General features: G+C 42.5%; 4 protein-coding genes across 14 annotated transcripts; 3 read left to right on the top strand and 1 right to left on the bottom strand.

Moving 5' to 3' along the window:
• Positions 1-2,090: 2,090 nt before the first annotated feature.
• phactr2 (phosphatase and actin regulator 2) lies at positions 2,091-35,110 on the bottom strand. Of its 4 annotated transcripts, none has more exons than XM_035172696.2 (13): positions 34,813-35,110; positions 15,617-15,802; positions 13,985-14,059; positions 13,692-13,832; positions 11,899-12,147; positions 10,188-10,686; positions 9,847-10,022; positions 9,429-9,585; positions 9,092-9,147; positions 8,274-8,335; positions 7,664-7,801; positions 6,853-6,929; positions 2,091-5,301 (listed from the first exon to the last, which is right to left on the bottom strand). In XM_035172696.2, exons 1-13 carry the CDS (start codon positions 34,946-34,948, stop codon positions 5,286-5,288), a joined length of 1,968 nt encoding a protein of 655 aa, XP_035028587.2. In that variant the 5' UTR covers positions 34,949-35,110; the 3' UTR covers positions 2,091-5,285. The 4 variants fall into 4 exon arrangements, with proteins under 4 accessions (XP_035028587.2, XP_035028589.2, XP_035028588.2 ...); XM_035172698.2 differs by lacking the exon at positions 34,813-35,110 and adding an exon at positions 28,722-28,807; XM_035172697.2 differs by lacking the exon at positions 34,813-35,110 and adding an exon at positions 21,994-22,511.
• A 1,837-nt stretch (positions 35,111-36,947) lies between these two features.
• On the top strand, positions 36,948-53,517 carry LOC118118963 (pleckstrin homology domain-containing family A member 1). 8 transcript variants are annotated; one of them, XR_004698032.1, is made up of 15 exons: positions 36,948-37,099; positions 40,805-41,023; positions 42,200-42,256; positions 42,387-42,432; positions 44,652-44,749; positions 45,143-45,274; positions 45,987-46,127; positions 46,673-46,741; positions 47,308-47,372; positions 47,517-47,580; positions 47,718-47,807; positions 48,992-49,065; positions 50,460-50,534; positions 51,146-51,419; positions 51,540-51,682. XR_004698032.1 is itself a non-coding variant. In XM_035172551.2 (14 exons), the coding sequence occupies exons 2-14, from the start codon at positions 40,883-40,885 to the stop codon at positions 51,769-51,771; spliced, it is 1,284 nt and encodes a 427-aa protein (XP_035028442.1). In that variant the 5' UTR covers positions 36,948-37,099; positions 40,805-40,882; the 3' UTR covers positions 51,772-51,909. The 8 variants fall into 8 exon arrangements, 4 of the variants coding, with proteins under 4 accessions (XP_035028442.1, XP_035028444.1, XP_035028445.1 ...); XR_004698035.1 differs by lacking the exon at positions 48,992-49,065; XR_004698033.1 differs by lacking the exon at positions 50,460-50,534.
• A 2,288-nt stretch (positions 53,518-55,805) lies between these two features.
• htra1a (HtrA serine peptidase 1a) lies at positions 55,806-80,325 on the top strand. Its single transcript, XM_035172948.2, has 9 exons — positions 55,806-56,413; positions 64,495-64,594; positions 65,266-65,470; positions 76,098-76,292; positions 76,372-76,404; positions 76,512-76,626; positions 77,272-77,329; positions 78,164-78,259; positions 79,640-80,325. The coding sequence occupies exons 1-9, from the start codon at positions 55,948-55,950 to the stop codon at positions 79,806-79,808; spliced, it is 1,437 nt and encodes a 478-aa protein (XP_035028839.1). The 5' UTR covers positions 55,806-55,947; the 3' UTR covers positions 79,809-80,325.
• Positions 80,326-83,443: 3,118 nt separating this feature from the next.
• wapla (WAPL cohesin release factor a) lies at positions 83,444-99,442 on the top strand. Its single transcript, XM_035172587.2, has 20 exons — positions 83,444-83,726; positions 84,325-84,738; positions 84,903-85,611; positions 87,296-87,603; positions 87,728-87,849; positions 89,464-89,559; positions 90,179-90,343; positions 91,040-91,176; positions 92,070-92,181; positions 92,391-92,621; positions 92,788-92,899; positions 93,032-93,129; positions 93,445-93,521; positions 94,013-94,188; positions 94,973-95,088; positions 95,223-95,453; positions 95,771-95,981; positions 96,220-96,308; positions 96,415-96,510; positions 97,465-99,442. Exons 2-20 carry the CDS (start codon positions 84,351-84,353, stop codon positions 97,528-97,530), a joined length of 3,540 nt encoding a protein of 1,179 aa, XP_035028478.1. The 5' UTR covers positions 83,444-83,726; positions 84,325-84,350; the 3' UTR covers positions 97,531-99,442.
• Positions 99,443-111,091: the final 11,649 nt, after the last annotated feature.

Here is a 111,091-nt window from a genome sequence, read left to right as displayed (position 1 = left end):
GTGTGTGTGTGTGTGTGTGCGTGTGTGAAAGAGTGCAGGAGGTTTATGATCACTGAGGCCAGAAGGGCATCGTTCAGAACCCCCCACCAGAAGATAGTTAGCTTTCCATCCTCCTCTGCTCTATTATCAACAAAGGGCTACAAACGTGACACGTGGGCGTACGTAAAAAGCCAATCAGAAACTTTAATTTACAACCTGCGTGTCCCTGCGGTCATGCCGCATCGCCTCTGAGCCGTCAGACTCATTCCAAAGCTCATTTCCTACCATTACCATCCTCTGCATCCTCCTTCTGACTCTCCTTGACCCTCGTCTCCTTCAGCCTCTCTCGTTCTCATTTCCTTGTCGTGTTCTTCCAACCCAACTCCATTACGCCCACATCCTCTTTAGAAGCTGGCAGACTAGAGTAGAAAGGGCTGAAATTTGATACTTTAATGGTCAATGACGAAAGAAACCGCCCATAAGAACCTAAATACACAGTTGCTCAAAGGCTCAGATGTTTGCAACACACACATTAATTAAGAAGACATGCACTCAGCGACCACAAACAAACTGCCTTCACTGAAGTCATATTTATCTGGAATATAGACAAGAACTCTAGCTGGAAAGATGAAGTTTTAATGGCACAGACGATGGTTTGATGAGGTTCATCTCTCAGTCCTGTGTGTTTATCGTAAACTCAAAATTATAGTGTTATTTGGGAAATACACAGAAGAGTGACTGGAATTGTTCTGCATTGGCAAATTCAACTGTAATAGCCACAGTTAAAAATAACCAGAAGTCATTAAAAAGCAAAGTTTATCTCCAGTTTTTAGCGATTAAACTTTTAAAATATGCAGAATTCTAAACAGAGTCTTGGGGGATGTTTTTTACAGCAGCAGCTCTTCTGGTTCAGGCTGCCGGGGATGATGGGTAATATCCACTGTTCAGTTGTGTTGCAGTTCAGCGGCTGGTCAACAAGTTGATAAACTTTATTTTTGTCTATACGAAAAGCACTCGATCGTTTGGATACGGAGCCCAACAGAACGAATTACTGCATGTGGCAGCAGAGGGCGCTGTTGCTCAGGAAAACTTAAGATACATAGTGTTGCTTTAAGTTTACAGTTGGTCCTTTTGTCACATTCATTTAAGTTGGGGTTACAATCGGGTTATTATTCGTTAGTATCAGTATTTTGAGCTTAATAAAAAACATTTTGGTAAATATCACTAAACACAAAGTAAGTCACTGGTTTTGTAAGAATTTCATCATCAATGAAATAAAATAAGGTAAAATGGATGAAAATGTGTTGTATTTCATCATGAGGACGGGCATGTCGTGACTGTTGATGAGACATTTCCCTCAAATCTACAAACATGCTGACCTCACTGTGTCGCTAGATGTAAGTTCAGAGGACCGCTGAGGTCATCAGGATTCATCCCCTGGGCACCATGAATCTCTGTTGTCATGGTAACATGGCATCCAATAGTAATCTCTTACAGTTGAGGGTAACTGACCAACAGACCGACGGATCAATTGTAACCAAAGCAGAGACTCAGTTTGAGGAAAAAGGAAAAAAAGGAACTGACAGGTTTTTCAAATGAGGGCACATGGAAGGTGATGAGAGAAGATAAATGCTTTGTTAATTTGTTCTCATACACTGTAAAGGCTAAATTCACGCTAAACACGAAGGAAATAATGGGATGATGTAATATTGATTTAAATGATTTGGTGACAAAACCCCACCAGTGTCTTTGAATAGTGAATTATAATGTGGCCTTCAAGGACTGACTGAAAACCGACTTCTTAAAGCAGCTCGGAGGATCACAGTCGTCAATAATACAATGAAAAAACAGAAAATGGGTGATATATGAAAAGTCCCTTCTTTGACATATTTTTGGGGTATGAAGAAATACAATATCTGGAGTTATAAAGTCTCTACAAACAGAAAGGATGTAGTTATTTGTAGCCTCAGTGCAAACACCATTTATGCACATTTTTCCCCCATGATAACATTTTCTACAACTCCAGTTTTGGCCTAATGGAATTTAAAATTGTCTTCATCTCAGTGAGCCCTATAAAGAAAGATGACACGAGAAAAAGATGACAAAACTGATGCTTTTTCCATGATTCTTTATATACAAAAACAATATACAGTTTGCACGTAACAGTACGGAGTTCTGGGCTATACGACATCATATGAGTTCAAAGATGAATATTTTTACTGTCAAACATACAGTAAAGGTGTTTAGAGTCCGTGTGACACATCCACTCCTGGGTCTTTGCTGCTTTCAGCCTCTTTCTGCCTTTGGAGTTGGAAGAAGAGAAATCGATTCCCGGGGCGAGTCATGTTACCTCACTGTGAGTTTTACAGGATCGAGAAAAGATTATAAAAGACTTTCGATCAGCAGCAGCAGCAGCAGCAGCAGAGATCTGGTGATGGCTCCTGTCTGAAATGTGGGTTTTGATTTGAAGGAAGTGTTGAGGGACGCTTCACGGCAGCAGGCGTTCACACGTGTAAACATTTGCATCAAAGGGTGGAAGTCTCCGTAATTGCAAAGTAGCAGTAGCCGTACTTAATTTCACGTTTAAGGCATCACTGTTGCCGAAGAAAGACAAACTTATTGATGCGGTAATAATCCAGAAAAGCTCTCCCCTCTATGTAATTATAAAGTCACATATGTTTTAAAAGAGAAAGCACAAATCTGTTGCCTGGACTTAGATACAAAATATATGTCTAAAGCTTCTTATTAGATACCACTTTATTTTAATGCCTCAATTTAACTTTTATAAGCAGTAAACGTTTGTAACACAGTATAATCTAGTTGTAAACAAATAATAGAAAGTTCATTGATATATTTTGAAACAGTTATAATTTCTCTTATGAACGATGCTATAAATGGTTAATAACATTGTATCAGATGGAGGTAATTGTTGAAAACTGTTCATAAATGTGTCTATGCTTCATATAAGGAGTTTAAAAATACACGGATAAATACTTTATATCTGTTTACAACTACATAACCATTAACTCATTAAATAAAGCGCACTGGGTTAAAATAAAGTGATACCACATCTGCTTCGTCTCATTTAACTTTAACGCACCTGGATTATTTTCGACACCTCAACCAATGATGAAACTTGATCAAGTTCGAATCATAGACTGTAAATAGAGAAGTGGAGTGAAGTCTGGCTGCAGCACAGGACATAAACCCCGCCTCCTCCTTGTAAGTGGATGGGACATGGAACAAACCAAAAAGTCAAAGTACACCTCAAATAATGTTTTTTCTCAAAGACGGTCTCTAGCATGTTCTTACCACACTGATGAACAAACATGATGATTGACAGCTGAGACTGACTCATGATTGGTCGAGTGTGTGTATTGGCGGGACCTCCAATCAATAACCCGCACAGACTCTGGCTCCAAATACGCAAAATGTCAGCGCTCATATCCGGGATATTTTTATGTCTGGATAGTGGGAGGAAGTGGAGACGCGTCTTCCGTCTTTATTTACAGTCTGTATACTGTTTGTTTCTTTTTTCGAGTTTGTACAGGGTAACGTACGATCTGAGGAAATACTGAGTCACTATGCATGAAGAAGCTGGAATGCACCTGCTGAACAGAGGATGAAGTAATGGGATTTATTTACCTGCAGAATGTCTCATCCATAGTTTGCTTGGGAAACCAGTAAGTTTGATAAAGACAGACTAGAAACAGCAGCTGTGTTTGAGCTGCACGAGACGATAAAAACTAAAATAAGACGACTAAAATCAGAGCTTAAAACATTCACATCCACGTTGCATTGTATCATATTGGTAGTAAAGTTGATTTAAATGTATGCACATGCTCCATATACATTCTGTACAAAATAATCAATATACAAGAACATAGATATTGACATGAATGAATACTGTTGGTATCTTTTTCCATCACCGTGCATCATTTCATGTTGCAGCCTCCGAGAGAACAACTCACTCCTCTTCAGTTGTTGGAATGACGAGCGGCGCGGAGGCTGGAGGACTTTTGTTTGAACGCGAGTCCTCGGACGTCAGCGAGCTCCGTCTGTGGATCACTCATCAAACATCTCCTTTCTAGCCAAAACACGCACGGGAACGAAAGATGACGAGTGTGTTTGTTGAATTTCAGATGACGGGAATGACTAAGCAACATTTGTTGTTTTTTCTTTTTCTTCTTCTTTTATGAGTCCTTCAATATTTCTGACAGCTTAAGTTATAGGTTTGGGTTCTCAGCCAAATACAAATCATCATTAACGAACCCTTGTCACATTTTACATTCAGCGCGGAAACCCTCCCTGCCTGCTCGATATTCACAAAACCTTCATATGAAGTCCACACGACAAGTTCGACCCAGTAGGAGACCGATGTGCAACCAAAACCCGTCTTTCTCTTTGGCACCAAATCACTCGGAGTAGGCCTTAAACATGAGATACCGGAGTCAAAGCACGAAAAGTACATCCCCTACAAGCTTGATGACTCAACGCAGGATGAATGATGGTACACGACCATCAGGAAGAGGGCCGGCTGCCGGGTGACTAGCAGCGGCTCTACTACCGAGTGATTTCCATTGCACTACGCTGTGAGAGCCTCAGGAACCCACAGCTCCCTCAGCGGTTATAAATATAACATTCGCAGTTTATTCTTCATCTACACAAACGGCTGCACATCCTCACAGGCCACAACCCTTATGATATAATGCCCCCTAGTGGCAATGTTACACTTTGAATGTGTCTGAAAACCAAATGAACTGCAGTATTTCAGACTGAGCTGTGAGGGGCACATGGGAGCAGAGCCAGCCTCCTCTCTCCCCCACCGCCCCATCTGATCCGTGACAACAGCACACTACGTCCAATCACTCGCACCTCCTGCTCCAGGAGGATGTCCATATATGGCCGTTTGGCAGTTAATGACAAGGCAAACCACAGCATGTACGAAAACTCGAAAGTACACTTGAGCCACATTCATTGTTACGAGGGCAGTTTCACCCATTTTTACCTCTGGGGAACCTTGAAAGGCCGGAAGTGAATAAAAAAAAAAGGAGGCTCTGGTCAAATACAATAAATAAATGGTTCTGCAGCTATAGATTTGTGTTATGTGTTTCACCAGAGCCTGTGGATGGCCGGGGCCTTAAGACACACCTGTAGCTGTCACTGTGGATATAAATACATCAGGGGCAAGTAAAGTGGACTGAGCTGTGCGCTGAGGGTCCGCAGGGCCGCGAGGCTGCTGGGAGCTGTGGCCCCCCCCCCGCCGAGAGGTCATGGTGCTGACGTCCGGCTGACAGCGAGCGACTCTAGGGCCGATGGAATCTGAAAACACAGGTTTCATTCATGAATTAAAATTAAACAGAATTTTACAGCATTTAAGTGTGTAAATCTTTTTAAAAACAACATCTAAAAAAAAATATCAAACACTTGTAGGTTCCAGCTCAACGCTTGAATGCTTCTGTGAACTTCTGCTTATCTTTGTCACGAGAGGAACATGAAAATATCTTTGGGTTTTGGAACATTAACTTAAAAAGAAAACAATATTTACCATCACCCCGCTGCATTTATAATGAACATTCACACCTTTTCTGATATTTTATTGACAAAATGATTAAAAATAGAAAATAAATAATGTTAAATCAAAAGATGTGTTTTACATTGTTGAGTGTGATTTTCCCTTTTCTATGATTCACCATGTTGCACTTATATTTTATTTTGTTAAGCACCTTGTTACTCTACTCTAGGTGCTTTAGTAATAAAAATGATTATCCATCATTATTATTTAATTGTCAGTGGGTCTAAAAACATTTCGCACGTGCTTCCAGTCAAGTTCCGCATCCTAAAGAAAATCCTTCTCTTCACCAATTAGCCTGACCTCCACCCCCCCTGTAATCCACCTCAGAATCTATGGTCCTCAGATAGCAGGTCTACTCTCCATCCCCCAGACTAACCTGATACCTATGATGACAGGGCCTCCAGTGTAAGTGAGGTGATATATAAAGTTGATTTAATGTCCCACCTTTCACAGAGGAAGTAACAAAGGGGCCCATGAAAGTAAAGCTGTTCAAATTAAACAGTAAAAGAATCAGACAAAGCACTTGAACACATAAAAATGTGGGAAACTGGGCAAAGGCCAGGAACTCTCTCCTGGTACAGATCCACAATGTCCCATCTGTGGACACTTAAAAAAAAAAACTCCTCACAACAGGGGAAATACAAGTTGAATCTGCTACTGTTTAATAATCTGGTTAAATTGTCAGTTATCCTTTTGAGTAAGTGGCTTTAGAGATTGAATCCTGGCGTAGTCGTATGTGTTTTTGGCAAATATTTACGACTGATTGAAACGTTACAGCGACAGATAAAGCCAATAAATGTAAGTTAATCATTACGGAATGTTATACAGTGCTTGGATTCTATTTGCTATTCTTTTTAAGAGATTTATGACCAAAAAGAAAAGGCAAAATTGACAAAAACATGTGGAGAGATATTGAGAGTTGTCTACTAATGCCAAATCCAAACTTCTCATCTTGTACTGTGCAGCTTTATAAAAATAGTTCTACTGAAAGGTGTATTGGTTTTTACTGCTGGACATTTCCTCTCTGCTCCGTTCAACACGTCAATACAAAACCATGTCATGCAGATCTAATAACACATGAAAGAATGAACCTGAACTTTATTGCAGATCAATGCCTGATGCTAATAAACTGCAGTCGACCTGTGTGTATATCATGACTTTAATGTGGTTAGTGGAAATGGCTTTGGGGGACCGGAATAATATAAATATTGATCAATGTGCGCTGATAACCAGCAGGATTTACAGTGATAAATTACTAATGAAGTGCGAGTTAATGGTGGAGGCCATCGACCGAGTACCTGGTGAACTGTTTGCTGTCTTCATGAACCTCCATCTCCCGGCTCTTAAACTCATTCAGCCCCTTCCGAATGGCAGCCTGGGGGGGGGGGGCAGAACAAACACACACACACACAACGAATAATCAGCGATGTCTCTAAAAATGGATGAGGAAGAGAAATCCTTCTTTAAAAAGGTATCATGAAACCCTGTCCCTCTCCTCACGCAGCATTTAACCTGCTCTCTTGTACTTGTACTGATTTTGCACATCTCTTAATTTATTTGCAGTATTTTAAAGTTTTAAAGTTGCAGTTCTTGCCATTGAACAGCAGAGGGCAGACCTGACACAGGAACTGCCTCTTTCTCCTTTGAGAAAATGAAGAAGGACACGTGAGTCATTACTCACCTGGTACATACGTGCACTTATATTCTCTCTGTAGGAACGTGTTTCTAAACATCTAAAGTATGCTGCGTTTTCTGGGCCAGTTCACTTTGTGTCAAACTGCTCATTGCCAGAAATGACAAATGTCAACGCTACAGCAGATGATGACATTGTGTTCATTCAACTTTTACAGTTTTCAACATGACAAATTCCCTCTGCACAGAGGGAATAAAAAGGCTTGTTCTGCCCTTGAGGAACTTGTCTAGCCTGCAGGAAGTCAGGATGTCAACACTCTGCAATGAACCCTAACTGAGTCAGGTCTCAACATCAGAGCCCAGTTGACTTCTGTTGGCCAACAGTAGTTCACCTGCAATTTCCGGCTGAATTAAAGCTTAATGTTGCAATTTCCATCAACGACTAAGAGCAGGTTGATAAGTTGTGAACGTTCGTACCTTGTCAGCAGGAGTGAGCCGTGTCCAGGGTTTGTCCGCCCGCCGGTCGTAATCCTTGGCGTCTGTTACCTCCACATACTCATTAAAGCAAAGGATCCTTCGGGCGACGAGCTCGGCCACTGTGGGTCTCACACTCAACTAAACACACACACACACACACACACACACACACACACACACACACACACACACACACACACACACACACACACACACACACACACACACACACACACACACACACACACACACACACACACACACACACACACACACACAGGGGGCAGAGAAGTCAGTTCATACCGTCTTCCCAGTGTTTAAGTTATAATTAATCTGACTTTGTAGTATTTGTTGCGATTGATTTAATGTTGTATGACGTATTAATTGATTAAAACATTCCTGTCTTCTATCACCAGAGCTGGAGGTGCAGAGAACTCTTTAATTCCATCTGTGTCCTCTAGATGGCCCATTTCACCGCACACAGCATCATTTCTGCCTCCTAATGTGACTCATTAGGTGAAGCAAAACTAATTTGCAGCTAAATTTAGAATGACTCAGTCTCTTCTGTGCTCTCATAAATGTGTGTGTGTGTAGTTGTTGTTTACTGTACCTTTCTGGAGAGCCTCCTTTTAATCTCTTGCCTGGCTTCTTGCGCCTCCACATCATTCTTTTCTGCATGCAGAGAACCAGCAGAGTCATTTTAACACCTAATGTGTCCACACCAAGCTTCTCCTTCTATTTATAACTGGGGGATGTGATGGTCTGTGTTAAAGTGTGTCCGTGGCTGTGAAGCAGCGCGAGCGTCTTAATTTAATCAAAACCAAAAGGGAGAGATGATGATGATTAATTATTTTCTAGAGACTGAATGAATCATGTGAGTTGAATCTGTAACACAGACACTTGTTGTGTCCTAATGTGTGTAGTATATTTATATGTGGGTAAATTAACACACTGGTAAACTCCTTGAAGTCTTTCCATCCCATCAGAGATTGAGATACAAGCTGTCTGGGATTCACAGTGAGTTCTTCTGTGGAGAACTTGTTTTTTCTCTCTGTGCTTCTTCGTAGATGAAGAGATCTTCATGCTGAACACATCAGAGACTGGAGTTATGAAACGCTGAGGTTGTGTTTTTACACTATTAACCATCTCTCCAGAGAGATGTTACCTATTGCAAACCTCAAATCTGTGTAAGAGCAACATCACGTATACATCTTTTGACGCCTTTGATATTGTGTGAGACATAGGTTTGAAAGTGTTGATGTTATACTAAACGAGTTATGTCACATTAAAAAGACTTGAATGCCCTGTGTTGTAACCACTGGACAGAAACTGGTGGTCATGTCTGAAAGCAGCTTGTATGACTATTTAAGCTTCTAAACATAAATATCACATCTCCCCTCAGATCAATAGTGTATTTTAGAAACCTACGCTTGAGGATGTTTCTCTGCTCCAGCTCCTCTGTGCTGGGTCTTTGGCTCAGGCGTCTGAAAAGAGAAAAGTGTGTTCTCATACGAGGAGCAGAGGATTTAAACAATACACAGAGTTTACTAAAAAGATAACAGGATTTTTCGGAGCAACTTTTGTTGTTGTTGTTGTTGTTTCCCAGCAGCCTCTCTGTCTTGGCTTAAAGATTTTTACAGTGCATAATTTGAACGGGTACATCGCCTACACAACTACACCCAAAAAACAATCAACATGTGACCTCACAGCGTGCTGAGTGTGTGTGTTTCAGAGTGTGTGTGTGTGTGTGTGTGTGTGTGTGTACCTGACTAGTTTGCTGCCTATCTGCTGGCGGAGCTCGTGTCTCTCTGTCTCAGAGCTCCGGGGCAGAATGTTCTTGTCCTCCAGCTCTCTCATGCTGGGTCGGTTCCTGAGCTTGATGTTCAGCGTGTCTCGCCGGCGGATCTTACTGGCCAGAGAACCTGGAACAGAGACACGACGTGGTGAAGCTGCTTGAGGCTTCTTAGGGCCTCGAAAAACAACCTGAACAGAGATCAGCTGCAGAAAATAATCAAGCGTCAATGAAGCAAACAAGGCATCTCAAAGTCTAAAAAATTAAACACATAAAATCAAGCTTCAGGTGAATGCTAACGTTAACTGCTAACAAATACGTCGTTCAACCTTGAAACATGGTCCCACGTCTCTACAGATGTTAACTGTCCATAACTAAACTAATGCCTCACTATTTGTGTACTCGTCATCCTCGTCTTCTTCCTCCTCATCCCGGTACAGGATTGGACCGTCAGAGTCGGAGTCACTAGCTTGGCTGTCTCTCGGCCTATCAGGGATCACCGTCACTTCGGCCTGGTCTGTTTTCACACTCAGGCCCTGGGGCCTCTCAGCTCGGCCCTCAGCTGACCTGCAGGAAACACAGGATATATTGGAGAGGAATTATATAAAATTACAGATGCATTGTTTTATTAGAGCAACTGTGCAGATATATAATCTACTTCACATGTAGGAATGACATGCAGAGGACAAAGTTTGTTTGTTACGAGCTTGCATGTCCTAACTGTTTTTTCACCTGGGACTGTTCTCCACAGCAGAATCGGTTTCTCCTTTCTTCTTTTCTTCCTCTCCTCCTGTTCTCTCCCGTTTCTCCCCCTGAGAGCAGGTCTCCGTCTCTACCTCTGTGAAGGAAGTGTCCTCTGTATCAGTGTTGACATGAGGAGGCTGGACTGCAGATTCAGGAGCCAGACCTTTGTGATTCTCCTCGCCCCCAGCAGATGCACTGGGAGCAGACTGAGAGGCAGCTCCCTCCGTCTCACTGCCTGAGGCTTTGGATGAGACGGGCTTCGTGTCTGAGGAAGGGGGCGAGGACCTTGACCCCCCAGGCGGACTAGGAGTCTCTACGGTGGCCTTTTGAGGTACAGGAGTGCATGATTTCTGCTTGTTCTTTGCATCTTTTCCCTCGGCCTGTGCTGCAGCACCCGCGTCCTTAGATGCACGAGAGCGAGGGGTGGAGGTGGAGGCGGCGGTGGCTTTTGCAGTGCCTCCTGTCTTCTTTGGATGGGAGGATTTAGCTGAGGAAGAAACAGGAGAACGACAACGTGAGAAAGGAAAGATAGAAAATTCTATTTCCTCCAGGTGCTCCAGTTTCCTCCAGCTTCCTCCCACAGTCTGAGGAGAACTGTATGTAGGTGTGGTTGTGTTTCTGTCTGTATAAATGCTTTGTCTCACACAAGTTTTTATCTCACAGTCCACCTTAAATCACATTAGACATCTCCACATATTGAAAACATGTTGTTTATAGTTTGTTGTTGACTATTGGCTAAAAAACATAATGCAACAGTATCCAACAGACTGTGTAGTTAAAATATATTTAATTATACCCATAGAAAATAATCACTTAATTTCTAGGTGATTAAATGAGCAGATATTTGTACAAAATTGGAAGAAAAATAGAATATACAGCAGAGCCGGACCTGGTGGTTATTCCCATTCATTTATCCAGCATCATTTGTTATTTATCAAATTAATAATTTGATTGTTTAGGCTGTAAAATGCCAGAAAGTTTGTGAAAATGTCAAAAAAAGCAATATTTCCTGGCACACAGCAGTCAACACTCAAGAATATTCACATTGACAATTTACTTTATAATTGACTAATCAGTTAATAGCTTCAGCCCTTTTATTAAGTACATATGCATTCCACAGTTTATCTGATATGAAGCATTGGGCACTGATGTATGAGAACACGCTGTGAGCCACAATATAACCATCTGTAATCACATCTTTGACCCCAAGACAAATACACAATACCTAAGGTAATACTGAGTCAAGCAGCTTCTGTAAGTGTCTGTATAGTGTCTTTGTGTGCTGGTGGAAGGAGCCTGGGGGGGGGGACTTCAGATGTTATTCAATAAAAAAAACATTTATAGCAACAGAAAAATAGAAAAGGACAACTGCATGAACATCACGTGCAGTATTATGGGCTGTGGGCTGCTTTACATTCAGCACTTTTCAGTAAACACACACAGAGAGATCATAAGGACAACACTTCTACAGTCACTCACTCGACTGGAAATCCTTTCTAATGAGGAAAAGACTTGATCCAGAGGGAGAAACAGGGCGGACACACACAATGGAGGACAGTGAACACAACGCAGGGGGTTTCCAGGTGCAGTCTTCTTTCCCTTCACACACTGATACAAGCACAGTTTCCATGCAGGGGCGGCAGGCAGGGAAGAACGTCAACAGGCAAACTGGCCTCAGGCTCCGACCAGCTGAACTTACCAATCACACGACCAGTGTTGTTGCTAGTGCCCCTCAGGTTAGCTTTAGTCTGAGTGGTGGAGCCAGTCTTGGCTGTGGTTTTAGTTGTCTTTTTAGTCCCAGAGGCGACCTCCCTGTGACGGCTTGTGGCTGCAGTGCCGCCTGCAGGTTTGGAAGAGGCAGGCAGGGTGGCACCGTGCGTTTTTTTAGCTTGGAGGTCGTGAGGTCGCACCGGGTTTGCCCGGGTGAGAGGTTTAGTATCTCGCCTCTCTGAGCAGAGCAGGGGAAGCAGGAAGCAGAAGTGTGGTGTTAAGAGGTTAAAATGTGGGACGGAGTATAAAGTCCAAATGAAAGAAAATTAAAGTCTGAGATTTTGAGAATTAAAAATATAGTTGTAAAGAACAAGAAAAAAGTCATAATATTAATACATAAAACATACATTTTATTAGAATAAATGTGTAATGTAATGTGAAAAAAGTCATAACATTAAAAGAATAAAGTTTGAACATTAATGAGAAAAAAAGTTGTAGCATCGCATGACAAAAGATTTTTTTGGGGGGGAAATAAGCAGTAGTGATACCCCGGAGGAGGAAACCTGTTTTTGAATATCCTAAAGATGTAACTAACAAATTTCCTCTTCCTCCTCCTCCTCCTCCACGTCTGTGTAGTTCCTTCTTCAAGATAGACACAGTCTCTTGTCTCTGTTCAAAGACCTGATTCTTATGATAACGTGATGCAGATGAGCCAAAAGATTATAAGTATTGAGTTATTTGTGAAACCCTCACTAACGTATAACTTTTATAAGTAAAACAGATGCTCCACATTCCTCATTTTAACAAAGGGGCCAGGCTGATCTTCTGATATTCCACCTTTACAATGACATGTAGTCTAAAATTACAACTTTATCCTCATAATACTATGACTTTAAACATGATATTTCAGTTTTTTAAGTAGTTTCTGAAATAGAAAATAGCGATTGAAAGGAAAAAAGATGTATATCTGTGCAAAAAGATGCACAAATGGACGTGCAGACAAACACAGGGAGACGGAAGAGACCATTAAAGATAGAGAACGATGCACATGGAGCTAATGATGACGGGAAAAGTCTCTTTCCATCAGACTAACAGATAGAACAAACCCATTAACCTTCCAAACCTCCAGTGTGAGGACATGCGTGTTCTCACACTGTGTTTTTACAGTGGTCCTTGTCTGTTGCTTTCATGTTTATTGACACACGGACAAACAAATGGCTCAGAGTTCAATGCTAACAGGGTTGAGATGAAAACAGCACAACACTTAAGCAGCATCAGAAGGAAGAGCAGTGGCCTGGCTCCTCGGGGAGAGGGAGGGAGGCATTAGCAGATCTGCTCAGACTGAGAATACCTGTGATGGGAATATCTATGTGATCACATTAGGCCCGGTCAGATTCCACAGAGGATTCGATGTCAGCTGGAAAAACTGCTGTCAAACGCATTCCACGACTGAGAGGAGCAAATTCAACCAACATCTAAAAAAAGCTGCAACGTTTATTTAATGTATAAAATTGAATTTCTGAAGAGCTGTAAAAAAGTCTCATATTCCTGTGTCACATGTTTCACTTTGTGTTTGGAAGATCGAAGCCTCGGCTGAGTCAGAAAGGATTTCTGCTACGTGCTCTACCACAGACACAGCAAATTATTCTACAAGTTCTGCCGAGATGTTTCACTTGTGAGAAAGAGAAAATCTTCAATGAGTAAAATTCAGTGGTTTGATTCTTCAGACTCTTGTTTTATCCCAGTGTGACAGAATCTCATGTGCGTTAGTTCTGCAGTTACCTGTTTTCTCCGCGGTGCAGCCGGGCCCGGAGGCCTTTCCCTCCTGCAGCGATTCTGGTGACTCGATGTCCACTTTGACCTCCTCTGACGTCACGCTGGAGGTGGCGTGGCCGTTGAGATTTTGACTGTTGTTCGCTTCTTCTAGAGCAGGAAAAACAACAGTAACTGTAACTGAAAATTGTTGCATTTCACTGTGTTCGGTATATTTAGTTGATGAAAAAACAATATTTAAGGAAGGAATATGTCACAAATGAATTAAATACATGAATGAAATAACGAGCGATGAGACAAACCTTGGTCAGAGATGAGAACTCCTTTCTTGATCAGCTCCTCCCTCGTTTGCCTGGTGGAGATTTTTCTCTCTAGAACTGAAGGATGAACACGGTCAATGTGTGAATCAACAGGGGGATTCCCTTTGATTTTCCTGCATCTGATCTGCTGCAGCAACCTACACGGAAATCTGCAAAAGCCTTGCACAACAGCTGCACCATGTTCCTGCTCTTGTGTGCAGTCAACACAACAGCACCGCATTGATGAGGAACTAAAGTTAATTCTGTTTGAGATGAGTCAATAAATGACTGGTTAATGAACAAAGAATAATCTGTGGCCATTAAAGTAATGAACTAATCCTTTTTTCGAAGCCAAAGTGCTGATTTAAACTCCTCAGATATGTGGATTTGCTGCCTTTACTGGGCTCATACGATAGTAAACTGAACAACTTTGTCGTTTCGATGAAACCAGGAGTTTGAGGACATCAACTTGGGCTCGGAGGAACAATCAGGCACCTTTTCACCCGACATTTGCAAGATTATCAGGATATAATTGTGAGAAAGCCCTAAACGCAAAGCCCACAGTGGATTTGTTCAGTACCCAAATACAAACAAGAATGAACAATAGCTAAATAAGGCCAAATGCTCAGAGCAATGTTAAATCCTATTAGGGTCCAGTTTGTTTTCACTTCCGCATACGTGGTTTATATAACTGGGCTCAAAAGCAAGATTCAAATTGCATTAGTATAAAGTTATTCCACATTCCATAGTGACCATTTGGCAAAGTCATAATCAGCATTCAACACTGTTTTTCTTTGAATAGCAAAGGATTATTTGGAATCAAAATCAAGAAAGAGGCTGTAGTTCACACCGGAGCAGTTACAGGTCAACCCCCGAGACTCCTCCCAGCAGGGTGGGTGTCCGAGAAAACCTCCAATTAAAGACCTCCAGGACGTCAGCAGTCCACCCAGATGTCCGAGCCCACATCCGATCTCTAATGGAGAAAGCTAAATTCTATTGCTTGTATCCACGATGTCATTGTTTTGGTCACTACCCAAAGCTCATGACCACAGGTGAAGGTCAGAACGTAGATGGACTGGTAAAGTCCAGTAAAGTGCCCACATTACTGCTGATGCTGCCCCCATCTGCCAGCACAGCTCCTGCTCCATTCACCCCTTACTCCTTTAGATACTTTTACTCCTTCACTAACCCCTGTCCCAGAGGGAACAATCGAGTAATTCATTTGAAGCTCCTACGTGATGAGAAAGGAACAAACATTGAAAACTCTCAGGGCTCAAAGATGTGATGCACAAAAAAAAAAAGGAACTTGAAGGCCGACTTCTCATTTAGTTAGTTCACATGTGGACAGTAGCCTGAAACTAGCTGGTGGGACGTGGAGTTGTGAAACTTGCAGACGGGTGAAGCCACAGACGCACCTGGCAGCCGACACTTCACGAATAAATCAGCGAGCATAAACTGTTCGCTCTTTTCCTTTTAAAGCTCTTCAGGGAGCAACGCCGCTCCATTTCAGACATAATGTTCTGCACAAATCCAGAAATGTAAGCCATGATGTTGCACAGACACTCGATTGAGGAGAACAAATCAGCGGACACTGTTCATACAGTGTCATTAAAAGACACACGCAAGATGTCCCACCTTTGGAAAGATCCTGGAACTTGTCACTGGTCTTCTTCTTCCTCCACTTCCAGGGCTTGAACAGTTTCCCTAGTGACGACAGCTTGCCTCGCTGCTGCCGCGTTGCAGGGGCATTCTGGGTATTGGCGGCGCTGTCCACCACCACGTCGCAGCTGGCCAACGATGATGATTTCTCCAACCCATCAACTAGAAGACACACATGGAGAAATATACAATCAGGGTAAGAACCAGACGGAAAAGGGCTCATAATTAACCATCTAGCAGACGTAAATCTTTCCCACACGACAACGCAGCTTTCAGTATGAAAGTAGGAATATTTATAACTCTGTTTCTGTACAGTATTTACAGTGTGTGTCCTCATGTGTGCGTGTTGGGTGGCGAGACCCCCCATCCTTCCACAACTCCTCCTCTTCCTGTTGAAAGATTAGATGTGCTGTGAACCTTCTGGAAAACTGCAGTGAGTGAATGGTGTATGTGCAAGTGTGCGCATTAGTGTGTGCATGTGGGTGTGAATGTGTGTGTGTACCATACCGGAACCTTGCAGAGGAAAGAGAGGCGGTGTGTGATTCCTCACATCCAAACTGAGGAAGGTTTTTGTTTTTTCAGCTACACAACACTGCTGACTCACTCGAGCCTGAACGTACGGAGGCCTGTGGGGATCAAACGTGTCCATGCATCGCATCGTTTGTGACCTTAAATTATTTCATTCATCGCCTCTCAGGAATGTTAACTTATACGCCTTACTCACATTCTGACATGTCACAGCCACAAAAGCACAGGGATTATATGTATAAAATGAATGATGGCTGAATTCCATTTGGCTGTTTTGGTGTTTTTGCAACAGCTGACAGAAACTGTTAGAAACTAATAGTATTAATGCTCAGTGAAGAAGTATCTGAGAGGGAGAAGATTCAAAGCATCATTCACAGATCTGAGTGTCAACAGAGCTTCACACAGTCCGACTGGTGATTCAGCTCAATAATACTGACAAACATTATAAAGGATGATTTGTTTTCTCAATTCTATACGAGAGGCTTCAGCAGCAGAAAAAAAAACATACTGCATTTCATCATATATGGAAATTTATATACCAACGATACCAATGTTTCTGCCATACACTGTATATAAAGATGGACTTCATGACAGCTCCCTAAAAGTGAAGCCAAAGCGTCCTGATCGCCCCCTGGTGGGGTTGTGGATGGGACATGGGCCAATAAAAGTCATACATTTTCAATTGTTCTCATCACACCGATGTACGTCCTTGTGCTTATTTTTCCGGTACGTTGTTAAGTTTGGTTTTGAATCGTTCTTTGATGCGATGAAAACAAGGTGAATTATCTTGATTGACAGCTGAGACGGACTCGCAATTGGCCGAGCGTGTGTGTCCCCAGGACCTCGATACCGCGACTACACAACACAATCAATACTGCACAGGACTGAAGGAGAGTTCAATAAGATAAAGAAAGAATCTTATGTCAAGAAGCAGATGTCTCATCATCTTTCAATAATGAAAAGCAATAGAATTAAAGGATGCAACGACTACAGCGTTTTCCTTTTGCTTAAGGATGCAATGTATAAAATATAGATGTAAAAAGAACTATGTCGGTACGATAATTGCTTCCATTTGGATTTTGCTCATGTGATGATCCTGACTGTATGTACGTACACAACATGGGAACTAAGAGCACAACGACATGGAAAAGTGCAGAGCAGATCAGGCCAGAACATGCTCTCCCCAGACACCATTTTAGTCCACACACACACACACACACACACACACACACACACACACACACACACACACACACACACACACACACACACACACACACACACACACACACACACACACACACACACACACACACACACACACACACACACACACTTCCTGTTCCTGTGTTGATATCAAATCACAATAGGTGCATTTCAGCAGCTAATGATGGGAAAATCAGTAAAAGCGATTATCATCACCATTAGTCTGACTATTAAACATCTAGTGGGAACCAAATAGGGACAATGGTCCCAGTTATAAGTCGGAGAGAAGAGAAAAGAGGAGGAGAGACAGAGAGGAGAGGAGCAAAACAAAGATTATTGTTGACTTGAAAAATAGTTTTCTTTCTTAAAGTGCGTTCAGTGAGAAGAAGCTCACTTTAAGAAAAAGGGAAGGTCGACAATGAGATGGTTCAGTCGCTAAAATCTCACAATTTACCATAATTTTTAGTCACTTACCATTTTAAGCATGGGCCAAGGTTTTTTCATTTAGCTTTATTTCAATGTGCATTTAATTAAATCTTCACTAGATAAAAGAAAAAAAAAACCTTAGCAGCATTTTTATGTGAAAAGGATTGTTTTGAACTGAAAATGTGTTAATGTGAGTTGCAGAGGAAGTGACAGAATGGACCACTATCAGTAAACAAACACTTCTGGAGTCTAATGAAGCTCAAAGTTCAAAGCATAGAAAGACAAACTATAACAGTTGGTCACATTAAATGATAAATTAAATGTTTTGCTGATGAAAACTACGGCACGAGGGCAGGGTTGAAGTCCAGTGCTTCAGTTTCTTCCCACCGATCTTTGGAGGCTTCAACGGAAACTCTGCGTATTCACTTTGAATGGGGTGACATCATGCACAACTGCATTGTGGTTCCATTGCTTCACACTGACTTTGGTAGAACTTTAGAAAAAGCTCAACTTTTCAAGCAGCAGTCCAGGCACCAGCCAATCAAATCACATTTAAACAAATACTCCAGCACAGGCACCAGCCAATCAAATCACATTTGAACAAATACTCCTGCACAGGCACCAGCCAATCAAATCACGTAAATGCAGTTGCAGGTCCTGCCTAAACCGAGCTAGTGCCCAGCAGTTAATGAACGTGGTGTTCATTTCACCACATAAACATGTGGCAGATTTACCACCTTTCACTTCCACTGCCCTCTTCCCCCCCAACTCCCCTCTTCTTCTTCTTACTCTTTTGCTTCCCCTGTGCATGAACATGAACGCCCCCTGTTGCTGACTGGCAGTAATTGGGTGGCTCAGTTTCCCACAGAGTTAGAGCTGCAGAGTGGAGCGCACACAGGACTGATGGACATCGGGCCACGAGGAGATATTTCCATAATTTGACAAATGAATTTGAATAACTGACCTTTAAGCAAACCTGAGTGAATTAAATTCAAAACCATTCACCACACACAGGAAGTGCAAACATTACAGCGGTAATCCTGCTTTTCAGGCGAGACGGATTCATCTGAGAAAAGAAATAAAGTTTTACCAAAATAATGCTGACTACAGCTTTTTAATTACAACAATGTGGCTTAAATCCAGCCCAGTTTAACCCAGGGATGTTATTACACATAACAACTGCTGACACGACTCCATGATTGCACACGGGATTTCAGACCGACGTGTTTTCCTTGCAACTACTGACTCACAGTGTCATACTAGAAGGCTGAATCAGGATTTGGATAGCAGCTGTGGAAGTGGACGGAATAATCAGAAACACAACTGGAGACACCGCAGAAATCTGAGGGGAAACTAACCCCGCAGGATTTATTTTTTCCAATAAACTGAGAATATTGCGCCATGACACACAGGCCATTTGTTATTTTCTTCATGTTTTCATTGTCATGCATTGTCTGATAGGATATTCCCGGGATGAAGTGGTGGTGTATTGTGACAAAGCCAGCATGTTTTTTGTTTTTTTCAGACCTTATGGCAGGAACATGTGTTGAGAAGGAGGGGAAAGGGAGAGGCTTCCTTCCTTCACTGCAAGTCACCAGGGAGGGAAGAACCAGACATCACGAACGGAGGAAAAGGGACTGAGTGGGTGAGAGAGAGAGAGAGAGAGAGGGGGAAAAAGAGAGAGAGAAGGGGAGAGGTGGAAACTGAGGTGGGGCAAAAAGAAAAATATGGGAGAGAGGAGCATAGAGAAGGAAAGAAGAAGAAAACAAGGCAACAGGAGGTGTTGGACGAGAGCGGAGGGAGGGAGGGGCCACGCCGGGCATTAGCTCCAGTTGTAACACTTGGGTCATTTCTTCCAAATCTCAGTCCAATGTGGGACAGAGAGCTACAGTACAGCCTCAACTCATGATCCTCACAGGGCTGAACAGCTCGGATTAGGTCAAGAGTGGCACACCAGAAGGAAATCAAACAGGAAATCGCAGCTTTACAATGTTTTAACGCACGGTAATCAGACGTCAGCGCTCACAGGATATCAGCTTCATGGGTCAATCCCCCCCCCCGCTCTCAGAACTGTGGATTCAGCATTCAAAGCTCAGCACATCTTCAATGTGTAACCCCGTAATACAGCAGTTCAGAGCACATACATCATTATTATAGCCTCAGGTTCCTATGCATGTTGACCTTAGTGCGCAACAAATCAGTCTCGGTTTGACTGTAAACGCTGACCGAGTAATAAGAAGGTCCAGTTTTGTTTTCAGTTGGCATCCTTGATCACTTCCTCTACTTTACTGCCTCAAAGCTTTCCCATCAAAATGTGGATGGATGGTAAATATTTACAGTTATGACTCACACACAGAGAGACCAAGGTCTATACGATCCCACACTGAAAACACTGATCCCCTGAAAAGTCTCCATCGTAATCTCCAAGAAGCCACGGTGACGTCTTGAAATTTCACCAACCAACAGTCCAAAGTCTAAATATATTCAATTTACTCTGAACTGTCATAGCTCCAGTGTAGTTCTCTGAGGAAGTAAAGTTCTCCCTCCATCAGCGAGTTAAAAGATCTCTGTATCCTGACTAATGCTCACTCATAAATTCCTTGAACTGTCGACTGTTTAGATTTCTGCTTTTGATGAATTGTGGAAATGATAGTTTCAATAACTTTCAGGGAATGTGTACACAGACTCTCAATGTGTTTTACAGCTGCATAGGCCTATAGAGCTATATCACTTGGATCAAGACTTCGAGGACATGTTTCTTTTTTTGACCATTGCTCCCTTTTGTGGGTCAACCACGGCTGGAGCTCCATCTGTGTCAAGGCTCAACTTTTCAAATGGGTGATATTTCAGCTACTCGGTCATAGCCGAAATATCTTGTCCAAACAAATATTTATCTTTGGAAGCATGGCTTGCAATTCCTTCCTCATTACAAACGCAGCAGTGATCCCACGCACAAAACCGGCTGGTTAGTCGGTATCATGTCTGTTATTTCATCATAGGGCACAGAGAAAAACTGAACATTTCTAGTGTTTTTTCAGTATATTGTGCTTGTGGTCTTCAGTGTATACAGGTTTTCATTCAATGTATTCCATCATTTGTTTTCCCTTCATCCGATGTGAAGATATCCTTTGTATGTCCAGGAAATAGCACAAATGTCGTCATTGAGTTAAATCAACGTTGCTTAACGGAATCTTGAGTTATGGCCAAAGATGTGATAGACAACCCCTGCGTGCACTAATCAATATAGTACTTCAGATCGTGGTTAATAATTGCCTCCAGTGGTAAACTCGACTAGACCTGGTCCTCCGAAGGATGCGGCCGCTTAATTGAGACGCGGCTATTGTTAGTCTTGCACCAATCTCAGAAGTATGTACGTTAATTTGTGGGGTGATTCTTGGAGAATTGACTAAGGGAGGAAATCAAACAAAGCAAAAATAGTTTCTGTTCAGACAGTTTGATACGATGGAAAAAGATTCATCATTCACAAGAGGCATAAAAAACCAGAAGAGGAATTGAAAGCACGTTGACATCTGAAATCGGAGAAGACAACTGCTATGTAGTACGTAGTAAGGATGTACACTGAAGGGAGTGTGGATTTATACTTTAGTACAGAATAGGGAAAGGACAAGACAAGCAGGTTGATTATACTCCTGCACTTTTAATCTAAGATAAGATACTGAATATTTACTTTATTATTGTTATGTCGTTATTATTTTCAACAATATTTGTACTTAACCTTTAGAAAGACTCTGAACTGAAGTAAACTTGGCATATTCTCGGGTTATTACGGTCCTGATCGTGAATGAAATGTAAATCCTGGGCTTCCATTCACTCTGTGGGTAAACAAACATGGTCCGAAGCCTCAGTTCATGTGTCAAACTGGCAGCTAAAGTACACAAACACGAGTCAAACCCTGGACTCCTCTGCCCTGATTCCCGATCTGGATCCGTGTCAGCCTCACAAAGACTCGCACGGGGATGTCAGGAGAGTTTGAAATTCATTTTAAAAACACAGTTCACTCACTTCCCTTCGGCAGGAAACCGCCGCGCGCTTTGTTTGTGCGCAAAGCTTCGACAGAAACGAAAAAGAGGACTTCCTGGATGAAGATAGCGGAATGTGTGTGTCTGTGTATGTGTGTGTGTGTGAGATACATTGCAGATACGTTGCACGCATGCACAGAAACACACACTCACCGCTCGCGGGCTGGGACACAGCCGACACGGCCGTCTGACCCATATTCGGATGATCCGGAGCCGGACCGCGCTCCACTAAACCCCCGCGATCACCGCCTTGTTTCCCCGCGTAAATCCCCTCCGCCGAGTGCGCTCATCTCAGGGAGGACGGCTCCAGACCGTGATGGCCGAGTCGCTGGAAACTTCAGTGACTGACTGGGTCGCTACTACGTCGTAAGTTCCCCTCCCACCAGCAGCTCCTCCACCTCCTGCTGCAGCAGCTGAAGAATGCCTCTCATTCCTCCGCGCAGATTAGAGGCGCTGCCGGGGTCAAAGGGTGAGGAGCTCCGACACTTCCAACAGTTTTACCCAGGGAGAGATTGAAAAGCTTGACGGACAGCGAGGTTCTGCCGGAGCGGGATGGTTTAAACCTGAGAAAACACGCTCACAAGCGGCTTTCAGGCGAGTGCTGAACTCCGGACATTGTCCTGAAAGTCTTTCTGGGTGTGCTGAAACAAAAAGTTCAGAAAACTCCCCCCTGCCAGTCCCCCCAGCACAATGTCCGGAACATGTGAGAACTCCAAATGAGTCATGTGAGAACACAAAAATGAAAATGTCAGAGTCTGCGTGTCAATGACGTTTCTAACAACAAGACAACAGATGCAAAGGAGTAAAAACAAAATTTGGGGAGCTGTCAGGTCATCCATCTACACAGTTTATGATTGACAGTGTTGTATGAAAGTAAATTCAACTTGGGGCTTTTGACTATTGGTCCCAAGTAAAATGAGTATGTTCACTTGAGCATTTTTGAACATTTAATTCACTAAACAATAATAAAGATAAGATATGCTTGTGTGTTCAGACCATAGACCAAACAGTGCGTGACAGAGACCTGCTCACGTCTGGATATCACAGATATCCACAAATAGACCTCACTCCCATTGTCCGTTGAAGCTGCAGGGAGAGATAATATCGGATGGAGGAGGGCTGCCAGGGTAAGAGGTATCGTAAGGAAGTTGATTGGCAACTTACCATCATTTTCATTATTCATTTATCTATTTATATCTATTATTTGGTCGGAGAAAACAAGAACAGAAAAACTCTTAGTTTTGCTTTCTTTTCAAATTAAAGCTTTAAATTGTGTTGATATAACTTGTTTACATTAATTTAAACAAACCAAGATATCATTGGTTCAACAAACCCCAGTGTGGCACAATATTCTTTAACTTATAGGGTCCATAACGAATCTATGATATTAGGACATGTACAGTGTGTGTAGCTGGTGGCAGAGTGTCAGTACACTAACCCAATTCTGCAGTGTACGCTCTTTTGAAAAAATGAGATGAGCCTAAGTGCAGCTTTCAAATGGGAGCGAAATCTGTCAGGGTTTGTCAGTGTGTAAAAAAGCTTTGATAAAAGATCACAGAGATAATATCTGTTTAACACTAGACACATGACCTCACGTCACGACACTGACAAATGTGGCAAACCAAGCTAAACACTGCTGCCACAGTGCGTCACTCAATATAATCTGTGTGGTGTTAGAGAGAGAGAGAGAGAGAGAGAGAGAGAGAGCTTTATCTGTCATCACTGTCAACAGAGTGTCAGCTGAGACCATGCAGAACCAGGCTTGACAAACGCACACACACGATGTGAGGTTTCAAGCCAAGACTGCCATCTAGTGGTAACTTCACACTAAGCCATTGAATGGTAAGAGGCCATAGACAGTGTAATCATGTATGAAATCATTACTGCACAATCTTTCACTTGGTTGAAGCAATAAGACAAAATAAAACTGAAGTTGAAAACTAAACAAAATATAACACACTGGAGAAATGGGGTGACCAATCCTGTAGCCGACATCTTGCATCTCTCAGTCAACTCATTGATTGGATTTAAATAAATAAATAAGTGACCTTCAAGCTTCTACATCCGACAGTGACGTCTGTGAACTGGAATACATCATTTAGCTGAAGTGAAAAAGATGGAACTTAATAAACTGAGACAGGAAGGAAGTCTGTGAGGAGGTGATAGAATGTGAAGGACAGAGGGACGGAGGGATTTAGTAAAGTTAACAGAGGAAACTGACGACGTTAGCATTCACAGAGAGGTAACGTCATTAACTCGCTGTAATGTTTCCCAATTTATTCTTTCATTACACCCTCCACCACATCTTTAAAGATTGCGTAGTTTAAAATTCAGATTACTAAACAGCAGGTCTAACAGAGTGAGAAATTGTGTTTTCCATGCACTCAGCATTCCTTGTACGAGGAGATGACCAAAGGTGAATGTGAATGTGTTCATGTGCTCAAAAGGCAGAAAACCGACAGAGAGGTCAAGAAAGTCAAAGCTTTTCCATAAAAAATGCACAGATAAAGATGTTGTTATGTTGTTTGAACGCATCTTGAAACGCGCCAGGGCACAAATTCACGTTACACCATTTTGCAAAACGAAGGGAAAAGCTCCCTCTGGATTTAATTAAGTTCAATCTGGTGCTTCTCTGTAAATCTGTGCATGAAAATCCAAAGGTCCAAACTAGAGATCTTTGGGAATATGTTCAGAGTCAAGAGAATCAACTGAGGGTGCCTGACCTTTTCATTGGCCGGAATAAAAAAAAAGAAAAGACATGAGAAGAGGAGGAGGAAGAGGAGAAGGAGGAGGAGGGCCAGAAGAAAGGAAAGGAGTCATCAAATATTAAGTAGTAGCCTCAGCGGAACAAGGAGGTAATAATTGTTTAAGTGCTACTTTTCAGAGCTTTTCTCTCCTCCCCTTCATGTATTTATTAAACTCTGTTTCTGCAAGGGTCCATGTCAGAGCCCAATACAGGCAATCTATTGTGCATATGTGCATGTGTGGGTGTTCATTTCCTTTACATGACTAAATGCATGGTTTAGGTGTGAGAACTTTTACCTTCTACTTCTTTTTAGAAAGTCAGGGACCGGACATCGCTGCACCAGGATCATGATTCAGACCACAAACTGTCAAAACAGTCAAGTGTGACTCAGAGGGTAACAGACCCTGTTTATCAAGCAAACCACACGCAACTGAGAGGAACTGGACTTAAATGGTCTCGGAAAACAAATTTACTGAATCTCACTGGAGCTTCACTGGTCCAAATCTTCATCTATCAAATACATACGAATAACAAGTTGCAGTATCCTTGGGATTGTTAGTAACCTGTAAAATGTCTATCATGGCATTTGTCACGCTATCGATTTTTTGAATGAATATTAATGCCCCTTGCAACCAAATTTGATGCAAATTTTAAAGGAATTTCCACAATAATTACGCAAATACAGAAAATGCAATTTAATGCACGTTTCCATCCATTACTGGTCGGCAATAATTGGGAGTTGCAAGTCTGATCGGGTGCCATTAAACCATTGCAGAAGAAGTCAACAAGATAATGTGGTTAAAAGAGCAGCAGTAAAACCTCAAACGGAGGGAAGCTGCTCCTCATAATTGATCCAACGTGAAAACAATGGGGAAAAATTGAATTTCACTGTGTTTCTACTCATTTGAGGAATATTCCAGTTGCACATTCAATTAAGCTTCATCAAATATCTCCATCACAGTCATAAATAAGCAGATAATTGAGGAGTGGTACTTCGATGTAAGAACATTGACTCTTGCTCAGTTTGTCCTGATAATTTAATGTTTTAAAGAGTTTTGAAGTGAGGTTTACTGATTTCTTTAGTACAGTTTCATCAAGTTTCTTCTGACTTTCTTGGTATTCGTGAGCTGACATTTATCGTTCACCTGTGTAGGCAGAAAATTGCTCTTGGAATAATTGCGGCGCTCATTGTCTTTTGCTGATAATCATCTGAAATCGTAACTTAATAGTGAGCAACGTAGTTCCTGCACATGACCCACATCCACGCAGTGAAAAGAAGCCTGTTTACAGTCCAGTCCAACCAATATCCAATAACTCCTCCTTACAAGCATGTGCTTGTTCCATTGCTCCACTTTTATAACTCAATGTACATTCCTATTCAAGTGATATAAGTCCTTTCTTTTGTTGTATTGATACAGCAGTGGTTACTGTCATTTCTCTTCCTCTTCCCATCTGCCAGCCAACTCGTCTGAAACCTGATCTCCTGTTTGTTGTATTCTGTTTGGCGCAACCCATAAGCCGCCATCATTGCTAAAATGTTGCCTGTATAAATCAATAGCTGACATCCTGCCAGACGTTCAGCCTGAGAGCATGAGAGAGAGAGAGAGAGAGAGACAGGCGGAGGAGAAGACGGGGAGAGAAAGAGTGAGAGGAAAGATTGATATTCTGGAGCTCTGTAATAATATCAACACACGGAATAAAGGCCACGGTAGCGAGAAAGTGTAAACGCGTCTCAGAATCACAGACATAAAGAAAACACAAGCCTTGGCCGGGCCTCAGAAGTGTGTGATATGAGGCCACGAGAGGACAGGGAATTGGGAGAGTAAACAAATACCAGCCAGCATTTATTTCTACACCCCCATATTCTAACTATATAAGGCCACATCTGCACTGATTTCGAGGAGAGCCACTGTCAATGGGCGAAACAGCTGTTCTGAGCGTCCACAGTCGTGTTTGCTCGGTTGCGTCGTGTGGCTGTTGCTCAGGATGTTATTATTCTCATGGAGACTCTGCGTGGTTTGTTTTAATCTAACTACACCACTGGCTGCCGATGGTTGCTTTCATCCGCGTCCAGATAACTGACACATCGGGTTTTGGTTTGAAAGTAGCAGTCGGGCAGATTGAACAGCAAGATAAAATAATACATAATTTTCTCCAACAAGATTATTGTCCCTGCCAATTAAGACATTCAGTGATTTATAACATCAACAAAAGTATATTTCTCTTTAAAAAAAAGAAGAGTTGGATGGATGGGTATCAAATGTCAAAGTCTGTCACAGCGACAGGATTTGTCCCTTAAAGAAAAAAACTGTAACTTCTTAACAAAATGGAAGTGTTGTGCATTGCATTGTGGGGCGGCTGTGGCACAGGAGGTACAGCGGGTTGTCCTCTAACCAGATGGTTAAAGTGTCCTTGGGCAAGATGCTGAACCCCAAATGTGCCGGCAGTGTTTGACTGATGTGTGCTAGAGGAAGTGCTGCACATAGATCCACTGTATAAATGTGTGTGTGAACGGGTGGATGGTCAAGATTAGAAAAGCACTAGATAAATACAGACCATTGTTTTGTGCTCATGACAAATCTGTTCAATGTTGTCTCCGTAAAGTGCCGACTGCAAATCTCCAATTCTATAATAATAGGACACACTCAACAATGTGCAGAGAAAATACACAGATGGGCTTCGTGGCCGAGCCGCACTCTCATTGTCCACACGCACACGCACACATATCATATAACATGAATATGCATCTGTGCAAAATCACAGATACTGCTTTGCATTGCATTTGTTTTGTACGTATTCAGCACGCAGCCCACGTCGCTGTCAACACACACACACACACACACACAAATAAAGGATCATGGATTAAAGTGGGTTTACTGTTGTAAAGCTTACCTGAGACAACAGCGTAAACACAACAGCTACGAGCCCAAACTCCAGAGCTCTCCCTCGTCTTTATTAGCACATGGCAGCTGGAGGTTTTTTGTCTATTTAACACTGTGATATGTTATGACAACCTCTGCAAACAGTAATTAAACTATATTAGATAACAGGGGCCCGATATAGCCCAAGCCTGTCTCCTCTCGCTGAGTGTGTCACCAACCGATGCAGCAACAAATCATTGTCATTCAGTCCAGTGGACCCAAGATGGCTTTGACACAAGCCCAGCTGGAGTCATTGCTCTTAATACGTTTCTTTCCTCTACAGGAACCCTGGCAATTAAGTTGCTTCCATTAGTGTGGATGTGGCTTCGTCTAAGCCCTTTAAGAAATGTTATAATGCAACTGTGGGCCGACTTATAAAACCAATAATTGCCTTCACAGTTAAGCACAGAATCTTCATTGCCTCATAAGCATTGCCAAACAATGTTTAAGTGAAAATGTTATCAGCAGAACCGGCCCTCACCGCGCACCAGGAGCCTGGTTAAGTGATGATATGGCCAACCTTAATGTTATTAAGTGTTCTCCTTGCAGCATTAGCACCTTATTAATATTGAACAGGGTGTAGCTGGGTAGAGTCTGTAAAGTAGTGTACCTGAACATAATGCATGACTGTGTGTGTTGTTGTCACTGCCATATTTATTTGAAATTATGAAACCATGGCAAAGGTCCACTAGAAAAAAACAGCTCCGGCTCCTCTGCAGCTTTTTGAGACGGCAGCCACTCGGCCAAATGATCTTCTGACAACAATGGTCAGATGCTCCTGTCGCACACACACACACCAACACTGAGTCGAGTGCACGTTTAAAAGCATTATGGCCTCTTTTCTAAATCAATTCCACTGATTGTTTTTTTTTTTTTAAAGCTTTCAACATACACTGTAATATGGCCACACACAGTTTACATGTAAATGGCAAACAGGTGACATCCAAAGCTACATATAAGGACAACATGTGAGGAGAAGAAGAAGTGGAAAGATTCTGAGTGTGTGTGTGTGACTAACAAGCCTTCTGTTGAATTAACACACACACACACACACACACACACACACACACACACACACACACACACACACACACACACACACACACACACACACACACACACACACACACACACACACACACACACACACACTCATAGTCAATGAGACACATGCACAGGGGAAGAGAAGCGTATAATACGAGGAGGAAACTCACCATCATGTTCCATGATTTGACCCTGCAGGTAATGTTATCAGCAGTGTGAGTTGATCCTCGCCTCTTCCCGACACACCGCCTCTCTGCCTCCCTCCCTCCCTACCCCCACTGACTCCCCCTCCTCCCTTCCTCACAGTCTTCCTCCTTCTCCCATTCTCTCTCCCCTCCCTCTCTCTCTCTCTCTCCCTCGCTATCTACTTCCCTCCTTCGTCACTCCGCCCTGCCTCTCTCCCTCCCTCCCTCCCTCAGTCTCTCTCCACTGTCTGCTACTCACCCACCCTCATTTCCTCCCTCCCCCCTGACTCCCCTCGCTCTAATAAAGAGCATTAAAAGTTAATGTTTGTTTCCATCTCTGTTCCTCATTCTCTCCCTCTCTCTCTCAATCTATGTTTATCTCCCTCTCTCTCTCTCTCTCATTCCTCTGGCTACTGAGTCTGTCTCCTCCATGTCTCATTTTCTTTTTCAATCTCCCTGCTGTGTTGAGGTCCCACTGTGACGTAGGAGAGGAGAGGAATCGTTATTGAGGACGAATGTATAGAGAAAGAGAAGGAAAAGGAAAGAGACACGCGTCACCTCAGCAGGAAGATTGATTCGTGTGTTTAGTGTGTTTACTTTTCTTTGCTGCACTTTTCTTCACCTGTATTTTTATTGCCAGTCAGTCTATATTCAGCAGATGATAATAATTCTTCTTGTGTAGTGAACTCCTCACATTACTGCTTTTGTCCAATTATTGTTCATGAACGAGAAAATTATTAAATTTACAAAGACAAGATCATTGATTTGCGCTTTAGAAAAAATTAAAATTACTAATTGAATCTTTTGCATGCTCATTATAAAACCACAATTAACTGTCAATCCCTCAATTAGTAACATATTACATATATAAATATAAAAATAAGCATTATTGTTACTCAGGAAGACAATTAATATTATGGAGAAATAAACTACACAGATAAAGACCATGGCGCCACCGTGACTACACCGTGATAAAAACAATGCAGGTCATAAACATAACATCAGTAATAATCTCAAAGCTAAATAAATCAATACACATATACTGTTGAGTTACCCTCACACAGACGTAGAAATAGAGAGGACTCACAGGTACAGATATAGAATAGAAGATGAGCTGAGAGGCAGGTTGAAGAGCCACTCATCCCAGTAAATACGTCATCTGTATGTCATTGGTGTTACATGTCCCCTTCAAAACAAACACACACACACGCACACACACACAAAATGTCCTCACAATGATGGTATTGAACCTAAATTGGCCTTAATAACTCTAGATAGACATGCGCACTAACACTTGTCAATGTCTTAAATTTTAAAATCTCATGTCTTTATTACATTTCCATAAGGCACACACACGTACAAACACTTACAGTATGTACACATCATGAGCGACTCTGCAGTGTAATGGTAACATCCTGTCCATCTGCTGTTGAGGCGTTTGTACAACTATTAATAAAGTTAAAAAGGTTAGTGAGTAACCACACGGAGTTACTGATGCTTTGACTTCTGATGCAGTCGAATGAAACTGCTCCCCACAAGGGAAAAGAAAAAGCAACTGGCTCATCAACTCCAACACACACACACACACACACACACACACACACACACACACACACACACACACACACACACACACACACACACACACACACACACACACACACACACACACACACACACACACTCACACAGTCTCAGACTAAATAAACAAGTTCAATTTTTTTTTTAAACACACATAGTCTGTTCCTCTTTTCACACCATTAGATGTGAGAATAACACCAATGAAAAAGTATTGTTAGTTTTCAAAAGTATACATTAGTAAGATTGCACGTACAGAGAGCAAGAATGTGATGTTAACAAGTTGATTTGGTATCAACTTATAATAACTTATAATATTGTAGTGTATCTTACTTCAGAATGAGATAACAGCAGGTCAAACACAAATGTTTGTAACTGCTTTTTAGAACAACACAAAGAAGCAATTTACAAGCTCCGCCCCTCACCCCTGCCAGCAGGATAACATCAGTCATCTGCACCTACCAGATATGTTACACATCACTATTAAAAACTGTTAAAACATTTTACAATACCAAAACGCTGTGGTTACGGTTAGGCACAAACTTGACTTGAGCTGTTTTCATGATGACCTGCTGGTAAAATACGAAGAATTGGCGTTTACCCACAATCGGCCTTTTTACACATGCACAACCCTGCAGGAAGTTCTCTGCACAGACACGTTCACAACACCAACCAATCCTCTGCATTATTCAGACGAGAGGTGGAGCAGCCAGGCGCAGCAGGCAGAGGGCAGGAAGTGACATGTTAACTCCGCTGCGGAGATCACGTGATCTTCTTGACAACACACACACACACACGTGCGTCAGCTCTTATCACCACTAACTCTCTTGACATCTTCGTCTGTGTCGTGGTCTCTGTGTGTCCACACACACACACTTTGTTTTCACGACGACTTCTCCGAAATTTCTACGGACATTATACCAGGAGGCTGGGTGGAGAAAGTGCACAGAAACTACGGAGCGTCTTTTAGTCTCTGGAGAGAATACGGAGACACTGCAGAATCCAGTACACGTCTGAAAGCAGCTTTGGTTAAAGTAAGGGAAACATCATTGTCATGGTTACAATGACAATGTAAAGGTCAGTGTCAGGGAACTTCTCCAATCATGGGTTAAATCCACCACTGTACAAAGACCAGTGTTGTCGGTGGGAGCTGCGGCCTCCCGTGTTAAAGTCCAAAGTTTTGTTGACCCATCAAACAACACAAGAAACATTGTAAAACTGGGCCCAACTCTTAAGTGTAGACTGAAATCGTTATAGCATTAAATGGTCTGATAACAGTTCTTTGGGTTAATGTAAAATGAGGAACATATTATTTCTAGTTTTGTGCAGCTTGATAGATCGTATTGGGTTGTTTACTGTCTAGTGGAGAACATCATCTTATTTTGTGTTAATGATATATGGATTTTTAGGTCTCATTGCACTGTAAAATAAATTCCGACCAAATTTTGTACAGACACTCATTGTCCCCAGAGGATGAATCCTACTTGTGTTGGTGATTCAATGCCCTGAGTTTTACTGTGTGAAGTGTCTGTACTGACATTGATATCCCCCTGTAGGACGAACTGTAAAAACTTTGGTGATCAAATGTGACACAGCAGCAGAAAGAGGAAAAGCTTCACCCAACATTTTGGGTCGGTTTGGGGCTGTTAAAGCTTCAGTGTCTGAGGAGAGCCTGCGTGTGGGCAGTGGAGAGGGACGGGCTGCTCTCTGCATTACTGAACATTTAACAAGTAGTTGTTGCAGACTCAGAGAGTGTGTAATTAATGTTATTTCGAGGAGAGTACCCAGTAGGAGCAGAGCGCACTGACACTCCTCTGTTGTCCTCTTCTTTTCTCCAGCCTCCCCATCTGCCTCCTCGTCCTCCTTAATCATCCTGTCTCTGCATCCTTTTTTTTGCCTCCTCTCCTCTATTTGCTGTTTACATACATTTTCTTTGTCTCCATTTAACTGTCTCCTTTCTCCTCTCTCCTCCTTTTGACCCTTATTGTTTCTTCATCTTCTTGACCTCGCCTTCCATTGTCGCCTCTTCTGTTCTCTTCTTCCCTATTATCTCCCTCTTCTCGTCTTCACTCTTTTCTCTGCCTGTGTAATTACGGGAGCGTTACAGTGACCTTTGGGAAGACAACGTGCTATTTTCCATCTGGAGCTGAACATTACTCCAAATAGATTTTTTCTCACAAACACCCAACACTACTCTAATGTGAGTTCTTATTTAGACACACGTTCATGTGCATTCTCCTGTTCTAATACACAGAGATAGAAGATAGCATTAAATGTAGGTGTTTTTATTAACATATTACACATTTGGCTATTCAGCATAATCTTATGAATATACAAAACTATGCTCTTGTGTTGGATTATTAATAATATTCTATATTTTTCAATAAAAATCTCATAAAAAGATTCCTTCAGCTGCAGTTTTTGTTAAAATCACTGCTCAACACATGGTGCGATTGTGTACTCATCTCAATCTTTTCATAATTTTGATGACGAATTAATTTTTACAGAGGAACTATTCTCCTCAAGTAACATTTATATAAAAACTGGTGATAACTGGTGATATCTAATGTACCTTACCATGCATATGGCAGAGGTACTGATTTCAAATAAGCTCTTGAACTTACATTTAAAGGGCCAGTGTGTTTGATTTAGGTGAAAGGGATCTATTGGCAGAAATTGAATATAAATAATCCTTCTGATTTTTTCACTAGTGTGTTTCATCGAAATTGTATGAATTGTTGTTTTCTTTACCCTAGAATGAGCCCTTTATATTTATGTACTTTACTCCTCTCTACGGAGGCAGCCATGTTTTTTTACAGTAGCCCAGACAGGACAAGCTAAACACCTTTTGAGTTTTTATGTCAACTGAGGGTTTCCACAGGTTCTCTTTCATGTTTGTAAAGAGAGGGTGGCGGGTGGGGTATTCAGCTGCAACATGCAACTTTACCACTAGATGTCGCTAAATTCTACACACTGAACCTTTAATATGTATATATATATATATATATATATATTATACATATTGGAAAATGACTTCTGCCACAAGTGTATTAGCCTCAGTAAATGATTCACGGAGTGTAACACTAACAAGGATTAAGGGGACTAGAGGAATCACAACTTGAGATGAAGATGGATTATTATGCATCTGAAGCATCACTCTCTGGGACCGATGTAAAACTATAACGTCACCATATGTGTCAGATGCCATTTCAATGCACTTTGTTTTCAGGGCTCTGTGTAAAAGGTGCATTAGCTCCATCTGGTGTTTGTTTTATAAACTGCACAGTTTACACAAAATCACAACACAGAGTAAACATGAAAATTATCTTTTGTGATTTTAGCTAAATTAAGTTTTTAATCTACACCACATATAGTATCAGAAATAAGGTAAAGATTGTGTATGACTGTTAATAATGTAACAATCGGCTTTTGTGATAAACTTTCGTGATGAAGTCAAGTTTCTAGTAAGTTCAAATATGAAGTTCAAGCTTCAGACTAGTGGGACCGTTAACACATTTCATGCCCGCAGTGTGTGTCAAAGTAGGCGTAGGCGTGTAATTTGAGTGGAGGGCACCGCTGCAGGATGACATCTCGGCTGAAGCACTGAATACGGCTGATGGGAAGTGGTTCTAACCACAGAGACAATAAATAAGAACATCAGGCCCAACTCAACAGCCAATGGCCTCAGGCAGAAAAACTGTGACACTGACACTGAAGCCGAGGTCTGAGAACGTCTGTGAACCGGTTTCATCTCCTCCCAACGGGCCTTATGTGTCATGGTTTTACTACTTCTTCACAAAAAACACAGCAAATGTCAAAGTGAAAACTAAACTACACACTTATACATGCAAGCATAAATAATGATTCACTGCATATGATTTACTGCTGAGTGACAAAGAAATAAACACTTTTTGCTGAATTTTTTTTACTTTTCATTACACTTATTGTGGATTTCATTAGTGTCTTTCTTTTTCTTCATGATTTACCTTTTTCCAAGCACTGATATTTAAGTTTCTGGGTGCAGTTAACCCTAAAATCACTTTCATTATACACAGGAGATCTACATTTAACTTATTATGTGACATATAGAGACAACAGTGATGACTCATATGCCATGTTGTGAACAATAAACCTCACATTTGTTATGTTGATCTGGAAGGAAATCTTATGTTATATTATAATGTATAATGTTGAACTTTTTACATAGGTCTGTAGGATGAGCTGACAAAGTGTTTATTATTTAAGACTTACAGAGGCACAAACACAGAGGGAGAGAGAGTGAAAGAGAGTTTAAGCGAGGGGGAAAGTTTTTCTATGTAGGGCAGGAAGTCACTGCTGCTTTATTAGTCATGTAGAGATGCTGTCTAGCCAAGAGCAACTGGTATAACTTGCAACACCAAATGAAATCGAGCCAATTTTTGCTGGCAATGAAACACTGAGGCATCTCAGCAACTGCTTGACAAACTGTAACAGGAATCTGACTTTTGGGTCGTCCTACCTGAGCGGGCTCCCCGGAGCCTGGTCAGCACCCTGGAGCGAAACCCGGAGGTGTCACTGAGAGAGCGGAGCCTGGGGAGAGGCCACAGCAGAGGAAAGTGCTTCAACTCCGGGTGGGTGTCCTCCTCCTCTCCCATCACGGCCACCTCCTTCTGTCCTGTAGCCAAACACCCGCCAGAGGGATTGCAGAAACTCACACAAGCCTCATCATCACCCTCTTCTTCAGCATCATCAGCAACAGAAGCAGCAGCTTCTCTTCCCCTGTTCTAACTTTTCCTCTTCAGAAGTCAGACCGTGTGTGTGTGTGTGTGTGTGTGTGTGTGTGTGTGTGTGTGTGTGTGTGTGTGTGTGTGTGTGTTTGTGTGTTTGTGTGTGTGTGTGTGTGTGTTTGTGTGTGTGTGCTTCTGTGCTTCTGTGCTTGTTAACGCCCATCGCCTCAGACTGACTTGCAGGTTGGATGACTATTTCAAATAGTACATGCCAAGTATCTGATTAACTGCTAAACCTGTTCTTTTATTTTTCTTAGTTTCTTAGTTAAAGTGTATAAAGGCTCAATAAATTTCTGGGTCCCTGATTCAGGTGTTGGATGTAATAGCAAATGATTATCTCATGATGTGAGGTTGTCTTCTGCTGTTTCCCTACATAAATAAAATATATATATATGAAAGTATTTGAATGCAGCTTGTGAGGCCTGAAAAACGACATGAACATATGACTAATATGTAATCAAAACAGGCTACATAGAACCATAACCACATTAGAATAATAATAAAAACACATCGATAGCTTAAAGCTGCAGTTTCATTAGAATTAGTGGTGTTCAAATAGCTATTTAGAGATGTTATTGATGTAACTTAGGAGATACACAAAACAGGTTTACATAACTAAAAGATAAAACATTAGTTCCAGTGTGAATGGAGCAGCAGCTGTTTTGTATTGATTTTTATATAGATCCAAATCCAAACTAAGTACTTTGTTCATAGCACACTGAGCACTGTGATCACCTTATATAATGAACTCAGCTGCTGTTCGACTCGTCTGCAGATGTAGTCTGAGTTGGTGATGCTGGAAAAGGTGATAATTTCAATGTGGGGAAAGAAGCATCAACACGTCTAAACCCCTTCTAAAGCATGATCCACATTAAGCTTCCTCTTCTGCTCTTTTTCAGCTGCTAACATTTACCCTTGGACTGCACTGGAATACATTGTAACTTGAATAAATTTAAGATGGGGATATCTGATGTTATATCCGAGAGATGAATCCTCACATAAGGCAAGTTAAACATATGAGCAAATACATATTTATGTATATTAGGTATTACATTATTACGCTTACCCTCAGGTTCGGCTTTTAACTGTATTCACGACACCATTTGGAACAACTGAATATTATTATTTTCATTTTAACAACCAGTCTGACAGAGCTTAAATATGATGGTTACACAACTGTTGCTGGTTTCTCTCTCCTCTCTCCACCTCCCTCTCTCTCTTTATTGTCCCCTCTTTTCCGTTCATCTCTCCTCTCTTCCCTATTCTTCTCTGCTCACCCCAACCGGTCGAGGCAGATGTCACCTGCACATTGAGTCGGGTTCTAGACGTTTCTTCCAGTTAATGATTTGGCGCCTAAAATTAAATAGAATTGAGTACCTTTTATTGTTATTCATTTGTTTTTTTGCCATGCACTTTGGAACGTTGTTTAGATAAGTGCTATACAGATAAAAAATATATATATATTGTTATTGTTGTTGTCATTATGATTATGATGATTATGATTATTATGATTATTATTATTATGATGATGATTATGATGATGATTATTATGATTATGATTATTATCATCATCATCCTTTTGGCCATGTAACATAAATATTTCCCAGACAAAGACATAACCAAACCCACTCCCTTCGGCCCAACTTTCTACATTAAAAAAAGAATGGACATAACATTTTTTGTAACCCTCCTAGATAAATAAACCCTTTACCACAGAAACAAATTATTTAAACTGGTTGGAACATGTAAAGGTTACAGGGAACCACCCCCGTTTCCTCGTAATGGTTCAGCCCATTCCAATATGGCGGCGACGTGGACGTACGACCCCAGCGTCAACTGCGGCGTTCACGTACGTGTCTATATACGGAAGTAGGCGTGGCCTCACCCCGAACTAGCTTGGTGAAAAAAGCCAGTCGTCCTGCTTCATGGGGAGAGATGGGCTGAGACTCAAGAGGACACCACCGACACCACCGACTCCACCGGGCCGTCAGTGCTGCAGCCATAGACCGGGAGACTCCGGTAAGCCGCTCCGGGGGGGGACGTTGAACCAAACTAATTGACACTGTTGCGTTATTGTTTCGGACAGTGGGAAGTTGCGCTTGTGGAGTGAGACGCGGCGCTAACGTTAGCTCGGTTAACGTGTGTCGTGCGTGAGGAAACTTAACTTAGCCCCACGGCAGACGCAGCTAGCTAGCTAACGAACATTCAAACACAGAGCCGGTTGTTTTGTTTTTACTGTTTAAGGTGAATTAACGTCATGTTGTTGTGTGAGGTAGCATTAGTTGCTAACAGCTAGGCTAACCTGAGACATGCCCCCGCCCCCCCTCCCTCCAGTTAACTTCAGGCCAGGGAGCCACAGTTACTGATGCTGCTAACGCTACTGCTGTAATGTGAAATACTGTGTTTTATTGTGTTATTGAAAGCTGGTTGACGTTGGGTTTCAGGTTGGCCGGTTTTGCATCTTCCTGTTGTTCTGCTGTTGGAAATCTAAAAGCCCCACAGAGCATGTGTCTGTCAAACGTGTGTTGCATCCAGAGCCAGACTCTGACCTGAAATTGCTCTTTTCAACCGAACTGGAATGACCTGTCCCACCTTTGACCTGTTCAGTCCCAGTCCTTTCACTTTATTACCTCCTCGTCCCTCCTGTACACCTCAATTATTTAGTGTAAAGATTATTTATCTAATTGGGCTTAGTTAAACCAAATGTACACTACAGGAAAACAAATGTTAATGTCCTGAAAAGGCTGGATCACCTCCAGGACAAAAAGGGGCATCTGTACAAGTTCCAGGTTTAGTCCTTATCATAGGGTCTACATATTTTTTGATTGATCCCAAAGTTGTATTTTATCAAATTGCCTCATCAGCCAAGGTTGCATTACTCCACCTGTAAGGCCGAATCAACATTCGCATTGCATCATCAATATGTCTGGCAATTATTTTTCTTAAACTGAGTGTTTACTGTACAAAATGTAGACCAACAATGTGTCCAACAGTGTCAATGTCTGACCAACAGTCAACACAAAGATGGTGAGTAAGTTTACTGTAATGGAAACCTGAGACTTGTAAATATGAACATTTGGGTAGTCTGGTTAGTCTGTGGTTGACACTGTCTTGTGTGGATCAATAGTGGTCCAGTAACAAAATGTTTTGTCCTCTGGGAGTTAATCTGACTCTGTCATTAACACCTTAGTGATCTGCTGTGTATTTTCTATGTGGTGGTAGCAGGTCAGTGGTTATTAAAACAACACACAGTTGCTGATTCCAGCTGTTGTGTTTCTTTGGATTGTTTTGCAGCGGCCTAAGATCATGAAAGGAAAATAAAAAAATTCTCTACTGGGCTATCCAGCTGGTGCTTACTGTTGTTTTATGACTTGTCCTGTGTGACCAGTTGGTTGCCATGTGATGGTGGACAACTCCTTCCAGCGTATGTAAAGAGTGAGTTTACCAGGGGGGAATGTTTGCCCTAGAAAGAAGTCAACTTATATCATGCAGCCTTATCTGACCTTCTTCAGAGGCAGAGCTTCTTTCTTCACGGAAGAAGAAAAGAAAAATATTCTCACTGATGAAGTGAAAGTTATGAAACAATCGGTCACATGTTGGGAGTGATCGCACTTCCAAATAACGTTAAGTAAACAAGGTTTGTAGTGAAAGGATTTGAAATGTTCTCATGCTCTCTATAGCCACCTGACTATGTAACATAGTCTGGCTGTTTACCTAAATTTTTGTTCAGTTGGATGTCTGAAGACGGGTCACTTTCCTTGTGGCCACTGGTCAACTGACCGAGTTACTGTTGCAAGTCATTCCCTCTCTCACTCTTGTCCCTTTTCTGTAACAACTAAAACTTTACTGACTGTCTTTTTGAGCTTATCGTCTGATACAGACATAATTCAAGACAGATTTTCTTCAGGTTAATTTCTGCAGCAAAGACTCACCATGAATTAATTTAGTCAACGTGTCGGCAGTCGGTTGGTGTTTAGCAGGAGTTTCAGAGTATATTTGTCTGTTGTCTGTATTCTGTTGTGGCTAAATACAACACTGTAAGAGAGGTGACGGTGAACCAGAACGGTAATAATACAGGCTGCAGTGAAACAATGAGCTGAGGTGAAAAACTACTTTTTTGAGTATTAAGTATTTTCTTTTGTGTTTGTGTAAAATATTGTCCTATATACAGCTCTGGAAAAAATTAAGAGACCACAACAGATCTGTCTTAAATCCGCATGGCTTCAATTCCAGTGCCTGTTGAATTTGGTAGTAGACTAGTTTAAAGAATAGCACAAAGATGTTAATTTTATTTTAACACATACTTATAAATTGTAACACCAGAGAAACTGATAATCTTGCAGGGTGGTCTGTATATGGCCAATAGATTTTTAAATAATTTAAATACCAGTGTTTATTTCAATCTCTCTGTTGTTAAAATACCAATTTTCCATAAGAAACAGACAGAGATGACAACAATAAGCAAGTAATTGAAAGAAAAGCCTATGTAGTGTACATGGTCTGCTGTTCACCCTCTAGGGATTTTGTCTTGCACCATCTGTAATATCTAATCTGCTCTACTGAAATGCACAAGCATGCATGCAGACGAACATGTGCAGAGCACCTCATTTACGGGATCTCTAAGCTCGACAAAGACGTCTCTCACTCCCGCATGACAATCAGTGTTTGTATTGTGTCGAGACAGTCGCGTTGCTGCTTTCTCGTGCCTATGTGTCAAATGGGATGACTCGGATAGATGCAGGGACTAGTTGAGAGGCTCCCAGCCCAGAGTCCACACACAACAACCAGGCCTTTTGTCCCCGCTTTGCCCCAATCCACCCACACAGTGCTCATAACATCATGGAGAAAGAACGTCTTTATCTTTGCTTTCCACAGACTCATCTCACTCACATATTTTAGGCCCAGTCCAAGAAGACAGCAGCTTAAACAGGCTAATGTGACAATATGCCCACAGTAATGCTTCACTGCCGACACTGCGTTTGACATTGAGATGCTTGCATTTGCACACGTTAAAGAAAACAGGTTTGCAATAAGTGAGCTGTAGGTTTTAGGGCTGTGTCTCACCTCAGCAGGTTAAATATTGCCTATTCTCTACCGCGCAACTCCTGAGAGAGTGTGTGTGTGTGTGTGTGTGTGTGTGTGTGTGTGTGTGTGTGTGTGTGTGTGTGTGTGTTGTTTCTTTCTGTTCAACATGGCTGAGCTAAGTGGCTTTTTTTGACCATGCTCCAGTGGGTGCTCAGCTGTGGCAAGAGGGAGGGGATACAAGGGGCCGGCCAGAGGCTTGCCAAATCGGATGAGAGCGCAGTTGGGAGGAGATGGCACAGAAAGTGAGAGAGAAGGGAGTCCTGCACAAGAAGAGGGAGAAGGAGAGAAAGAGGACAAGCCAGGGTGGGTGGAGGAGATAGAGGAGGGAGTGACAGAGGATAGCATGTGTTACAAAAAAAAAAAAGAGGGACTCAGAGAGAGCCAACGATAAAGGGAGTGCGAGTGGGCGAGGCTGATGTAAAAGGATAAAGGCGGGGTTGTGGTTTGTGTCACATGATCCCCATGCAGGCTGTAGCCTAGTGAGCTCCAGGTGGCAGACAGAGCACAGATACAGTAGATACAGAAAGCGGGAGCGGGACACAGTTGCAAGGCTCAACACAAAGACAACAGAAAATCCTCGTTTACCCCACCACCCTCCTTAACCCCCTCTCTTTGCACTCCTTTCTCTCTGTCCTTCAGGAATTCTTCCCAGTTCCACTTGCCCTTGCTCCTCTCCACTCCTGGCCCCAGCAGGCCAGGGAATGTCCCGGCAGCGAGATGCCTTACGTGGACCGACAGAACCGCATCTGTGGCTTCCTGGACATCGAGGAAAATGAGAGCAGTGGCAAGTTCCTGCGGCGTTACTTCATACTGGACACACAGCAGGGGAGCCTGGTGTGGTTTATGGACAACCCGCAGGTAATTAATAACACAGAGCTGTGTTAGCTTAGCTCTTAGCTTTATTCATGGGAAGAAAAACCCTGCAGGTAACTTCACAGGCAAATGTTTGATTTTGACAATTTATGAGCAACTGCATTCCAGCTAATGGAAGCTATCAGTGTTGACAGTCATCTCTCAGGCGAACAGCAGGCTACCTTTCAGGTTTCTGTCTTCATTGTACAGGTATTTCCATTGCCAGACGGTCATACAAGGATGGGGGAACTTGGATTATGTAATTCTAGTTGACAGGAATTGGGGAGAGCATGTTACAGGAGTAGGTCAGTGCTAATGGTGTTTCTGTGTTTCAAGCTGTACATTTGTTTGAAAGAGGATTGAATGAGTTCACAGATTTAACTCTACTTGCGAATGTTCAAACCCTCAGTCGCAGTTTGGGAAGGACAGAAAGTGGACTTCAACGTAATACTTTGTTTGTTTGAGGTGGCATTAACATGATACTTGTAGATTATTGATGTGCCAATTTCCTTTGGAATATGTGGCATTTAATTTTTTGGGAGTTCATCTTCATTTGGAAATTGTTCCAGATTTGTTAGTGCGTTGTTCGTCAGTTCTGGTTACATTAGATGTTTGCTGTGATTCACAGAATTGTCACTATTAGTAAAAAATATCCTTGTCTGAGAATAGATAATAACTGATGTATATTGAATTATGTTATTTCATTGATTACTGTAGGGCTCTCCATTTGTCCATGTAGTGAACAATGGTATTTGCAGGGTCAACATTTTCTCCTCTGTGACCCTTTGTCCATGGCTGTTATAGTGTAACTCTCCTCTCGGTTTGTACAGCGTGTTGGCTTGCAAATACTGTATTTGTAAGTGTGCTGTTACATGAAGTATCCATAAATGATGTAGTGCAGGGTGAATTTTGAATAATTCAGCAAGTCCCTTTCCTTTTTATAGATTGAAAAAGGTTAAAATTTAATGATGTTAAATCTGGTTCCCCTAGTTTCAGAAACACAGCAAGACACTGAAATTAACTATCATGGAATGCAGCCAAAGTATACTGTAATTACTCCATAACATCGACTTGCTTTTCAGGACCGACTTTGCCCTTTTGCCACATTAGCCTTTTCCCTTATTAGAATGACAAATTATTAGTTTTCTATTTTTGCATATTTTGTTCTTTTTCTTCCCACAGAACCTGCCTGTTGGTTCTGAATGCGTCGGTTCTCTCAAGCTCACCTACATCTCTAAGGTACACAAATTTAACCACTGAAGCTTCTCTGGCACTAAGACGATAAGATTATTTATTAATAGAATAATAGTGTTTACTGTGTTTGGTTGAACAGATAATCTAACAGTTACAGTGGTTTGTCCTCCTCTAGGTCAGCGATGCCACAAAGCTCAGGCCTAAAGCAGAGTTCTGCTTCGGTAAGAAAACACTGATCATCACAAACTCTTATCTGTTATTATTTATATACATTTACAAAATACTTTATTACTGTAATAATAAGATTAACGAAAATTGTATTTATTTAGAAAAATAAACACGTATTTCCCTAATTACTTACAATTCAAATAATTGTTCCTGTACTGGCCAGGATTGCAGCAGTGTACTGGTTTCACACTATACCATGTTATGAAAATGATAGGTAACTTACCATTTACGTATCTGGTGTTAGAAAAAACTGCTACTGAGTGGAGAATCTCATTCAGACTTGGCAACTGGCCCAACACAAAAAAAATACAGCAGAGAAAATGAAAGAGAGAAGTGAGACAGATATAACCATTCACTGGAAAATTAGAACCGGTAGTTTGGGATTATTTTGGATATCCCTAAAATTAACATGGGGCTGTGCTCGAGGACGGATATTCAGCTGGCAAAAAATATAGATGCAAAGTAAGTTGCCAAAGGAGGAAACTCATAAAACATGTCAAACACCCTCCCTCCGTGCAGATCAAAGTTTTCTGTTTATAACTTTAATCCCTGATTAAAAAAACATGTGAACATGAAAATGTCAATCATAAAATGCTCTATTAAAATGATTTTCCACATCCCAGTCCCCGATTAGATCTGTGTTGTAGTTCTGTTCGGTAGCCTCTGATTTACAACACACACATACTGACCGTGATCTGACCCCTTAAACGCACACGCACACGCACACAGACTTTCCCATAAGTCTGTGTGGGTGTGAGTTTAAAGTAAAGGAAACATAAGGCTGCGCTGTTTCGTACTTGATCAATTAAATTGGCAACAACTTTGATAATCATTTACAGCATTTACATAATTTTTGCTAATCAATAGATTTTTGACAGATTAATCCATAATGAGAATTGATAATTATTAACTGCATTTGGATACAAATCTGTTTTAAATGAGCTATATATATGACGGATCCCTCTCCCAGGACTACATCTAATATAACCTGAGGGGAACAATGTCCGTTGTCCTTGTCTTGGTCAAGCCATTGATCAGGCAGCTTTGTGCGACTGTGTCTGTTAAGCTAACACACAACACGCAGGAGGCTACAGTTGATTACCTGGGTGTTTGTTCATTTGTTTGCTCTGTTTTCAGATTTCATCAATCTTAATCAGGTTGTATTTGCACCTGAAAAGTTTTCCTGAATCAAAGTTTTAGGTTTTGACAAATTTTAGAACCTGAGCAATTGGACATTTCTTCCAACAGTCCGGTTTTCCAGATTGTATTAAAGATTAGCTGCTTTGTCTTTCCCATCTTTATGAATATTAAAAGAGTGAGGGAGTGTGTGGCGCCTTCCAATGACTATCCTCAACAACGTATTAGTTGGATGTATTCCCAACCCGAAACATTTTGAAAAGCCTTTTTAAAGTTTTAAGCCGTCACTTTAGTTTTTCCGCTTCTTCTGTCATGCTGCTGCATTGCTAGCTTTTAGGGCACATTACGTCTACTAACTGCTGTTATGCACCACTGCTCTCTGCCATTGCTTGAAATTATCCAGTCACTTCTGTGCTTGTGGCATGCATGCATGTCCCCGTGCTCCTGCTGGTAGACATCAACATAGACACAGGACAGACACGTACTCCTAAAGAAATTGCTCTACTGCGCCACCAATGGTCAAACACGTCATGGAACACCTTTAAGAGGTTGTAGAATGTCAGCACTTAAGAAACATTTCATAGGTATTTATTAATTATGGTTATTCTTTCAGGGTTTTTGCTGCTCCGTCAAATTTCATTCTGCCTCACGACAACATTCTAGTACAGTGGGAACCAGTTTACTATAGTGATCACATTTGTGCTGGGCTTAATACCATTCATGGTAATATGTTGACCATAAAATAGCTGTGTAGCGTGCGTGCGTGCATGTGTGTCCCTTAGCGTAGTTTTTTTTCCACTTCAAGAAAAATCTGTGGCAGTGGATCTGTTCTCCTTCCACTAATATTCACTTCATATTTTCCAAACTAAGCCAAAAGCACAGATAGTCAATGCCTCTTTCCAGTAAATCTGTCTGTGTAGAGTTGCATGCATGTGATTCATATTTAACACAGAATGAAACAGATGGTGTAATGTAGACTGTAACCTAGTCTGACTCAAGATGACCAAAAGAGGCCTGAATATACTTTCACTCTTCCTCTTGTTCCCACGGTTTCCTTTCTTCTATGATCTATTAGTCATCAATGCCGGGATGAGGAAGTTCTTCCTGCAGGCCAATGATCAGCAGGACCTCGTGGACTGGGTCGACGCTCTCAATAAAGCCACCAAAATCACTGTGAGACAAATACACGTGCACACACACAGTGTGCACAGATAAACACAAGACATACAGTTCACTCCTGATTCCGCTGTAATCATCTGTTCTTCCTGGCTCATGTTTTATCGCTCATGTTTTATCGCTCTGAGAAACTTGTATTTCTTCCTCCTCTGGAGATATGAATGAGTGGACTGTCAAGAAACTAGAGTGAGTCACAGTATGACTAACAGGATGCTGTATTGTTGTACTTACTACTTGGATGAAGGGTCATTTCCATTGTTCTCCATGAAGCGTTTACCCTCCAGATAGGAAATGGATATAAAGCGTGGTCTTGGCTCATCAACTTCTATAGAAGGGTTTTATTTTCCCTATTGTGTGTTTAATTAAAAATTGAGTTTGTGTGTACTTCAGGTGCCAAAGTTGCATGATGGCCAACAGAATGCAGAGAACCAGAAGGTTTTGCCAGAAGTCGCAGGACCAAAGAAACAAGTGTCTTATAAGACAGAGATAATTGGAGGAGTCCCCATCGTCACCCAGACACAGGTAAACATGACCAACGCATGCACATAACTTACTCCAGGTACATTAAGGCATTAAGTTAAAAGATTTTGAAAGCTACAGGGAAACATTGACAAACAGCTGTTAATAATAAGTTGCTTTAATAATAATGAACACTGCACACTGATGTTTCAAAGAAAGAAAGTTAGCAAAGTTTATATCATTTTTGAAAACTATAATTTTATCCACAAGATCATTGCACTCCTGCTTTTGTCTGTTGTGTATAATTTGAAACAGAAAATCATTGGGTTTAGGAGTGTTGGTGAAATAAATCAAGCAATTTGAAGAAATCATTTTAGGCTCTTTGAAAATTTCATGGCAATTCTTCACTATTTTCTGTTTATAATTTAGCGACAATTAGAAAAATTAACCGACAGATTAATCAATGATGAAAAAAATCCATGTTTGGATTAACAGAAACTTTACTTGAAGCAGTATGAGCTGCCAATAACATCTCGGGAAAAGTCTTGTGTTATTAAATGATTTGTTTGTGTCTTTTATAGTAATTCATATGTACATTCACTATATTGTGCTAAATTACCCTGCAGTCAAGATTCTGTCTAACATGTGGTAGATGTTTTTTGTGGTCATAGAATCCCCAACATAAATCATCCCTCAGACTGTAGAAAAGCTGCATTTGTTTTTGTTTGAAATGTTGTTGTAACTTACAATATCCCGGCTGTCCCTCACCCTGCAGCGTGACGGCGGTGATGGTGCAGACAAAGCAGATCGAGACGCCATGCAGCGCTCTCACAGCCAGCTGCCGTACTTCCTGAGCAGGCCGACTCAGGAGCACAGCGTCATTAAGTCAGGTTACTGTGTCAAACAAGGAGCTGTGGTGAGTACCTGCCACTGTCGTCTTATAGTTCACTTCTCTGAAAATCAATTGCATTTACCGAGCCGAACCTTAGATATGCAATACCATTTCTTTATGTAATATAAAGGCTGTTGTGAGAATGCAGCAGTAAACCAGACACATGACGGACCGAGCACTCCAGAGAAATTTAAGTTGTTGTGAACACATCTGTGGGAAGAGTCTCCTGCTTCGTTCTTCATATATGAAAGGCATACTCTGTACACCATTGTCTGGACATTTTCCAGAGTTCATGCTTAAAATTGCCACGAGACATCCACAAAAATAGCCCTCCGTGTGATATGCAAGAGGAATGTTACAAGAGATTTTAGCTTGATAGTGAGAAAGAAATTTGGTTCCCTAAGGAAACGCTCAATTCCAGTATGAACAAATCTTTACTCTTGACTAAAATACCTAGGATCTAGAAACGGTTCTTGTCTCTTCCTTATTGGAACCAATTGTGACAGATCTTGTGTTGCTAGAAAATTATTTGCCAAAAGTTCTGAACATAATTTCCCTTTTCCCCCCAGATGAGGAACTGGAAACGTCGATATTTCCTACTGGAGGAAAACTCAATGAGTTACTTCAAGTCTGACCTGGTAATCGACTTTGATTCAATTATATGAAGTCTATAAGGAATGTGTCTATTGATGGTGCATGTGTTTTGGGTTCACCCCCACAGTCTGAGGCAGAGTAACAGCAAACATACAGTCCTGACTTCGAACATGTTTTATCCACAGTGTGTGTGGAATTCAATGCCCTCATTTCACATGTCCTATCATGCCTCGTTCCCCTGTTGGCATCTCTCTCTCACTCACACACACAAATGCACACACAGACTGTCCTCAGGACAATACTGCACGTCCCATTCCCAGTACTTGGCAAGGTCTGCCCTTATTTGACAGCTTTATCTGTCTGTTTGGCTATCAACAGGCCCCAAGGACACAGACTCTCTGTCTGCTGGATAAAATGGCCAGGTCAAGAAAGTTTCAACCATCAGAGTTTTACTTTGCTGCTTCTACCCCAAATCTTTGAAAAACTGTTTGTACCCACTACATCAGCAGAAGCATTTGTAATAATTGTACTGTGCATTTCAAGTTTTGGCATCTGTGAGTGTTATTATTATCTATTCTTCTCACTTACTCATTATTTTTCTTACCTTTAGGAGAAAGAGCCTCTGAGAATGATCCCACTGAAGGAAGTTCACAAAGTCCAGGAGTGCAAACAGAGGTATTTAACATGTCCCAGCATTTTGCCGCTGTAAGAAAATCTTTTGTCCGAGGGGGGATGGTGTTTACGTTTTCTGATTTAAATAAAGATTATACTGTCGATGAGATGAATGTGATTTGACTTGTTTTCCACTTTTTGTTGTAGTGACATTATGATGAGGGATAATCTGTTTGAAGTCGTCACCACATCAAGGACATTTTACATACAGGTGCATCTTTCTCTACGATAAAATCAATATACTGTTGATTCGTACCTTTCCATTCCTTCTGATCTCCTCTCCTCACAGGTCTCATTCTCTTCTGTCTGTTTCCTCACTGTCATTTTCTTCTTCTTTGCCTCCAACAGGCAGACAGTCCAGAGGAGATGCACAGCTGGATCAAGGCTGTCTCCGGGGCCATTGTGGCCCAGCGGGGGCCCGGGAGGTCTGCTGCCACAGTATGTATCATACACCACCGTAGAGTGCAGTGCCACCATGTTACAGATTCAAGTCCTCACCATTCGACTCATGTCTGACCTCACGTGTACCTGTGGAAAAGGGAAATCACTTCTGTCACTTCTACCGTGCAGAACTTCAGACTTATCTTACTTTGACTAAAACTATTCAAATCACTTTTCTGTCTTTTCTGACTGTTTTTTTTTCTGACACTCAAGTCAGCTATTGATCATTTCCTGCAGTTTCTTGCTCACGCAAGAGCTCACACAGCTGAAAGCTACAGAGATGAGAAGTTTGGCTACAGTAGGTTTCAGAACATTCCCGTGTTTTTAACAACATTGAACCCAGCAATAAAGTTGGTTGTAGAGTCTGACAAGTTCGATGAAGCTACATTTTTCTTGGTTCATTCTGTAGTAAGTCTTAACTCCCTATTAGATCAGCACAGAGTCTTAGGACAGATGCTAGCAGGCTGTGAGGAAGCAACGCTCGGTGTTTGGCACAGCCTATTTCCCACCATCCAACGGCACAGTACCGATTTTTTATTTTTTTTAACCAACCTTGTCTTAATTAGACAATTGGCAGTTGATCGATGACAGGAAGTGAGGGGAGAGAAAGAGACGGGAATTGTAAGCAATAAATGTCTCCAGCTGGACTTGAACCAGGGACGTTGCTGTTCATAGCTGACGTAACCCTGGAACCACCCGGGTGACTCTGGTGATTTGATCTTAAGTAGGTCATCTGCTCACAAGATAACAATCTGCTATCACCACTTTTCACTTTCCAGCAGCTCATGAAGTCAGTGTGACTACATAAAGTTTAGTTTTACAACGGCTTAATTAGTTCAGTCAGCAGCTTACATACTTGGAGACAGGCAGGTAGACTTGGCAGCTGTGAAGAGAGAAGTAAACCGGTTCCATACGTCCTGGGCTGCAGCTGGTTCCTTCTGGTTGGACTGGAACCATTCTCAACACGTCCGCGCTGACTCTCTCTACAGTTCCCTCCTTCTTGCCTCCTATGTCTTCTTTCTCTTGTGCTCGTTTTTCTCTCACCTCAGTTTACCCTCTCTTGTGCCTCTCTCGTCTTTTTTCCATTCTTTCTCCCTTTGTCACATTCTCTCCACCTCCTCCTCTCCCTGTGGGCAGATGGCCCATCTGCTCTAATCCTGCTTTGCACTGTGTTGTTGCAGATGCGGCAGGCCAGACGGCTGTCGAACCCCTGTATACAGAGGTATACGTCCCGAATCGGGGAGTGCAGCAGCACGTATGTCAGCTCGTCTAAACCCCCCCTTTTAAACTATAAGTTTACCTTTTTTAAAACTGTTTTCCACTCACTGGCTGACCCTTTGTGGTTGTAGACATTATGAGGGCAGATCAGATCTGACGGCACATCTGATGCTCCTTTTTTTTCCCAACCACACCCTACATATGGCTGTGATAACCCAACAAGCGCTCCTCCCTTCACGCCCTCATCCTCAATGCTTCTCTGATCCACTTCTATTCCTCCTCTGCTTTTCTTTTCCAATGGCGAAACTGTCACTTTTAGCTCAGCTCAAAATTTTGATCCCCTGCATTTAGATCTTTTCCAGCGAAACAGGTAAAAAACGTCAGAAACTGTAGAGCTCATGTTGTGCTTATCTTCTCTTGCACATGATGACCGTCCCACGCACGGTAACTCAAATCCAGCACACCTCAAGTCTTTTTAAATGCTAAAATATAATATTGTTGCAGTTACAGAATGACTCTAGACAGTTGGAATATGACCATGTAACTATTGGACAAACTTGCAGTCCCTCCCTCCCTCCCTCCTGCCCGCCCTCCCTCCCTTATGGCTTCACTCCACAGCTTTCATGATTATTGATGACGATCTTAGGCCCCGTACACACCTGGTATTAACATGTGGTTTTTGCGATCCGATCACAAGTGGACAGCTCTGAGTGTGTGCATTCACACCTGGTATTAACATGTGGCCCCACATGCGTATCGTGATCGGATCTCACTTCCCCGCCCTCTAAGCAAATGAACACGTCCATCATTTCTGTTCACGAAGACCAAGTTATGTTGTTTTTACCCATAAGTCTGTCCGATGTCACTTTGTGTGTCTGTGTGTCTGTGTGTCTGTGTGTCGAGCAAGAAAGAGAGAGGTAGAGAGGAGCTGAATGAATCTCGTGCAGCTGCCCTGTGAAGAATGATTTTTACCAATTAAAGGGAAGTATCGATCATTGTGTGGTGATCAGAGTTGATCTTGTGTCGATGGTTACAGGCAATCACAGAGAAGAGAAAAAATAAGTTTGTTTTGTAGTGAAACTGCAGCAGGTCAGAAGACATCCTGCATATGTGGCCCAGGAGAGATCTGCATTCACTGTCAAAAGAATGTGGTCCTGCGAGATCAGATCGCTATCTGATCTGAGTGCATTCACACCTTTACTTAGACCTGACCACTTGTGATCATGTTACAAAAAACACATGTTAATACTAGGTGTGTACAGAGCCGTATACACGAGTTGATGAACAATCCATGAGCAAACACACACTCACTGCTTGAACCTCCTGACCAACTTAGCTGTGAATAGCTGTGTTCTCTGTTCTTTATTGCTGGGTACATGTGTCTTTCACACCTTGTGTTTCTCTTCCCCTCATGCTCTGTTATCTCTGCAGTCTGCTGCAGCTGTGTACCTGTCTTAGATGTGTGACATCCTGCCTGTCTCTCCTCCTCCCTCCTGTTCGCTGCCTGTATGTTTTTTTTCCTCTCTTGCTCATACACACAATAACAATAATGAGGATACACTTGTTTCCACGTTGATCACCTCCACCTTCTGTGTGCTAAATGTTAAACATCTGACCAGCGTTGAAACGAGGACTCACCAGTGCTGAATCCACAAATCCAAGGTCTAAATCTTTAAGTAGATTTACATGCAAATTCTTGGGTTTGTAAAAATGCTTAAAGTGTTGTGTGATCGTATCAGTTAATCAGTTTTGCAATTGACCTGCAGGGAATTGTCAGTGATTATCTGATGAATTTGCACCTTTGGATTCAGCACAAATCTCTTAACATGTGTGTTCATGTGTCTCACATTAATTAACATTCACATTTCTGTGTAAGGAAACTAACTCTTGTGCTGCTTATGTTACACTTGATGGAATTTTCACAAGCCCACAAAGTCCCAGGAATTGTCAAAATACTGAACCTTTTAGTTGACAGATATTTGTTTTGGCGTTTCTTGGGTCTTGATGGATTATTTTCTCACCCACATTTCACCAACTGCACAACTCCCCCCTTTTTAATTCCCACAACCTCTGCTGTGTCGTCGCCTTTCTCCTCATGCCTCTGCTTTGTGTTTCAGAGATTGAAATCTGACAATGAAAGGCTGTGAAATACTGATCAACAACCAACCACTGCTTCCTAAGACACTCTGCTCTTCCACTGCAACCTGTTGAGACTACCAAAACTAAAACCTGCTGACACTACTGCTACTGCTACCTCTACTAGTCCTACTACTACTACTTCTACTTCTTCTGCTACTACAGCCACCATCTCCACTCTCTTGCAATGCTACATTCTTCAGCACCTACATCCTTAAAGCTGCATCAGGCCCCACATGCTGGTGCTGGTTCCAAGTCTGTAACTCACTTTGGCTCCTCTCAAATAAACACTGCTTTTCAGGATTTCACTTTTGTTACTAACAAGTACTTGTCTTGTCTCCCTCACTCTTCTGTCCTCCCCTGTTTCTGCTGCAGGAACATGGCAGCCGTTCCACTTTCTACCGTAGCTCCTCGGGCCCCCCCGCCCCTCGCTCGCCCATATCTGCCATGCCACCATGCAACCCAGAGTGGGGGAATGCTGTCACGTGCGGCACACGCCCACAGCCTGGCGTGGGACAGCGAGCACTTCATGAGCCTGCTGCCACGGCCCAATCACAGCCACACGCCAGCACGCCTGTCCCTGCAGGAGACACGTCTGGCAAAGTGACCTGCAAGCCATCTGTGACCACCATCACCAACTCGGAGGAGTCACCGTGGCGACGGCGGAGCAGCTTTGAGCCCCGCATGCCTGAACCAGAACCTGTGGACTTGGATGATGCCGACTTGCCAGTGAGCGAGGTCTGAGCCAGAGTGGAACTGGATATTAAAATGTGTTTATCTGGGTTGATGTTGGATGGACGAAGAGGAAACCGTGCACGACAGGTGCTAATAAACAAAGGGCAGGTGCTGGTTTTCAAACAGAAGCTGTTGGCAGATCACAAACTTCTGAGCTCCTCCGTCAGTGCCGTCAGTGTGCGAGAGAAACATGTTGGGTCACCACTGAACTGCATTTGTGTGCCAAAGACGACCCACTCTTTACCTACGCACCCCCCCGCCCCCCCGCCCCGCCTGCCTGCTGTCTCACAATGGCATATTTATTTACCAAGAGAAGACGTCGTCAAACAAAAGTACAAACCTTAGTTCACTTGTGCGGATTAGTTTTCAGTTGCAGACCTTTATTTGAACCTGTACAGTGATACGTTCAGTGGTATCTGTGGGGAGGAGGATTTTTGTAAACCACTTTGTTCCAAGACTAATAAGGGAGTTTTTTATGGTGCAAGGTGTTTCCTCATATCTTAAATAAGTGTTTGAACTGAGGACTGGCTTTTCATAACCTCTCTAATTTAAACAGTGTGGTCCGTTCATGCTCATTATTTTAACACTGGATTTAGGACTAGATGCTAAAAAAGTTTAAAAAAAATATGTATATGATCCAGTGTGTTTGATAATGCAAGACCAAATGTGTTTCAGCCTCAAAGCTTCATTTAGTCCGATTAGTTTTTTTTTTTAGTTGACAAATGTTTTGATTTTAAACTTTTTATGTTTGAATATAGTGGAGGGTTAAGGTCAGTTATTTGTCCGCCGTTAGTTTCATAGTTGACTGGTATTGACCTCAATCTGAATTAGACTACATGTAAATGTACAGTTTTTACAGTTATTCCACAAGCAGAGTTCTGTGCAGAGGCAGAAAGAAGGAGGAAAAAAAAAAAAAAATTGAAAGTGTTCACAGTTTATTCATCACTTCAAAACCTGAATCAGCATCTTCACAAACTGTATTTCAGCAAACACTTTGTGGACTCATGTTTCGGACACTGGAAGACATGGGAGGGGGGGTGGAGCAACATTGTTATAAGTAAACACAAAGTACAAGACATGAGCTTGTATGCATTTTGTAAATCATAATAATAAAACCAGCGTTGTGCTGGGTCAGCTATAGAAGAGCTTCATGTCCGGACAGACTGGGTTAGAACTGGTTTACGTGAGTGAACGAAAGCTGCAGTCAGTAGTTGGAAGAATTGATGAACCTGTACTAACACCACGCAAACAAGATTCAAGCTCAGACACTTCCATTGCATGTTAACAAGTTAACGATTCCTCAGATTGTCTTTTTAGTTTTTGTTGACCTGCGGCTCGTCTGTGTGTTGTTTTTGCAGAATAGAGCTGTGTGCATCAGAATAATTTTTTATATGCTTTTAGATGTTTTCTTGATCCGTGTTTATCATCCCAGTAGCAGGCAGGTTTTATTTAAAATGCTAAATAACAAACACTAATCTTTCCTTGTTTTTTTAAGTGCCTGCTCCATTTCATCCAACAAAGCCAAGCTCCTTCACCCCTGTTCAGTCTTGTGTAATTGGTTTGAATTGTTTCTATTTATTATGTGGATGACTTGAAAGAAATAAACACTGAAAATGTGCTCAGGCTTCCATGAGTATTATTCAGTAGTTTTATTATTCGTCAGCAAAGAGAGGCTGCGGAGATAAAAAAAAGAGGAAAGAAAGAAAATTCTCCATAAGCATCTTCATTTGACCATCAAGGCAAAATCTGCCCTCTTGTGGTGAGAGGGAAATCTTACTTCAGTACAGATGATTTAATCAGGTAAAGAGTGTGTCTGTGTGTCCTTGTTTCATACACAGCCTCTTGCTTCATGTAGTTTGTGTCAGTGGATTTGCAGATTGAGGTCATGGAGCCACACTGAAAATACGTCAGATAATGAGCTGTTCCAGTCTTTGTATTTACAGAATATTAGTAGATATCACATGTGTGGGCTCCAGGGAGTTGATAAGGATGGTGGTTCGCAGGAAGAGTAAAACCATCTGTAGCTTCTTGAAGCACTAAAGCCCTTTTTAATCCCATCTTCACACACATGTCCATCGATCTGGTCTGTGGGACCTGAGGCTTCGCTGTGGCTTCAGGCGTGGACGCTCACTCTCTCTCTCTCACAGTGGAGACATCACTGCAGACTCCAGCGCTGCAGAGATCACACAGACCTCAGTGGCATCCCCGCTTGGACAGGCTCACTGGCTTTGGTCGGAGACTGGGTGTTCCTGAGAGATGAGGTTGTTTTCATCTGCAGATTTTCCCACCAGTGTCTCGCCTACGTGTTTGCCACAAATGATGAGGATGCTGCCGCTGCGAGGGGTCACACAAATGCTACGAGTGCAATAAATGAAAATACCAATGTTGTCCATTCATTTTTAGATCAGCGTGTGAAATAAAACATAAAAGACAAACATCAGTTTTCTTGGCGAAGGAAAGACTGAGCTCTGGGTTTACATGTTCACGTTGTGCACACGTACAGTTTCCTGACCTCCTCAGGCCCAGCTCTGTGTCAGAGAGCACATGACTGCCCTGCCTCCCTTTCTGCCACCTTCCTAATTGCCTGGTGGATACAGAGGTTTGTGTTACCCGCAGCTCTGGTGCACCACCGGGGGCCTCGTCCCTCCGGTCCCCTCATTCCCACGCAGCCGCTCAGAGGAGCGCTCCCCTCCACCCGGGCACCGCATTTAAACCGTCAAAACAACCCTGCACCCATAATCCATCACATTGTGCCGAGGCATTTTATGACACTGATTCATTGCCCTCAGCGTTTACTGGACTCTTTTACAGCTCAGCACAGACATCCGAGCCTAACAGAGATGTGCTGTTCGCCAACAGGGTAATGTAGACCATTAATACTGGAATAAATATATTATTCTGTGGTATTTCCATTGAGTCACTGAGGCACAAATCATTACTAAAAAAACTGAATTATGCACCTTTGCATGGGAGGATAATTATTATTTAGATGTCACCATTAGATGTTTATTTCCCTGGAAGCTGGGGACTCATAACCCGTCGAGTTGGAATGAAATCATAATTGATGGATAAATTATGCTCTTTTGCAATTTTCCAATTAGAACAAATTTGGCTGTTTATAGAGGCAACGTGAAAGCACCACATTAACTCCACCAATCCCACAATCCAGCCAAACTTTTCCCATCGCTGATTTTTCCTAATTAGTCATAAAGGCTTGTGTGGATGCCAGGAGTGATTCATTAGAGAATAGTAAAAAAAAAAAAAGGGGGCTGTGGTGCATAAAGGGAGTTTTATTTATAAAGTGCAGTTCATACACAGGGGTACATTCAGGAACATTAAAAGCAATGCAAAGACCAAATTAATATATATATATCAATATAAAACCAAGAAGCACAACTCAAAAACAATTAAGCAAAACAACAGAATTAAAGAGGTAAGGGAAAAAGTAAGGATGATTCCATAATGTTCCAAGGATACAAGGACATTTAAAAACAAGAGACATAGATCAAAAGAAATCAATTTAAATTTAAAAAAATGCACAATTCATTAAAATAAAGCTAAGTAGATCGAAAACAGATTGAAAAGAACAGAATAAAAAAGATTAAGAGAAGTTAAATGAGTTAAAAATATAAATAGATAGATATAGAGAGATGGATCAACAGACTGGTGTGACTGAAACGTCTTTGATCTTTTCTGTGTTTGACATTGAGCTCCAGAGGTTGTGACCTTGACCTCTGACGTCTGACCTTGTGGTTTTCCTCTGGAGTCACATCAGCAAAGTGAAGAGCAGCTCCTCCGTCTGCTGCGTTACAGAGAACCCACCAATCACAGGGCTTGTTGTGATTATCCTCGCCTCTATGATGCGGTGCCAGTGAAAAAAAAACGTGAAGCGCGTAATTGGCTGAGCAGAGCGAGAGTTAAATGTTCCTCCAGCCGAAGAGACGCACACTACTGAGCTCTCTCCTCCCGTAACACTGCAGCACAGAGCGGGCTTTCTCAACTCTTTCTCACTTTTTATTTAACTCTTTGAAACTTTTTTTTTAAAAACATGTTTTGGTCACTGTCGCTGTGCGTAATCGCAGCCTTCGCGTCCGCGCCGGCCGCAGACGCGCAATCCTCCAGCCGGTATGTGATCGGATGTCCCGCTCGCTGCGACAAGTCTCTGTGTCCCCGGGTCCCCGCGGACTGCCCGACGGGACAGACCCTCGACGCCTGCCACTGCTGCTCGGTGTGCGCGTCCGGCGAGGGGGAGGCGTGCGGCGGCAACGGGAAGCTCGGGGACCCGGTGTGCGGAGAGGGGCTGGAGTGCTCCGTCCCCGGCGGGGTGGCGTACACGGTCACGGTGAGGAGGAGAAGCAAGAGCGGGACGTGCGTGTGCAAAGCTGCCGACCCGGCGTGCGGCAGCGACGGGGTGTCCTACCGGAACATCTGCGAGCTGAAGAGGGTGAGCCGCCGGGCGGAGAAGCTGCAGCAGCCACCTGTTCTGTTCATCCAGCGGGGAGCCTGCGGGAAAGGTAACGGTCCTGTGGCTTTGGTTCTGGGTCAATGAGAACCCAAAACTATCTATCTATCTATCTATCTATCTATCTATCTATCTATCTTAAGTTCTCCTCAAACAGTTCTACGATGTACTTTCGCTTTTCAATTCTTTGTGTGCAGAGATTTTTTAGTGCAGAGTGAAGTTAGAAAACTTTGCGTTCATCCTACCTGGTTTATCTGCAATGAAAATTTTATAGTCATTTTATGTTTTTCACAAATTGAAGCCGAATTTACCTGATTACTGTTCACTTGTGTGACTTTTATATAAGTTTGAACGGTTTATTGATATATATTGATATACTATATTTGGATATTGTAAAGTTACAGTGTGTTTGTTAAAGACTAAAGACAAACATAAGACTTTCATCTGAGTTTGGGTCAAACTCTGAAACTGAATAAAGTGAATAAATACACAAATCCTGCATTTTTCGGCATTTTGTATTCTTCAGTTAGACAGATATCATGATGTATCGTTTTCTGATTGTCTTGCAATAATTCGATTATCGCAGAATCGCTGTATCGTGGATCACATCGTGCGTATTACATCGTGTCGTGACTTACTTCCACCCATAGTATGAACAGTCGTGGGTTGTTATGTGTGAGACATTATGTCTGTTCTCCTGCAATTTAAATCTTTGTTCCAACCTCTGCATCTTCTGGTTCAAATATCCCAAAATAGGCTGTTTGCTGTTTCTTCTCATTTCACCTTCATTCTCCTCCACTTGCTCTCGAACATCCTGTCCTGGACCACTGTGGATTGAATTTGACACAGATGCTATTATGACTAGAAGCTGCATTCAGTGGCACACAGTCCCCGTGTGTCTGGGATAACAAGAGCCACCATTCAATGCATGTCCCTCTTGTTCCTGCATTACAATTAGACTTTGATCAGAGTAGCCTTTCCTGAATAATGAAGTCATGATGTATAAGCTTGATTTGAGCCTGTGGATAATCTCTGGCATGCATTATAGCAGCAGTCACATGGCTGTAATCTCTGTGATTGTTTCAATGCAGTCCGTGCCAGGCTAGTCTGCTGAACATTAGCTGGACACAAAAGAATTTTCAAAGTCTGATAAGAATGAACCATAAAGTTTGAGAAGTTTTTCCAGCTATTTAGATTAACAGCCGGGTCCAAAAGTCTCAGAGAAAGTGATCTCAGACTTTTGGACCCGACTGTTCAATGTGTCAGTGTTTCTGAAATTAAAGACAATAAACAAATAATTGGAATCATTGAATCTCCTTGTTGAACTAAATTTAATCCAAAATTTAACTCATCCAGCAGAAGAACTCACTCCGTTCTCTCTACCATTGAAATCAAGTATTGATTTTACTCTTGTTCCCACAAATGTTCCCCTCTTCTTCTCAGTTCATCCCAAACCAGCTCCATGGTTACCTCAGCCAAGGAGGTCATGTTTTCCTACTGGAAAGATTACCACAAAACTCAGTGGAACATTGTGAGATATCTTGTTTTTCTTTATTTTTGGTTGATTTCAGGCATCTTTAGGATGGACTGATATTTAAGAGTGGGTTTGATTTGATGCAAATCCAAACAAAAATCTGGATCTATTGAATTTAAATGCAGTTTCACGAGGGGACTGTTGTGGTGGAGTTTTCACTCGACTGTGCTTCACTTCCATCACGTGACGCCGTCCTCTGTTACTTTCTCCCAAAGTTTTGGGTGATGAAATGGATTTCTACTTTTGTTACTTTCTCACCATTCTGAGAACAATATGCATTACTTTCTGTAGTATGGTGTTGTCCCATGAGGCAAGGCCTGTCTTTTTTAGCCTTGCTTAGTTTAGCACTTACCTTTGCACCACTTAAGGTTATTCTCCAGACTGAAGCTGCTGAAATCTCAATAAAAACAGGAAAAATGTAGGCGTTCTTAAACTTTTGACAGGTTGTGTTGGTTTTTACGAAACAGCTCTGAAGTGATGCATTTGTAATAATCGGGAAATGTGAGCGTTTCCGTGTGGAGCTGTACTATATCAGTGTCATGTGAAAAGCATTTCATCCTAATCAGTGGAGCTCAATCATAAGCAGACATCGTTCTTCACCTCCGCTGCACAGTGAGAGTGTGATTCTGTACAGTTCAATGAATGAGCCATTCATCATCATTAGTACTGTGTGTGTATTGTTCTTGTTGCCTCTTTAGGACCTTTTCCAGCATAAATACTGACCTTGTCAGGACCAGTACACCTCACTGGGACCAAAGCCCAGTTCTAATCAGGCAAAACGTCCTTTCTGAGATCATGATTAGGGTTTGAGGTCAGATGTGAGTCGTGGTTAGGTTAAGGTTGAAGTTAAGGATGAACTGGTCATGGTTAAGGTTAACAATAAGGTTTTGGTCAGGCTGTCCAGAATGAATGGAAGTCGATGCAGAGTTTAATAGGGACAGCTGCAGAAACCTTTGTGTGTGTGTGTGTGTGTGTGTGTGTGTGTGTGTGTGTGTGTGTGTGTGTGTGTGTGTGTGTGTGTGTGTGTGTGTGTGTGTGTGTGTGTGTGTGTGTGTGTGTGATTTAGCTTAAAAACTATCAGATGCACACGCTTGCACACGTGTGAGGAAACAGGTGGTAAAGTCATTGTATCTGTCTTCAGTTTTCTCAGTGTGTGTGTGTGTTTGAATTTGTATGGAGAAATAATTATCTATAGTTTAATATTGTTTCAAGAGATTATATTATATATATATCATATGAGCCATGTTGGGTGGCATAAGTGCAGATGTGTTTTTTTAACTCTCTTAAACTGCCACCAACGACCGTCAGTAGACCCTTGTTAAGTTCATTCAGAGAACGCTGCTCTGGCTTCAGGACACGCTGGTCTGAAGAGGCAGCTGGCTGCTGGGAACAATGGTCTGGAGCAACAGATCGCCAACAAGGAACTCAGCTGGGAAAATGAAAGAAAGAAGGTGGTGGAGCGGATGGAGTCTGGTACCTCACAGGTGTGTCAGGCCAGAGACGACTTGGTCAACGCGATGAAGTCTGTGGCGAAGAAAACAAGAGCCAGAGACGGAGTGGGAGCTCGAAGATGTGATGATGATGATGAAAGTAAAGGAGAAAGAAATATTCTTCCTCGGCGCTGATCTTGAGCTCCAGTGGCTGGAGATCCTGAAAACGACTGGAAGGAAGATATTGAAGTTCTGCAGAAGAGCTGTGAGGAGAAGTTGACCTCAAACTGTTGATCCAGCAGAGCATTGAACTACCCCCCAAACTCCGTCCTCCTCTCTGTCTTTTCCTCCCTGAGTGTCTCTCTTCCTCCCTGTCTTTCTGTTGTCACTCGTAAATCACACTTTACAGTAACATGAAGGAATGTGTGGCGCTGACTCAAAGCCACAGTCCCTCCTCTGACGGTTTCAAACAGGCAAAGGGATGCCGGGGAAAAAACACAAAATTAGCAACCCACATTTTTGGGGAAAGGTTTGTGTAGATCAAAAAACGGCATGGGTGCGGCGGCGGTGCTGACAGAATCGCCACATTTGTTTGTCAGTCGTGTAAGCAACTTCTATGGTGAAGTCATTCCTAGACAGCTAACCATGTCTGAACCAGAGACAAGACTGCGGTGAGCGCCATTGATTTTCCCCGGCACTCAGGGAAACTTTCCATCGCTGCAATAAAACAGGTCACATTTCATTTGGTACCTGAGATCCGCCGGATGCTTTGGGGAATAGTGATATCTGCAGTGGCATCCAGGGTCTCGCCTTTTCGTAAAGTTAGCCCAGCATCCGATGTGATTAAGGCCGTTGGCTCTGTGGATGAAAAGAAACTCGACCCTCTCTCCGAGCACCTTTAACTTGCCCTGCAACCAGGCCCCATGTTAAGAAAACACATGCAAGTACACTGTGCGTGATCTCATCTCGTGTCTGGACGTTAAAGATGGTGATTTTTCAAGCTGTTCACTGTGGCATAGAAAATTGGGTCAAATATTGCTGTGACCTATTTTGTTTAAACTTTTTGGGCCTTTTCAAGCCATCATCGGTAGTGACGGTGGAGAATTGGAGGGTTATACTGACAACGGTATCTGATGGACTAGATTACCAGGATGTTGGATGATTTTTGACTCAGAACTTCATTCATTGGCTGCATAACAAGAACCTAATACGAGGAATGTGTGTGACTAAAGTTGCTGATTCACTAACCATCTGTTTAGACTTCATTCACACTGAACTTTGCATCTATAGCTTCTAGCGAGCAGATGTGGCAGAATTCACCCTGTGACTCAGGCGGATGACATTGCGCTGAGCGTGCACATTCTTCTGCAACCTGTCTAAACCGCACATAATATTAAAATATCATCTTTGTGCTTTATGTCGTTCTGTCAGTCTCCTGCTCCTGTTTCTACACGTGTGTCTGTCTGTCTGTTTTCCTCGTCTATTCTCCTTCCTGTTCCGCACGTCTGCGATTCTCTCGCTTACTTCTCTTTCTGCTCGACCACCTTCGCTGCAGCCTCTTTCATGCACAGTTTTTCCCGTGATTCCATCTTTCTTCTGACTTCAGAATGGAAACGTTTTGTTCGTTTGTCCTCTTTCCTCCCTCCGATCACACTGACGAGACAAACAAACCTGATGTTATTTCCTTCTGTCCATACCTCCTCTCTGCTCTCTCTGCTGTCGTTAAAGTTGGATCATGATAAATCTCTGCAAACATTGAAATGATTGTGTTTTGAATTTATCCTGAAACCTGGTCTCCACTGTGCGTCTGTGTATTTTAGAAATGGAAAAAATAGGTTAGTTAGAGTCCAAATAACTTATAAGTGTGGGTTCGAACACACTTATAAATATGATTCCCTTAACACCAAGTTTCGTGGAAATCCGTTTTATAGTTCTTGCATAATCCTGCTGAAAAACCAACAAACCAACCAACCAACCAACCCACAAACCAACCAACCAACCAACCCACAAACCAACCAACCAACCAACAAACCAACCAACCAACCCACAAACCAACCAACCAACCCACAAACCCACAAACCAACCAACCAACTAACTCACAAACCAACCAACCAACAAAGAAATCAACGGACAGGGGTGAAAACATAACCTCCTTGGCAAAGTTTACAACAGAAAGAAGAACATCTTAACTGCAGACAAGCAGAGCCTCATCTAAACCAAATGTGTCATAATCTTACACTTTAGTGCACTAATGTTCACATCTGATTCACTGAAGAAGCGTATTGAGCCGAATTCAAGCGCACACATAACTGTGACAGTACTTCAGTGGTTTAGTTTCTGTGTCTCATGGCTCTGGTGCTTCCGTTTGACCCAGTTTGACCTAACTGTATCCACATCGAGTGTCTCCAGTGTCAAGAAGAAGAAAAAGCTGCTTCCTCCTGCAGCCGCCAATAAAACAGCAGGTACTATGTATGGGAAAACTGAGGAAGAATGGAGGCTGAGATCTTGAGCGGGGATTCTTGTGGTGAAGGTCAATGTGCGGGGAGGGGAGGGTAATGGGTATATGGGGTGATGAAGGCAGGGGGGCTTTGAGTATGTGTGTGTGAAACAGACAGAAGAAAGGAGCAGCTTCATGGTTTTCCTCTCATTGGATTCTTGATTTGACTCCAGGAATAATGTTTTAGGCGTGATCTTTGTCAACTGATTGTTAACACGACTGCAGTCTTTAAGTAGGAGTCATTTACTCACTCCGTTCCCGACCATCAGTCATCATGGCTTCCATATGTGTTGAATTTTAATTTCATCAGGTCACAGCGTTTAATTTACCGCAGAGCAGAAGTGTCATCATCTTCCTCATTGTATTATAGTCGTGAATCATTTTCATTTTCCTCTTCAGTGCCTCTCTGCGATGACAGGGCCTCCTTCAAATATATTATTATATAGACTATGTGTATATATGGCAGTAAGATGGATTTTTAAAAACCATGTATCAAATGATGTGAAAGTGATGAACAGAGAAACTTCACCTGAACCTGCAGTCGTCCATCACGTGTCCCTGGCATCAGTTCAGTAGCTGCAGACACGTGGATCAGACACTGATCAGGAAGCTTTACATCCGTATTCCCCTCCACACGACTCTGGCTCTCAGGAGTTAAAAGTTAAAGATGAATTAGTAATTTATTGGCGTATGAAAAGACAGCTGCTTTTCAGTTTGAATCGTAAGTCAACACCATTCTACGACAGTAGAGCCTTTCTAATCTCAGTTCAGCTGCAAAATTATACGTCTGGCCGTCTCATGTTCCTGAGCTTTGAGCAACTTTTGATTTATTATTTCATATTTCAGTCAAATCGTCACCACTGAGCTTATAGGACTTCCATCATCACATTTCCTCGCTCGTGTGTGTCGGGTTGTAAATTCCAGTGTGTGAGGAGGCAGCAGTCGTTGTCGTCGGTGAAGCTGAAGAGACTGAGAGACTGTGTGAACGCTCCAGAAACAGATTCTGGACACTGGGCCTTCTCGATCCAGTCGAATCCTATTAGAGCCGAAACAAACCCACGGGTGTGAAGCTATAGCATCACATTTCCATTAGTCGTCTTTCTTACTGTGATAAAAACCTTGTTTGACATTTATAAAATTCAATATTTGATTAGTAGCTTTAAATTTCAAGGAATTTCTATGTGGACATTTGGAGAAAAGTGGTTTCATTTTCTAATAAAACGTCTCAAGGGATGGCAATGTAGTTCTATCAGGCCACCATTTCTGCCCAGACTAAAAGAAACCTCAATAACTATTAAATCGATTGCTATGACATTTTGAACGGGCGTCCATGCTTCCAAGGGCGGCACAGTGGAACAGTGGTTAGTATTGTTGCCTCACAGCGAAAAAGGTTTCCGACTCGAATCCTAACTTTGCCAGGGCCTTTCTGTGATTTCCTCCCACAGTCCAAAGACATGCACTTTGGGGTTAGGTTAATTTGAGACTAAGTTAAATTGTCCTTATAGAATGTGATATATATATATACATACCGTATACAGTACAATAGCATATATAATGGTTGTTTGTGGACAGGTCGCCATCGTATCGCAGGGCTGTATTTTACGACTTTACGTTCCTTGGTTTATGCCCAAATAAGATTCCTATCATGTATTTTATATTTAGTGTTAATTAGCTTAATGCCATCGAGTCAATATGTTAAACTAATTGGTGAAAAGGGTAAACTACAGTATGTTAGCATTTGGCGCCCACCGCACAGCATGATTTGGCAAAGTACAGCCTTAGATAGCTAGCAAACTAGTAAGCTTGATAGATAGATAGATGGATAGATAGATGGATAGATAGATGGATAGATTTGACAGTTGAATGTTATCCATTGATCATATAGCACCAGACTCTCTCTCTCTCTCGTGGTTTGACAGATGTTTTCATTCTATATTATTTAGTGGAACCCGTCATGGCCCTGACTCCATGTTGGTGTTAGCTTAACGGCACCTCAAGCGGAAAGTCTCTTTCTCTTTCCTTAACCCTTCACTGTAATCACTGATATCCCGGGGATTATTCTTCTGCCTTTGACTTTCCGCAAATTCTGTCCTGCAGGAGAATGTAATGACTGAAACTGTTCCTTGTGAGACAGAATAGTTGGAGGTACGTGGCAAAATGAGGGCTTACGAACGAAGGGATGAAAAGCTCCGAGGGAAAGCTCTGGGGAGTCTTGATTCATAGCTTTGGTTAAACTGTCTTCTGGCTAGGACTTAATTACCAGGTAAATCCGTCAACGTTTCCTGACATGCCCAATGCTGGGTAGATGGTGTGGTGGGTGATTCAGTTCATTTGGCACTCTTCACTCTCAGTATATGTGTGTGAGAGTAGTTTTTGTACTAAGGACCATGGGGTAAGGGTGAAGGTTAAGTATTTATTTCAATTCTTTATTTCCAGGGCTCTGTGTTTGTAAATGAGCATGTAAGCATGTGTCAGACCTGAGCTAGACAGTCTCGACCGCAGATGAACTGTCGTCTGTTCTTTTCCTGCTCTGTGTTATGATAAAGGTTTGCTCCTCTCACACAGCTCTGACATTATGCAGTATGTTTTCTATTTGTTGTTACTCATTCAACATCCTGTCTGTGTGTGTGTGTGTGTGTGTGTGTGTGTGTGTGTGTGTGTTGTGTTTCCAGGTCAGGACAATCCAGACAGCCCAAGACACAAATACAACTTCATCGCCGACGTGGTGGAGATAATTGCTCCGTCTGTAGTTCACATTGAACTCTACCGCAAGTAAGAGCTGTGTGTGTGTGTGTGTGTGTGTGTGTGTGTGTGTGTGTGTGTGTGTGTGTGTGTGTGTGTGTGTGTGTGTGTGTGTGTGTGTGTGTGTGTGTGTGTGTGTGTGTGTGTGTATGGGCCAGACTGCAACACACTAAAATTTACAGCCCACCTGTGGATTCACCCAGGTCACTGCAGTCGGCAGCGTACCTCTCTCCCAGCTTCAGCCTTTTTTCCCACATCTTTTCTTTTCGCTGTTTCTCTCATCTCTGCCTCTCGTTTGTCTCTGATTCTTCGTCTTCGAGTCGTCTCTGTTCCGTCTGTAAAGTGCTTTCAGTGTCTGATCCTCCATCTTTCTCTCACTCAGATCTGCCTCTTACCTTCTCCTTTCTTCCCTCCTCCTCTGTTGCTTCTGGGGTTGACTTGAAAGCAGCTTTTCATCGAGGTTTTTCTGTATATTAAGGCTGAAATGTTTCTTTTAATCTCTCCAGCTCACCTTCGAATACTTTCCTGCCTGTGCTGTTTATATATTTACGCCTCAACTTCAGTCCCACACCACTGGTGCAGCATACATAGGTTTTGATGTCTTTCTTTGTTTTCCTAGAAGACGCCTGTTGAAGGAGTCAACACTAATACTCTCTATCCCCTTCCTCCTCCCTCCAACCATTGTCTCCCTCACTCCACAGGATGACCTATTCCAAGCGAGAGGTGGCAGTGGCCAGCGGTTCTGGCTTCATTGTGGCAGAAGATGGCCAGATTGTGACCAATGCCCACGTGGTGGCCAATAAACACCGGGTGAAAGTGGAGCTGAAGGGCGGCGCCTCCTATGACGCGAAAATCAAAGACGTGGACGAGAAATCGGACATCGCCCTCATCAAGATTGATGCACCGGTCAGTCACAGAGCTCACTTCGATTTGGTCCCTCCCTCTAGTAGTCAGGTCATTTAGCGGAGTATTCACTTTCTTGCTGAGAATGAGATGAGAAAATTAACAGTGTCATGTCCATATGTACAATTTGGAGCAAGAGCCAGGAGGTGATTAGCTGAACTTAGTTTAAAGACAGGGAAAGAAAACAAATGATGTGACACTGTTCCTTTAGTGTAGTGCACTTTTGCACTACACTTTCTATTCTCCATCTGTTGGCTTCCAGCTCTGCTTTCGATTCTTTGACCCTGTCCAGACCTGGTATTTACTACACTTTCTTTTCTGGGTCACATATGAAGGGAGGAGCCCACTGAACTGATGACCTCTGACCTGCCACAGTTTCCCAATGAAACAAAAGTATTTCTACACTTCTCAGTGACCATACATTGATTTGTTTTTGGGCACCACCTCAATATCAACACTGAGCAACACAAAATGGTTTCTATTTCTTTTCAATTGGGTGAATGAATGAATCCATTGGCAGAGAGCTGTTAATAAAGAACAGCCAAAATGTCGTCTGGACCGAAAACAACCTAAAAGAAGAATCACTGTTTGTGTTTTGTGCGGAGAAATTGTTTGACTCGTGTGATAAAAGAAAACTAGTCGGACTCCATGATGAGATTAATAGAACTGGACAAACATTTGTTTCACACATTAACTTTTGCAAGTGCAAAGATTTACGAGTCACTTGGAAAGAGAAAACAGCCAAAGGTTCTCCTGGCAACGTTTTCCATCAGCTGGTGGTGTGAGATCAAAACATTGACACACACAGTAATTCTTCCGTTTAACGGTTGGTAAGTTTGAAAGCCGTGAGATGGAAGTCTGGCATGAAAATGTTTCTAAATCTTGGAGATTATTCAGAGCGTGAGTGAAGTAAAGTGAGAATGCAGGTGCAGCCAAACAGGTCTTTAAGAAGCAGCTGTCTGGCTGTCAGTCCTGATCCTGTCAGTGTTCAAACACAACAGGCTGCAAAAACAACCGACATACATCACACACTTCTTCTCCCGAGCAGCGTGTGGAGACACTCGCTTATTACAGAGCGCTGGAAACACATCACCTGTTTAAAGCCAGAAATGATATTTAGAAGAACAGAGGTAAACATTTTCCTGCAGAGGAGGACAACTCTTTGTCCCTGTCTGTCCCTGTCTGTCCCTGTCTGTCCCTGTCTGTTTCTACTGTACGAGTGGGATCCACAACGTTACATGTTAATCACAGTGAAGGAGGAATGCGTGGCACAAAGCCAGGGCCGATTGACGGGGAGCGAGCGGGATGCATTGTGGAGCTCATCTCATGGCTGGATGACGCAGCTCAATAGATGCTTATGACAGCAACTCGAGGTGTTTTACAAAGACGTCGGGATCTGAAAGAAAGGCCGAAACACAGAGGTTTTGTTCGGGCCGACAGTGTGAGGGAAGAGCGCGGAAAAGAGCAGTGACAGATGCTTTGTTTTTGCTCATCCTGTAATAAAAAGCCGCTCCGTCTGTTGATGACAGGCTGGTCCTCATTCTCTCTCGTAGTTGTTTACATCACACGCTCAGCCTGTGCTGTGTACAGTCAGATTCCTGGAATGACGGATTCTTCATGTTGTTGCAGAAATGTTCGCGTGTACGTTACAGATATATTTCCCAGCTTTTCACTTAGAGTGTAGTCGTTGCATTCCTCTGCATGTCACCGTCTGGTTGAATCAAATGAGAGGGAGCTGTATCTGAGGTGTAAAAACAAATTCAACACCGTGTCTATACTCGTTTTGATAAAGAGGCTAAGTCACTGTGTGAAGTTGAATCAGGGTGATTCCTCAGGTGATCTGTGTGTGTGTGTGTGTGTGTGTGTGTGTGTGTGTGTGTGTGTGTGTGTGTGTGTGTGTGTGTGTGTGTGTGTGTGTGTGTGTGTGTGTGTGTGTGTGTGTGTGTGTGCGTGGGTGGGTGGGTGTACGCACTTCAGAGTAGTGAGAGTTGATGAAGAGGGGAATTAGAGGATGAGTGAGTTCTAATGAGAAGGTAGGGGGATGAGTGAAAATGCATTTTATCATTACATTTAAAAGTGTAAATATAGTCATCCCAACACCTTTCTGTTGCTACAGGGTCTTTAATTTCAGTATCTTAAGTCTTGCTCGCCCATGTATTCATTGAAACACCTATTAGTCGCTGAGAGAGAGAGAGAGAGACTAAGTCTATTTCTGTGGAGGCGAAGCAATGGGGGACGGAATTCCTTATTTTTCATTCTGTGTAAAAATACATGGCTAATCTGAGCAGTCTGTGTTTGTCAAATCCTCTGGTCATCTGCATAAATTATGGTATTTTCAGTAACAAAATCTCCAATTTGCTCATTGTCCCTCCACTGCAGCTCCACAAAGACACTGTCTGGGAAACAAAAGGACGACTTTGGTACTGAAGAGAAGTTTTGTTAAATTCAGACCATTGCAGCCATGTTTGGACGTGTTTTATAGAAAACTATAGGACTGTCGAAAATGACTCAGAAGGTCATCGCTAAGAACCGACTGGACAGTTACAGATACTGAAAACTCTTTATGGTCATGTGAAAGTTGGATTTAGATAGACCTAATAACTGTGAACTTATCCGTTAAGTCCTACATTTCAGGTCCTAAGCAGTAAACCTCAGCAGCAAGTGACAAGGAAGGAAAAAGGCAAAAAATTGAGTTTAAGAATAAAGATTTTCTAAATTTATTGTACACACAAACTTTAAATGTGGCCGCACATGTACCAGATTTGCCATATGTGAGTTAATGAATTCATATTCTGATTGGTACTGAACACTGCTCTTAAATCTTCCCTCTGTCATTTCCATCTCCCTCCCTGAGCATACTGTAGCCGACTGTGGTTAATACATAATCAGCCACAGATATTCAATTAACAATTGCACCAGTTTATGAGTGAGGAAGTTAACTTCTCCTGAGAATGACGCCTCGCTTCTCTCTTTTTTTCTCTTGTCTCTGTTGAAATGATTTTATTGGTAGCGAGGCCCAGTCTGCTCCCTGGGCTGTGGTCTGCCCTTCAGCTCTGGGGAATACATTAGTCTGTCTATACAGCAGCTGGAACTTCAGAGGGGAAAGGAAAGGGGGGGTGCTGCACTCACTTGTTCCTGTGCAGAGAGTCAGAGAGGAAGAGAGAAAGCAACAGGGACAGAGAGAGAGAGGGAGAGATGTGGTCAAGGCCTGGAAAATGGATCCATATGTCTGCAGTACTGTGTGAGCTAATAGGCTAATGAGTCAACTGTGTGATGTGGCAACAGCCCAATAAAGATAGAACTTGTTGTTCTTAGGCTTTAAAAGTCCTTTAACACAATTCACACCCAGGTTGGAAACACTTTCCCTGATTTGGATGCGTTTCACTTTTACCTGGATGGACTCGCTCTGACTCTGACGCTCTCTGACTTGTTGAAAGACATTTGACTGATGGTTAACTTCCACAGGCTATACCGTTTTGGAAAAATGTCAAAACACTCAAACTGACTGTGAAGAAAAGTTTCCGTGACATCCCAGATCATTTTATCACTTGATGCAGTCACAGGTCTGGATGATTTTATTCTGCTATACTGGGGTCACTTTGTAGCACAGAAACAAGAGAAATTGTTCGTGGTGCAGCTGAACATTTGCTGAACCACTCCTCCAAACGGTGATTATCCTGTCATAGTTCAGCAAGCATAGACACAGTATGTGTGGGTGTGTAGAAGGAATAAGAGCTTTTGGGATATATAATACACTGTGTGTATATATATCTACCTTTCAAAAAGTAATTTCAGCAGATTATCTAGAGTTCAGTGCACAACTGACCGCAGCTTAGTTTGCTTCTTCCCTAATGACTCATTGTTTTATAAAAATACTACAAATTCCACTAGCTAAATCTACCATCGTTAGAAAGAATGTCTCAAAAAGCAAGAGGAGTTTTTTATTAAAGGTTCAGTTTATATTTTCATCGAATCCCAGGCAGTGAAAAGAAAAGTTGCCCCAAGAAGACAAAAGAAGCCGAAACATTTGGAAGTCGACTCCCATAAAACGAGCTATTAACTGAACCCTCGTGCTAAACTGAGCTTTACGAGTGGCAGAGAAATCCGGCCTCATGTTGCCCACATGGTCGCCTGAAAAACAACAGCTCTGCTTGTTTGTGTGCTGCAACTCGTCACCTGGTATCAAGACTCGCAAATCATTCTCTCTGGGAGATTTGCCTGGGGTTTGTTTGGACGGAGCTATTATTGGAATACAGTATGGATGTGTGTGTGTGTGTGTGTGTGTGTGTGTGTGTGTGTGTGTGTGTGTGTGTGTGTGTGTGTGTGTGTGTGTGTGTGTGTGTGTGTGTGTGTTTATGTGCTCAGAGGAAAGAGAGGAATGTGCCTCCATGTAGCCGTCTGTAGTTTTGTTTATCTGTTCATCAGCAACATTAAGTAAATGTTTCCCCAGGAAGAGTGAGATGGATGAACAGGACTGACAGACAAATCATTGTGTGTGTGTGTGTGTGTGTGTGTGTCAGATGGGCTTAGGACGGCTCCCTGCAGGAACATGGAGGACAGGCTCATTGCAAGTGGAAAGACGCTGCACGTTGTCCTTCAGAGACACACCGAGGGGAAATGAATCACATCTTCCTCTCCTCCTCACCCATCCTCTCTCTTTCATCCATTGTCCCTGCAACCAAAATGGTTCCCATGCTCAAGGAGGCAGTTAGGTGGGAGAAGAGCCAAAGAAATCACACACACAACCAATGCACGTGTGCACACACATATGCACACACACACCGGGTCTTGATGCATTTTGTCTTGGCCTACTTTTTGGCCGTGTAATTGTTTTTCAAGCCTGCTGGACAGACAGCATCCCAACCCAAAACAGTTTTGTCTCGCCCGTCAATGATGTAAAAGTAAAGTAAATGACATAGATAATGGATTGATGGAGGTTTTATAATCCTTCTCTGAAATCGAATACACACAAAGTTTGCTTGTTACTAAGAAAGTCAAAAAAGTTTCATGAAGATTTCACTGTGATGAATTGTCTCTGGAACCTACAGTGTGTCCCCCTGTTTATCCAGAGTAAACTTAACACTGTTTCTAGGTGGAGGTGTTGCCCTTTGAGCCAGTTGCTCCTTTTATTATCTCACTAATTCATTTATTGCAAGTGTCATACTCTACAATCCGGGTGCAGGCTTTATGAAAGTGCAACACAAAAGGGGCTATTACCCTTTAGTTCTTAAAGTGGGATCCAGGGACCCTCGGAGTTCCTGCAGCAGATTCCAGTGAGCTCCCCCAGCCTCCTAAAGAATAGTCTAGACCACAATATAACCACACTAGACATATAAAACCTATAGGGAATAATGTGACGCTCATAGGTTTTACTCTTGCCATTATCATCTCTGCGTGCACAGTGTCTATGTTCAAGTTCAAGGTTGGACCATATCCAACACACACAGGGCCAAATATGAGGTCAATTGTAAAGAGGTTACTCAGAGTGAAATGTTTCAGCTCAGTGTAAATAAGAATGACCCAAGACTAAAGATAAAAGAGAGGTGTTGTTCATATGTTTCGGGCAGTTTTCCTGAAGCAAATGAACACATAAGACCTCATCTCCTCTCATCACCGTGATGGGAGCAGTTCAAAGTTTTGTGGTGTCTGGCCAGAACTGAGACGCCCTCGAGTCCTCCGAGCTCTCATGCAAAAGTCAGACATATGTTTGCTCTTACACAGACTCAGAAACCTTCCCAACAACATATGGAAACCATAGTGGTTTCCGTACTGGTGTCAGCGAGGATATGGCTCAGCCAGTGGGATTTGAACATGTTGATGTTACCTACAGTGCAGGGAACAGCTCGGTGAAGCAGAAATATGAACTTCATGTCTTGTCTGTGGTTTGGATTCACACCTACTTCTGTGATATTTGTCCTCACCAAGGAGGTTATGTTTTCACCCCTGTTTTCAGCACCCATTACATTTTGTTGAAGGTACTTGTTTCTCTCTAATACCAGAAAATCTCATTTCACCTCCTAGAATGAATACGTATAGAAAAAAACTGTTTAGTTAGTCTGTCAACCTTTGAGAAATGTAGCCACACTTTAGACGGCTATCGACTCGCCATTGCCTCCAATTACCGGCACAGTAGCCTGATTTGCACATAAAGTGCTGCTTGCTATGCAGATGTGAAGGCCAATGCAGAGACTCTCCATAGATTTTACTTGCTCCAACACGTTGATGATTTAACTTTTAAAGATTGATTTAACAAATTCAAAAATACGGAGCTCTGTAACCAACCTACTACTGAGTGGCATTCAACTTATAATGTGTGCTAACTTTTTTTCGTAAAGTCATATAAACAATATTCACCCTACAAATCTGACGGTTTTCAGTCCGCTAAACCTGCACAAACAGGCATTCATACACATGAGTCACACACCATACAAGCATCCAGACTGACACACAAACAACCACACCTACTGTCCGCTGTCTCCAACCCCTCAGCCTGCTCTTCTGATCCCCTGACTTCATATTATATATAAGCACGCTGAGACCTGCCCCATTTTATCTGCATTAACACATCCCCGAGGGCAGACGTCTACAGTAAAACCCTATAACGTAGTGTATGTATGAATATTGCAAGGTAGAACTCATAGAAGCATGTTTCCCTTGCTTTGAAGTCGCATGTATATGAAAGGAGCTTAAGTGAGTGAAGTTGAGCTTATAGACAGTGCGGGTCACGCACACTGACCCAAAGCGAAGCAGCCTCAGTGTCTCGATCTGTGTATTTTGAAGTGGTGAGGCTGTATATCTAAGCAGTGCCAGGTGTGTGGGTTTTAATTTACAGACGAGGTTGTGAGGGTTCATGCCCAGGCAACCTTCTCCCTCTGTGTGTGTGTGTGTGTGTGTGTGTGTGTGTGTGTGTGTGTGTGTGTGTGTGTGTGTGTGTGTGTGTGTGTGTGTGTGTGTGTGTGTGTGTGTGTGTGTGTGTGTGTGTGTGTGTGTGTGTGTGCATATAAGTACACACCTCAGAAACTGTCGGGCCACAGTCTGTCCCAGTTTGACTGAGGTTCAAAGTTTGCACCTGGTCGTCTAGTCATAAAATGGTTGTTAGTGTAATGGTTTTTTAAGCGAAACTCCAATCGACCAAGGCGTAGTGTTAAATACCTTGAATACCACTTAGAACCCTTATGAAAACACATTTAAATTCACCACATCCAGGTTTTTATTTTGATCTCCACTAACTCATAGATATCAGTCCCCTAAACAACCAGATTTTTATCAAGATCCATGAATTATTCTCGGAGAAATTGACAAATTAACAATTTAAATTGGTGAAAAACATCCAATCTCTCAATGTTAAAGAAAGTGAGCGCATCTGCCCCCTGATCTGGATTCACACCAAAATTGAGTTGGTTCTTTCCCGATCCATACCGTATCCTTCCACTAAGACAAAGACAAACACAAACACGAAGGGCACACAGAGAATATTGTGAGTATTCCTGTTAAATAAACGCTAATGAAAATGTAACGTCCCTGGCAGAGGTAATAACAGATCTATACAGCGACTCTGCAGCTTGTCTGCCGTCCTGCTGTCGTTTCACTGTGGTGTCCCTGATAACTTAACTTTGATCAAATCTGTTTGTGTGAAGAAATCAAAACTAAGCTCAGGGACAAACGACTGAGGAAAAGAAAGTCTGGAACTTATCTCCAACACGAGCCTCCTGCAGCTACGTCTCTGGTGAAGACAAGCAGAGCTGTGTAGTCGCCCCTCCTTGAATCTGACGCCATCTCATATCTGAACTCTCAAGAACTTGGAAAACATGGTTTGCTTTAGGGAACGTCAGAGAGAAATCGATGGCATCATACTGAAGTCCAGCAAAACAATGTGAGGCAATGACGTGGTCTCCAGCCCAACAAAACAAGAGGCTTTCATTTTCAGAAACTAGAGGCTATTCTCGTCGACCACATCAGAACTCCTCAGCTGCCTATAAAGGATTTTTCCGAGATACTCCCCCAATTGTTGCCGTTTTGGATCTTAAACCCCAAAAAAGAAAAAGAAATAAAAGATTTGGGTCAGAAGCCGCTTTAGTCCAGCGCGGGCTGCATGCATCGATGAAATATCAAACAGAACTGGGTTTGACTCACTCGTCTCACATTCTCAAACTCCCTTCCTGTGGTTTGTGGTGTTTGTTGTTCCCCTCTTTTCACCTTGCCCTCCTCCACGTGTGGCTGTCGCTCCATTGGGTGAAGTACCAGTGCTTCTGAAATAGCAGGGTGTGAGTCACTTGGGTGGTCAGCAGAGTCGAACTTTACACAGCGGGATGGTTTTCCACGAGTCACGAGTCCAGAATGCTGAGCAGCCGTGATCAGTAAGCGATGCGTAAGCTGAAGGTCTTTCACAACGTTGTGCACGTTCAGTGTTTGCTCAGCTTGTGCGTCGGCAAAACTGATGCATTTTGCTTTTGTGCATGATTTATCTGAATGTGTTGTGTTTTGGGGTTTGCACGACAGAGACTATAAACTATAAACTGCAAAAACTGCATTAACAGCAGACAAGTTAGACAATTCCTCATAGGTGACATTTTGGAGATACAAGGTTTTCAGCTGATGGCAACAGTCACCATGGCACCGGTGGTATCGCTAACTGTTATGGTAATCATGGTGACCAGCAGTGTGAGTCCTGAAGGTCTTGGCAGTGACTCACATCCATCTGACGTCCTCTCTCTCAGCGCTGTGTGTGTGTGTGTGTGTGTGTGTGTGTGTGTTCCTCTTGCTTCCTCTCTCCATCTGGTTATACTCTTAGGGGGGAGGAGAGCGGGGGTGATTATACACACTGCTTCTCCCCTGTCAGGTGCCTGTTTGTGTGTTTGCACCTGCCAAATGTATGTTTTCCTCAGGTTTATGTACACACTCCTGCAGCCTGTGTGCGTTTGTGTGTGTGTGTTTGCTTTTAACATCCCCACAATGTACAAACAAGCCCACAGGCACCAGGAGCACGGCCTCGGACATCTGTGTTAGTTGTGTGTGTGTGTGTGTGTGTGTGTGTGTGTGTGTGTGTGTGTGTGTGTGTGTGTGTGTGTGTGTGTGTGTGTGTGTGTGTGTGTGTGTGTGTGTGTGTGTGTGTGTGTGTGTGTGTGTGTGTGTGTGTGTGTGTGTGTGTAAGGTATAAGGTGGAATGTACGGTTGAAAGGTTCTCTTTCTCAGTTACTGGCTATCACTATCTTTGTCATCTTCTAATTATAACTTCACCTCAAGGGTCAAGATCGTTGACGCGTAACAAACCGACAAATGAATCGAACGTGTGCGTTGAATGTTTTCTCACAATAAGATTTTCAAATTTTGCATAAACTACATTTTAATTCAGGCGTCTGTTATAAGGGTTTTATTGTCTACTACTGCAGACATCCATAAGAAGAGAAAAATGTATGCAAGCATGCACAGGCAGTGAGGTGTCGTGTTTTATGACTGAGAATAACATGATTTGTGATTTGCCTGCTATACGTCTGGGTGTTGCATGTTGCATATTTCCCGGGATCCTTTTGTCGGTGTTTGCCAGCTTGTGTTTCTGTCTAAGTTACCTTGCAGCCTCCACTGACGCCTATTTATATCCCTGAGTAAACAAAATGGATACACAGGGGGAGCACAGATCCCTTTCTTTCTCTAGGATAGTGCTGGCCATGCCGTCTGGGCTCTGGGTCTGTGCACACACTCAACGGGATGTGGCTGTGCGTGGGCACTGCCCGGCAGTGATGATTTCATTCAGAAAAGGAAACTGTCACTGCGGATGGATAAATATATCCTTTCTCTGTCTGGAGAGACAATTCTCTGCAGCCTGGTTTCCACTGCTCACTGAAGCCGGGTTAATGAGAGCTTAAGGTCGTCATTGTGCATCCGTCAGTTCCCCGGCGTCTGTGTTTGTTGGCACACATATGCGATTAAAGTGATTTGTCAGCAAGAGTCCAACAAATAAGCTTCTGATCTGGATTATTAGCATGTGAGTTGAGATGTTTGGCGTCAATGTCACTTCTCCCTGCGGTGGAAAAGCAGTAATTGTTTTAACGTGGGAGAACTGCCACGCAGCGTTGAGTGGGTTGTGTTTAGGAGACTTGAGGTTTTGCTGAAATTATGAAACACATGATCATGTGTCCTGAAAGCTCTGTATAGAATCAGTCCAGTTGAAGCAACATTGAGTTTGACTCTTTACAAATCAGTCAACACTTTAACACAATCTGAATTTTATATTAAACATATTATTAATATCATAACACATGTTTTTTACATGCAGAATACAGCCAAATATAAGTCATTATTTTTTTTGCTGACCATTTTAGTATATAACCTCAAACAGGAGAATCAGCTGTTGTTCATCTGTTGTAAGATTTCTGGAATTAGTATCAACATTTACAAGTGTTTCATTTATGACCACTTAAAGTCACACATTCACACACACATTCATCAAACCACCGACCTTCTGGTTCGTGGACGATCTGCTCCACCAACTGTGCCACAGCCGCCTGTTTCAGTGGCCCATGCCGTGCTACTTACTCTTCTACATGTTCATACTCATGACTCCATTCTTTTTCCCAATAACTTTGGCTTCCAGTTGTATGAACGCTGTCCCCTTGTGTTTCTTCTCCTGCAGACCAAGCTGCCCGTGCTGCCGCTGGGCCGTTCCTCGGACCTGAGGCCGGGGGAGTTTGTCGTGGCCATCGGCAGCCCGTTTTCCCTCCAGAACACCGTCACCACAGGAATCGTCAGCACCACCCAGCGAGGGGGCCGAGAGCTGGGGCTTCACAATTCAGACATGGAGTACATTCAGACGGACGCCATCATCAATGTAAGTGAAAGAAGAGGACATTTTATTGTGCAACTCATTCCTGCGAACACAAATAACAAGTGGTGTATCTTTTTGACAGTACGGCAACTCTGGAGGGCCTCTGTTAAATTTGGTAAGTGAAAATAAAAACATGTTTACATTTCCATGACATTTTAAAATCCACATATTAATTTAGAGTTGTGTTTTTACAAGAAGCTAAGTGGGAGTTTTCTGTTTCAGGATGGCGAGGTGATCGGGATCAACACGTTGAAAGTGACGGCCGGCATTTCCTTTGCGATTCCCTCAGACAAAATTCGGGAGTTCCTGGAAGAGTCCTATGTAAGACAGTCCCGAGGTACGAGCTGTCACTCACTGACTCATTGTGTTTTCATTTTATCGCTTCTAAAGCTGTTACAATTTTGAAAGTTGGCTGCGAGAGTTGGACCAAGATCTCGTGCACCAATTTTATATAGCACAGCATCTCTCTGTGCTTTCTTGAGTCCATTTTCAGTTTTCTGTGCCCAGCATTACCTCACAGTGTTATGAGATTACAAATAAACTACAATGAGGAATATGCCAGTACGTGTTATTTTATGTTCGTGCTTTACACCCCAGTGTGTTTTGGCCCCGGCACCGGCACACACATGTATTTTATATGTGGCTGCCAACATGACGTTTCACTTTAATTTCAAGTGTGATGAACTAACTAAAACAAACCAGACTCTCCAAATTTATGAGGAAACATAAAGAAGATGGAGTATGTAGATGTGCACATGTGCACACGACCCTGCGAGACGTGTTTAAGATTAGTGAGGCGATCAGTGATCCGCAGTCTGGTCCAAAGTAATATATCTTTCACTCATATGCAGAAAACAAAACACACTGGGGGTATTTAAATTGTTCTGAGGTCAGTAAATGACTTCATAAAACCAAGAGGCCAGCGTGGTGGAGGCAAGAGGATGAATGATTGTATTTGTATTGTGTTGTTTTCTGTCTCCAGGGAGAGCAGCGGCTAAGAAGAAATATATCGGTGTGAGGATGATGACTCTCACTCCATCGTGAGTTGAAATCTGTAGAAATGCAGTGAATGATTCCCTTTGTTTTACTGTGGACAACATTAAAGTGTGACATTCAGATTTTTAGTTTGTTTTGCTAGAGGGTGACACGGTGGTGCAGCGGTTAGCACGGCCGCCTCACAGCAAGAGGGGTTCCCAGTTCGAATCGCAGGACGTCGTCTGTGTGTGTGTGTGTGTAGGCTGTGCAACCGCTGGAGTCTAGCGATGTCTGCTTTGTGATTTATTGCTGCAGAGGCCAGAACATGAATGTCTTTGGAGGCGATCTCAGTTTATCCTGACAAACCAAGCAAAAAACAACTCCTTAGATATGTGGAGCTGCTGCTGCACAAATAGAACATCAGACGTAGTTTTGCATATGATACTATTCAACTAACAAATAAACTAAAAAACAAAATAACAGAGAGGCTTACATACAAAAACTTAAATGACCGAGATGTCACATGCCTATCCCAATAGAAAAGGGAGATAAAAAGCTGTGTACAGGACTTGACAATGCAGATAATGACTCTGTACAAAGATTTTGTGTGATTATATCGATTAAATAAAATAAATTAAAATGCACATTGGATTGTGTGATAATTGGCATTGTTACATTTGCATGCAGTGGGTTTTCTCCAGGTATTCTGGCTTCCTCCCACAGTCCTTCCTAAATTGTCCGTAGCTGTGAATGAAAGTGTAACTTTTGGTGTTTGTCCCTGTACGTTGGCCCTGTGATACGCGGGTGTAGCCCCAAAGATAAGCCGTGTAAAGTTGGATGTTGTTTTGCCAGATGAAAAATTTAGAGGTATCAACCCATGTCCTCTTTTCTACCTCTAGACTGGCCAAAGAGCTGAAGACTCGACACCGCGACTTCCCTGACATCACCTCTGGAGCCTACGTTATGGAGGTCATTGCAAAGACACCGGCTGCAGTGTAAGATGTGATATTTTGTGCGCTTAGCTGCAAAACGTATGTTTTTATGGTGAAGTGCAAATATGAGTTGTTTCTGGCTCTTTCTGAGCCGCGGGGGTATTGTCTTTGGCAATTAACGCCACACAAGAGCCCCATCACTCTCCACAGGGCTCCCTCTGGCCTCTCATAATGTAAATAGACAGTATATTTCATTTCCTTTCCCTTAATTCATTTCTCTCCACCAACTGTAAAGCGTGCACACGGACACACACACTCGAAACTCACACGCAGCCTCCTACACAACTGTCTCACTCGCACATAAATTCATAGCTCACTCCGGCGTGCCTGAAGTTCCTGGCCTTTCTAAAATATCCCCCCTCCTCCCACAACTGCAGCCCACTCCAATCAGCCACCACCACAGCTCCAGCGCAGTCAGGCTCTGGAGATGCTGAGGTCAGCTGTTTCCTTCTAAACCTCATGCAGGGAGGTTACTCGCTGCTCTGTGGTTTTCCTGCTCACCCAGCCCTCTCCGGAGCGGTCTCCCCCTGCGAGGCCTCGTCAGAGTTTACTCGTCGCTCAATTCGCCCCCCTGCTTCTTTGCATAATGACATTTCTGCGGTTCCTTTTAAACCCTGCGTTATTTTCTAGCCTGCACTTTCAAGCTTTTAAACTCGTTCCTGTTTTATATGCTGTTTTATTAACTTTGGGAATCTAGACCCTGCTGTAGAGAACCTACCATTTGCTGCGTCGGAGGTGTGAGAGCAGCTGAGGGTAGTGAGGGAACTGAGCTGCAGTCGTGTTGTTACAAGTGAAGGTGTGGTGGTCTGTGTTTACATGTGGATGTGATTAAGCGGCTGTGTCGGGAGTCGGCGTTTGATACCGCGGCCGGTTACTGCCTCGGCCTGTGTGTGATTCCACGTTTACTAGGTTGTTTTCTTCAGTATGTTTCTGCGTCTGCTCAACATGTTTTCATTTGCTCGAGTACTCTGAACTTGTTGTGCTCTCATTCCTTCATTATCATTGCATCGTGAAAGTAAACAGATGTTACATCGACAAAGATTGTGCTCACAGATCACAGATGTACAACTTCTATTTGTTTATTAAAACATTAGAAACACATCATGTGTTGTGTGTGTGAGCTGTTACATCTGTTGACTATTAACCTACTGTTTCCCTACGTAATTATTGCAACACTATGTAATAGCAAGATTACACAAAAACAACTGCATGGATTTTCACAAACCTTGGTGGACGGATGAAGTATAGGTCAGGGAAGGACTCATTCAATTTTGGTGTGGATCCAGGTCAAGGGGTTGACTCTTATGTCAGATGAGAGTATAGGGCTTGAAAATCATGTTCTGCTTACCCACAACACAACTCTCCTCCTGTTCCCTCCTCCAGCGCTGGCCTGAAAGAGCACGACGTCATCATCTCCATCAACAGCCAGAGGATCTCAACAGCGACCGATGTCAGTGCCGCCATCAAGAAGGAAGGAACCCTGAGAGTAGTCGTGCGCCGTGGAAACGAGGACGCCATCCTCACCGTTGTTCCAATGGAGATCGACCCTTGACCCTCCAAAAATACATTAAGAAAAAAAGATCCCACCACAGGAGCTGGAGCTAAGTTTCACTTATCACCAGTGGACCTTATAATGGAGATGGGCTTCACTGACACACCCTCTCCCTGTGGCTAAAAGCCAGTGGCGCCACACATCCAGGAAAATTCTGGTTTTGCCTTGAAAGGAAGGACTGCACAGACGCTCTAAAAGCAGTGCTGTTACTTTGTTTTCCACGTGTGTTTTCAATTTTAGTCTTCAATGCTTTCATCACTGCTACTACTGTTCGGCCACAAACATAAGACGTTGGTTATCGGCTTATTGTTTCTCTCTGCTTCTTCTTGTGTATTTTTTATATATTGACTTTTTGCAGAGTCAGTCCTTTTAAAACAATTTATAGACTCACTGGGCAAATCTAATTTGTATAATTGTTGTTTTCTAAACTCCTTTTTTTAAGTACTGAAGAATGTTGTTGATTTTGTGCTGTATCCTGGAAAAGAAATAAAGGGTTGACCTTTTGTTTTGACACTCACCATGCTCACTTTCTCATTTTCTCTCTTTCCATCTCCATCCACTTTATACACATATAAACTTACAGGCACACACATTTTGAGATGGGCTGACGTTACAATATTTTCTTTGTGTGTGTATGCACGGTTTCCGTAACCGTTGCTCGTGCACACACACACACACACACACACACACACACACACACACACACACACACACACACACACACACACACACACACACACACACACACACACACACACACACACACACAAGGGGGACATAAAACCAATCAGGATCTGGTTTAAATTTGATATGGGCTGGATATGCGACTGGTGTGATTATTGGGCCAGGGGCTCTGAAGGCTGACCTCAGAGACAGGAGTGCGAGCCAAACAGAGATCCCAACCACGACGTAGTGGCCACAGATGTGGGGCTCCCATGAACATGCTTGCCACATAAATGTTGGACAGAGATGGTGAAGTAGACCTCTTAAGAACAACAGAAACCACCACACCATACAAACAGCTTCAAGACACACAGGACAATCCCTGAGTGAAAAAACATTAACGGGGGAAATCTGCGATGGAAAAACTGTGCAGAAGCTTGAGTTTTCTTTATTGGAATCTACCCAAACGAATAGTCTGTCTGCACAGAGGTTAAACTGAGTCTCATGATATGTTTAAAAGACAAAGGGACATATGTTCTACTTCATCAGTGTGGCTTTTTCAGTTTTTACATTTGATTTGCAGACCAGCGCTCTAATAACCAGTGCATATTCCTCCTTCCTCCCTCCCTTTTTTCCATTCCCATACACCACATGGAAGCTGTATTACAGAGAAATGCTTTCCCATGATGTTTGGCAGCCAATAGACATGCATCAAAATCACATATTATTTTAAGGATCCACGCGACATTTAAAAATAATTTTACATCTTTGAAATATAATCTCAAACAGGACACTAAGTTGATATATGCACATATTTGCGGTCAAAGGGCAAAGGTGCATTAAAAAAAAAAACAAGCACACTGAGGCAGACATGTGACTGGAAGTGTTTCTGCCATCTCATGGTGCTGTATCAGTATTGCAGTCTCTTGCCTTAATTTGCCCATGCAACTGTTTTAAGTTAAGCACAGAGTTTAAATTCTATTTCTTTAGTTCACTTGGCAATGACAGCGAATCTTGAGTCATTCATCCCCAGGGTGCAAAACACATCCCCAGGGTAGCATATAGACTCAGCTGTGAAGTTTGCCTGTCAATGAAGTCATGGTTGCTCGACAGCCAGCACCTGAGCTCTGAACCATCACTCACTTCAGGCCACATTACCTCACCACCTCTGAGCGATGACACGCGGTGACGGTCTCTGCTGGTCTGAATGCACGCAGGTGCTAGAAATCTGTAGCTCTATGTCTGACTTACATTGTCTGAATATCAGTTTCATATTTCATCTTTGTCCAAATGTTGCGTCATGATCATAGGATCTGAGAGACTGAGCAAGCCTCTGGTCAATTTGTTAATTTTGATGTTTCCCATCTGAAATAATAAGTTCACAAATGTTCCTCTTTGATATCATGATATCATAGTGACTTAACTCTGACCCCTTGACATGGTTAAAATGCAGACACCTACATAGTGGGAGTTACTCTATTTTCTTTTGGTGATAGGGGGGAAGAAAAATTCAAAATACATCGAAAACCTTTCAAATGGCTCCCATGGGAAATTACTACCCTTCTGTTTCTGCACTGAGACAAGCCATTTTCACACAAGTGTCCCCACGCCCCCGTCTTCATGAAGACATACACGCCGTGTGGAGGAGATGCTGTGATGTCCGTCCAGCCTGAGTAATGGTCATTTCAGTGTTGATACAGTTGGGACCACTTTGCCCTGCAGATCCGGGATGTTTATAACACACCATTTATTCATTTGACACCATCTGGGCCCCAGACCAGTGCCAATGCTGGTGATGTGTATGCTCTCCAGAACACTCAAGTTATTTGAACATTCTGTCCAGTGAGCACACAATACTCAAACCAGGCCGTATAGAATCACATTTCTTCTCTAAGTTAAACCTTATTGCTCACCTTTGACACCACTGATGGGAATTGTGGTAACTTTATCATTATATTCTAAAGATATTATACAATACACAAACATAAAGGAACATGTTAACGCTGAGTTACGCTGAATTGCATTGTACATCTTAATCGAGGCGACATAGGCAAACGTAAACAGACATTGACTATCACACAATAAGATCACATTCATCCACCTTCATTTACACATGTACACGAAAGACAGTGACATTCTTTTCTTTTTTAATTAATTATTTGGTTTATTTTTCAGAAAATTGTGAGAGATACGTTCGCTGAGAGACTTCAAGGCACACTGCAAATAAAGAAAACACGTGCAAATTAAGAAACCTGGCTGTAGTTCAATGCTTTGTGAAGTTACTGAAGTCTGCTACTCGTCAGTGATGATGGAACTTCACGAAGCATTGAACTACAGCCAGGTTCATCACTTTTTGGGCCCCCTGGAAGCGTTTCTGTATTTGCATGTGTTGTGAATTTTTGCAGGGCATGTGTCAATGAAGTGGTTTTCTTAATTCGCACGTGTCTGCTCTATTTGCATGTGTTTTCTTTATTTGCAGTGAGTTGACCTCTCTCTGCCAGTGTATTAATCAGCTTTTTGTATAGTTGCTCAACGTGGAGCTGATTTTCTATTCTACTACTGGAACAACTGATTATCTCCACATGTGAATCAATCTACATTCATTTCTTTTGTATTATTAATTGTTTGGGTTATTTTCAGAAAACAGTGAGAGATGCCCAGGCAACAGGCCACACCTCTGAAGCGAATTCGATTTTTAACTTTTAAACTATTACAATAACACAAAAAATAAAATCATACATGTCATATTTTTTTAAAGCAGGAGCCATGAAATGTTTGTCACGTGTGTTGTTAAAGTTATTTGAATGTAAAACTCAGATAAATACTAACGCGATCCTCCAGTGCCCCCTGTCGTTTATTATGGCTTCAGCTTTCAACCAATCACAGACGCGTTTGCTGACGGCGTCTCCGCGCACGGGAAACCATCCCCGCCGCTGATTGGTCGCCTCGCTCGCACTACACAGGGGTCTTGCCAGGGAGCGAGGAGGGAGGGATATTTTAATGGCCGACGGCTGCACTACAAAACGCAAAATGTCCGGATTATCCGCTACGTTTGGACTTTAGTGGCCACTGGTGCGTGTGGGCTGCGTTTCTTTGGTGACACACGTCGCTGCGGGGATATCTCCGGTCCACAGGCGCGTTTCTTTGGGTTGTTTCCACAGCGTTTAACGGACTTTACCCGCTTGATTCGTGCGGCGGGCCTAGCCGGCTGGCTAACAAACAAGCGGACTGTTCGCCTGTCACCGGAGTTTAAAGGTAGGAGTTGTGCGCTTCTGCTCTTTCACGCTCCCCGACGATTACAAACAATAATCAATAAATTCACCTGCACTTTTACGCCACACTTCAAAAAGGGGCATAGTTTCCGAGATTTGACGCCAACAGCTCTGCGGGGCTAGCGTTAGCATAGTTTAGCAGTGTTGAAGCTAACGGCTAAGTTTATGGTAACTTTACAAGCTGCAGCGGGCCTGGGGGAGAGTTTACACACGCAGCTGAGCTAGCTCCCCCCCACGTCGGGGTAATAGTGGCGTAACTACCCAGGTTTAACTTTATTAAAGTTAATCTAAGTGGCCCTAGCTTCCTGTTGTGTTGCGCAGATACGACGAATCATTCCCTTTATTTGCAAAGCTACGCTGCTTGAGCTAACCATGCTAAACATGAGTTGACTCAGAAACTAACGTCAAGTTAAGGAGCCACATTTTGGCCACTTTGATTATGAAAACACTCGTTTTAAAACGTGGTTCAAACGTGACGCTGTATGTATGTATATTCACATTATTTTCAATTTAACTGTCACACCCATGTATATATACACTGGCTGAGCTATATGTTGACGATGTTCTGCCTTCTTTTACAGGGAATATGTAACATAAACTATCCGACATGACATCCAGATTCGGGAAAACATACAACCGCAAGGGAGGGGAGGCCAATTCTAAATTTGAAGAGGTCTTCTCCAATAAGAGGTCCACGCTGACCACGAAATGGGGAGACACCACCTACAAGGCTCAGCTGGGAGCCAAGAGGCCTCTGTTAAAATCTGACGCCTCAGAGCTCCTCAAGAGACCCCGGCTTGAAGACAGTGACAGTGAAGACGACCCATTCGGGTTTGACAGCGACGATGAGTCCAAGACCGTGACCTCTCACAGCCTGCCCCAGTCGAAAGCCAATGAAGGGGATGTGTCCAAGACGACTGCAGTGCAGGGCGGCGGGGCGGCCGCTGTTGTGACTTCTGCACAGGGCTCTGCAAGCTCAGCAGCCACGTTCACAAGTACGTAATCAATGTGTCAACCCAGATAATGTATTCACACTTAATAGTCTGTTTGTTGCATACCTGTGTTTTCATCATTCATTGCTGATAGTATCTGCCTCCCATTTAGTTGCAATGTCAGTTTTTTTTATTTAACCATCTGTTAATGTGTTCTTCTTTCGTAGGCAAGCAAACGCTTGAAGTAAAGGCTGTGAAAAATGCCCAGTCCCGGTTCAAAAGCACACCAGAAAGCAACCAGAAACCTGCATGTGCAGCCTCTTTTTCAAACGCAGTCCCTTCTGATCAGAAATTCTCAGCATCCCAGAGGCCCATCTCTTCCTCTCCCAATGTAGGCACCTACCTTAAACTGTCCAGTGATGCACCAGGTGGTGGCAGAGACTTTCAAATGTCTTCCCCTTATGATGAGCTGCCATCAGAAGAGAGGAGAAGTGCTGAGCTGGAACGACCCACACAGCCTCCACCAGTACCTGTGGACAACATCCCCCCATCCCCGTTCACCCTTAGGGCCTCTAACCCCAAGAAATACCAGCGGCCCAACAAGCTAGACAAAACAGCCTCTGAACCTGCTGAAAACAACGACAAGCCCAGTGAAACTGCGAGTGCCCTAGTCAAACCCAACAGTGTCCTTCCTGCTGGTGCAAGTAGTACTGCTAGTGGTACTAAAACTGCAGCCAAGCCTCCAGGCAGAGGCGGTGGGAGGGTTCGGGATTATACAGTTCTGCACCCTTCCTGTCTATCCGTGTGCAACGTCACCATCCAGGACTCAATTGAGCGAGGTGGCGATGAACTGGTCACTCCAGCTGCCCCTGCTGACATCGGAGACGTGGGCCAGATGAAGAAGAAGTCTGAAGCTCCACCACCCAAAACTAACAGGTAATCTTTTGCATTTCTACGTGTCTCAACCGACTGCATAATGGACATCACAAAGTTGTATTCAAAACCCTTCATATATAGCTTACTTATTTTCTTTAAAATTGTGGGAATGGATGATAGCAGGGTTTTCTTTGCCATTATAACACAGGGAGGTGCCTTTTCAGCCGAAGAGTTGACCGCTTCTTAGCCGCCTGACCTCTCATATCCCAACCCTTTTTTTTTTACAGAGGGTGGGGTTCAGCTCGAAATGTTTTACACACACAGCAGACGGCAGAGCAACGAGGCTTTGTATTTGCTTTGACAGAAGTTTTGGTGTGCTAAAGCTGTCTGTATGTTAAGATTCATGACAGGACTGACACTGACTAATGTCTGTCTACATAATCTTAAAAGCTCATTTGAGGCCAGGAATGTCAAAAATGTAGCATTAATATAATAACAACCAATATAATATTTCGTTTTTATAGTGAGTTTACTGTTGATGTTCTAAAAACAATATTTAGATATATTTTCTTTTACAAATAAATGCTTATAGATTCACATTCCTAGAACCTTGGTGGTTGGAACCAAGACCCCAAACCCTCTGAAAACTCTTGATAATAGGGGACAAACAGCAGTAATACCATCACATTCATTCTTTGACATTCCAGCATTTTTATTCAGTCTGATAAAATGTATATTAATAATTTTTTCAAGCTTTCTGAAATTCTTTGTCCTTGTGAATCATTCAAGATTTTGCATGAATAAAGTATTCAGTTACCAGCACCATGCATACAGAATAAAATGAGCCAGGCACCAATACCGAAGATTACTTTTGTTTTATACTTTATACTGAAACAACTATTAAGACTGAATCATTATACATATTATTTGTTCAGATTCTGAGGTTCACTGCATTGTAGGTATAGTCCTCATTATTGGTGTCTGAGAGGAAACTTTCTTTCTCCAAAGTTATTCTTTTCCTCTTCAGTTAAAAATGGACACAAACTAGTATAATTCAAGTAGAAAGTTTATGTGCAATAATGCAAAACCTTTATTTTTGAGGCTTTTGCTTTATTTGGAGATGTTGCCTTCTCAATTCTAAGTCTTTACTTGATAATAGCTGGAAAGTTGCATACTTTCTTACTGTTTTTCTCAGTCAAGTCAGTTTGAAGTATTACGGTAAAGTTATAGACTTATGCACAAATTGGATAAATCACAGCTAAATAGTAAAATGAGGCTTTAAGTCCTATGACTGAAGCATTGCTCTAAAGTAAGTGGCAGAGGCTGTCACAAATGCATACACTATACCTCCTATACGTGGATATTGATATCATTTTATACAATGCCACTACACCCACCAGTGACTGAATTTATGCAGGGGAGATGTATTTTCTTTTTAAGATGCTGTCTACATGTATGTAGCATTGTTTTATTATAGGTCCATTATCTATTATGTTACGGTGGGTTCTAAACAATAGTGCTGTGTTGTCTTGCAACCGTTATCTGATTTGGAAAACGTATCAGTTCTCTCAGGCATCCAAAAACTTTGGCCGCCTACCTCTGAATCCTGTTTTATTTGTCTACTTTCAACGTGTGTTTTGTTATGCGTGTCCTGCTCCAGTTTCCCCCTTTCTTCCACATGTCTCAGTAAAATAGAACAACAATACAAACACGCAGGAAAAAAACCCTTGCTGTATCTTCACAGGTTCCGACCCACTCAGACAAAGACAAGGAAGACCAAGGCTGAGTCCAAGCTAGAGTTCTTTGGCTTTGAGGACAAAGAGGACCAGGAGGGTGAGGACGGCTCAGATGCCGCCATGGCAGGCAAGAGTAACTACAAGATCAAATACTTCGGCTTCGATGACCTGAGTGAGAGTGACAGTGATGACGAGAGCTCTCAGGCCAAAGAGAAGAAAGCCAAGAAGGCGGCTGCAGCCCTGGCCGCTCTATGCTCCAGTGTGGACAGCCCTCATACCAGTGACTCTCAGGACAGCCAGGCCAGCAGCAACACAGGTGAGCTGGCCTACGTCAAAGGAGATAAAAACAGAATTGGCGATGCTGTGATTGAGATTTGTAGCACAAGTTTTTTTTCTTCTACTGGGAGATTTCAGATTACCCATTTGGTTTCTCCCAACAGATAATTTTGACTATGATGAATCCAGTCCTGGAGGACCTGAGGGGCAGAAAGGACGCTCAGGGAAGCAGGGTGACAAATCCAAGGATGTTGGATTCAAAAAAATCTTCAGTGGACCCAAAAAGGTATATGAGCATGCTAGAAACGTTCTGATGGTCTGCCTGCTTTCAGTCAAAAGTAATTTTTGCCCTTTATTATGCACCAATTCCTTTGAGGAATAATTGCCCCTTAGATATTTTTTTTTATAGCAATTACTCAGTCAGATTGAGCAGGCATGAATCTCTTGACCTATTGAGATTTACTCAGGTTTAACAGGAGTCTGCGATCGATATAACCGGGTCAAGGTGTGTTATCTAACCTGCCTTCACGACCTTCCTTCCGACCAGGGTTGAACTCGGCGTCTGTTATTGATGTTTAAATGACAATTACGTAACAGAATACCCAGCTTGTCTAAAAATAGAGATAATGGGAGAGAGCAGAGAAAAATAGAGCAAGTAGGCGGTAGAACGGCTGAACTGAAACCTAAATTTATTTGGATGTCATTTAGTGTAATCCAACTCTGCGTCAGCAGTAATGTGTGCTAAAACCACTGTTGCATACTTGGGTCTCTGAACACTGATGCCAAGGGATTAATCTGTGACAGCAGTCTCACATGAAAGGGGTGAATGTGTGCTCAGTAGCACGCACTGTATGGTCTTATTATTGAGGGGGATCTGAACATTACAGCTTGTTCAGTCCAATATTTACCCGAATAACTCTGCTTTGATTTGTGCTACATTATGTAATGCCTACATTTGCTCTGTTTGTCTGAATCGTGTTTTGTTGTGGCTTTGGGTTATTTGTGGACTGTCTTCCTAATCCTGTGTGTTTAGTGCTTCTGTCATCAACAAAACTCCAAACATTGTCTTTGTGATATATAATTGAGTTGCACAATGTGTCATTTTCAGGAAATGTTTTGTGTGCTTGGGGACTGTTCTGCTTCACACTTAGGCTGCTGTTGTCTTAGTCTATCACCATGAGTGTACTATGCAATATTTATCTGTTCAGTTGCACTAATTCACAACAATAACATCAGTTTTATGCCAGAATGATTTATAGATTAATATGGACTTGTTACTTTAGTCTTTATTTTTTGTAAGTTGTCAGAAGACTCAAATCTTACGAAAACAAAAGTATCTTTATTCTTTCAAGCGAGGAGCAACATATAGAACGATCACTGCATCTTATAGTTTCATATCTCGGCAACAACACAAAAACCAAAGCCTAAACTTTCTGGAGGTTTCTCTTTGCTTAATTATAAGCAAACTTTTGGAAGCAATTTTAAGATTTATATTTTAACAAATTAAAATGATATAATCATTCATTATACTGTAATTTTTATATTGAGGATAGTATACTCTTTAGATAATTATAGAGCTATGTAAAACGGATTTTAAAGGATGTGAGGGCAATTTCTCTGGGACTTTGATGAGCACATCTTATACACATGACATTTCTGTTCCATAAGTTTCTCATATTTTCAAATCAGTGCTCCAAATTTATTCAATATATCTATGATGGTGCGGTTAAAAAAGTGTGGTGATTTCACACAGAGACCCTTTTACCCTATTGGTGCTTCAGCCTTAGGTGTCAGAAGAGTTTTACCATAATTATGTTTATCTCTTAGTACAATATTTGAATGTACATGAAACAAACATCATGTTGAGCCATTTAACTAATCTTGTCAATTTTTGTCTCAGTCACCTGCTAAGGCCGTGTACAATGCTCGCCACTGGAACCAACCGGAACCTGAGGAGATTCCTGTGCCTCCACTTTCTCGAGCTCAAACTGCTCCAGTAAGATATTATTTTCTTTGTGGTTATATATATATATTATGTTTAGCTGTATTGTGTCTTTTTAGCAAACTAATCACAGGGAATCTTGTCATGAACTTAACTGTTGGCACGGGATAACTATAAATTTGTGCTGACAAGTTTGTTTTCAAATGTATGCATTCAATTTGCACATGAGCAAAGCCAGCAATATTAGTTATGTAAAGCAAATGCTAATAGCTAGTACCATTTGTTTCCAGAATTCCCCATTCTCTACTTTCCACAATACAGAATAATTGTTCTCTTAATAGTCAACACTTGTGTATGAATTACTATAATTAGTCTCTTTCTGTTCACCCGGCACTTTACCAGACAAGTGAACCAAGGTTTACTTATTAATTTTGTGTTGATGTCATTTAATGGAATTATAGTCTTTAGAGACAACTTAATCACAGTCTGGCAACTACGATTTAAAAGTTGTTGTTAACTTTAGACGAACGCATCTGACATCTGTTAACAACACGTATTAAAGACTTGTGTGCTTAGCAGACTGTTCAGCTGAGGTAAATCTTCCAGACATGTCATTAAACAGATTTTGTGGCTTTGGTATGAGCTCCATTTCTCCGCCTCTTTTCCTCCTTAGGCCATTTTATCAAGCAGCAGCAGCAAAGACAGCAACTCCAATAAAGATGACGGCCTATTCAAAGCCCCTCCACCTCCGCCCAAAGTCATTAAGTCAGAGACCCTCCCCACGCGACTCAACCAGGATATTGTCACGGCGCTCAAATGCAGGAAGGAGCACAAGGAGGTGAGTTTTGGGAACATTGTGGTATATTTAGATGTCGTGTGCGGAGAAACCTCTTTTGTGGTTAAATTCTTATTTGTGTTCACCTTTCACTTCATTTGTTTGCATAATGCAAAGAATTAAGCTGCATATTTTAGATTTGCACAAGCTGCTTTTATTATTTAATGCAGTAAAAGCGTAGGATTCATTTGAAGCATGATGTCAAGCCCACTATTGTTTATTTGAACCCCAGTGTGGGCTGGAGGTGGCAGTGAAAACTGTTGCTGTTAATTTAAACTCCCCTACAGCTAGTGTCATTTACAGATGGGCTCACCGGCCGCAGATCAATCTGTTTGCCGTAGGTCCCCCCCGAGGTAAAACGGCTTCAGCTAAGCTGTTACCAAACACTGGGGCTGTCTTAAGATGAGGTCCTCCCTCCTGTGTCATGCTGAGCACACACACAACATGACTGTTGCTATTGGTAAACATACTGAGTCTACTGCTGATCAGGCCCCAACTCCACATGCTGAGCAGACTGATCACGGGTATTAGCACAGTCAGCTATTGATGCTAATGGGACCAGTAGAGAGGAATTTAACAATAGGATTTCTCTCAGTGGGGTTATGTATGTTTGTTTGTGCCTGTTGATTATATCTCCAGACAAATGCACTACTTCCCAATTAACTGTAATTAACCCCATTCCTCCTCCTCCTTCACCAGCTGTACACGGTGGTGCAGCACGTGAAGCACTTCAACGACGTGGTGGAGTTCGGAGAGAACCAAGAGTTCACAGATGACTTTGAGTACCTGGAGACGGGACTGAAGAGCAGTCAGCCACTCAACACAAGATGCCTTAGGTAAGTCAAAATTAGTGCTGCTTTCTTTGTGGCATTTTCACACCAGGGCACTCGGATGCCATAAGTGTCTGACGTTTTTTTCTTCAGGTGGTACATTGTTGATACTGATTTCTACTAGTAAGAAATATCTCACCAAATTGAATAAATACTAGAAGAGTTTGTCTCCTAACAGTATTTAAGATACAACTATTTATAAAGCAATTGGAGGAACAGCCGCTTTAGTTGATCAGATCTTTATAATTTTTGTGCAACTGTCCCTAATTAACGTAAACAGAATGATTACCATGCTATCAGCGGCAGGAGGCAGCAATACAAAGTTATGATTAACTAGATTTTTTTCAGACTTCAGATGCAATATAACATTGACAGGAACAGATTATGATGAAGAATCCTCTTGTGGTGTAATTAGTGTTTTGATTTTTATTATCTCAAAATGACACAAAAAATGATTTCAATGATATATCAAATAAACAAAATAAGGCACTGTACATATACCTATTTTTGCCTTTCTCTTCTCTGTTGAATTGTTGAGAAAGTTGAGGTAATATGCCAAGATAAAATGTGTTTTTCTGTAGAATGACGAAGCCTTTGTATTGTGGAAATTGAATCTGCTCACGAGAGACAACCTTGGCTTCAGAAAGCGCTGCAGGGGATCCAGCCTTGGAATGTTTTTCAGGCTTTAGCTGTGAAGAGAGAACAGGGGGAACATTTTTGACAGGGTAGAAATACACAACAGCCCACGTTGGTGACAGGAATCAGAAATAGTGATGGGGATTTAGAAGTGGGCTGCTCCACATGATTCCATCATTCCGCATAGTTTTTAGACTGAAAAATATTTCACCCACCAGATGTACAAACCTTCATTTATTCCTCCCTCTCTGTCACTGCTGCAGTATAATCAGCCTGGCCACGAGGTGTGCCATGCCCGGTTTCAGGATGCACCTGCGAGCCAGAGGGAAAGTGGCTACGGTTTTCAATATGATCAGTGATGCACCGCAACACCCGGTCAGTAAAACTCTTTTCTGTGACCTGCTCTTCCAGTTAAACTTAGTCTCCCTGAAAAACGTCAGCATTGTTTCTGTTATGTTTTTCAAGGTTTTTAATAATTACTGCTGTTGTTGTTTACTGTGTGATAGACTGATAGATAGGCACATTGTCTGACCTCAGTATGTGCTGCACCACTTTGTTAAAGTCTGTCTCTGTCGTTCCACCAGAATCTTGGTCTGTGCACAGCTTCCCTGATGTATATTCTGAGTCGGGATCGTCTTAACATGGATCTGGACAGGGCGTGTCTGGAGCTAATGATCAAGCTGCTGGAGATGGACCACGACTACTCAGGTCACCACGATCAGCTCACAGAGAAGGAGGTTGCCAAGGTCAAGGAGAAGATCAGGAAGTTGTGTGAGACTGTGCACAATAAGCATCTCGACCTGGAAAACATAACGGTGTGTTGTCCTTTGCAGCTCATAAGAAAAAGCTTAACCTCTGGATGTAAACTATTCACTTTCTCAGATTTTTTTTTTCTAAATGGTTCCAAAAGTAGAATTCCAAAAAAAGAGGTAATTGCAAAGATACAGTAAATGTAATGCAATGTTGTTTTTTCTTTCGTAGACTGGCCACCTTGCCATGGAGACGCTGCTCTCTCTTACCTCGAAGAGAGCTGGGGATTGGTTCAAAGAAGAGCTGCGGCTACTGGGAGGTTTGGATCATATTGTAGACAAAGGTAGGTGTTTGAGATGCAATGTTAAAACCAGTGTATATGTGCAAATGTGTTTTCCAAGATTGAGTGTCAAAGCTGTTGACTTTCAAGTGGCTGCCAGCATGTGTAATAGTCGTGTGTGTTGTGTCGCTGCAGTTAAAGAGTGCGTGCAGAACCTGAGCCAAGAGGACGACAAGGAGAACCTCGTCGCGTCTTTATGGGGGGCTGAGAGGTGTCTGAGAGTGCTTGAAAGTGTAAGTACTGCTGGTTTAATCTGTCAAACTGGGTTCTCCATTGCTCCAAAGTCTTATAAGAGTGAGACTCAAGGACATGAGTAATTGAGCACTGAGAGCCTTGAATTGGCTGGTAACTTTTATTTTTCACTGGTGAAAGGCTGTTTAAAAAGCTGATTGTCTCTTATCAACTGTATCTCACTTAAAATGTCATCGATCAAAAGTCTGAGGCAAACACGTGTCTCCCCATACTTTTGTATTCTTGACTCGTTTTCAAACATGTCAATATTCTTTCTCCGGTATTGATTATATTTCCCTTTCATCCTCTGCCGACAGGTGACAGTTCAGAACCCAGAAAACCAGGGTTACTTGATTGCCTACAAAGACTCGCAGCTCATTGTCTCCTCTGCAAGGTGAGCACTACCAGATACAGCTCGGGGCTGTTATTGACTGGACACAGACGCATAATGAGGCACTTTCTATTTCAGTTCAGTCAGGTTACCTTTGTGCTTTTTGTTTCACTATTGTACCCCTCGTATTCCACTGTGTCCTTATGGAGCGTTTGCAATTACTGAGACCTGTTAAATAAAACATAACACCTTATGAAGCAAAGGAATAATTAGTGTAGAATTGACTGTAGGTAAAAGAAAATTAAATTAATTATTAAGTAATTTGTTACGGTTGGAGTCCATAAAGATTTCCAAGTTGTGTTAATGGGCATTATAGGTCAAATTAGATCTTATCTTTAACCACTGATTAAACTTTGATTAATATTGCAGTAGTGGGGTTGATGCACAAAAGCCGACAGAACCTCCCCCCTCCTTCACCCTTGTGCTTGTTTTCTTGAAAACATCTGTCATTTCTGCTTTTTAATTCCTCTCAACAATTTTGTATTACTTTTTAGAGCTCTGCGGTACTGTGAGGATATGATCCAGCGCTACAGCAGGGCATTAAACAACAGCTCCCTGTCATCGTCGGGTGCAACGCTGCCCCACTGCAGCTTCAGTAACGTCGGCAAGGCGGTGGAGGACTGTATGAGGGCTGTCATTGGAGTGCTGCTCAACCTCACCCATGACAATGGTATTCTCATTTACAACCTTACATTGTTTCCACTTGCTCTTATTTTGTTTGTGTGTGTTAGATTTTGCCTGAAATTCCTGGAGTGTAACAACCAGTAAATAATTGAGCAATGATGGAGCCTATCAGCTGTTGCCTGGCAAAGAATGAGCCTCTGGGGACAATGGCAAATATTCTGGGGCTTCCGGTGTAGACGGTGGATATACAGGCCAAGACTCTGTCTTCCATTTGCGGAGACTGTTTACAGTCTGATGAGTTTAAACGAGTTGAACGTTTGTCCACACAAAACACAAACCAGTACTTTTTGTAGGTGTTTTTGGTCCAGAAGAACTTTTGGCTAATCTCTATTAACAGCTATTATCAAATGAATACAGATAGATTAAACAGCAGATGGCCGATGCATTACAGTCAGTATGTTCCGCCTCTTTGTCTCTCCACATGGACTGGTTACCTGCGGGCAAGCAAAGCCTGCTCCAACTTGATTGGTCAAACTATAAATGCAAAGCAGAAGGCTTCCTGCTGCGAAATCTTCTCCCTCGCCAACTGGTTCTAGCTGTTAATAATTAAAAATGATGCCTTATAGTTTCTTTGAATGCATACATTTTCATAGTATTACAACATCTAAAGTCTTATTAATGTCATGTAATCATGGAGCCTTTAATTATATTACTCGGACCTAGTTGGTTTACCTATATTTTACCATGAAATGTAATATTCAGGGGCCTGACAGGGGATACTGATGGTTAATATCTGCATTAGGTAATAATGATGTTATTCTTGTTTTCAGAGTGGGGCAGCACTAAAACAGGTGAGCAGGAACTACTCATTGTCACTGCTCTGAATTGCGTCGTCCGAGTCCCACGTTACATCCCCCAGGAGCAGCGCTTTGATATACGAGTACTGGTAAGTACAACGTTTTTGAACATAACAAAACAACACTGCATTATTGTTGAAACGATGCTCTGCTAACCTGTATTAGCTTTGAGTATGTTTGTGCCCGCGTATGTCTTATTTGTGTATTCTGTTTTGTTTACCAGGGACTGGGTCTACTTATAAACCTTGTGGAGTACAGCTCCAGAAACCGCCACTGCCTGGTGGACATGGAGTACATTGTGGACGACACCTGTGTGGAAGACAGCCTGATGCTACCTGCTGACCCAACGCAATCAGACACAGCAGCAGAGTCGACGACGCCGAGCACAGCTGAGTCTCAGGGAGACGAGGCTGAGGAGCCCAGCCCCTTCGGTGCTCTAGCTGCTCTTGTGAAAGTAGGTTTTCTGCCAGGACTCTTCAATAAGTATCACAGCAGTCATTGTGATCTGTTTTAGTCTTGGCTTCAGGAGAGAGTTTCATGATTTCTTTTGAAGTAAGGATGTGAGCAGCAACAGCAAGTGATGAGCAGCCCTGAGGAAAAATCAGTGTAGTGTTTAAACAGGTGATCCAGTGTGATGGTTCAGACACTTTTCTGTCAACTGATTAATATGAAGGATGCTATACTGCTGTATCATCAAATACATTTTCTCAGTGCAGACGATCCCTCAGTGTTTGTTTGGAGTTGATATTTGTTTATTTCTCTAATTCCTAGCACTTCCTGGAGAGAGAGCGCGCCGCCATCCTGGCTGAAGCCAAGACTGACGACTTGATCAGTGAGGCACCCAAGCCAGCACCGGACAAAAGCGGAGAGTGGAAGGAGACGTCGGGAGAGATCCAGTGGGTGGCATCCGAGACCGTCGAGACCAACGACAGCGAACCCGAGAAGAAAGAGGAGGAGGATGAAGAGTTGGACCTAAATAAAGGTGGGTGTTGAAGTTATGTCTTGCGTGATACCTCTCACTTCTCATCCAGAAGGCCTCACTTCTTAACACACTGAATCCTGATAAGGGAGAAACATAAAACTGCTCACAGGATGTTTCCAGCCAATGTTTGTTTCTATTCAGCGGCTCCTGCTATGAGTCTGAAACCCTCCTCTCCAAAACAGCAGTGTGTGTGCCTGTAATAGTGAAGCTGTTTCTTTCTCGCTTGTTTTTGTTGTAGCTCTGCAGCATGCAGGCAAGCATATGGAGGACAGCATCGCTGCCTCCTACACCGCTCTGCTGCTGGGCTGTCTGTGCCAGGGCAGCCAGGTGAGTAAATCACACACGATCGCAAACATACATGATACGACTGGAGATTGTTTCATACTCGAAAATATTCATATCATCATACCACCCACCTCTCTGTCCCTCCCAGGTAAACGTGACTACTGTGAGAAAGCATCTACCTAAAGGGGATTTCTCCATCATGACAGAAATGCTGAAGAAATTCTTGAGTTTCATGAACCTCACTGTGAGTATGACTGTCAAGAGATGCTGTGTCATCAGCGCTGCATAATAATGTCGACACTGTTGAGATTAATTATAGTGTAAGGGTCTGCGAGCATGTAGAAACTGAACAGGAGATGGTTGAGCAGCAAGCAATCATCAGATCTATCCCCGAAAAGATAAGCTATAAATTTCAGGTGATAAAAATACTTCTTCTCCGGGGAGGTATTTTTTTGTAAACGCCTTGAGGTGTTGATGCAATTCTCAGCTCCAGGCACATTTTTATTGAAGTTAACAAAAGCCATTTAATTGGGCCCATTGAGCAGATTTCTTGTGCAGTGGTGTGGCTGGGATCAAATAAACACTTTTGATGACCAGTGTTTCTGCAAAATTCCGCATTCCCCTCTAAACTTGAAATAATTGCAGCTTTTGCACTATGGACCTCCTTTCTGAGAAAAGACTAGAATATAGATAAAAGGGAGGCTTTTATTTCCGTTGATCTCGTTAACAAAGAGAGTTTGAAAATGCATAAGGTCTGAATTGGTTGTCGAGCCGATAGATGTGACCAACATATATTCAAAAGCTCTCTTGATTTTTACATCTAAAATGTCTGAGCTGCTCAGAAATCACTTGCACTCTACTGGCACTTTGCTTTTATACAAGGCTGTGGCAGTAATACGCCGCCATTATAATACAAAATGTCATCATTAAATCATCAGTTCAATGTGATTCGTGTGCACCCAAGCTGCATAACTGTTCACAACAAGTAGTAATGTGAAGGATAATTACAAAATATTTCAAGCATTAACATGAAACTGAACAGTTACAGATGTGTGCATTTAGCCTCAGTCTCATTCTGTCAGAAAGGAAGATGTGAACCATCGATTTCTTTTCTCGCAAACAAAATCTAAAAATCCGCACAGTATCACATGTTGTCACCCTCACACTCCTGTTGTTGGTTTTCTTATTTTCTACACAGTGTGCAATGGGCTCCACGGGACAGAAGTCCATCTCGCGGGTCATTGACTACCTGGAGAACTGTTAACAGACAGCCGGTCAGCGGACTCACTCTCCGACTGCACATTAAAGGGATCCCAGGCTGTCCTGTTGCCCCCCCCTCGCCTGACAGGAGCAACAACAGGTCATTGGAGTCTCAGCAGCATTCCCACGACTTCACCCGTTCTGCCAGTGTTGTGATCACACTGAATTCTCACCGCTTACGGCGCACTCTGACGTGCATTCTCATCACACACACACACACACACACACACACACACACAAAGGTTTCACTTCCTCTCTGAACCAAAGCCCTGCGTAACCGACAGTCGGTCATGCAGATTCCTTCCGTTCCGCTCAACTAATGCCGCAGTTAGAGTCAGATAAACTTGAAAAGGTTCAGGACTCACCCTCAGGTAACTGGGAATCAGGCTTCTGAATACTCCGTGGAATGTCAGACGTCAAGAAGAACTCGGAGCAGACGACGTCTCGAAACGTCCCCTCCGACGTTCAAGTCTCAATTCTCAGTCGCTTAGCAGGAGTTTGAACCTCTGAATCAAATTTTATGGATCATTACATTTTAATCTCTGCTTATCCATGTTGAAGCCAAGGGTGAAATCATTGATTAGCATGAAAAACAATCATTTTCATGGATGTTAGGACGACGTCTCCATTTGTTAACCTGTGTGGAATGGTTCCGAATGCATACATCCATTTTACCTACGTGTTTGCAGTTGGTTTGAATGTTGAAGGGAAAGAATATTTTCAAGCTTTGATTTTTTTTAATTTTTTTTTTTTATATCTTCTCATTGTGCCCATTAATTTTGTAAACTGTGTGAGTTAGCAAATCTGATCGGTGTTCGCTGATGTGTTTTTAGATGTTTTCTTTTTCCCTTAAGGGCATATTATTATTTCTTTCACCCAAATTGTGAATCACTTTGAAAGAAATCAGATCTGCCGTGACATGTCAGCTCGGATAGGAGGTTCTTTATTTCACCGATAATGGCGTCTAGAAATTACACTCTTATAAATTTTCTTTTTACCTTTCCTGTTTAGACTGTTTGAATTTCAATTAATTCAACAGGATGTATTTAACCTCACGAGTATAACAGACAGGATGAATTTCTCTGAAGAAATTGACAGTTGTGCTTCCTTTTGAATGAAGTTAATATTTTCTAAACGTATTTAATTTAAAGCTTTCTCCTCCTCCTCCTGTAAATTGAAATCTACCTTGTGAAATGCCATTCATGTCTAAACTTTCACTCGTTTTTATTATAATTTTACCCAATGTGACACAGCTCAGTGGTTGGAAAGAAAACAGATTTATCCGAAACATGAAATTTCAACTAAACCATGTTGCTTTTATTGAAATTGGCAAATTCATGTACATCAATGTGTGTGTGTGGGGGGGTTTCCTGATGTGATGGTTTAAATTTTCTGTCCAGCCACATGTAGCTTGATGTTTTTTTAATCGCATTGTATCATGTGTCTGCATTAAGACGACACACATTAAGCTCCCACTTATTTATTCTCATGTGTCGTCATGTTACCTGTGATGATGCACCTGAACCTTTCTGAAATGCCTCCGTCTTGTACTGCTCACATGTACGATCACTGATTTGAATGACAGCCATACCTGTGTACGCAGATTAGGTTTCTCTGGTTTGTAGGGCTACAGCGAACACAGCCGTGTACCTGTTTTATTACTTTGCAAATTCTGGTCTGAATGTAAATACGACTGTACATAGTGGTTAATGGACATTTAAAAATGCTTAGACTACTTTTTTCCCTGGAGCTGATATTTTTATTTTATACAATATTTCTGAGTTGTCATTTGGAAAAACAAAAAATCGCAGGATGAGAAAAAAAAAATAGTTTGTACTGTTTCAAGGACCTTTGTCTTTGGTTAAATGTAAATAGTTGTATCTCAAAATGAAAAAGAAGTTGCTACTTTCAATATACTCCCTGTGTTTTCTTCCTTGAATTGTTTTGGAGCACCAGGAATCCTTTTTTCATTTCCAGAGCTATGGGAGGTGAACACTACCAAACCCAAGTGATATTTATTATACTTTTGGTTTTTGTGCGTGTAGCAGGAGCTGAATGCTTAACTTTGTATTCTAGCTGTGTGTACGTGTACAGTTTTTATCCCTGACACACTGGCTGAGGTGAGAGTCCAAAGCGTGGCCGGTGTATTTAACGGCACTCAGCGGTGACACTTTTTTGACACGGCTCCTCAGCTTGACTGACTGTTGCATAATGGAAACAAAAGATTCTTGTTGCGGCCGCTATCCCAGAGTGCATTTGTCGTCATGCATTTAAAGGAGGCGGCAGCACGATTAGTGTAGGGTGCACATATAGCGTCTGATTATGTCTTGTTGCCTGATGTACAAACATGGATTTAAATTCCAAACAGCAGGAGTCGTGTATGTAGATGACAGACACCTCTGCCTTTCATGCACACCTATACATTATACATGGCAGTTCTCGCATTGCCGTCAAAGGCAGCGAGAGACCCCCCCCCCCCTTTGATGATCAGTGGCAGGGGGGGGTAGATGAGAGTAAACACGAGCAGGAGAAAAAGCAGCGTTTCCATAGGTTAATGAGATTGATAGGATGTCCTCCACTGAGAGAGGAGTGTGAGAAATGGATGAGAAGCACGGGGGGGATTAACGTTCCCCACCTGTCAATCAGCAGCCTCTCAGTGAAGCTGCTCAGCCTTAGGCGGAGAACTATAGCTGCATTTTACAGCTTCCCCAGCCTCCGTGCTTTCATCTCGCTCCGTCTCTGGCTGCATTTTACTTTTCCCCCGGCCTCCCCTCATTTGTCCCCGCAGTCTCACCTCTCCTCTGTGCAGACGCTGCTTCTCTTTTTCACACAACAACACGGCCTCTGTGGTGTTGTTGAGATTTACTCCAGCAAAATGGACCTTTTAGCTCCACGTGACTGCGTCTGTTGTTCTGTCACACACACTTGTTTGTTGTGAATGGAACGATGGTGTGATTGGTCCACAGCTGCATTTAGGACTGTGTGTTTTATTTTCATCCTCCTGCTGTTTCCTCTGAAGGTAAAAAAAGAAAAGGCCTAAATGCCACTAGGTGGTGTGAGCACTCAGCCTCTGACCACTGTGAAGTGCACACATCTACACAGGTTTTTGTGCACCGCCACACAAACACAAGTATCTCCTCATCAGTGGTGTTGCCTACTGATTCCCCCTCAAGGTCTAACAACTCTGCTGCCTTTAGAGAGATGAACACCCTCGTCTTGCTGATGCAGCCGCATGCCTCGGAGAATGGTGAAACATTTATGAATAAGCTCAATAGTTACTTTGCTGACCATAAACGCCTGGATTCAGTAAATTTAAAAATCGAATGGACACGCTGGTGGAAGTGGTTTACCACCTGTGCTCCAAGATATGAAACGCAGACGGGAACATGCAGAAGTGTTTGTGCCTTAAATCTACCAGCTCCCAGTGCTTTTTTTTATTCATATCACATCTTTTACAATATTTGTTGGAGCAATGTATTTCCTCAAGAATACACATTGTTGGAAGATGAAATTAAACATTAAGCCACAGAGGAAATCTGTGTTTACACAGCGCTAAAGTAAATGGTGAGTAACAGCAGCATAAGAACTAGAATCTGCACCAAATTCCTCACACTCAGAGAAATGACAGTCCCCTGAATATAATATTAATTATTCCCTGGGAAATCAGTGAAAATTTCAAAAAATGCCAGATCTCACAGTTTCAAAGAAAGTGAAACAACTTCCTGAATCCGCTGCCTGATCCGGATCCTTTCTTAGAAAATTACAAACTTTCCCTTCCTGCCTGTTGCTCTCATCTGTTAATCTAATTGCTCAGGTTGGATTCAGTCACTGTCTCAGAAAGATCAGAACGTTTTCCATGAAAATGACTCGTGAGTCCTAATGTCACAACTCAGGGTTGGTCAAGTCAAGATTAAAAGTTGGCCACATCCTTCAAGAATAGCTTTTGCAAATTTCCCCTGGACTAATAAACGGTTATTTTAATTTCACAGTTTTAAATTCAGTTCAAATCAAAACACAACAAATCAATGCAATTTACACTGTAAAGTTGAGACCATACAATAATATAGAGAAACCACTTGGCCACTGTGGAGAGAAACAAATGTGGAGAAACCTCTCAGGACTCGGGGTGGACGACCTTCTGCTTTCATGTTCGCTCGCTCTTCTGGTATTTGCATGTTACAAAGTTCCAAGTCAGATATCGGAGCTTTAAGAGAAAAAAAAGGTGCTTTATAATTACAACTTTTAAGTTGGCATGAGCGTTGTTTACAACTCATAACTGATATCATACGAATGTAGCAGCATAAGCCTCAAACTGAGGTTCTGTACTTCCAATGTGTCAGAAACGGGTTTTATGTGACGTTTTTGTTTTGTAAATCAAGCTTAGTGGATTCCTACACAACCCGGGCTCAGTTGTTTTTTTTTCTTTGCAAATTTTACTGAACCAGGATGAAAGTGTGTTTTCCAGGGTCTGTCTGTCTTGGTGCGGATTTGCTGCTATCTAAGGTAAAAGAATACTCATCATGCAGCCTGTCTTCTTAGTGTTATTAGCTTATTGGATTATTATAACCTCTGCTAAGGAGGTTATGTTTTTACCCCCGTCTGTTCGTGTGTTGGTTTGTTTATATGTTTCTCGGCGGGATTACGCAAAAACTGCAGAGTGGGTTTGCACGAAACTCGGGATGGAACATCACGGGCCAAGAAAGAACATGTTTACCAGAGAATAATTCATGGATATTGAAAATCGGTTATATTAAGACGTCTGATATGTGTGTGTTGTGCACTTCGGTGCAGCTTTTTTGAATATGAGAGGACTGTTGGGCCTTGGTGGAGGTAGAAGCTTCTACTGAGAGCTATTCTACTTACTGATGCATGAACGTGTGTGAGCAGTACTTCAAATTCTAGCTGCTAACGCTGGAGCTAATTAGGCAAATACACTGTTGTGTTGTGTTTATAATGTCCAGTGTGTGTGTGTAATTGTTTTTACGAGCTAATTACATCTTAATCTGCAAAAAACAAACCGTGAAGCTCAACATGCAACAGTTGCCTCTGACGTGTAGTGAAATAGATCTGATCCGTACTTACAACGTCTTTAGTATTTATTTAAAAACATCGACCCCGGTGTTTCCCCTTGAACTCTTCAATTTGTACGTCGAGACAGATTAAGTCAGAGACTAAACTGAATATATTATCGCAGAACTGCAGGGGAACCTACACGCAGCTCATGGCGTCGCACTTTCAACCCAGAGAGGAACTTTGCACTTGACCGGGCTGCCGGGTTCAGCCAGAGAGTCGGCGCCCACTGACTTGTGCACAAGCCGTGGATTGGTTTTTGCTTTCACCACAAAGAATTTATTCAAACAGTTTTGTCCGCCCGGTGCTGCTGCAGCACGCTGGGCTCTGCGGCCGGAACAGATGCTCTCACCGGCGTCTTGTTTACCCACACACACACACACACATGCACACATTTGCAGGTGGACACACAGGGTCAGCCAGGCGTGACAAAAAAACACACACAGGCCTGCGAACGCCTCACATTCAAAGCAAAGGCACAGCAGTAGGTGCATGTCCATCACAGCAAAGGGCGTAAAAACACACACTGGGCACAAACACACTGACAGAACAATGTACACACACCCCTCTCTGCTCTGACACGTCGGGGGGAGCTCCTCTTGTTTAATCTCACCCCTTAAATCATTGAGTAGCAGTACGCAGAGACTCACCAGCTCATCTGTATTCCTGGGTGTGCGTGACCTGCACTCTAACGGATGGGCTTTGTCCACAGGCGAGCCAGATGAGGAGCAGAGCTGAGTGCTAGTAATACTACCCCACACGCTGCCTCTCGCTATTCTCCTCCTCCAGGCTCTCCTCGGCCTCCTCTCGGTCTGTGGCAGCAGCGTGGAGGCTGATGAGTGTTGTGCGGGGTCTGTTGTTTGTGTGTGTTTATGTCTGTCCATCTCTGTGTGTGCATAAGGGCTGGAAGCTGTGTGTGTGTGTGTGTGTGTGTGTGTTTGTGCGACAGGGAGCAGGAGGTTGTTCATTTGAGACGGATGTCATCGCATGGTCTTTCACCTGCTCCTGATTGGAAGTTCTTGGTTCGACTGCAAGAAGATTGTTTCATTTCAATTCATTGCACAAATCGCTGACACACACACACATGCACACTGCACACACACATGCACATGCCCACACAGTCACAAATCAGCAGCTGCATAAGGATGCGGCTCTGATTTCTTTACTGTTTCTGCGTTTCCTTTCTGCACAGCTGCCTCTGAGGCTGGTTGCTGTGAGAGGAGGCTAAGTGTGTGGGCTGGGTTGTGAGAGCGTAGTGAGGAGCTCAGGGACACACGCTCATTCACGGCATCTGTGCCTGCGTGTCGACCCTGAGATCACGAGAGAGATGGAGGGAAATGTGTCCGACACAAGGTATTAATAGCTGTAAACAAGACATGTAAACATCCCTCCTGCTGTGTGAACTTTTAACTGTGACATGCTGCAGAAACTGGAGCTCACTGAGCTCTGCGTTTGGTCTTAATATGAAGGCTGATTATGGAGACATGCAGGGAAGTTAGAAAGATGAAAAAGTTTTAATCAGGCAGTTTCTTATATTAGATATCAGCATCTCAGAGGTAATGTAGATTACTAACTATCCAATGTGCCTGTACTTAGAAAGTATCCTCCATCCGTTTATTATCCATACAAGATAGAAGGACATACGACCATTCACGCTCACATTCACACCAACAGTCAATTTAGTCTCCAATTAACCACACCCCGAATCGGCACGTCTCTGGACTGTAGGAGGAAGCTGGAGTATTTGGAGAAATAGACACAGGGAGAACGTGCAAACTTCAAACAGAAAGACCCCTGGGATTCGAACCAGGAACCTTCTTCCTCTGAGGCCACAGTGCTAAAAAGCAACCTACCATGTCATGTTTAGCCAATTTTTACACATGTATTTTGGTGGTAGTTGTCAGACATAGTGAGTTTATGTAACTTTAAAGCTAAGGAACGGGAAACACAGTGAGTGTCCAAACATGTTGAGCGTCAATTCTAATGTGAATACGTTTAACCAGCTATGGTGTTAAGATTGATTGGCACAGAGTTGTGTAGCGGGATATCTTTTTAATAGGTTTTTAAATCAAAATATCGAATTATTACTATTAGTAGTAGTAGTATTACATTAAGTAAGTTTTGTGTATACGTGTGCGTTGGCTGGTTTTTGCTGCTGGAGACGTGTGTGATTAACTTCTCCTGTGAAGCCTTTCAGGGCACGGCAGCCCAACTAGTGAAGACCCCCCCGTGGCTTCTGAAAAACCAACGGAAACACCAGCAGCTGAAGCCTCTAAATGGAGTTTGAAGAGCCACTCTTTTTTTTTTTCTTCCTCTCCCCTGATCGAATGGCCCCTGTGATGCTTCCCCCAGAGGCTGGCGTTCAGCAAGGCTCGACGTTTAAAGCATCGCTGAGAGACGACAAGGCGAAAAGGCGCTTTTGATACTGAAGCTGCATCGGCTCAGTGGTTCCTTTTAATTGTATTATAAATTAGCAGCAGTTATATCTCCCAGATGTTATTACCCTTACAGCCAGATATCTCACTAAAGGTGCACATACATAGAAAAAACAAAAGCTGCGTCAGACAATGCCGATCCAATTGGCTTTTTCTTTTCTTTTTTTTTGGCAGACCTGAAAGGCTTAGTATTTGCATTATCTTGCATAATTGAATCTCTGAGTAATTTGGAAGGAATTAATATTAATCCTCTGCTGTGTCTCCCTGTGAGGCTGCAGCACCTGGAGTTACAGAGCGATGGACTGCGGAGAACACGCCGGTCTCCTCTTCAAGTAAAAACATCCACCATCACAGGGAAAACGTGGATAAATGATGCTTTGCAAGGTTTGACTTCACAGCTCGGGAGGTGCAATAAAAAAACACAACTTTACACCGTTCCTCAAATCCACAGCAATTTTTCTTTCCTGTTTTTCGTGTGTGGGGATATTCACACATTGGACTGTTTTACAGCAGCTGACAAAGCAGCAGCAGAAAGTGTAAGTCGGCAGATGACAGGGAAACACAGATATATGCGCTGTGAAGTGAAGGATACAGATTTGGTTGATGTTATCGCAGGAGACCTCCGGGATACTACACAGCACTTTGCACTGCAGTCTGTGAAGGGAATAATCATTTCAGAGGCATTTTTAAGGTGGAACACACAACGGAAACAACACAGGCCTCGAAGATTTGGTCAGAAAGAGTCTTTCCGTTGATAAATCTTTAAGGCACCACGATAATTCCAGTATTTAGCATTTCTAAGAAGCATATTAACACTTAATAAAGTGTTTATGACACACTTTGATGTACTTGTGCAGAAACAAAAGGCCTGAATGTTTATTTTAAAGTTTTTCTTCCTGCTATAGGCATCTGTCCGCCGTCTGGTACTGCGCGGGTATGTGCGTACTGTCGGTGGTTGATGGTGTTTTGGCAGAAAACAGCTGCTCCAGCTGAAAGTGATGCTGTTTAGAGAAGAGGAGGAGGAGAGAGAATCAGGTTTCAGGCTGATGAAAGAAGATGGAAGACGCTGAAATGCTACAAACTGCAGAATAAGGTGTTAATTTTCTCTGGGTTCACGTCAGTTGATAACTACTGTGGCAGTCAGAGGAGCACGTGCCTGCGCCAGAGCCCAGCACTCTCCTTGAATTCAATAAGACTGCACCAGATTGCATGTGCTCAGAAAACCCAGATTTTTTTTAAAGGTGCCACAATTTACACAGAGGGGCTAGTTACATGAATCAGTGGAAATGTCAAGATGTGTATGTTGCATACCACCAGATTATAGTGTTTCAAAAACTGCGTATAAATGCTAAATAGAGCTGGTTACTGTACAATACGGTTTCATGGATTTAGTGGAGATGGGTTAATGGCAAATGCAGAATAACACTAACAGAATCCAGTGGGCGTTTGCCTGCATTTATGCAAAACGCCTTAATGTTGTGAAAAACAGGTAAGTCTCTCCTTCAGGAGCATAGGAAGACAGATGCACACTCCTGAGATGCATCTGCTACAAAGGTAGAAGATAAACAGTAAGTTGGAGGAAAAAAAAACAAGCTTTGAAACTTTTTCATAGTTGAAGAAAAAAAAAACACTGTTTTGCCCCCTGGGGTGGGGAGAAGTTTGTGGTTATGCTTTCAACAAAGAAAAGTGTTGATCTGGGAGTGTTTTGTCTCCTCCGTCGCCAAGTGCAATCATTTTTGCATTTTATTTTTTTGCCTGAACAGTTTTTGCTGCTGGATTGGACGGCGTAGGATTTCCATAACACACCGAACTCAACTAACCTGCTCAGAGCTTTTACTCAGAGAGTTTTCATGTTTCTTTCAGGACCCTGTTTTGGATCTGGGATTTTCCTTTAAGCCGGTGACTCTTGCAACACAAGCATTTCATTCCCTGTGAGAATGTGAACAGTTTAAGAGTGAGGCGAACCAGCAGGCCGCTAGATCCCATGTGTGGTGTTTTGCTTCTGGCCTCAGCGATTTCAACTTGACATAGAACTTACTCTGATTCCTGCAGCATGTGAGTCTTTTGAGTCCGTATTGGTTTGTTTCAAGTCCTGCAAACTACTTTTTCCCCCTCCTTTGCATTCATCATCTAAATCCAAATGTCTTTCAGGTGTATAATGAGGAATCCAGGGAAAAGGTGCAGTGTATTTCCCAATTAGCACAGACCCATTGCTGTGAGTCACGCGCAGCGACGACACACAAACTTTTTCCTGAGTAAATGACTGGTGCTGAATGAGGGAGAGACAAACCGCCTGTAGGCATGTTCTCCTCCTCAGTTCAGCGTTATTACCTTGTGTCTTCAGGTCTCTATTTCTCCAGTCCTCACTGCATGGTCAGGAGCACGTTGTGAGGAAATCTGAAATTCAAAGTTTGCTGGAGAGAGCTCCTACGCCATCAAAATTAAAGCACAAATTCATTATAAATAAGAATGACTCATGTTTGTTTTATGTGCGTAGGCAACTGTGATTCAAATTTGTAAACATGACTGACTTTACTCACTCCTACAAATGAAAGGCTCAAGATTTTAATCTGTGAGGTAATTTACAAAATCGCCAACATCCTTAATTCACGGAGTAATGTCACTTTGTGAATTTATGTAGGTTTCAACATGGAATCATCGACTTTTTTTCTGTATTAAAACAGCATTAAGTTGAAATAAGAGTCAACATTTTTGGCACTTGCCTTAACCATACACCAAAAACTAGTAATATGCAGTAAACCACTTATATACATTACATTATATACAACCACTTCCATTGCTGTGATATAATATCAATAATCAATCACCAAATAACTAATTAAAACCAAACTTACTGGTAGAATGAATCCTAAGAGTGATAAGAGTGATACGAGTACTTTGACCCATGTCTCATCCAATGACATGACATGAAGGATATACAGCAGCCGGCCACCAGGGGGTGATCAAGATGATTTGGCTTCACTTTCGAGGAGCTGTCAAGTCATCCATCGTTATATATGTAACAGGCCCCGGGTGCAAAAATCTGGATAATCTCCCAACACTAATGCAAATGAACTAAACAGGTCTCCTCTACATCAATATAAATACATGATAACTACAGATTTTACATGATTAAATCACACAATGTGTACACATCATGGTCTATGGTTAAAACGTGTTTAAAGGCAATATTATAAATATTAGATGTGGTAATTATCTCCATTGGTTTCTGAAGTATGCTTGAAGTACGTCCTCCTGCTGGGCCCCTGATGAAGACTTAGCTTTTACATTAACTCTACATTATGCTCTTTGAATAAAGAAGAAGAAACAAGTGTGTGGCCTGTGTGTGGCGCTCCTCCTTCAAACAGCCACTGTAGTATTAATTAAATACTATTTAAACTGTAAAGTCTGCCCACATCCCGTGGACGTATTTAAACACTCTACAGTTTAAACCAATAGACAACAAACACACAAGAAGGAATCTGTCACAAGCAGAGACCGAATGTGTCGGATTTGAAAAGAGGCAGAGATGCCAGTTCCTCCTCCAGCAGCAGCTCCTCTAATAGACCATGATGCAACTGAGAAGACAAGACGAGCCTTGAAAGATTCTGCGTATTTGAGTAAAATGAGTCTCGCTTTCTTTTTTCGGAGAAGAGAAAGCTGCCACCGCCTTGGTCTCATTATAGCGCCGCTCTACCTGTCAGCGTCGCTGCTCCTCTCACAGTTGAACTCGACAATTTCACAGTTTTCCGTTCTACAAGTTGTTGAAAGACGTTCTTGGAAATGTGGGGAGACGCCGTCTGAAGTGGATGTAGACAAGACATGTTTCGGGGGGGAAAGGGGAGAAGAGAGAAAAAGTACATCCTGAAATATACTGAGCCTCACAAATTTGTGGCACGCTGTCAGCCCGCAGCTCCGCGGTGTGGAGAGATAATTGAAATAATGTTAACAGCAAAACCAAAAAATGCGAACGCTGTTGTGGATGTTTGAGGAAAAAGTCATTTCCTATCAGTGGAAGTACAAACATGGTGTGAACGTTGTTATTTCCAGTTTGTTGACTGTTCTGACCGCACTTTATTGGCATCATAAGGATGTTATTGAGTATAAATGTGTTCTTTCAATAGTCTGGACTCTACATCCTCCTGCTAACAAATGGAAACATCTTTGTCTGATTTTCCTGAGTAAGTGCAGTGCGATGGCTGTAGAGGTTTTTTTTTTTTAATATGAGGTTGTCAAGACCTGAATCCTCGTTCGTTTTCGTCTGGCTACAGTACGAGTCATAAACCCCGCCTCCTCCATGTTAGTGGACAGGACGAGGACCAAACTAAGAAGGCAAAGTGCACGTTAAATACGATTTTCTCAAATATGTTTTTTTGACACACATGAGACCTGGATTGAAGTTACCCCCCTGCCTCCCCCCTCCCTCTCCACACACACACGTACATAGTCTCATGTATTATGAATGCTGTTATCTCTTCTAATTACCCTCTCCCTCACAGCTTCAGGCAATGGAGTGAAACGTGAAGATTGACAGTTGAGACCGAGTCGCGATTAGTTGAGCATGTTTATCGACGAGACCTCGCGGCCACCATCCCCCGATCGGTACTGCACAGACTCTAGTGGGAGGAAGTGGAGATACTTTCTTTAACCTACAGCCTGTGGTCAAGGCTAAAATACTGATGTCAAGCAAGTGTAAGGTAATCATTGTTGCCATCTTTGACTGGCAATTTTGTGCACTAACATTAGCGATTTAGCACTGAAAGCAAAGGGCAGAGTCTAGTGGAGGACGACCGTTTGTCAGGTATATGATCAGTAATCAAAGTGTCGGGACAAATTCAAGTTTTGTTTTACAGCACCTCCTCTTGGATGTGTATATCGAAACCAAATATTATTCCAATGTTGGAATTCCCTCAAATCCCAAACTGTGAATTTTCATGGTAACACCAAAAGGTCAGGGGTTCATCAAAGTCAGGGGCATCACAACGGGGTTAGCAAAGGGCCCTTAGCTTAGAACAGGCCCCTGAGAAGAGGCCCCTGAGAAGAGCCAATCAATCCACAGCAACAACAATTCTGTGAGAACCGCCTTAAATTCCATGATCGCAGACTGCAATGACATCACGATCTGAAACTCGCTAACGAGGCCCCATGCCTCTAACTTTATGCCCAAAGTTTCGTAACGTTAGAGGTTAGAAGACTATAGAACGAGGGGTTCGAAGTAAGGCCCCTTTTGCCCGGGACCCCCAAAGTCTCTCCAAACGCTCCTGATCAAAGTCGTACATTGTCAATGTCACAACATCTCTTAACGGTCCATCCTGTATTTGTTCCTTCTGGCAGGTTGACGTCGCTCTCCTTGGAGACATGTTGCTCTGTTTCTGGTCCAATCCAATAGTTTAGAGGTGACCTTCTGGCTTTATGCTCAGCCATCATCAGCTGATGAATGGTCGCATTAAATAAAGATGGCTTGGTCAAGTCCAAACATTTGAAAGATGAAGTGTCCACTCACAACACATCACATTGTTTTTTATTGCGCAGCTGCAGGCAAAGAACAAATGTGGTCGGAAAAGATGACAAATTAAAGGCTGAGGCCCATTTGTTGTTGGATGATGAATTTTTCAGTGCAGAGTGATGAACAACCCACCGAAGAAATAATGGTTTCATGCTGAAAGAGATTTCTTTTACAAATGTACAAAAAAAAAAGCCTGGAAAGCCGCATCTGAATGCCAATCAAACTCAGCCGAGAATTTCTATTCACCTTAAAGCGAGAAATTACCTTGGAAGATGTGAACCTGCTCCTCTCCACTTTTACCTCGCTCCATACAGACGACACCATTGGGGACCATGAACCTTTGCAACTAATGTGATAATTGATACGAGCTCGGTTTGAAACTTCAGACCTTGAGGGTTATAAAGAACGACAACCTGGTGTATTTTACATTCCGATCATATCTATGGATTGAAAATAACAGATTTTCTTTAAACCTTCCGTGAGGCAGGAGGTCATTTTTTTCATTTGGATGCAAAATTGTGTTACTACAACTCTCATTTATTAAATATCCACCA

Source organism: Hippoglossus stenolepis, chromosome 12 (assembly GCF_022539355.2).
Source record: "Hippoglossus stenolepis isolate QCI-W04-F060 chromosome 12, HSTE1.2, whole genome shotgun sequence".
In the NCBI taxonomy this organism is placed as follows: domain Eukaryota; kingdom Metazoa; phylum Chordata; class Actinopteri; order Pleuronectiformes; family Pleuronectidae; genus Hippoglossus; species Hippoglossus stenolepis.
This window is presented reverse-complemented; position numbering and strand designations above follow the sequence as displayed.

Excerpts from the sequence above, each read along its gene's own strand:
- phactr2 (XM_035172696.2), bottom strand. The coding sequence starts at position 34,948 with ATGGGAGAGGAGGAGGACACCCACCCGGAGTTGAAGCACTTTCCTCTG. Across the intron at positions 13,833-13,984 it reads AGTTCTCATCTCTGACCAAG|AAGAAGCGAACAACAGTCAA; the intron begins GTTTGTCTCATC and ends TTCCTGCTCTAG. Across the intron at positions 10,023-10,187 it reads GCTGTGGAGAACAGTCCCAG|GTCAGCTGAGGGCCGAGCTG; the intron begins GTGAAAAAACAG and ends TGTTTCCTGCAG.
- LOC118118963 (XM_035172551.2), top strand. The coding sequence starts at position 40,883 with ATGCCTTACGTGGACCGACAGAACCGCATCTGTGGCTTCCTGGACATC. Across the intron at positions 42,257-42,386 it reads AGCTCACCTACATCTCTAAG|GTCAGCGATGCCACAAAGCT; the intron begins GTACACAAATTT and ends GTCCTCCTCTAG. Across the intron at positions 47,373-47,516 it reads GTCCAGGAGTGCAAACAGAG|TGACATTATGATGAGGGATA; the intron begins GTATTTAACATG and ends TTTTTGTTGTAG.
- htra1a (XM_035172948.2), top strand. The coding sequence starts at position 55,948 with ATGTTTTGGTCACTGTCGCTGTGCGTAATCGCAGCCTTCGCGTCCGCG. Across the intron at positions 76,405-76,511 it reads GAGGGCCTCTGTTAAATTTG|GATGGCGAGGTGATCGGGAT; the intron begins GTAAGTGAAAAT and ends TTTCTGTTTCAG. Across the intron at positions 77,330-78,163 it reads ATGATGACTCTCACTCCATC|ACTGGCCAAAGAGCTGAAGA; the intron begins GTGAGTTGAAAT and ends TTCTACCTCTAG.
- wapla (XM_035172587.2), top strand. The coding sequence starts at position 84,351 with ATGACATCCAGATTCGGGAAAACATACAACCGCAAGGGAGGGGAGGCC. Across the intron at positions 92,622-92,787 it reads TCGACCTGGAAAACATAACG|ACTGGCCACCTTGCCATGGA; the intron begins GTGTGTTGTCCT and ends TTTCTTTCGTAG. Across the intron at positions 96,511-97,464 it reads TGAGTTTCATGAACCTCACT|TGTGCAATGGGCTCCACGGG; the intron begins GTGAGTATGACT and ends TTTTCTACACAG.